Below are 144179 nucleotides of genomic sequence, written 5' to 3' on the forward strand. Positions count from 1 at the left end.
TTGGAATTCTATCCATAAATCCCTTGGGTATCTGTAGACCCTAAGGTAAGCACCCCTATTAGAATGGCTTCTTTGTTACTGGTCCAAAGGACAGTCACACAGACTAAAAAGAACAGCATTACCTGTGTCTTCTTGGCATACGTGCTTATAAAACCCAACTTTCACAGCCCACCAACTGGCAGGCTTCTGCAGTGTAAGTTTAATGGTAAGAAATGGTAAAATTCATTTGGGAGCTACAGTCCATGTATATTTGCTTTGTGTTTTTGCTATGGTGACAGGATATTTCTACCACAGATAGTCAAGGTTTTAGACTACTTATCAAAATAAACCTTTAAAGTCATCTTGATTTTGAGAGCTCGTAGGCCCCTTGAGGGAAGCTGAGAAGGCCAGTCTAAAAGTGGGCTGACAGCCAGATAAAGGTAAGTCAGGCCCACATCGAGATGTGGCATCAGAGTGGGAGCAGGAGGAGGCAAGAAATTTTTGCCTAAGGCATGGAAACGAGCCCAGGCTGGACGGAGCTTCGCACACCTTCATCCCCCGGCCCCAGCCTGGGGCAGCCAGAGTGTGGACACTGGGAGCACATTTGCAACCATCTCCCTGCAGGAACTGAGATACCATATGAGTTGAAAGCAAAACAGAACCCCTCCCTCCTTTATTTTATTTTATTTTTTTTTTGCTTGAGAGAACTGGTTTTATTTTAGGGGACTTTATTTTAGGCAAAGAGTGTACTGATTTCCACAATTAGTCAATATCTGTATAGAATGTGTTCAAGAAAGCAAAAGGGTTTAATAGACCTCAGACATACTATGCTTTAACCTTTCAGTGGCATAGTTTTAAATTTTGGCATAACTTTTTATGAGATGTTGCTATCAATGTTTTTCTTTCAATGTATTTGAGTTTTGTGGTAAATTATATTGGCATTGGCCAAATTTTGTATATGTATTAATATTTATGTAAATATGTGTTATCTATGTGTGTACATGATTTTTTTTTTGCATATGTTATTAGCTAATACATATAAGGAAGTTAGATAAAGAAGTATCACTTTTAGAAAATGAATTAAAGGCTGGTAAACCAAAGGGATGACACTGGAGTGCTCATGCTTCCTTACTTGCTTGTTCCTGAGTCACATTCATATTTCCAGGTAAATGTCTGAGGGAGCTACACACGCTTTGTAAAGGGTTGAGTCAAAACTAGATGAGGGAACTGCTATGAATAGACAAAGAGGAAACTCAAAGGAAATATGGAAATGAGATCATACTCAGAGGACAACAAATTTACTTTTGAAATCAACCTCCTCTCTGCAATGGGAAATCACAGGTAGTCCAGCCAGTAGACGAAGGGACCGCCAGTGTCTCTGGGACATGGACTCGGTGTCTTCTGCTGCAGGGGGAGGTTTGGGAGCAGCTGAGGCTCCTTCCAAGGGGGTGTTAAGGTAGCAAGCGGTCAGAGTTCCAGGTCAGGCCCAGGTGTCACCCAGTGAGCTTTGTTCAAAGCCACGTGCTTCAGAGCAGTCTGAGTGTGTCTCATGACTTTCTTAGAATTTCTTTTGATTTCTATGTTTCTGAGAAGCAGTGTAGTCTCACTTTGATCTCAGCTCGGCGGTCACTGCATTTAGTGGAAACTTCCCAGCCATGCTTACTACCATCCTCAGCGGTGACACTGGCCCGTCTCATTGTCTCTTTTTCCATTCCTTTTCACGGAAGGTTGGTGACTAAAGTCCCAATCATAGTTCTATCCAGCGACATAGCTTCAAAATTTGACTATGAAAAAAATATTACCATGAAGTTTCCCCAGAACTCATCTTTGCAGTGTTTTAAATGGACCTGTGACACATTTGGGGTCTCTGGTCCCATGAAGAATTTGTCCTCTTCTTTGCTTGATAGAAGCCATTTCTTTCCTGGAACATTTTATAAAAAACCACTGCACACAGCATTCTGGGAGCTGTAGGAGGATTAAGAATGACCTTTAGCTGGGGAATGAGGCAGCACAACCACAGCCGATTCTGACCTATTTTCTTTTTACATGTATAATATTGCACCTCTGTGGAAAACTCTGACCAAGTCCCAAGCCGGCCTCAAGCAGACCCTAAATATTCTCAGAGAAATGGCCTTCAATCAGTAGAAAGCTCGTCTAAATACACACCAGGGTAAAGCTCAGTTCAAATCTGCTAAAGGTGTCTCCCACCAAAGAGGGGCTGGGATTTCTTTTTAAAGGAGAGAAACTAAGATAAGGTGCACATTACGATAATACAATTTCCTTACACCAGTTATCACTTGACAGTGTGAAGAGTGATTACTTCATTTGATTTTTTAGATACAAGGTTAATAGAGCAATGGTACAGTTATGAGTTATACAATTACATAACAGATATACTTAAAGAACTTTCATTTTTTAAAAATCATCATATGTATTGGATAGTTAATACAACAGATATGGCAATTGTGAAATGAATTGTGTTAGGCAAATAGACTTAATTTGGAAAGGAAATAAATATTTATAAAACACCTACTAGAGCCAGGCGATGTGCTGGGATCTTGACATGTGTTATTCCACTTGATCCTTGCAACAGGTTGGTAGCATTAGATATTTTACCAGAGAAAAAGACAAAAAGCCCTAAAGTTCAGAGAAGACAGGTTTCGCTGTGGTTATTGTACGATCTGAGAGGTGAGCCCATGTCTTGCCATTGCCCGTTACTTAGTGTGAATGTTGCGCATCATTTCTTCTCTTTCCTTTTGACCTTTGCCATCCCTTCAATTGAATGTGATCACACTCTTGCCACACTCTCCATAGTTCTTTTCATCATTGTCACCGTCATAATAATGGTGATCGTTCATTGACCTCATTTAATGCATCTTATTATGGTTACTTATAGATTTCTCTTCTTACGTTACACCATATGTTCCTTGAAAGTAGGTCTCGAGTCTTACTCATTTTTATATTTTCAGCGGCATCTTACGTACTGTGCTGCATCTATTCTCTCCTCAATAAGTGTTTTAGAATGAAACTAAGTGAAGCAAAATGCTCATAACCCAGGGAGCTCATAAACTAGAGTTGTTTTTTTTTTTTTAAATTTGTGTTCTAGTTAAAAGATGGTGGTGTAAAGTATGTTTTCTTTAACCCCATTCATGAAACCTACCAAATTTTTTAAAATATGAAATTTTGGTATGAAAAGTGCACCTAGAATGAAATCAGGAAATAGCTACAATATCAAATTACATTATCTGCCAAATATGGTGAATCTGGACCCAGTCGAGGGAGGTTTAGAAAGCTGGGCACACATGCTGGCTTCCAATTAGGATGCAGATTTTTCTGAAAGTAAGTGATATAAGGGACCCCAAGGCTATTTTTACTTTGAACAGCTGATGGAGTACCATGCAGCTGTGAAAAAGAATGCAATGGGTCAACAGGGACTAACAAAAGAAAAACCTGTGCACGGATATAGACTCTTAGTAGTTTCTTCTGGAGTCTGGGATTGGTGCGTCAGGACTGGGGCATTCTACTTTTTCCTGTATTCACTACATATTATTTGAAATTTTTGTAAAGAGTAGAAATGACTTTTCTTTTTCTTTTTTTTTTTTTGACAGAGTCTTGCTCTGTTGCCCAGGCTAGAGTGCCGTGGCGTCAACCTAGCTCACAGCAACCTCAAACTCCTGGGCTCAAGTGATCCTCCTGCCTCAGCCTCCCGAGTAGCTGGGACTACAGACATGCGCCACCATGACCGGCTAATTTTTTCTATATATTTTTAGTTGTCCAGATCATTTCTTTCTATTTTTTTAGTAGAGACCGGGTCTCGCTCTTGCTCAGGCTGGTCTCAAACTCCTGAGCTAAAGCGATCCACTTGCTTCAGCCTCCCAGAGTGCTAGGATTACAGGCGTGAGCCACCGCACCCGGCCAGAAATGACTTTCTACAACAGATTAGGACAAGGACAAAGGACACATTTTCGTTTTTTATTGGGTCACCGTAACAGTCATGGTCCGTGAGTTAGGAAGAGAACCTGGAGAAAATGCTTTGCTTAGTGGTCCTTTAGATTCTATTCCCGTCCTGGCAGTGCTTCCTAGGGACCACACGAGACCTCTTGTCGCAGCCTCAAACCCGACCCTCCTGCCTTGGCCTGTTCCTCCTGCCTCATGCTGTCATGCTCTGGACCATGTGGGCCTCCGACCTCACCTTTTGGTTTCTGGTTCCAATGGTCACTTCATCGCTTGGACTTGATGCCTGGCAGAGCCTTCTGATTCTCCACTCCTATTGGTCTGCCTCAGGGCACTTCTGGAATGCTCTTCTGTGGACCTTGATTCACCTCTCACTCACAAAGCACAAGGCTAAAGCAAACATTTCTGAAAAGAGGAACTTACAACCTTAGGTCACCGGTCAATTTCTACACTAGCACTTAGTAATCAAAATTTACCATTTGTGTATTAGTGGCTAATTGCTGTCGGTAATTACTCAAAATCAAAGAGACCAGCACTTTTTAGCCTAGGGTGGTAAAGAGTGTGGACTCTCCAGCCAGACTGCTGGATTCAAAGTCCAGCTCTGTCACTTACTAGCTAGCTGTGTGGCCCTGAGAAAGTTACTCAACCTCTCTGTGGCCCATCTGTACAATGGCAGTAATATTCATGAGTTATTTTGAGGAGTAGATGGTGTAATTATTTTCAAAGTGCTTAGAGCAGTGCCAGACATACAGTGAGAGCTATATAAGTGTTTTTTAAATAAAATATTTGTTTCCTTTGCATTTTTTCCCGTGGGAATGCTTGGCTCTGACTTTCACAGACTGTTAGCCCCTTGAGGACAGGAACTTTGTTTGTTCACTGTGTCATCCTCAGTGACTAGAACTGTGTCACCACAGGGAGATGAGCCATAACCATTGGTTTTAATGCATGAATGATTATCCAGTAAGATAAGGGTTCTGGAAGCAAAGCATACCACTCACACGGGCTGATTACTTATTAGTACTGTCTTCACTCGCATTTTCCCCTCCTTTGTGTTTTCAGATCATACGCCTCTGCCTGGGACCCGCTAGCAGAGGCAAAACCCTGACTGGTAGCATCGTAGACTGTTGTATCTTGCTCAGCTGGAATCAGCTAAGTAATACTCAAGGGTTGATAAATAGAAAGCATTTCAGTGATAAGAATGTCAATGCCATTTTTTTTTTTTTTTTACAAAAACACACAGGTTTAGGGCTACAGTCCTATTCCTAAAGGAAGTATTGCTAAAGGGAAGCGGTGGACTCAAAATAGAAATGTTATTTAACATCACAGCCTGCACTTGTGAAGTTAGGCTAGAAAAGACAGTGGCTCAGGTGTGATCACTTGTGTCCTCTCTCTCTCTCTCCCTCTCTCTCTCATCTCTCACTTTGGGAGAAGCCAGCTGTGCTGTGTGTAAGGACATTTGGACAGCCTATGGAAAGTTCCACACGCTGAAAAACACAGGGCTCCAGCCAACATCCAGGCGAGTAAGCTTGGAAGTGGGTTCTCCAGCCCCAGTCGATATTACTCCGAACTCAAGCCACCCAACCAAGCTGCTCCTTCAATCCTCATAATAAATGTTTGTTGTTTTAAGCTGCTAACTTCTGGGGTGTTTTGTTACACAGTAATATACATGCATTTGAAAAGCGTTGTTTAGGACATTTAGTCTACTTTTTCAGAATGTCTTCGGTGACTAGGTATTTAAGGAGACTGCTCATAATGAAACCAAACAGGAAAAATAATAGTTATGTTTTTAGAGATACTATATTAATCTTTAAAATATATGGCCATTGCAAAATTTAGCTTTTTGTCATCTTAGATTTTATAGGAGGTAGCAGTTGAGACAACTGGCAGTTTTGGAGTTTTTCTTCATAGTTCTATAACTCGACTTTTCTGAGTACAGATAGTGTAAGCGGTTTTTAGAGAGAGAGAAACTTGCAGAAGTACAAAACCTCTTTATTGTTTCTTTTTTCCTTTTAAAAATTATACCAAAGCTGTATATCATTAATATCCTAAAAGGTATTAGAAATAGGTGGCAATAAATACTAAGTAATATAATTACTAAAACAAAGATGAAATGACACCACTGATTACAGTTGTGGGGAGGTAAGAATATATCCAAATTAATGCAATCAATCACAATTAAGCACAAGACTTGGTGTTCAATTTCTCAAACAAGACAATATGGTGTGGTGGGCACTGTGGCTCATGACTGTAATCCTAACCCTCTGGGAGGCCAATGCAGGAGGATCGCTTGAGGTCAGGAGTTCGAGACCAGCCTGAGCAAGAGTGAGACCCTGTCTCTAAAAAAAAAAATAGAAAAATTAGCCAGGTGTGGTGGCATGTGCCTGTCGTCCCAGCTACTTGGGAGGCTGAGGCAGAAGGATCACTTGAGCCCAGGAGTTTGAAGTTGCAATGAGCTATGGTGACTCCATTGCACTCTAGCCAGTGACACTCTGTCTCAGAAAAAAAAAAAAAAAGGACACTAGTGGGCTCTAACGTTATCATTATCTAATTTAAGGACGTACACTGGTTCACCAGGAGAGACATACTTTTCCCCCCAGCATAAAACTCCTAAGAAAACTTTATTACATGGTTTTATAAAAGATGTAGACAAAAAAGGGTTGCTGAGAGTGACTATACAAACAACCAAAAAAAGGAATATTCTTATATGGCCATTTCTTACAGGACCCCTAGCTCTGATAGAGATGGCTTACGAGCTGGGGAACTACAGCATAGGCACATGGCATTCTGGTGACCCGACTTGCTGCAGGAATAATTTTTAGCGTAAAATCCAAATTGGCACTTTCAAAGTGTGTGTTCCTTGGAATACTGGTTCTAAGAGACTCTGATAAAATGGGCACACTGTGGCCTCTACTCTCTCTCAGAGAACATATCAGCATATAAAAAGTTGTGAAAAGTCCTTTATAAAAAGAAAACTGTCAACTCTGTTAAATCTAGCATTTTCTAAATTTATTAGGCAACAGAAATCTTTTTGGGTAATGCCTACAAACATTCCCCAGCATTTATTTGGGAGATGCCAAAGTCTTCCCAAGGACGGTGAGCCTTGCTTTTCTCTGTTCATTTGAATCACCTGGGAAACTTTTCCAAACATTGTCTGCCTAGGCCCCACCCCGAGAGATTCTGATCACCTGGTCTTGGTGGGGGCCTCAGGGATAGTAGGGTTTTAAAACTCCGCAGGTGACTCTAATGAACAGAGAGTTGTGAATGCAAATTTAGCCTCAAATCAGAATCACCTGGAGGGCTTGTTAAAGCACCGATTGCTGGGCCCCACCGCATGAGTTTCAGATGGAGGAGGGTTGGAGCAGGGCCTGAGAATTTGCATTTCTGTTAATAACAGGTTCCCAGGTGCAGCCGCTGCAGGTGGTGGTCAGAGGACACACTCTAAGAATCACTGCTCTGAGGAACAATGGGTTAACAGGGCTATCAGGCTACCGTATTGAGTGAAAGTGTCAGTTGTATAGCTGATAATGCAGAGTAAAGGGACAAAATTGCAGATTTCCCAAAGGGAGCTCCACCTGCTGCAGATGTCAGGCGTGCAAACAGCAATGACCACGCTTTGCACCAAGAGGTGAAACAGTCTGGCTATGGTGGATTGCATCCCCCTCCAGGCAGAGTACAGGGGAGCGGACGGTCACAGCAGTGGACAGGAGCCTCGAGGGCTATCAGTGATCTGTGCAATGGCCTCGACCCTAGGGCGTGATAGCAGATTGAGGTGTTCACCTGGTTGAAGAAGTCAGGGCAATGAGGAATACCCGGCCCAGAGCACAGCTAGGGCAATGAACATTTTACCTCCTGTATACAGGGGTTTATGTTTACAGCAATACTCTTAGGGAAAAACTAAATTTCAAGGGGGAAGAACGTGCGTGGGCTGTGAGAGTTTGCTGGGCTTTCTCCCCAGTCACCAGGGAGCTCTCAGGGATCAGCACCAAGTCTGAGAGGATGAGCCCCGAAGGCAGGCTGACAGGAAGTGGGGTGCAGTGGGGAGACGTGACTTGCATTCTTGCCTCGTGCTGGTACCACATGACCCTTCTGGGCCTGTTTGTTCTTGGTGGCTTGTTCCCACCTGACACTAAAAGTGGTTTAAAGGAAGGATCAATTGAGAACATTAGTGAGAATGTTTGGAAAAGGCACAAAGCGTGGTAGGTTGTCGGGTGGTCTTGTAAGAAAGTACTCACTGCTCATTTTCATTCCCAGAAGGGTTCCTTTTGCCTTCTCTGATCCTTTGGTGTCTTTCTCCCCACCCTCTTACTCAGTTTCCTGCTTGCCCACCAATGACCTTGTTGGAGTCACACGGCCCACACAGATGGTTTGCCTGGTGCTGGCAACAAGAGAGTGCTCACTGGCCACTTTAAGTGTACAGACGTTATTTCTCTTTTTCTCAGAGAAACTGCCCCTGGGTGATAGAGCTCTAGCCTAGACTTCTTGCTGTAACTCCAGAAACCTCCACCAAAGGAGGCCAATCTTGATTCTTTGTGCACTGGTTACACTCCAACCTCTGACCTCCAGAAAGACGGGGGGCTCAGCCGTTCCTGGGAAAGGCAGTCAGCTTTCCTACTAGCTGAAACTTTCCCGTGTGAAATCTCACGAACCAGTTTGAGGTCCACTGCCCGCTAAAATGATATCTCTCTGTTTTAGACACTTTGCTCAGAAAGAATTAGCAACATGAGAAGGCCACCGGATAACCCCCAGTACCAAAACGCCTCTGATAAGGCACCACCTGAAACGCCTGGTCCTCAGGAGGGAACCATGTCTGGGCTTCATCTGCCCAGGAATGCTTAGTCAGGGCAACCCAGCAATTGAGGGAACAAGCTCGACAACAAAAAAGCAAGACCCTAAATGGCTTTTGTTGATGAGGAGTAATTTGGATAATATACATTCAGGGAGAGTGCTCAAGGCCCTCTCACCTCAGGGCCTTTCCATCACCTGCTCTCTTCCTGTCACTGTCCTCTCACCCAGCCAGTACTTCAGCTACTTCCCCAGCGAGGCCTTACCCCCATCCCTTCACTGTGCTAATCCGCTTGTTATTCATTCTCGCAGCTAACCTTGCATTTTGCAGCATTTACCACAATTGGAATCAACTAATGTAATTCACATTCGTCTTGTTCCATGGTGTATTCCCGCCACCTAGCACAAAGCCTAGGTGCACTTAAATATTTGTTGAATGAACACATGGATGCTATGAGTGAGGAACTCCCAACATACCCAACAGTGTTTCACACGGGACTCTTTGACAGCTTTGGTTGAAGTCACAAGACAATCAACGCCATTTGCCCTGACAATAGACAGTCAGATTCTGAATCACATGGGCAGGACCTGCAGAGGGAGTAATAAAAGAAATCAATTTTGCTTCTCTTAGCTTCTGGCTCCTCTCACTGGAATAAAGGGTAGAAGTTGAAAAGTCTCAGAGCAATTGTATAGATAGTTGACGGTGTACTTCCTCTTACCGTAGGGCTAATGAGAGCAGCTTCATGAAGACCACTTAAGAAACCTGATTTGTGTCTCCTCAAGTGTGAGGGACACAGAGGGCTGGTATGTGATTCATGCCTGAAAATAAAGGTCTACAGCAGAGTCGAGGCTGCATTTGGGAAGTCACTAGGCTCTCACAGATCCCAGGCCAAAGGCACTATTGTGCGTGGCGGGGGTAGATGGAAGGCCAGACATAACACCGCCAGTGGGCATGCTAGTGTGGTCATTTAAAAAGGGGACCTGAATGGAGGGGCTTCAACGTGGCTGCCTGGAGGCATCTGACACTCACCTCCTCCACAAAGAAGAACCAAAACAGTGAGTAGATAATTACACTTTGAATTATCTATCTTGGGCCTGAGATCACCTTGCCTCTGCCTCCCACAGTCAGCACATGCACTTACTACTAAGGGGTTTGAGGACAACTGTGCCTGGCCCAGCTCTGTCCCCTCAGTGTCTGAGCATGAAGTCCAGGAGCCTTAGGACTGCCTAAGCCCAGTCCACCACTGTTGGCACCTAAGTACTCTTCCCGGGGGGCCTGAGGTTGGGTCCACCCAACCTGCTGCTACCACCACAGCTGGCACCCACCAACAAGTACCACCTGCAGGCCCAGGGACTGGCCCACCCGGCTTATCATAGCCACCACCAACATCAGGTGGACCACTCAGGACTCGGAGGGTCATCCCACCATTGCTACTGCCAGCACCTGCACCAAACCCACTGCCCAGGGGCCCAAGAACCTGCCTACCTGCCTGGCCTACTGCTGCCATGCTGGCACCTAAGCAAGCTTCCTGGAGCCCCAAGAATTGGACCATGTGGACCTCCCAACACCAGTGCCAGCATATGCTACACTTGGGCCCAAGGACAAGTACTCTCGGCCTATCACTGTCACCACTGGGGCCTGAAGGTAGACCCACCTGGCATCCTTATTCCCAGAAAAACTTCACCACAGCCTCCACTAACAACTGCACCCTAAGCCACTGAGGAAATCACAGATACTGTTTATAGCTGAAGAAATACGGAGACTATACTATAGCATGCACCCAGAATCAAAGCCAAAGTGCCCTACCCAACCAAAACCATAGATACGCCTTCAGAAAACAGTCCTCTCCTATGGAAGCAAACTCAAAAAGTTGGAAGAAGTGACTGTTACACCAGATGTGCAGATGTCAACATAAGGACACAAGAAACATGAAAAAGCGAGGACACATGACACCTCCAAAGGAACACAATAATTCTCAGTGACAGATTGCAATCAAAAAGAAATTTATGAAATTCTGGATAAAGAATTCAAAATAATGATAATAAAGAAGCTCAGTGAGCTATAAGGGCATACTGGGAAACAGTACAAAGAAATCAGAAAAATAATTCAGGATACGAATGAGAAATTTACCAAAGAGAATGATATCATAAAAAAGAACCAAACATAAATCTTGGAACTGAAGAACTCATTAAATGAAATACAAAATACATTTGAAGCTTCAACAAGACTAGACCAAGCAGAAGACAGAATTTCAAAACTCGAAGACAGGTCTTTTGAAATAGCCTCATCAGACAAAAATAAAGATAAAAGAATTAAAAAGAATGAACAAAGCCTACATGACCAGGACACCATAAAGCCACCAAATATTTTTATTTTCAGTGTCCCAGAAAATAAAAAGAAAATCTTTCAGTGAAGAGAAAATAAAAGGGATAGAAAACCTGTTTAACAAAGTAATAGCTGAAAACTTCCCAAATCTAGCAACAGATTTAGAGATCCAGATACAGAAATTTCAGAGATCCCCAAAGAGATACAATGCAGAAAGGTCTTCTCCATAGCACATTATAGCCAAAGTGTCAAAAGTAAAAGACAAAGTGAGAATTCCAAAAACAGCAAGAGAAAAGCATTTAGTCAATCGTAAGGGAAATCCCATGACACTAACAGTGAATTTCTCAGCAAAAACCTTACAAGCTAGGAGAGAATGGGATGATTTATTCAAAGTGGTGAAAGAAAAAAAAATGCCGTCAAACTATACTATGGCCAGCAAACTTATCCTTCATAAATGAAGGAGAAATAAATTGCCTTTCCCGGATAAGCAAAAGCTGAGGGAATTTATCACCCCTAGATCGCTGTACAAGAAATGCTTAAGGGAATCCTACACCTGGAAGTGAAGGAATGATATCTACCATCGTGAGAACACATGAAAGGGCAAACATATGTAATCAACCTAAGTGTCCATCAACAGATGAATCGGGGCCGGGCGTGGTGGCTTACGCCTGTAATCCTAGCATTCTGGGAGGCCGAGGTGGGTGGATGGCTCGAGGTCAGGAGTTCAAGACCAGCCTGAGCAAGAGCGAGACCCCGTCTCTACTAAAAATAGAAAGAAATTATATGGACAACTAAAAATATATACAGAAAAAATGGCATGGTGGCGCATGCCTGTAGTCCCAGCTACTCGGGAGGCTGAGGCAGAAGGATCTCTTGAGCCCAGGAGTTTGAGGTTGCTGTGAGCTAGGCTGACGCCATGGCACTCTAGCCCGGGCAACAGAGTGAGAGGCTATCTCAAAAAAAAAACAAAAAAACAAAAAAACAGATGAATGGGTAAAGAAAACATGGTGTGTATACACTATGGAATACTATTCAGCCATAAAAAGAATGAAGTCATGTCATTTGCAGCAACATGGAGAGAACTGGAGGTCATTATATTAAGTGAAATAAGCCAGACACAGAAAGATACCACATGTTCTCACTTATATGTGGGAGCTAAAAAAGTGGATCTCATGGAGGTAGAGAAAATAATGCTAGATACCAAAGGCTGGGAAGAGTATGTGTGGGAGGGGGGCGTGGGAGCAGAATAAAGAGTGGTTGGTTAATAGGTACAAACATACTTTTAGATAGAAGGACAAGTTCTAATGTTTACAGCAGAGCAGGGTGACTCAACAACAATGTATCATATATTTCAAAAGAGAGGACTTGAAATGTTCCGAACACATAGGAATGACAAATACGCCAGGTGATGAACATCCCAGATACCCTATCTTGATCATTACAGTCTATGCATGTAACAAAATATCACATGTACCCATATATATGTACAAGTATTTGTATCAATAAAAAAAGAAGGGCCCTAAGCTACCGGCTTCTTGCCTGAAGACGCCAGGGGTATGCCATTGGAGGTAGATGCTGGAGGGCGCTGCAAGGGGCCAGAGGAGAGGCCAGAGGGGCATCCACGGTGCCCAGGACAGGTTCTGACAATGCTCAGAGAAAACCAAGGCCTTCGAGGCCAAGGATTTCAAAGGTGCCCTTCAATAGGCCCTCTCTTGCTCTTTCTCTCTCCTCCCTACCCTCTTCTTCCACCCTGGGAAGGATGTCAAGAAGCACTTGGCTTCCAGCCTAAAGCAAGGCCTAAGGTGGAAGAGAGAGAAACTTTAATTTTAAATGCATTTCAGAATTTTGGCTATTACACTACTGGACTGTACTCTGATGAGACCCATGTTAAATGTGATCACAAGACTAAGAGTAGCTGTCCTAGAGGAATTATGGGACCTGCCAGAAATTTCATCTCTGAAGGCAAACAGCCCCCAAAATGGGTTTGTAAGGGCACATGTGATAAGAAATAGTGTTGCTTTTATGATTTCTCTACCCAGTCCCTCTTGTTCAATGCAACAATCTTTAATAACCATGGTATGCAAGTATCCTGATTTATCACAGATGATGGAAGGAAGATCCAGAGTTTAGGCAAATTGCCCTGGGTCACAGGTTGGTAAATCCCAGATCTAGGACTCAGATCCAGGGAGTAGTCATGTATGTTCCATTCTTTCTTCTCAATACCACAAAGCGTTTTCAATCCTACTTTGCAAACTTTTCATGTATTGCTTTCCGGTCTCTCTTTCTGAACTTGCCTTATCGCCACCCATAAGCCATGTCATCTTTAACCAAAGATAAGGCAAAAATGGTAAGACGTGCATGTTAACAGAAGGGAGGAGCCAGGCTAGTTCATCTGGGCAAAAATAGGGAGTTAAGAGAAGGGAGGAGCAGGTGGGGTGGTGATAATTGGCTACCATAGCAACAAAGATTTGTCAACAGGGGCAGAGAGAGGAAGGAAGAGGTGAGGGTGGATAGAAAGGTGGCTTTGCCAACAGTCCCTAGTGTCCCCTTATGGCTGTTCTCAGCTGCAGAGTTCTATAGCTCAGGTGGCCACGAGACCCCTGGAGACCCTCCTGGCACTCCTTTGACAAGGCTGATTTAAATGAACTCTATCCTTGGGAGGAGAAGAAAAAGCTTCCAGGTGTAAGAGGGAATCATTTTCACAGCAGCCTTTTATCTTAAGCATCTTACCTGTAATGAACAACCCCCTCTAGTAACTAGGTGGCAAGAAGTGCTTAGGCTTCTGGACAAAAAGGCTCTTAATTTGTCCTCTATAAACACAACTGGAAAAGAGTTAAACTTAAGCTTAAGATTGGAACAAATGCATCAGCACTATATCTAAGTTAGTGGTATCTGTGGTGCTAAGAGAAGATAATGTTTTACTTGAAAAGATTCACAGAGAAAACTTATTTCAAAGAGAAATCAGGAGCAGAGCCTTTGAAATGTTCTGGGTTGAGTCTATTTATGATGGGAGTTCAATCGCTGCTATGCAAAAATCTAAATTAACCCAATAGGGCTGGCTGCTCTGTTAGGTATATTGCTACAAAATTTTTCACGTCCAAATAAAAGATGGAAAGAAATAATTTAAAAATATAAAATAAAAATACACAGAAAACTTACTGGCTGGGTGTGGTGGCTCACACCTGTAATCACAGAAGTGTGGGAAACTGAGACAGGTGGATGTCATGAAGCCAGGAATTTGAAAACAGCCTGAGCATCATAGTGAGATCCTGTCTCTACAGAAAAATAGCAAAATTAGCTGGACATGGTGGCACACACCTATAGTCCCAGCTGTTCAGGAGGCTGAGGCAGGAGGATTGCTTGAGCCCAGGAGCTTGAGGTTGCAGTGAGCTACAATGATGCCACTGCACTCCAGCCTGGACAACAGAATGAGAATCTGTCTCAAAGAAAAAAAAAATGCTACTTGGTAAAGTGGGGGGCAGGAAAGAAAAAGCTTACTAGGTGCAAGGCACCTCTCAACATATGTGTTATCACAACAACTTCTGAGATAGGTACTATCCCATTCATGGATGGGAAATTGAGGGTGGAGGGAGGGCTCTATAAACCTGCCCAGGGTCTGTAGCTTGCGAGAGGCACAGCAGGACTCTAAGCCAGGCTGTCTGGCTCGACTCCCTGCTCTGAATTGCTATGCCGGTCTGGCATTTTACCACTCCCTGTCTTTGTATCATTTTTCAGCAGCGGCTGCTAGGCTGTTCTCAGCCCTACCTAGAAGAGTGTAAACTCCTGGGGTCTCATCCTGCTCTGCCATGTGCTGTTACTGAGACATCTTCATTTCACCATCTATAAAATGAAGGCAGTTGCTCTGGATACTGCTGATGGGCTCTGTTAGCTCTACTGTTACAGGAACCCCAAAGCCCTTTGATTACCCTCAGAATGTCTACCACTTGGAAGATTACACAAGTGCTAGGCATAAAATCAATGTCAATAAAAACAGATGCCAAATTTAAAGAAATATCAGGCTAGAGATGCTTTAATGAGGGTGCAAAAATGCACATGCAACACCAGTTTTAGACTGCTGTCTTCTACCATATCCTTGAGAAGTGAGAGAAAGCTATGGAAAAAAACGTTGTATTAGGAAATGAAATCAGACCTATCTGTATGCTATGGCAAATAACAAAAGTAACTTTGAAAACCATTTCATTTCATTTCATATTCCAAATATAGACTGTTTAGATGCTCAAATAGATGCACAGGCAACTAGGGGTGTCAATGCTAATATTGGAAAGAAATGTTCTTTTTGAAGATGTCCGTTTGTTAAGCATGGAAAAGGACTCCCAAAGTCAAGTCAGTCTGCCATGGGCACCAGTCTACCATCATTAATTTGTAAATCATGACTTTGGCAAGGCAACAAACCTGAATGATATAGCAGATTCTTGCAGTAATCCAAATCCTCTGGCTGCATGAATTTTAAATATGACCTATACGAACAGTCTGCCTCATTCTTTCAATAAATTATTGAGCACCTTTTAAATGCCAGGCACTAGACTAGGTGTTGGGGACACCCTGGTGAATAAGACAGTCTCTATTCTCATGGAACTTAATAATGCAGTGAGCATCCAGTTATAATTATGATACATGCCACAAAGGAGAAGTATAAAATGAAAGAGCATATACCAGGATGAGCCCAGCTGGTCTGGGAGGTTAGGGAAGGCTTCCTGGAGGCAGTGATGTCTGAGTGGAGAGCTTAAGGACGTGGAAGATGTAGCTAAGTGAGGACGGAGTGGAGGGTGGGCTGGCGGGGCAGAGCTGACTTAGCACGTGAGGCCTGGCGGGAGGAGAACCCGAAGGCTGGCCTGTGTGACTGGTGTGCAGAGTGGGAGGTGCAGGCAAGGAGACTGGGGAGGCAGATGATGCTGCCCACGCACACCACCGTGGAGTTCTGTAAGCCTGTTGGGAATTCATGAGGGATAGGGGAGCAGTCAGCCATGCCTCCAGAAGCCCAGCTTGAGAACTCAACCATGCCTGCTAATTATGTGAACTCATCTTTAGGGAAAACTCTCCTACATTTCATAGACCTAGATATGGAGTTCTTACTGTCCATCTGCAAATGCCCACATTGTACCAACTATCTAATTACAGTGAGAAAAACCAGCCTGGCTGGTCAGTTGAATCAGGCAGGCAGGAGTTGAAAATGACACATCTCTGCCATCACACACCGCAGAATCATCTGACCCCCAACTTGAGACTTAAGCAATTATAAAATAGCAGAGCCTCCTTCTGCCACTGCCAGCATCTTGTCTCAATCTCAGAAAGGTAAAAACAGTAGAGCAGGTATGTGGACATCTACATTCAACAAAACAAGCCCCAAACACCCCACCTTGGAACCTTCTGCCTCTGATTTGGCCCCCTTTGCAATCAGTCAAAATGAATTCATTCTCACCTGGAAAATAATGCTTCAACAAACATTTCTTCCTGCATTTGGCAGATAATCTGTAATTTAGCTATTTTTTCACAGAACTCCCAAATGCTTAACAAACAATAATGAACCCCCTTCCAACCCCAGTAAGGAGACATATTTTCACTTTCCAGCTGCGGGCAGGGAGTCATGCTGAAAGGCACGTACACTGTCCAAGGTCTAGCAGGGGAGGGCCTGGGGAGGGCTTCCGACACAGTAACACCACCCAGGACTTCATTCATTCTCAGGCTCCTCGTAAACCTGGCCAGAGGCACCACTGGCATGAGTTGTTCTAGGTTTTTAATAACAATGCTCAATTGAGGCTTTCTTCTTTTCCTCCATTATCTCTTTGGAAAACTTTTAGAAACTGGAGGTTAAGGATTTAGCTAGGAGAGCGCCCTTACGTCTCACGCAGCTGGAGTCTGTTCCTGAGATAGCCTTTTACTATGAAGGGAAAATGGTATGATTACAAGGCTGGACCCCTCCCTCCCACCTCCACCTGCACTGCCCCACTTTCAAATACCCCATCGTTACGACTGCTCAAAAGTCAAGGGAACTTAGGGGAAACGACCTTTCCTCAAAAAATATAACAGCTGTGTGATAAGCAAGTTTCTTAACTTCTCTATGCTTCAGTTTACTCACCTGTAAAATGGAGATGACATGTGCTGAGGAAAAATAGGACTGTGCAATGCATGCAAAAAAAGGTGACTAGAAAACCCTCAATAAATGGCAAGTATGATTATTGTTCCCCTAGCAGAAGTTGCCTCCAGAGGGCATGTCTTACACTAATGACACAGGCAAGGTCCTGGGGCAAATACCCTGACCCACTGCCTGGAGTCTCTGACAAGCAGTATCTCTGTCCCAGGAAAATCATTTACATTAGGGGATCAGAGAACACTTTGTCGTGGGGTTGTTTTTTGTTTTTTGAAACAAAGTTAGAGCCTTGAAATGAGACAAAGGAAAAACAAGTACGAGAATTGCAAAGTTAACATTTTTATTGAACTGAAATTGGTGTAGAACAACAGGGACCACCATAACTGAGCTCAGGAACAACTGGAAAGCCCCTGTGACATTTGCCTTTGAGAGTCCTAACATGGTTTGGGTGGACAGCTGAGAAACAGCATAGAGATATATATATATATATATATATATATATATATATATTTTTAACACTTCAAAATCGTTTGAAATGAGCCTCACACCCTTGTTCAATTTTCAGGTTACAAATAACATAACATTGATAACATCCTCTGCGGCCTTCATTTAGTAGTGCCAGTCAATATCCTTTCCCAAAATGTTCCTCTCAAAGTGCTGGCTAGAATTTTTTCCTCATCCAGTACACATAAGAAAAGGATTTAGTAACACTTGGGCAAGTAATAAACTGTAGAACTTCAGAAGTAGTAAAGGCATATACCAAGCATACGTGACTTCACACTCATATTGCTAGAAATAAAACGAATTGGCTAAAGAGTTTCTGCCAAGTTCCAGAAGCAAAGCACACAGTAATGGAAAGGGTAAGACACCCAAGCAGAGTGCCTGAACTGATGGACCATTTTTGCCTAAACCTCATTTTAACATCTTGCTTCCTACATGCGAGTATGCATTTATGTAATAAAATGAAACACTTTAAGGGAAAAGAAAACCCCTGCAAAGGTTATAAGATCAACCAGAGAGGAAAGAAAATTAATACTGAATTTTTATAATCAATGCATGGAATGCAAACTCACCACACCAATTACTTTTGTGAAAGCAAGTATTAAACATCCTTTACTACTTAGAGAGTTGAAAGTTAATCCCTCTAAAGTATTCCAAGGGAAATAATAAGGTAGGAGTTGAAATACCCACGTTTTTAAAAAGTCCACATCTAGTTAATATATTCTTTTAGTTTATTTTAAATCAGCTGCTCATTCAGTCTGGAGTTGATTTAAGGATGTTGGTAAAAAGACTCCTTCCAATTATTTTAGATGAAATGTGATGGAAAAAACAACACAGCTCATTCTCTAATCACAATTTTTACACACAATTCTTCCAAAAAACGAAATAAAATCTTCCATCAGAGTAACTGATACCAAGTGGCCACCCATTCCTACAGCAATCACTTGCAAGAATGTAAAAATCTTGCAGTAGGTGATGAAAAATGATTATAAATATTTTAATAGGCTCATGCCCATAGTCAAAAGACATGCAACCTTGGGTAATAACAGATCCAGAGATTTATAACTCTCAAATTTGCAAGACAGATAAACATTTTGTAAGATCTGTCCAATGTATACAACAAAAATCTAAATTAAGGCTTTTACTGGTATGTGGTCAAGTCTAAGGGTGTGTAATGCTGGATTTCCATTGAGCATCTCCAGCTTCCACTGTCACCCAACGTGTTAACCAGAAGACGTGCTGATGTAGAGGACAGGTTAATTGGCTAGCAATTAACCAACTGGAGGGCTTGTTTGTAAACAGGTTCTGACATAAGAGTTGGCAGTGAAACAACTGAGGGGGCACCTCAGATCATGCACAGGGGAAAGTGATTTGTACCTGCTCATAGTGATGGGCTTAAAAAAAAAAAAAAGTCAACAGCTGACCTTCAATTCAAGATTTCAAGAACTAAGTTTAGAGCTACATCCAAGCCAATGGTTCTCATGCTTTAGCTTGTAAAAGTCATCTACAGGAAATTTGTGAAAATGCAGATATTTGGGGGCCCTATACCCAGAGATTCTAATTTGGGTGATGCAAATGGTCCGAGCACCTTGCTTTTGAGAAACATTGCTCATAGCAAATAGCACACAATCTTTGATTAAAAGGCTAAGATATCTAAGAAATAGGTCATTATGTATAGACACACCCCTCAGGAGACTCTACCATAATAATATGAGGACCAAATTTATCCCCAGTTAAGTTGCCTTTTCTTTCTTTTTTCAACTGAAAGTTTGAAATAAATTAACATTTAATAATGATTGTACCAATTTTGAGGTAAAAGGAAGAGCACCAGGGATCTCAATGCTAATAGAAACAGAATTCTCTAGCGGTCCATGCGACATAGAAATAAAATTTCTGCAGTAAAGTTATAGAGTTGTAGTGCAAAAGGATCTTGTTTCAGTCTTTGTATAGTCTGTACACTTGTGTATACTTTTAATATAGTATCTAATCTTTCCACTTAATGTTTTAGAAAAACTCTAGAGAGAAAAGTTAATCCACACTCTCTCATAGTTTTTAGATACTAACATTTTCTGGTTTACAGTGATACACAACAACATTACTTATTTATTTTTCTGGATGCTGGAGACAAATATCTTTATTAAAGACACTACCAAAATTTTGGCAAACATTTCAAAACAGATTTGTAAACATAATGCTTCCCTTTTCAACTGGCAGCACTTTGAAAAGACAATACAATAAGACAACACAACTTGAATCAACATTAGTTCAAAATCCTTATATTTTTGACCACATAACTTATGTTCCCACATGATAAAACAAGTGATAGTTTAAATCAACGTCAACAGATAAACTCCATGAAATGAAAGCTTGTGCTGTTTGATGAATCACAGTATGTTATGTTTAAATATACCCACTCTTCTTTATATTCCTGGCACCCAGGATGAAAAAAAAATCTTTAAATATACATCTCATGTAGGTAATAGCTTCTTTGCATATCTCTCTTCAAAAAATACTTTATAGCAGTATATAAATAGGTTACCTACACATTTAATTTTATCATTTTGCCCCAAAACTATAGATCTGTTTCATTTTAATAACATATCAATTTTTGCCCAACATTAATAAAGCTGACAAACTGTTGAAATGGAAATGCTTTTGTCTTCCACAAAAGAAGTAGCAATTTGACAGAAAAAAAAAAAACAAAAACAAAAAACAAAACAAACCCTACAGTAACACTCGTCAGTTGTTTAACCTGAGCGTTTGGCCTACTGAGAGTAGCAGCTTTTTTTCCTTCATGCACGCTCACATCCACACCACCTCTGCACACATACAAGTTGAGCACACACTTGCAGACGCTGGTAGGCCACAGTATGCTTCCCGTTGCTCTAATCAAGTGGGAAGCAGTGTAGCTAATGATTAACCACACTATGTACATAACTAGCAAACACCTTAAGGCAACCATTGCAATGGGGGGTTAACTTGCAGGGTGGATTTAATGTTCTAGATTGAGTCAGTCTGTAAATACATATGTGTATGTAAATCTAGACACATATACATATTCATACCTTTCCATATTTTAACCCTCCAAGACAATGTTTTAATTTTTTTTTTGTATTTTGTGCAAATTTCTAAATATTCTACCATTTAAGGCAAAGAGTTTGCATTAAGAAAGGTCAGAAAATAGGCTTATGTTTATCCAAAAGCATTTCACCTTGCACATTACTCTTTTTTTTTTAAACACACACAACTTTTAAGTGTGAACATTGGATCCCCAATATCTAAAAAAATCATTTCTAATGACAAACAGGAGGTTTTGAGAAAAAAAAACTGATTTTAAGTATAGACACTGACCCCCAATACCTAAAAAATTATTTCTATTAACAAACACAAGTCTTGAGGGGCAGAAAAAGGACCAGAAAAAGCAGCTTCGAAATGCAGGGAAGCAAAGTAAAATGGAGAAAAACAAAAAAAAGTAACTCATGTTTACTAATACTGAAACTTTTCAACAGATAAAGTTTCATCTTTTTAGAATCTAGAGCAACTCATTTGGAATTTTAAATAAATAAGCTTAAGTTTATTCACATCTTCTGGTCCAAGCAGAGGTCTAGTGCCATGACTCTGCTTGTTGTTGGTCAAATTCACCTATTAGTCTTTTGATGTGAGCCAGCTTGTTATGAAGATATTCGCATCTGTATTTTTCTTCCTGGTAATTGGGACTAGACTGCAGAGGGAAAAAACAGTGAGGAATTAGGTCGCACAATTTATAATACTTCTCAACTACAGGTCAGAAAATCAACAGTGATAATATCTACCTGCTTGATCTTCTGATATTCTTGTAAGACTTCTTCATGAACATTCTACAAAATTAAAAATTAGAAATCAGAAGAGAACGTTTTTTGCAGGGGGTAATACAAATAGCTAACATGCATTCAGCAAGGGTGTAGGAAATATTGATGGTGGGAATATAACTTGGGACAATCTTTATGGAAGGCAATTTGGCAACAGCTATAATAGCAAATGCAAAATTGACTCAGCAATCCTTACTTATTCTACAGATATACTTGACCCTGAGTGAAATGACGCATATACAAGGTTATTCACTGCAGCATTATTTGTACAGCAAAAGACAGTAAACAAAATCAAAATGTCCATCAATCTATACAAAGGATACTAAGAGGCCATTAAGAAATGGGGAAGTGCTTTATGTACTGATATAAAAAAATTCTCTAAGATGTATTATATTGTTTAGTGAAAAAAGCAAAGTACAAAACAGTATGGACAGTTTGATACCACGTGTTTAAAAGGGAGAAATAGAATAGTATTATATTCTAAGGATTCCATTACTTGTAAGATGCTAATTTCTTCCCATTTTGATGAAACCAGGATAAACAATAAGATCATACTGTAAGTCATGGAGTGTATCTTACAACTGAAGAAACCTCAGATTTGATTAACTATGGTGCATATGTAAATATACTTGTATGTACACATCCATATTTTATATACATACAATGTATGCACACATGCACACACCACACACATAAACACACTTCTGAAAGGATACACTGGGCATGAGTAATAATGATTGCCTTGGGGCTGCTGAAGGGATCAGGTGGCTGGGGAAAACTAGCTGGCTAGCACTATTTACCAAGTACCAGACATGGATCTAAGTCATTTACAAATGCTTACTTACCTTTATTCCTCACAACTCTATGATTATCCCATTCTATGGGTGGGGAATTTGAGGCAAAGTGGCATTAAGTAACTTGCCCAAGGCCACACAAATATTAAATGGCAGAGCTGGGAATCTGAGCCAGGTAGTGAGGCTCCAAAGCCCACTCTTAGCACTCAGCAGTCTTTGGAATTACATTTTAGTTTGAATGTAATCATGTACACTCGTAAATAATTATGTAGAAAAAAATAAACCCCAAAACACCATATCACCAACCTCTTATACACCCAAACACCGATTACTCTGGCAAAGTCTTCTATGACTTTCACTAGCTTGTTGAAAAGACTAAAGCCCATTAATAGAAGACATATTGAATCTCTAGGACACAAATGCTCTCGGGCTGTTTTCCTGTTGTGGGAAAACTCATCCATCGTCACCTGTAGGTTCCAGTCAGAACCAGCGGTAGAGGGCAGGGGTTAGAGGCACTGTACCATTCATAGCTGTGAAGTACCACATAATTACCTGGCCTACACAAGGAAAGAAATACTCACTTCTATTAATCCTTTTGCTAAGAACTATAAAAAAAATCAGGAGGCAGGTCAGGTTATCTACTGCTTTTTGTCACCTGCAGTAATATTAACACTTAAAGTAGAGAAGTGGAAACAGACTAATACTAGTTAACAAAAGGTCAGTCTCTGGAACAGCTAGAAGTACCAAACTTTTTTTCAATTAAACCCCAAACTTCTGTGGTATTAAGTCCCCTTTATATCCTATGTCTATATCTTTTCTATTCTGTGTCAGACTGGGGTTTCTTTAAAAAATAATTTTAAAAAATTTACTTGGGAACAGCACAGTTTTGGGAGACAGCACTAGCCATAGGCACTGTAGTCTTAATCAAATATTTAAATGAACCTCAAGACTCAACTTTTTTCCTATTTAGTTGTGTTTGGTGTTTTCCTCAATACAGCATATACTATATTATAGGGACACAATGTTTTTTCCCCTGGTGGACATACGGGTTTACTATGTTAATCTATTTTCAAGAGCTATTTCAAATACTTAGTTTCCTAAAGCAGGAGAGAGGCTGGACTGCCAGATGACTTGCTCTAAAGGCCAGTGGGATGGCTGGGACTGGGACTGGGTTGGGGTCGGGGTCGGGGTCGGGGTCGGGGCAGGGAAAGAAAGGCGGCAAAATATGAAGGTAAAACCAAGTCAGTCAATCCATCTAGGAGCAAATCCATTTACCTGATACTCTTTCGAGCCCGGAGAAAGGCGCTTTCTTTGCGCATCTAGTTTGATAAATCTTCTAGCTACAGTCTCCATCCTGGCATGCAAAGCTCTATATTCATCATACTCAGCATTGAAGTCATCCTTGTAATTCTGGCGTTGCTCATAGGAGACAATAGCGATATATTTTCTAATAAGAAAAAAAGGAAAAAGACAAATGGAGAGTAACTACACAATAAACATGATTGCACAAGTCTGAGATTTAAACCAAATATTTAGATGTTTTTGTTATTTACTTATTTTTAAGTTTTTTATTTTTCATTATTATAAACAAATACATAATAGTTATATATATTTAATGCCCTGCTTTTAAAAAACCCTAGCATTTAGAAAGTATATCCATGCATGTACCACTAGTATTTAATGATGCTTTGCCACAGGTTTGCTGCCAGGTCCCTCCTTCAAACACCTTCCAGGTGAAATTATTACATAGGAGAGCTCAAGAGCTTCAATGAAGGAGAGTAAATGTGAAAAAGACATGGTAGCAACAGAATTAAAGTGCAACTATGTAAAAAGAAGCAATGTAGACATAGATCTAGCTTCCTGAACCTTTCTCTATCCAAAATAATTCTCTATCACACTAACGGTAGAGGCCAACCCATCTGTTATGAGTTATATTGAGACGGAAGGACTCAGTGGGTAACGTGAAACCAGGAGAATGTCACGCAGTCACTAAGCGCTGCAGTCAAAGCTCTCTCTGGACCCGTTACTTTACGAAAGGCAGTCTGTCTTTTGGCCTTGCAGACATGCTACCAGCAGAAATCTTCAACACGGTGCCCCAGGCTTGCTCCCTCTATCCCTTTCCTCGTATTTATGACTAGGCAAATACATAAAATGCAAAAGAGAAATTATTTACCATTTTTTAAAATGAGTTAGGCCCAAAAACGCATATTTCCCTAGTTCTTTTCAAACACTTAAATATCCTACTATGTTGAACAGAAAGCCAGTGTTGTACTGTTAGTCTAATTTACATTCTTAATAAAATGTCACAAATCTGTATTTTACTTTGGAGTGTGAATACCCCTAGGGTCCTGGTAAGTGAAGGCCATTTTTGTAGAATTGTCAATTTATTCAGTGGTAAGCAAATTAAAATAGTATTTTAACATTAAAACAAATAGCATTATTTGTTTGTGGATCTGGGAATTGTCTGGTTCTTGGCACTATGTGCTCCTGCCACAGAATGCAAAATTCCCTTGACTTTTTGGAGGAAAAATTGACATTTCAAAGCAATATTGGGCAGGTGACAGAAGCTTCAGGATGCCTCCTGGGGGGGGGGGGACACATATATTCTTAACTGGGCTAAAATCTTGCAGTTAAGTCCTCTCCAAATGGTTTTATATAATCTTGCCAGTTTTGAATTGCTATATGACAGATGCCTAGTAAGAAATGTGAGAAAAGTGATGCAGTGAGCAAACTTAGTGTCCTCATTAATATTTTTATTCATGCGAGTTAGACTGTGTGTAGGTTTAATTTTCTGAGTGTAACTGAGACAGCGATAGTATGCTGATGCTGATGTACAACTGCCCTCCTGGTGTCTTAGCTGTAAAAGGAACACGGCTAGCCAAGCAGCGAAGCTGTCCTTCCTAGACACGGGTTGTCTTGACTCCACACCAGAGGGAGCCTCAGGGTAAAAAGAGGTCCCAGGGGATAAGCATGCATCAACAAAATGGCTAGCTAAACCAATCCTGAAACTCGGGCTTAATTTATTATATATTTATCCCACTTTCTTGAAATCACACCTTCAGTATTTTATTAATATTAATAATTTCCTTAGGGAAAAATACCAAATTGGCCAACAATTGTATTGCTATTAAAGAGACTATACTGGCATTTTAACAGAAAGCATTTCACTATTTTTAAGAAAGATTGTTAGTTTTCTACAGTTGGCTCTTAATGCAGTGATGGACACAAATTTTAAACAGTTTGGGTAACTCATAAACACAAGCGACAAAAGTGTTCTCATTATATAAAAATTAGAAATATTGTCATTAAGTAAGAATTATTCAAAGGCGATCATTTAGGTTTTGTAGTTTCGGTTTTCTTATGAGGCAACTTAAGTTCTGTATTTTTGGTAATTTTTCTGAAAATTCATGCTTTCTCACCATTTTTTAAAAATTTGCTATATTTATATAAGACTTAATTTTTGTTAAAAATTGCTTTTAGTTACATAAATTAAGCAAACAATCACAAAGCACTAGAAACAGGACACATATATAGGAAGGCATTGAGGCAGATCTAGCAACCATCCTTAGATCAGTAACCTTAAAAAAACCTTTTAAATACAGAATTAACTAACTAATTAAGTTGGCAAAATAGTACCAGCCTTGAATCCGTGGGGAAAAGTTTGGCATTATTTTTTAGTCTCCCCACCTGATTATGTCATATATAACAAGTATATATCACTATTATAAAAAAGAGGAATTCAAAATCCACAAGAGAATGAGAGCACTACACTGGTGGTTGTTATTTGAGGGGGCCGACTTTCAGAAGACTCTTAAGGAGAAGTGATTTGTAGTTGGAGAGGTGAACCCCCTCAGCAGCAGAGCCAGCCAGTGGCAGTCCTGGGGGCCCAGCTGTTGACAACCTACCAACCTGACGGTAGCTACTTTTCAAGTCTCCCCCTCAGATCTCTAAAATCATATACTACCTCAGGTGAGAGAGAAAACAGCATGGTTTCTTGGGTTCCTGTTAGTTAAGAGATGATAACCAGCATTATGGTTTCAGGCTGTATCATTCCCCAAAAAGTATAGCTTTCCCACTACTGTTAAGAAGTGACATGTTTTAAATCTAAAATGTTTTCTACTCTGGAAATGAGCAGGGCTAAACAGCATAGTTTAACTTTGTGTACTGTGAGATACTACTAACAGAAAAAAAAAATTCATACAGCCCAGATTCCATTTTTCATTCTACATTCTAGTTATTTTGCACATTTGTTCATTTTCAAAGATATGCAGTCAGATCTGTTTGCCCCATCACTCTCAATTTTTCCAGGCTCTTGCAACTTAATTACTTTCTTCTTACAGAAGCCTTTTATCCTGTAAAAAAAGCTAGAATTATGTGTGCAAGTTATAATTTCTGTGATAACCAGTTACAAAAACGTCCCCAGCTCAGCATTTAGCAACTTGTTGTCATAACAAGAAAAACATTACAACCAGTACTAAAGTAACATGATATTTTTACTATTCTCTCCTCTGAAAATTAATTTTAAGGCAGAACTTTATTTAAATACAAATCAATCTATCTCTGCTTTGTATTATTAAGTGCAGTGGTTCAAGCACTTTGTCAGTAATAAACTGTCCCTTTGGGGGGCCCAAGTGAGTGACTGTGCATTGATAGACTGTCAGCTTTGAACAGTCAGATCCCTGAAATCTTCCACAATCAAATGCTTGCCTGGCCCTGGAACAAAGGACAGGCTTCTCTATACTTACAGGCCAACGAATGCAGCTCAGAGCAGGGGGAGGCAAAACCTGCGCATGCAGACAAGGGTGGACTTCGGAAGCCTTGGGAAAGGCCACTTAATGGCAGCCTTTCAATTGCAGGGGTGGCTCTAGGATTCTATATCTGGAACTTCTTACTTTTCTGATTTGCAAATTATGGGAAAAGAATTTGTAAACTTTCTAAAATGAAACAGCTGTCTCCATTGGCAGACATATGAACTTACATCAAATAATCTGGGAGTTCAATTGTTGAAGGTTCTGTGGAGGCAATGCAACCTTCTTTAACTCCTACAAAAAAAAAAAATAATTCAAAGCGTTCATCAACCAGTAAGGTTATCAAATGCCTATAATTCTAAAATAGATTAGAAACATCTGGAACACTTTTCCTCAAATTCTATTCTCCCACCTCAATAAGCAACAGTGAGCAAGGAATACAATTGAACACGAACAATAGAGGCCCTATGACCAGCGCCAGCAGAACCGAGGCCAGGCATTTAAAGCACCCTGGCTACTGCAGTGTCTGCACAATAAAGGAATTCCATCTTAACCCAAGGTCAATCTTCTATTCTTTCAACAACAGTTGTGGCATCTGCCCAGCAATTCAAAGATTGTGGTGGCAGATGCAGCCAGACAATGGGAGATACAAATTTTACATCAACATCTACTTTTCATGAGATTCAAACAAGGCAGATGAGACAATAAGTCAGGTAGCAGACTCCTTTGGCCACTGTATTTTTATTGCCTCTCTTTTTTGTATGCAGAGGGTGGAAGTGGGTAGGAAGTTTTCCCATCGGTTTAGATTAAGGTAATTTAAAATACGGTATTTTTGAATGTTGCTTTATATTCCTCTAATCTCTAGCTCTCATAACACTAAATAGAACTTTTTTCCCCTTGGGACCAAAAAAAGTGCCAGTCACAGGCTGTATTATAAAAGTGTATAAATTCCTCAGTATTCCATTTGCTTACATGTACCATTCCCAGAGGCTATGTTTAGACTTTTTATTAGGATAATTTTTAATCACTCAAAGCAGAGTTAAACTGATAACTCAAACCTTAACCATGTCTGCTGACAAACACATAATACAAAAGTGAATATCTGATAATTTGTCAGTTTACTATTAAATACTTTAAAGGACAAAGTACACTAAACAAATTATACAGACTCTCTGGGCACACTGTTCACCTACATACGTTTGATTCAGGCTTGGGCAAAAGCAAGCTTTTTACAACAGCCTGAGTCCTGAAGGAAAAGGTATCCAGTACAAGTCATCTGGCTTCCCCTCTGCCACAGACACCAGATAAGTGCCAAAAGATGTAGGAGATGTGGGTCTGGATCTGTCTGTCCTCAGTTTGTAATAGTCCCAATTGGCTCTGAAAGGTACTATCTTCAGTAAAGGACTCAAGGAGAGTAGGTCTGCTTCTTCGGGTCTCCAGCTCTCAGAACACTCAAATCTCTGCTGTAGGTCTCAACACACTGGAATCCAGTCCTCCTAACACTAGCCTCTGACTAAGCATCACCAGTTGAGGGTGGGAAGTTTGGACAGTGAGGTATACCCACTGGCTTATTAACTCCGAACATGGAGTTTTACTTCTTCCTTCATGTCTTTTCCTGACCTGACAAACTGAACTATAAGAGTGTTGAAGGGAAAAGGCTTACAACTACCCCTTAGGCCATTATATAGTATTACACTGATTGAAATATTTCAACAGATATGCTTTGACATGCAATATACCCCATCCAGGTCAATAAATGCACTGTGTCATATTATTCTACAACTCCTTCTTTGGAAGTACCACTAAAAGAAAATAATCAGAGTTTTTCTTGTATGGCAAAAATGGTCAGTTAAATCTAAGGATTATAAACTTTCAGTGTTATGGGCAAAATACAGAAAGATAATACCCTTACAACTCTGTTCATTAAAGTGACTTTTCTAAAGTATTTTTCTGGGGAATTTTGGCTTTGTTATTCTGGGTTAAAAATTGGCAGCAATCTCAAATGATGAACTTGGATCTTCTATGTGCTGGCATGCAAGATCTTAAGTTTCAGAGGACAACTTAAAAAAAAAAAAAGGAAAATCTAATTTTGTCATAGTTTTTAATGATCAGGACACCTCAGGTAAGCAGCTTTTCTACTGATTAGCTTTTCTTTAGAGATAAAGCATTATTTTAAGCTTCTTTGGGTCTCTAGTTGGATTTTAAGCACCCTAAAGCCTGAAATGGTAAATTTTACAAATAATAATTGATGTTAGTTCACTGAAATAGGACTTTTAAAATTGAAAAAAAAAAAAAAACAACAAAAACTATAAGATCTATTAAACTAATAATAGCTAATGGCCTTGTAAAAGACAAATTGCTTTCACTCCAAATGAAGATGATGTTATGGATCTGCAAATGTAATTGTACCTTGCCTGTTTTATAAAAAAGTTGACATTTCCCCTGTGCTAATATTAATTAAAGCAGGGGTGACCCTGTTTCTTTGGGAAAGAAGGAAATGAATATTTTTATTGCTAATTGTGTATCTGGTTAAATCAGTTCAAAAATGGCATATAATAGGTCATGTTGAGGTTGTACAACATCATAACAGATACAGAAAAAAAGCACCGAAGTCTACCTTCCAAAAGGGAGTCTCTAGAGGATGACAGGGTCAATTTCAAATGCCATTTATTAATAAATATAGAAACCACGTTTAATAGCTGGCCAAAAGGAAACTGAAAATGACTGTTGTAAAATGAAAAAACATCTGCTCAAAAGCACAATCCTAAGATATAAATAATCTTAGTAATTAATAGTAATAAACTTAATAATTAAATAGATGGTCATTTGCTAGAAAAGCATTATTAAAAAAAATAAAAAAGCATTACTAATTATAAACCATATAATCTCAAACTCATGATAATATGCTTTACCAGGCTCTTCCAGTTCATCTAGCACATGTAAGTTAGTTTTTTTTTTTTTTTTACAAAAGTGAAATACCTTCACTGGAATTCAGACTGGAGTTACTTAGGTTGGCAATTTCCTCTTCTTTCTTAAGGTCTTCCTCCTTTTCTTCAACAGTCTCAATGTCGTGCTTTTTTATTTGGTCCTTATCCTTGTGTTTTTTAGACTTCTTTTTGGACTTTTTGTGAGACACTGAATGGTTTTCTTCCATAGGTTTTGGACACTTTAGAACCGAACCAGGGGGTAAGGTTTCCGGAGAAGTCCTAGAGGTATATTTGTCTTGCTGGTCCTCATAGATGCTACCATTTTGACTAAAACTGTCAACAGGTAGGTCTTGAGTCCCCCGGCCTTCTGGAGTGCTAGGGGAATTGGAGTTAGAATTTACAATCTGGGGAGGATGTGAGACGGGCAGGTGGGTTGAAGGCAGCGGCGGAGGGGTGGGGATGGCGGCAGCTGCCGGGGGCGGCGGGAGGCCTGCAGCAGATTTTTCATTGGTGGGATTCAAATGACCATTTAGTGTTGGCGGTACTCTGTTCGTCAAATGAGATATTCGGGCTTTTTTATTCATTAAAGGATCAATAAAATCTGAATCCAAAGGCCGTTTCTAGGGGAAGGAAAAGGAAAAAAGTGAGCCAGTTTGCACTGAAATTCAATAAATTCAATACATATGTAACTGGTTAAACAACTGAGTAACCTTACTGATACTTAAGTCTATTACCAGGGTTGTGTTAATCTTTCTCTATGCTTACGCAAAAAACCCCCAAAACCAAACTAAACCAAAACAACAAAAGACCACCCAAAAGTGAAATAAATTTTCATGTCTAAAGTCAAAAAGCAGAATCTGGCAAATGTATGTTTCCTGGAGTGTTTACTCAATTCTTTCTGATCATACAGCTTCACCCTAAGTTCCGAGAGACTACGCTGATTTTGGTGGATTATACCACTCAGGAGAGTATTAAACAGAGGCAGCTGCCCTCCACTGCTGGCCATGGTTGACCTAGTTATATTAAATGAGAGGAGAAAGCAATTTGTCCCATTTGACTCTGTGAGAACCAACACAGCTAGGTAAAAAGGGCAATAAGCCTCCACTTATTTTAATCTCTAATGTGCTAAAATGCTCCAGTTACGAATACTGTCATTTATGACAGTTATGGCTGTCATTTATCATTTCATCTTTCTTAGAGTGGAACAGCCAGCACTTGTAGAGTAGTTTCTCTAAGTATCTCTATTACTGTTGAAATACTATTTAACGTTTTTACCCCTTACATATCTCTTCACCAGATTAGAAGATAAGTGTTAATAACTGGTCCATTAAAATAATGTGTTAGTACTATAAAGAAAATTATGCTAATATTAGCCCAATCCAGCAACAACAAGAATAGTTGTTTATTAAAAGGGAAATTTAGACAGCCAAAAAGTATAAAGCATAAATTCAAATTTATGCTTAAATGTAATGCTGTACCTTGTATTTGACTTGAAAGAAAATAATCAATGCATTAATTTATTCTGGGGGTTTCTAACCTTTTCTGATGTGTGAACAGCCTTTTGCTCAGGGAATGCTTACTGTTTTCCACACATCATCTATGTTTCCCCAATTCTTGGGAGCAGGGTCCAGAGAGAGACAGGACATTATGTCAGCAGCACTGGGGTGGGAAGGGCTGTCCCACAGTCCACCCAAAGTACCCGGGAGGGACATTGAGAGAGTTTTGAGGCTGGCAAGTCAGCTGAGAGCCAGGCAGGCTTGAACTGTAGTCCTGCCCAGGACCTCCCACGTTTTTCTAGGACGGACTGAATCTTGGGGAAAACTCTAAACTGGAGAGGAATCTGATTTGGGACTATTCTGATAAGGATCCAATTGAAAAAACTTTAAGAAAATACATGAAAATGCTATCACTTTTCATTTACTTGCTTATTGCAAATCCATTTTTCCCCAAGAATATTTTTCTGGAACATTATTTCAGACAACATTAAATATGTTCAGTTTTCCAAATAATGTGAGAGTTATATGGGGCTGGATAAGTCTTCTAGTTAGTGACCATAGTGAAAAGTAAAAAATCTAAAACAAAATGTAAACTTTAAAAATGGAAGGCAAGGTACTCATTGAGTACTCTGACAAACACTGCCATGTAGTGGAAAGTGTTCTGGGCTAAGACCTAAATCCTAGGCTAAGCTTGGCTGTGAACTAGTTGTGTAGCTTTGGGCAGGCAAGCTTCACTTTATACATCAGAGGAACTGACTAGCTGGCCCCTGAGGTCTGTGTCAGGTCTATGATTCTATAACCTCATGAAATACCTGGGGAGAAGATATAGCATCTCTGTTAGAACATACTGGAGATTCTGAACGGCTGGTGCTGGCAGCATTCTGAGATGGATTTAGTTTTCTGTAAAGGACACACATACTATGTGTTACGGAGAGAATTTAAAAATGTTCACCCTTGATTGTCTTTCCCACCTTAACACTAAGATAACAATGATTGAAATACTTGTCGACATCATTTTTAAAGGAAAAAAAAAAAAAGAAAAAGAACTTACCTAGAGAGCACCAACTCCAATGACCGTCTGTCTATTTCACTGTATCCAGGCCAATCTCTCTGAAGCTCTTTAAAAACATAATCTTTTAAGGTATAGGAGAGGTCCTTGGGATTTAGATTGGCTACCTGGTACATGGTGTAAAAACAAAGCATTAGATATTTTGCTATCCCCTAACCTAAAACACGTGACCTTAAGGGTTTATACTGAAAATAACTACACCAATTGGCCCCAAAGGGATTGCTGGTTTTGTACATGCCAGATCTCAATAAAAGCCATTCAACTTCATTTTGGGAATTAAAGTTTTATATACATGCCAAATGTTTTTTCCCTGAATGGCCATTGCATTTGGCCATTGGTAATGTTTTTAATCAAATAATAAGCCCACATTAGGAAAAAGAGGAAGATATTTTTTAAATCAATTTTTTCTGGTCAAAGGAATCCAAAATACTTATGCAATAGTGCCTCCTTATCCTTAGGGGCTGGAGGGAATACGTTTCAAGACCCCCAGTTGATGCCTGAAACTGTGGCTAGTACCCAGCCCTATAATTATTTTTTCCTACATATACAGACCTACCTATGATAGTTTAATTTATAAATTGGGCAAAGCAAGAGATTAACAACAATATATAATAAAATACAACAACTATAACAATGTGCCAACATCACTACTCTTGTGCTTTGGGGCCATTATGAAGTAAAATAAAAGTTATTTGAACATAAGCATTGCAATACCACAACAGTTGATCTGATAATTGAGATGGCTACTACATGACTAATGAGTGGGTAGCACATATACAGCGTGGATATGCTGGACAAAGGGATGATTCACGTCCAGGGCGGGACAAAGCAGGACAGCGTGAGATTTCATCATGCTACTCAGATCAGCATGCAATTTAAAACTCATCAATTATTTAGTTTTGAATTTTCCTATTAATATTTTTGGACAATGATTGACCTCAGGTAACCAGAACCCTAGAAAGCGAAACCATGGATAAGGGGGAACTACTGTATTACAAATATCATTATTTACTTCTGGTCATTAACTTCATTACTTTCCAGTCACAATAAAAATCCTTTATCACTTGCATTAAGTAGAAACCAAACAATGTCTGAATGTTGGGTTAAAACTTTCCTTTAGTCATCAACAGAAATTGTTATCACAAACTGTCAATTCTGATAACCCTGTCTGTCCTTTTTTTGGACAACCTAGCTTGCTCCTTGTATATGCCAATTCTCCCAAAGAACCACTTATTCAAAGTCCTTGAAATTCCCAAAACCAATAAATGGAAACATAAACCAAGGAACCCTCAAATTACTGTTATTAGTCAGACAGTTTATTCCCATGTGTAATCTTTTCTTATCCCTTAACTACAATTCCTAGAGTGTCTGGGCTTAGAAGCCATTAACTTCTCAAATGCATGGGTTCATGTGCCAAACCAAAAGTAATTTTCAAGGATAGGAGAAAGGTATTTCTGCCTGTCACTTCCTACTAGAATGGTCTTTTTAGTAACTTGACTTCTTTCTGTGTCTTTTTAAAGTAGTATTAAATATGATAGTTTATGCTTCTCTCACAGTTTAGCTGAACACTAATCTAATATTATTGTTATAAAGTAGAAAATAGTAGGCTTATCTTAAAATTCAAATTTGTGAATAAATTAACATAGGATACAACCTGATTTCTTGAAGTGGAATAAATGCAACAATCCTTCAATCTTCTATTGCCTTCAGCACTACGCATACTAACACCCCGCTTCCACAGCAATCCCTTCTCTAGGTTTGGGTAATAGGACATTCTCCTGGTTTCCTCCTCCTTTCTCAGGACCTTTGTTTACGTCTCCTTTGCTCACTGCTCTATATGCTCGAGTGCTCTTTTGTCCTGTTTTCTTCAATCTCCTCATTTCCTCCTAAGATGATTTCATTCATCTCTAGGACTTTCAATACCCAATCTATATGCTACTAATTCCTGTATTTATAACTCCAGCCCCAACTAGTCTCTGAACTCCAGACCCTTCCTTATATGTAATTACCCACTGACATCCATCTCCATTTGGATATATGTCTAACAGCATCTATTTCAGACAGAATTCCTGACCCTCCTTTGCCCCTTTTACCTATTCTTCTTTTATTCCTCTCCTTCTCAGCCAATGGCCCAATATCCATTCAGTTGCTCAGGACACACACCTAGTCAGAATCACAGAATCCATTCTTTCCTTCACCCTCTCCCTATACCCAATCCACTGGCAAGTCTTAGCACAAAATAAACCATCTCCACTTTTCATGCTAGGTCAAACCACCAACACTTCACGCCTGGATTTCTGTAGTAGGCTCTTTTCGGTAGTCTCTCTCCTCTACTCCTGCCTCCCAAGCCACTCTTGCCATAGAAGTCTGAGTGAGCTTATTAAAAGTATAAATCAAATTATAGCATATCCTTGCTTAAAACTCTGTAATAATTTCCCATCTCACTCAAAATAAAATCTAAGCTTCTTGTCCATGCCAGCGACTCTCTAGTATTCAACTTCTGCTTCCCTCTTCGCTGTGTTCTGGTCTTTCATCTTGAACACACAAACCTTCTCTTCCTCCAGGCCTCCAGAAGTACTGACTGACCTTCTTATCTCTTCCTCATCATTTGAGCTAAAATGTAACTATCTGAGAAAGAGGTTTCCCAATCTCCCCACTCAAAGTAGCTGATCCTTCTCCCAGCTCCTCTGAACTCCCCACTCCACCTGAAATTGTCTCATGAATAAGCTCCATGAGGGCAGGGACTATCTATTGGGGTCATTTTGGGATTCTAGCATTTAGAACAGGGTCTGGTACATTCTAATTTAATACACTGAATTGAATGAATGAATGTTGAGCTTGAGCCAAATATCCAAATGTTAAGCTTGAGAAGAACATTATTTAGCTTTGTTGTTTTCCTGATTTTGAAAATTTATTTTTTTCAGGAAAACAGTCATTCCAAGAGAAATAAGTTTTATTACTATACATCAGTTTGGTAATAAATAGTATTAAACTAAATTTTCTGGTGGATATTAAGCATTTTTAAATTTAAAACAATCTTTCAAATTTCAGTGGGAGCCAACACCTTAGTTTATTTTAAAAACATACTATTTTGATGAATTAATAATGTTTACAGGGTGCCAAAAGCTATTGTATAATTAACAAATTAGCAAATATCTCTATTGACATAGGCAATGCAGGATTGATTATTTTAGGTAACTTGTTTGCCAGCCAGCTTGTCTGGGACAGAATAACCAATTTTTGGATGATTTGTGTATCTTGCTGCTCTTTTTCTTTTACTTTCATGTCTACTTTTTCAGTTTCATTGGAGTACAGCCATTTTATTTTTCTTGTAAGCTGCTAGGAATGTTCAGAAAAGGGAACTTATAATTGGTTTAAGTCAAAGTTCTGAACATGCCTCTGTTATCTTCCTTATGAGGATTAAATGAGACTGTGCCTGGTACATGGTACATGCTAAAAAAAATGGTAGATGTCATTAGCCCTTCTGTGTTTTCACTAGGCCAACAGTTTCAGCCCATATCACAAATTAGAATCATTAGGGCCTTATACAATACTGGTGCCTTGGCCCCACCTTTAGATGCTTGGCTTTAGTTGTTTTGGGGTTGATTTGGGCACTGGTGTTTTTTAAAAGCTCCTTGGGGACTGTAACATGCAGCCAGGAGGAGATTATGCCTCTAGGTTCTATTAATATCAAATGACCAGCACTAATAATTCTTATGTCCTACATTCTTAGATATGCATATCTATACACGTATAAATAATCACGTAACTAGTGCCATACATCAATAGTAGTCTCTGTGTAAACTGCCTTGTAGTCATTTTGCCCTCTCCATCCTCTAACCCAGAAGGTAATTCACAGCCTATCTGGAGATGCAGTTATCAAACATTTTGTGATTTATAATGTGACTCTCTCTACTTTTCCAAATATAAAACTTACACACACTCACATCCTCATTCATTCTCTCATTTTGTCTTTTGAATTCGTTTTTAAAACTGCTATGTGACATACGTATTTAAATTAAGTGTTTTCAAAAAGTACCCAAAGGATTTAATAAAAATCTTTAAGATTGACCAAGATATCTTTAGGATTGGCTGACCCCAAACTAGAGATGACGTGTTTACTCTTTCATAACATTTAGTATCATGCCTTGAATGTAAGAGAGAATGGATGAAAAAAACGGACTTGAAAGTGTTATTTCTTGGAATGACAGATGAAAACCTGTAGACTTTTTTAAATGAAAAAATTTAAGAATAACTTTGAAAATGTTATTGCTTTAGAAAAAATAAAAAGAGATGGACCACTATTTATGGCAGATCTGAACGCGAACCAACATTTATGACCTGAAGTCAGTATGAAAAATATAGGAAGTTAAAAAAAAAAAAAAAAAAGAAAATAAAAAATATATAGGAAGTCTGATATACCACTGACTTTAACAAAAATAATGGCCTGATTTATACTTAAGCTTGTGATTATAAGGTAACTGATCACAGTGAATACTTTACACTTTCATATCCTTTAATGCAGACAAGTGACTGATCTTGGCACACCCAGTGACAGAAAAAAGTAGAGTAATGAGGGTAGCAAAAAGTATACAGAGCAAGACAAATTCTAAACTATTTAGTAGGCAAAAATATTCTGGCCTATACAAACCAAAGACCAACAGAAGACATTGTACAACTTCACCTATACTAACCAATGAAAATTAAGGCAACAGTTTAGGTGATTCAAGACTAAAAATAAACAACCAAAACTTCTTGCCTGTTTTTTAATGGAATTTCAGGGCAAAATTTGGTTTGTCCCAAATAAAGATAATGCCCACATTTCAACTAGTTTTTAATCAAATGCTTAAAACAAGACAATTTAACTTAATCTTCAGGAGTTATCAGTATATTTCACATGCCACTAATCAAAATGGTCCTGAAATTTCCCGATCTCAACAAGGATGATAATGACCACAGCCTTTTTAAATTAATTTTTCAACAAGAAGGTAAGCAGAAGGACCTCTCTCCAGCTGTCCTCACCTGTTGCAGAATTGCTCCCAGCGAGTTCTTGTCTTTTTGATTGACGCCATCTTTTTGGAGTCTAGCAAGCAGCTCAGGTTTCTTGTAGGCCTTCAGGGCCAGTAAGTGAATCACCCTGTCCCTATATGGCCGCTGAGAGACACTGCTGCTGCCATGTGTCTTTCGAATTGTATTTGCAGGGTTCATGGGGGTTGACCTTTTCCTCTCAGGCACTGCATCTGAGATGGCTTGAGGTGCTTTCCGAATTTGCACTCTTTTCCCTAAAGTCCAGTGGAAAAGACATTGTTACACATTTGCAAGTTAGAATATAACAAGCATCTCAGTTTCCAAAACTCGGACTTAGGTACCACTTCATTTCTGGAGGGAGTAATAGCCACTTTATTTCAAGTTTTACTTTAAAGAGACATGCAAACAGAAATCATTTTAAATAAATGGCCTAAAATATGAATTAGGACTTTTTTTGATAAAACCATTTCTTGGAATAAATATGTATTATAGATGTATTTTGGCCACTTAGCTACATATGGATAATAATTAGTGAGACAAACTGTTAACAACAGATTGGGTATTTTTAGATTATAGGTTATTTCATGTTAAATGGAAATAAAATAATTTCCATGCTCACTTGTGCTATTTACAGAACTTAGATCTTACACAGAACCTAAATCTTTTAACCTTAAATAAATATATGCCATTCATGCAAAGCAGGTGGGAATATAGTGAGCATGGTGAATGTAAGAAATATCTGTCAGAGCTCAGAACACACTCCTGGCTGAGCTGGGGCATTACCTTAATAATTTCACAGATTCAGAAGCCACAAGGAGGGGGTCAGGATTCACTAGTGATATTCTTTTTCTACATGTCACGACTCAAAAAAATAAAACTAATCAACAGAACAGTCTCAGAGGGCCAGACAAACAGATCTACCCTCAGTGGTGCTGAAGACTATGCAGGCAGGTAAGTTAGATGGCGAATGGGAAATGGCACAGGGGAGGCCTTCACACCGCTACTGCACGAGCCAGTGCCATTCACGTAGTTAACCCATTTCCTGTTCAGACTGAACACTGACACTGGCAAGTGGCTACTTCTAGAATACATGTGGGCTGAAGGGACCTGGATACTAGTGTATAGGTGCAGCATTCCTTGCGAGGAACAGAAAGTAGCATAAAACTGTGTCTAAGACACTCATTTTGATTTCTGAGGTAGAGTCTTTTAGCCCATGTAGTACACATTAAGCACCAACTCTATAACCCCCGGGTTAAAGAGGGGAAGAACTGGTAATGACATACAGTGTGGGGACTACCTTAGGAATAAGACTAGCAACTAGAAATAATGGATAAGTAAAAGCAGCTTCTATAAGCTGTGGTCTAGGGTGAAAACAGTTTACTGGGCAAGAGCTTTACTGAATAGTAATTCTGTCCATGCTGGGCTCCGCAGTCCTTGTCAGAGAGCCTATTTGTTTTGTCGTCATCTTACCTCCAGTTAGGGAAAAAGGATGAAACCTTTCTCAGGAAACCTCTACCAGCTGGTATGTTTCTTTACTATCTGGACACAATCAACTGCAAATGTCAAATCAAACTACTGCACAACAAAGGAACTCAGTATTAAGGGGATACTGCCTAATGATAAGAAAACTATTCAATCACATTTCGAGTTTTAGAAATAGATTTAAATCTGGTTTCTGTATTTTTCGTAGAGATAGCTGGATGTCAGATGGGAAAGAAAATAATATTTATCATGCACCAATTATGTGGGGGGCACTGTGCTAAGAACTTCATATATATTATCTCATTAAGTCGCACAGTAACCTGAATGTCCCCATTTCACAGATAAGAAAACTGAGGGCTTTAATGGGATATACTCAAATGCTAAAATGTTCACTTAGCATTTGAGAGGTTCTGTGATTTGATTAATACCCAAATTTTCCTACTTGTACTTCTTTGCAAGAAAGCTTTTATAAACAAATGTCTAATGCTTGCTGTTGTTTCATGTTAGGCTATAACCTGGATGAGGGCAGGGTTGTGGCAGGGTTGTGGCTGCTTTGTCCACCAGCAGACTCTGAGTCACTATTTGATGACTAAGTGAATGACAGCAAGAGAGTAAGTCAGCAGAGAAGCAGGAATCAACACTGTCCACATTTTCCCACATTTCTAAGCTGCAGGAGTGTGAACACTGAAATTTCCAATATGGCAAACACAAGCTTTCCAGTTCTCCATTTCTCAGTTGCAGTGGTGTTAACAAATATTACCATTCCTTGAAATTTTAATAGGAATTTGTAAAAAAAAAAAAAAAAAATTAGGGTCAAGGTCACAAATGTTTAGAAAATGGTATGAATTTCACACTCCCTTCTTTTTTGTCAAGTCTTGCAACAAAGAAACCCATTTAACTCACTCTTTTCCAAACCAAGCTGACTGTGGATGCTGTCTCTCTCTCTCTCTCTCTCTTAATCTTTCCACCTTTCCCAACCCCTGCAAGGGGCATGTGCAGAGAATGTCTTTTAGCTAAGCTCTCGCACACTAGGACTGGTTATTTAGAATGAATTCAAGCCAGCAAGGCCAAAAAAATATAAATAAATAAAAACAGAAGTGACAGTATTGCCACCATGTTCCAGGTGCCCTACCTCCTCTGTACCTCTGATCTACCTCTGATCCTTGTCTCTGGAGGTCTCCGAGTCTACTGGGCTTACCCCCATCCCTCCCAGGAGCAAGCACAGGGCAGACAAATGAGGGAGGCTAACTTTGCCCTTCAGAAGGGTATAAGTATGATGTTTGACAAGAAATTAAGAGTCTGATCAGGGAGAGGACAAGGACAGAGTTGGAGTCTTACCTGAGGCCTAGTGCTAGGCTATCACCTCCCCATGAATCCCCCACCCGCAATACACTCTCTTCACCCTTTACCTCATTTTAGAAAGCCAGTCACAGGAGAACCTATTTCATTCAAATGCTTGAAGGAACAACCCAGTCACCCGGGGCCACTGAATTATACTCAAAGATCACTTGCTCACTACCTCCCATCCCTTTTGTTCCTATTCAACAAGGAAGGAGTCTTCTGGTTTAAGGAAAGAGAGGCTACAGATGAAGAAAACATCAGTGATATAAATATTTATAGAATTGAGATGCTAAGGGAAGAAAAAAAAGTAAAGTAGGAAAATGTCAGGTTTAAAGTAGGCAGAAGAAAGGCTTATTTTTATTTTTTATATTTGCCTCAGAAAAGCCCTTTTAATAAAGCCTATGGGAGAACCTAATTCTCTTCCCAGACCCAACTGCTAATCAATTCCCTGGGCTCTTTATATAAACAGCAGCAGTGGGTCCAACAGGGTTGAGTAATCTGGGACTATAACTGAATCGTTGTTTCATAACAAGGAGTCCAATTCTAGTTTCTCCATTTAATAAGAGATGGTAAAATTATTTATCCCTCAATCTAATGGCAATGAGTAAACAATCTGAAGGCAAGGTGTTAAAACAGTCCTTTAAAAAGCGGAGGGACCGCAGCCATCTTCTGCAGTTGTTTTTCTGTTCTGTGGAACCTGACCAGAAGCCCTGGCAACACAGACCTAGGGATTTAAAAACATCAACAGGCCTGTGACAATGACGTGACTCTGTCTTGGTTAAATATGTAATTCACTGCAATGAAATCCATCTCTACCATTTGGCATTTCTGATTACTTTTTCAAAAGGTTTACTGCCAAAATATATATACCCAACAGTCACAAAATGTTAGAACTATAAAGCACCTTAAATGTTAATCTAGTTCAAATACCCCTTCTTTGACATTTGAGAAAATTAAGATGTTAAATGATTTGTCTGGTCATTCAAACATGTGCTAACTCATCAAAGATAGGGAGGGTGGCGGTAGAAGTTTGGGAAATTGGAAACAGAATCCTAGAAATTAGATCAGTTGGGTTATTTTATACACCTAAATAAATATTAGTACATATAAAAATTTGCAATTCAATAAAATTCCAGAATTTAGGTAGGAGTCAGTGAGCAAATTTAAAATACTGGTAAACTGGAAGTGCTGGTGATTAGTGATTTCTTTTTTCTAAACAAAGGGTTGATTATAACAATACAATAATGTTCATGACCAATATAAATGTCGTGACTAGAAGTGGAAATATTACTGCAGAAATAACAATGTTTTCTAAAATAATAATAATGTTAAAGCCTTTCCTTTTTCACTGCAGGCAAAAAGGTTTTGTTTTTTTCAGCCAACAGGAGGGTTGCAGAAGCTCATATTCCTGGGTAACTTGGCCAGGTGACCCTAGGGGCACAGTCTTCCTACCCTTAAAATGGGCTTGTGCCTTCATTCAGCTGGCAGAGGCCTGGCATCATACTACCACAACACAGGTGAGTTTTTGATGTCATTTTATATGATACAGTCAATAAAACTAAAGGGGTATCCCCTACTGTTTTGAGGAAAGCACACAGCTTGTTAATGAGGCCATACTTATATCATTTGCTATTTGCTGATACCAACAACTTAACAAGTAAAATGGAGAAAGAATCATAACCCTCTTCATACGGTGATTATGAGATTCGGGTGAGTAACTACATGCAAAGTGCTAACCAGCACCTTGTGTATAAGCAAGCACTCAATAAGGGCTGGGTAATATTAGTATTATAGAGTAACTGACTAACATTTTAAAGAACTGAATGAAACAGAGTTTTCAAACACTGAAAGAAACACGAAAATACAAACGAATCTACCTTAGAAGAAAAGAAATACATCGGAAAGGGCTGGCCGCGGACAAGGTTAAAAGAAAAAGATCAAAACAGGACACAACATAGTAAAAAATCAAACCATCAGAATACAAGAGTCTTCTGCTCTTCTGCTCCCCTGCATTCAGAATTGATTGGACTTTTATTAACAGTAGCATGCTAGGTTTTGAACTTTAACGTGAAGAACTGAAGGCAGTACAGAGGAGAGTAATAAAATAATCAAAAGGGTTCGAATACAGTCTATATTAAGAAAAGTTAAAAGGAGCTGGGGCTATTTGACCCAGAGAATAAAAGACTGAGGAAGTTAATGACAAGATTTAAGAGCAGAGAAGAACACTGTGCTGTGACAATGAGCGGCTAGAGCCCTGAAGACAAAGCAGAGAGGAAAAGACCAAACAGAGTGCCCAGGGCAGCAGAGATCACCGCAGGGCTCCGAAGGAGGGTGTATGTGGAGAGAGGGCAGCCAGCTCTTCTTAGAACAGTGAAGATGTAATCTGGTTCACATGTAAACTTTGATAACCTCAAATTTCCTGTGGTTACCTCCAAAATGTATACAAATTATTTGTAGTGCCATAAGGAACCTTGCAAATTCTAAAATACCCAGTACTGTTAGGAAGTTATGGTCTGTGGGATTTGGGGTATTGAAAAGTCTGTTGCGTAAGCTATAAATGAACTGTACCTGACCCTACCCAAACAAGCAAAAATACATGAACATGGGACACCCACGGATCACTCAACAGAAAAGTACAGTCATCATCACTGATTTTCAAGCTTTGGAATAAATCAAGGTGAGGGTTTTCCACTAGTTATACTGGGCAGGGAAGAAAATCATTTTGGTGGTTTGGGTCTTCTATTCCTTTGTCAAACACGCTAATTTATAAAATGGTGGTATTGGACAGAGTAAAGCAATACTTTCAAAGCTACAGGGACAGATAATTTAGTTTGTATTAAAATGTAAGTGCAGCAGATCTTGTGTGTTTTAAAACTAATTTGAGATTGAGCCTAGTGGCTCAGAGAAAGAAAGCAGGCTGGAAGTTGTTACCTCATTCAGCAGAAAAGGGAAGGTGAGAAACCCCATTGCTGACAACTTACGGAGCAGGGAACTGAGCCCCGTGGGTACAGATACCCGGGGAAGCCATGAATTGTTGTTAAACCAAACTAAATGTATCTAAGCTAAGCACCAAGTCCCAGGAGCATTGGCTTTGTTCCAAAGAAAGACACTATTATTAAAGACACCAGTGGAGCTTTTCAAAGCTAAATGTATTATAGCTGGTTCAGCAATGGGAGAATACAGAAGCAGAATTATATCAAACCTTGGAAAGATGTTGCTTAAGGGATTTGGTTCTTCAAGAGACTGTTTTTGTGAGCATTTAAGTTTCCAAATTAATGTCCTTTCATCATTTACTATAGAGTGACTTGTGTTATTAAACTGACTAAGACTGAAAGATCTCATCCTCACACCTGATAATTCCTTTCTATTACTGTTAACAATGTGAATTGACTCCTTAAAGTTGTTAGGGTCACTATTCATAAAAGAGAGACGCATCTTGCCAGTATGGCCTTACTTCCCTTCAATCTAATGGATGTTTGAGTGAGCTGATGATAAAAATGATAGGCGTGGGGTAGGCTCTTAGTTAACGGGCAGATGAGGTTGAGGAACACAACTGAGGTCCCAAAGAGGCATCACTCTAATGCTCTGCTATAAAGCTTTGCTATAAGCACATTTTGTACTTCTGCAATAAAAAAAAATCCTTATTGTACAAAGATCCTCTGAAAATGTAAGCAAAACCTGCAACAATGAGGTTACCAACCCATTAATTTTACTAGTAGATTTTATTGTAAAAATAGCCTTACAAAAAGGCAAAACAAGAAACATACTGTCCATCACTGCAATTACATCATCTAGTGACAAAGAAAATGGTACCACTATTACAACTTCGTGCAGTAACATGACCAGATCCCGGTTTTATAAAATAATAATAAGTAGTCAACAGAAGATTCAGTATTTAGGAAAGCTGTAAAACTTTAAAATCTCTTCCTCAATTTACCAGCAGTCTGAAGAGCACAAATGACCTTTTTTTGACCATGTTATACAAAACGTTCTGAAAACTAATTTCTATGTTTTCATTCAGTTAATATTACCGGTATTTACCTACAGTGATCTTGAATTACTCCAATCAATCATCAAGAGGGCGAAAGATATCTATACAAACCTACATATGGTCCCCCGGGTTTGATAACTTTTGTGCTTCGGTTGCGGGATTCCTCCTCTGCCTGGGTCATTCTTTCTCGTGTCATCTGATACGAGTCATTTGTTGCACACACTGTAATTTTATCTTGTATAAATCCCAGGCAATTGAGCTGAGAGGCTCCGGAGCTGTCAAGACAGTGGCTTTGTTAGAGATGACCCTCATTTTGCACAATAAAGGCAAGCAAAAATTGTATAAAATCCTAAAATCAGGAGCCCAAATATAAGCTTGCGAATCAATATTAACTTTTAAATGTAAAGATTATTTGATTATATTTAAGTTCCTCTTCTTCATATCACATTTTTTCCTATTCTGAATATAATGGATAAAATGAGCTTTCGGAGACCAAATCCATAAAATTTTGAGAAAAAAAAAAAATCAGTACTTAAAGACAGAGCCCCAATGGACATTGTAGCTCTACCTTCATTTAATAGTCAACTGTTTTTAAAAGTTACCTACCACTGGTATGAGAAATGTTAAAAAGTTTACTTCTAGTGGAACCACAATATGCATGATTGAAAACTGACTAGATGAAATGGGCCTGCCACATTTTGTTTTAATGAGGTATTAATTTTAAGGCTAAAATACTAACAAACATGAGAGTATACTTTTGTATTATTACTCCAAAGTTCCTAAAAATTTGAAGAATTTGTATTTACCACTTTGTTAAGTCTCTGTAAGATGACCTATTTATATAGCAAAGGTTGATGAAAATGCAAGTGATTTTTGCAGAAATATTTTTATAAAAAACTTTTATTGAAACAATCATGAATATTAACATGGACCCAGAAGATGAGTCAAAGTAATATGTTAATATTAGGACAATCATGGTAGTAGTCGTAACTGGTGTTTTAAAAAGAAATTATGATGGCCTTAAAATAAACTAGAATATAAAAGTAATAAAAGTGACACTAGAGTTCCTAAGAAAAAAAGGTTGATGAAATTTTTGTAAATTTCTAATAACTGTCTTTACAAATGCTATTGTTTAAAAATCAGTTCATTTATTTCATAAATACTTATTGGGCAGGGACTGCATGCTTGGCAATGTGAGAGGCACAGAGGCTATAACAGGGACTAAGACAGATGTGGTCCCTGCTTCAAAGAGCTCTCTGTCTAATGGGTGACAAGGATGGGCAAACTGGAAATTACAACACAGTGTGACAAATGCCAGGGAGCAGGGGACTCCTAGGAAGGGTACCTCACCTGGACTTCCTAGAGGAACTGATGTGTGAGCTGATGTAGAAAGATGACTGAACAAGGGGGAGTAAGGACTAAAGGGTTCTAGGAGGATAACCAACCTGTGCAGGCCCAGGGCGAGCAAGGAGCAAGGAGCAGGTTTTCAGATTGGCCAAAGAGAGCAGGAAAGGACAATTAGAGATAGGGCTGAAGAGGGAATGAGAAGTAGGTCACACAGGGCTCTGGGGGTCATGTTATAGATTTTGAACTTTATCCCAAGAATAACAGTGGTTGAAAACAGTGGATAGGAAATACCTCATTTGTATTGTAGAAAACTCAGTCTGGATGGAGAACAGATTGGGAGGAAGGGGGACACAAGAGGGAAAGCAAAGAGACCAGTTAGGAGGCTACTGAAGGATTACAGGCAGGAAGTGACGGCATGAATCAGAGTAATGCAATGAGAATGTAGAACAGGAGTTAGATTCCAGAGATAATGAGGAGGCAGGACTCACAGGATTCAGTCAGTGGTTAGCCACAGGGGAGAGGGGAGGAGGGATATTAAAGATTATGCCCAGGTTGCTAGGTAAATGGGCTGCCATTTATTGAAACACTGAACACAAAATGAAGGGCAGGTTAGGGATAGGGTTGGGAGAAAGAAAATAAGTTCAGTGTTAGAGATGGTGACTTTGAAGGAATGAGGAGGAAGGGGTCTCAGGAGGGAACCAACTGTGAAGAACACTAATATTTAGCCAACAGGAAGAAAAGGCGATCACATGAGACTGAAAAGCAACAGCCAAAGAGGAAGCAGGGAAACTGGAAGAGTACTGTGTTAGGGAAGCCACTGGAATAGAATACTTTAAGCAGCAGAGAGTGGGCAACAGTACGAAACACTAGCAACAAGTGCAGAATAACAGGGAACCAATAAGCATCCACTGAATTTAGGGGCAAGGGGGTCATGTCCCCCTTGGGGGAGCAGTTTCAGTGGAATGTGGTGATCAGTCGTGGTGGTGGGAGCTGAAGCCAGACTTTGGGCTGGGAAGTGAGTGTGAGTGGTTGTTTCTGCTTTTTATTTTCTTTTTTAATGAGATAGGCTTTAAGCATGTTTGCTGAAAAACCAGTGAAAGAGGGAAAGGAGGGAGAAAAGGGTTTAACCCCCAGGGAAGCAGGATGGAGGGAGACTGGTGGGAGGAAATGACTGCAGTAGAGAGAAGGTCTGGTGGCAGGAAGTTTGTATTTTAACATCTCTCCCCATTATTTACTAAGTAATTTGAATAGTGAGAATAAACTAAACCTATTGCCAATCATGATGAAGCTCTTACTGCTTGAGGTTTGGAAACAGATCTTCACACAAAAACAAAATGGAGCTAAACCCTGCAAGCAACAAGGTACTCCCAAGTTTAGGACATATGTGTATAAATGTTCTCTTAGTGTTTCTCTAGCCTAGCTCACTGTTTCCCACAGAGTGTGCATTGCTGTATGGTATATGCCCCAAACTATATTTTCACTAAGCCTCTGAATGGGTAGATTTAAGGGATTTTTAAAAGGTAATTTTGACCATGAGATTTTCTCCATTTTGTATATGAAAAAAGTGAGGTTCTATAAGGTTTTAACATGTAGTTAAGGAGACTAGTTAATCCATACTTATTGAATATTTATTTACTGAGCATCTATTTTGAGCTCAGCCAGCATTGTGACACTAGAAAAAGGGCATAAGAAAGCCCCTGCTCTTGAGGAGCTCGCACTATTGTTGGAGAGACAAGGTCCATGGGAAACATAAAAATTAAATTGAATAGAAAAGGTGGAGCCAGATTAAGGACAAGTTTGCTTGCCAGGCTGAGAACTTGGAAGTTTGAGTCTTTTGTTTTCACAGTAGCAAATTTCAATTTACACCCCTACCACACCATTTTATAAAGTGCCTTGGATCATACTGAAGGGATACTAATACATTTGCCCCAATTTTCTCACAATAACTGTTTCTGTTCTCTTGCTGCATTATGTATAGTTTTGCAAGTGACCTTAAAAACTTCACCAAACAAGCAGGATAGAAATAAACATACAGGGTATTTATGATGTAAGGGCAAAGTCTTATTATTAATACTTATGATGATATGACTAGTTTTGAAGAAGGGATTAAGTTCCTTGATAAAATTCCTAAGGGGACATAGCTCCATTTGATGTCAAAATGTGCTCACTGTAATAAAATAACTATCTAAAGACAAGCAGGACAGACAATGGCACCACATTTAGAAACTAGCGTGCCCTGTGGTGTGTAAAGAATACTGGGCTGGGAGTTAGAACTCATTGCTCATTTAGTCCAGCCATTAACTAAGCAGCTGTGTAACTGTGGACAAGTCACCTGTGAAATGAAACAGCTGACTCACATAATCACTAAGGACCCTTATACTTGGTGGTTCTATTATCTATCACAGTTCTGTTCAATATAACTTTCTGCAATAGTGGAAACGTTCTATATCTGTGCCGTTTCCTATGATGGCGATATGTAGCTACCGAGACCGTAAAATGTAGCTAGTGTGAATGAGTAATGAAATTTTAAAATTTTATTTAATTTTTGTCAATTGAAATGTAAATAGTCACATGTAGCCAGTGGCTACCCAGTGGACAGAAAAGTCTATGTATATAATCTATAATATATGCAATTCATGCCAAAAAATATAAGTTTGAGGATAATTTTCAGAAAGCAAAATTAGTATACACTCTAGGAAAATGGTAGATTAAGATAAGACAAACAAAAAGTTATTTAGTTATCTTAAATGGGAGGATAAATTTAGAACTCATTCTTTCAGTGAAGTGTCTTATTTTGCATCTCTGCCTCCTGTGCCTATTTCAAACGTAGCTTTCCTTCCTCTTTCTTCCACAGCCAGCAAGTGCTTGCAAGTTTCAAGTACTGCACAGATGGGCAATGGAGATGGACCGGGCTGGGGTGCTTTGGGCCAATGTCAAAGCCTCACACACTGAGGAAATGAGAGAGACCCCAACCTCCCCTGTCTCTATGCAGGGGCAGAACAACTCTCCCCCTACTCAAGGGCCCATTCTTTAATCAGAAACAACCAAAGCAAAGAAGAGTAAAACAAGTGGCTTATTGTTTAGAGGATCTAAGTAGATAAGGGATCCATGGTACACTGGGGTGTGAGTATGTATTCTTGTCTTCTTCCCTTTTTTTTTCTTTAAATCAGGAGAAGTGACTGCTATACTGAGGTTAATTCTAGTTTCCATGCTGCTGTAGAATAAAAATTTTTTAACAATATACCTTAAAACAAGACTTGACAGGGAAGAAGGAAGAGGATATGTGAGATGTATATTTTTTCCTCCTTGAGTGTGAGCCCTGAGTATGTCATAGACACTCTTATTTAAATGCAATGAATAAAACCTTTTTAAAAATCCTCAAAATTGTCCTTAATTAAAAAAAAACTCCATATTTCATAGGTAAAACATCTTCTGTACCTTAAAGGCCCCACAAGGGAAAAGAATCTTAGAATTTTTGTGGTTGTATCCCAGTGACAAATATAGTTTCTAGTATATATTAGGTGCTTAATATTTTTTAAATAAATAAATGAGCTCTGCAATTCAATTTAGGAAATATGTATGGCATGATTACTATATGTTAATATTTTATTGTTTGTTTTTTAAAAAAACCCTCTTAAAAAATTATTTTCCCTTCAGCATACCTTGAAAAGTACTTACCTGGAGAATGTTTGCTGGATGCAGTCAAAGCTGCCCTGTGGGTTGTCTTTGCCCACATTTGACAAATAGAAGTTAAAGTTATGGACTTCATTGAGGGGATCATTTTTGGGAATTTTGACAAGCTAAAAGGGTGGGGGGGAGAAGAGAAACACCTCAAGTTATAAATCAAAGATCTTATGACTGACTTACTAATTTTTCAAGTGACAATCATTTCATACCCAAGCACTTGTGATATACATCTTTACAACATTTAAATGACCAAAATAATTCAAGCAATCTGGCAAGCACGCCTGTAACTTACCACATTCTTATTTCTATTTTCTACCCTTAAGTGTCAGTAATCACTTCTGCTCGGTAGTTTCTATTCATTTCTAAGAGGAACCCTCTTCATTTCAAGCTAGCATGTGACTACAGTTTATAGGGAAGAGTTATTAATGAATTTGCTAAAAAGCTCTTCCTCCTTTGAGCTATGTACGTTTTGTTTTTGGCTGACATGATTCCCTGCTGCATCGCTTCTGGATATTTAGGTGGTCTCTGAGATACCGTCCCTATCCCAATCTTTTGCTCGCTTAATAAAAACACATTTCAGTTCTTTCTTTTCTGAGTAGTATTTCTGAAGAAGAATAACTAGCAGCATAAGGTTAATGCCATAATTACATTCAGAGAAAAAAATGTGGCCGGGGTGTTTCTCCTTGCCTGATGAGTCCATTATTCATCCTCGTGTTTATGGAACAGGGTCAGCAGCCTACAGAGATGATTCTGCAGGCCACTCCCAGGCTGAGCCCCAGGCAACACTACAGAACAGGCATTGTGTTTTCTAGGCCTTGCTCAAGGTCTAGTGTCCCTACTAGATGGGAAGCCCTATGAGGGAAGGGAGAGGGTTGCTGGAGATGACCGAGGCCTGAATCAGCCACATTTTCTGGCACATGGTCAAATCTCAATAAACGCATGTGAATAATTGGAATCTTCTCACTGCCTTTCAACTGCTTCCCCTTTTCTAGCACCTGAAACCTTTCTTTCCTTGAGTCTGCCATGGTGTTAGATAATAATTTAAAAAGGATTTGTTAGTAAGAATATAAAATACAACTCTCCACCCTCCAAACACACAATCTTAGTAATTTAGTAGACAAGTAGGGAGCCCCCTCCTCATTTTTATAATTCTCATTTATATTCCCCCAAATCTGTGCTTTCCATTATCAGAAGATGACTCAGTGCTAACTGGCTGCTAAGTGTGTGTATGTGCTCACGTGTGCATGCACATACACACACTCATGACTGTGTTAGCGAAAAGAACTGGAGCCATCAATTTCCAACTCCTCCTTCTCTCCTACCCCCAGAAAAAAGTGTAAAAAAAAAAAAAAAAAAGTTAAGCAGAAAGACAATTTGGTGCAGTATCTGGCACATAGGAAACATGCAATAAATATTTGTTGAAGGGATGAATGAACATGGAGAAGAAACAGAAAGTCAAAGAAAAATGTCTTTTCACAGAAGACTCAGAACACTCAAGGAGAACTTGAAATGTTGAGTTCCACCAAAGATGCTGCGTATTAGATAATATTCCATTGAGCCTCCGTCATCCATGAATTTAAACTATCTTCGACTCCCTGTTTTAAATTAGTCTCAATCCCTAGAATAACAAGTTTCTGCCTTTATTATCTGTGGGGGCTCTAAAGTTATTCTTTAATTATCCAAATTTTCCCCAGCTCTAAAATGCTGTAACTTTGTGAACAAGTCTTAATTTACTCTCTAGGTAGGCACTTATTAGGCTGTCTTACTGGTGGTGTAAACTGAATGCCTACTTGGCACACACATGCTGGTGACTTCCTAATCCTACAGCAGTGAGGGCAGACAGAGCAGCAGCCAAAGGAATGCTTGCATCAGACACAAAAGAACGTAAGTCTAGCTGTAACAGCACTCACTGATGTCTGCTCTTTTTTTTTTCGGAGAATAGTAGGATTCTGCTAACAGAGAAGGGATGTGCAATACAGCCTAAAGCCTCCCTACTGCCTAGGAGAGGAGGTGGACAGGTAAGAAAGGCGTGGACACCTGAATAAAATCCCTTCCCCAACCATGACTCACTTAACTTCCATCCATCTTCCCCCTAACCCTGCATCTAGATCTGCAGAACCTGGTTGGGGAGATTTTTATGGTGGCTGAGACTCCATTTCAGGCTTTGGCTTCAGTTTAGGTCTAAAGTGTTCTTACCCGTGCAGCTCAGGTTTGGGAATACAGTAGCACTTTACCATCAGAGTGTGAAAGATCATCCCATTTGGGAGATTCTACATTTTTAAAAACTAGAATCATATAGTTCTTTCCTAGTTTTCAAGAGTAACTGAAGTCTATAATGAAATTCTGCAAATGTTCAGCATTCATTGGAAATTGTTAACTTAATTACTGGAGTCATTTAGCTCAGATGTCTACTTAACAGAGTACTATAGGAAAGCTCTTAACAAACCTTTATGTTACTTAAATGTAGGTTTTTCTTTTCTCATCCTCCAAACTGCCAAATTGTCCAATCCTCCAAACTTAAGTAACATTTATGCTTTTTAAGGTGAAAGAATTATCTCTCTATACATTTTTCCGCTTTATTTTTAAAAACATGCACACATGCAATTAGAGTCTAGTCTAAATTTGAATAGCTCAATAACAAAAATGCTTGTGTAAATTAATTACTACATACACCCCCTCAAAGCATTATGGTCTGGCCTGATGGTAGACACAGAAGACTTTCATAATCTTTTTTTTTTTTTTTTGAGACAGAGTGTCACTCTGTTGCCTGGGCTAGAGTGCTGTGGTGTCAGCCTAGCTCACAGCAACCTCAAACTCCTGGGCTCAAGCGATCCTCCTGTCTCAGCCTCCCGTGCAGGTGAGACTACAGGTATGAGCTACCACGCCCAGCTAATTTTTCCATTTTTTATAGAGACAGGGTCTTGCTATGCTGTTCTAGCTAGTGTTGAACTCTTGGCCTCAGGTGATCCTCCTGCCTTGGGCTCCCAAAGTGTTAGGAGTACAGGCATGAGGCACTGCTCCCAACTTATATTCTTGTTCTTTAAAAGTCTCTTGTTTTTTTTTTTTTTTTTTTTTTTTTTTGAGACAGAGTCTCACTCTGTTGCCCGGGCTAGAGTGAGTGCCGTGGCGTCAGTCTAGCTCACAGCAACCTCAAACTCCTGGGCTTAAGCGATCCTACTGCCTCAGCCTCCCGAGCAGCTGGGACTACAGGCATGCGCCACCATGCCCGGCTTAAAAGTCTCTTGAATAGAAAAAAAGGCATAGACTTAAAAAATATGGTCATGACTAGAATAGGAAAGAATCAGATTAAATAGAAATAAAGTCTTAAAAAATCATATATAACCCATGTTATGTACCCACTGAAGTATTCTAAAGATCATGTTACATGTAGATTGGAATAGTGGTTCTCAACAAATGGCAATTTTGCCCTCCAAGGAGACATTTGGTCTGGGAGGGTGCTATTGGCATCTAGTGGGAGGCCAGAGATACAGCCAAACACCCTACAGTGCACAGAATAGCTCCTACAATAAAGAATTACCCAGTCTGAAATGTCAGTAGGGTCAGGGCTGAGAAATTTTGGATTAGAAATAGAAGTAGGTCAATCCCTAACAAGAGAAGTTAGAACTCTAACCTCATTGATTTCTAAAAGTCAATGAAGAAGTGGAAGAAAAAATGGTGTCTTTAAAGCAATATGAGTACCTGTTTTATTTCAAATGAAAGGAGCCATTTTAACTTATTTGAAACACGTATTCTAGTTTTATAACTTTGAATCAAAAGAAATTGTAAAGCAAATAAGATAAGTACACATTGGCCACATTTAGAGAATATTTAGCGATAGAGAGAATGTGAAGATTAAGTTTCTACTACAGATTAACTTCTGCAAATTTTCCTAAGTATCATAAAGCCAACAAATAAACAAATGGCTTAATGGGAGCTATAAAAAAATACTTTTTTGGAACACCTACACTTGATATCAATTTTTTTTTAAAAAAAGGTCTTGAAAAGACCATAACTTACTGTGAACAAACTCAAAATAAGAAAAGATCATTTCAGGATAAAGAAAGTGCATCTTCGTACAGTGATAGTCTCTGAGAATTCTGTTCCTCTATTAAGTTCTAAAAACCTTGTTGGTAATAACAATTATAGAAAAAACTAGCATAGTTTTCGGCTTAAAAAAATACAGAGTAACTCTTATCTGGAGAGTGCTTTTAATCCCTACCATTCCTCCTTATTCTTACATATACCACACATAGTAAAATTCCCAGGCTGTTAACTATCAGTGACAAACTATCTCTGGCCTCAATTCTGTGGAAGATAGTACGATAGCAATACTTCACAACAATCTTTCCTTCCCACTTGTAACACCGTGGGTGTGTGTATACAAGCATCATGCCGACTGGTTGGGGCAAGCATCAGGGTAAATGGTGTTCACTTTGGGACCAAAGGGTGAATCTTGATACATATTATGGTGGTTTTTTTTTTTTTTTTTTCCTAGCTGTGGAACTAAGGTGGAGGGTGGAGGCTAGGGAATGAGGCGACATGGAGACCAGGCCAATCTGAGTTTCTATATTGCCTTTCCTCAGTGGTTTTCAGAGTACTGGCAATATAGATGGAATCTCAGGCTTTGTGAGAGCAAGATGTCGCCTGACAATTTTTATATCTTTAAAATTTCAAAAGCTTAAAATTACACGGTCTATAGATTTGTATATCTAATTTCCTGAAGATGGTACAAGTTAGATACAAAGTTTATTTGTGTCAATATCCATGTATACTCTTAAAAATGAAATAGGCATACTAAGTAGCATTGAGGTTCATAGTTGGTAAGGCTGTGTTAACAGTTTGGCCCAAGTGCAGGAAAGCAGGAGACTCAATGGAAAGAGCAGGTAATGTATGTTTTGGGGCAGGCAGGGGAGAGGGGCCTTTAAAACAAAACTATGGGGACCTCAGAGTGGACCAGAATCTGTGGGACTGTTGAAAGCCATACCGAGGGTGGGTCTGAGACCTGATCTAATCTAGAACCATTTCAGAGAGCTAGAGTTTCAGAAGAACTTGTGGATACACATCACTCTCTCTGATATATGGAAGCCTATACCACATCTTATCTAGATAGTTAATCCTTTCTTTCAAAATGGTTATGAAGTATTTTCTTAAAAACTAGCCTTCAAATTTATGGAATATGAGGAGGGGGAAGTAAAAATGTACTGACTGCTATTGGTGTGCCTAGGGCCAGCTTTTGAGGACTGGGCTAACCACCTTGGGAAATCAATTCTGAGGCTTGACTTAGAAACAATCATGGAAGAATATCCTCTTGTAAGATGGACACTTCTCAATTTTAATTAGAGCGTTTTAAGCTTGTCCTACAGGTCAGTGGAGATAACTTTTTATTTAGGCACTCATGATCTTGAATTTTTAACTAAATACTTTAAGGAAAAAATATTTTAAAAGTATGAAAAGATTGTGATTCCAAACAGTTTCTTATTCAAGATGAAGGATATAAAAATATACTACCGTGTCTCCGCAACTGGAAAAGCAGATTTTAATTTTCATTCCAAAAATGAGAGACTGAAAATCAAAGGTTTAGGACCACAATCCACAACCCTCCTCCCAAACTCCAGTCTGTCTTCGATAAAACGCTACAAAGAAAAAGTTTCAGGAAACTTTCAGACATTTATAATTAACGTAAATACTGTATTCCAAGATGTGTAAGTCAAAGTTTCTAATTATTCTGAGATACAAGCTCAGGCATGTGGCAATGGAATACTGTCTGAAAGGTCATTTCAACATCAAGTCACGGCCCTCCTATTTACATAAGGATCTAGGGCAGAAGCACAATGTGCACACTGCTACAACATTCTCATACAAGTACACTGACATCTGTTCAAAAGCTGTTGGTACCTTTACTGCAGAGGTTTCCTACCCTTAAGTCAAATACTTTCCACTCAATGTTGGATTGAGGTATATATTAGATTAAAAATGGAACCAGTAAGTTCTACTTTTTAAAAATGCTTTGTTCTTTTGTGGGTATTACAAATGATTTAAACTTAACAGAGCTCTTCTTTGATAGTAATTCTAAGAGCATTAGTGTCCAACCTTTTTTACTAAGGTGATTTGTAAATGCTCAATACGATAGTCATGAGCCAGCAGTCTGATATGACAATTCCTGGTCTTAAAGTAGACCCACTGGGCTCAGAGGACCAAGATCATATAGTTTAATTTCTTCTTTGTATAGATTAGGGACAAAGAGACTCAGTTACTTTTTCAAGGTTATGGCAGTACTTAAAATTGCAATCCCTGCACTCCCAACCCCCTTGCCCTGCTCCCTTGCTATGCTCCCCGGTTGTCTAAAACATCAGTTACCTTGTAACATTTTACATACTATGTTTACGGCCTTTCTCCCTCCACTAGAATATAGACTCTGTAAGGACAGAGGTTTTTGCCTGTTGTGTTCCCTCAATATATCACCAGCACCTTGAACGGGTACATGGCACAAAGTAGTCACTCAATACATATTTGTTGAATGAATGAAAATGTTGATTAATGCCTGAGCCATGCCTAGAACTGAACTGGTTGCTTTCTTTCCACCAGCATTTCCAAAGCATGCCAAAAAGTTTCCTTATGGAGAAAGGGGATTCTGTCCTCAAAGAAATTTAGAAAATGCCAGGTTAAACAAAATGACTTTCTTTGTGGAGATCCTTTCACACTGAGTAGTAGTTTTCCAATTTGTATGATGTCAGAACACACCTCCTCCATCCCTCCAATATCCCAGGAGGCCAGCCTGTCTCTTAATATTGCTTGACTAACATATCAATTATTTAACTATATATAGGCAGTGTATCTTGGCTTAGATATGGATAAAACTTGCTGTAAGCATTTAAATATTAGAATTCTCTGTCGTTCTCAAATTCTTTCCAGACTCTTGATGATTCTGTGATTTCCTAACAATCTATAAAATACATGCAAATATATTCTCTAGAAATATATTTGCACATGCTATTCAGGTTCTACAGTTTAGGGGCAGAATAGTCTAGAATCAGAACAGAAAATAGGAACCACAACCTGAAAACCACAAGTACTATTTTTTCAAACTAGAGCTGCAGTTATGACTTTAGGCCCAACATTATGGGTTTAGGGATGGGAAAAAAAAAAAAAAGCCTCTCAGATCAGCCCAGATATGCAAACCAATGCCAGTGGGTGGAGGAGTAGGAAGGGAAGAGTACCCTTCCCTGGCAACAGAAAAATTGAAGTATTAGAGAAATCAGTAAGAGCTAAATATTCCTACTGACAGGGGGTAGAGAGGGTCCAACACATAATAGAAACATTTGAGTTTTCCATATGATAGATATTTTACTGAGGAGTATGAGTAGCACAAAATGCCAAATTTTTCTAGCACAAAGAGAAATATTGACAGTTATCAAGAAAATTCAGGTCATATAGCAATTAACATAAATAATTCAGGACAAAGTAAGTCCATTTATTTCCCTGCATACATCTTCTTTTGCAAGATGGAAGAAAGGAAAAAAGTAAAGTAGAATAGCTTTCCTCACTATTCTTCATATAGCTCCTCTAGATCTAGTATTAGAATTTCTTAAATAGTTCTCGATTAAAGAGTTGCGCAGCCCAATACTGAGATTTCTTATTTACTGTTACTTCTGTAGGATATAGTTTTATTAGAAAAATCATTCCTGAGAATTGCATTCTCATCTCTAATGTATTCTTCTAAATTTATAACCATTTTGAAGAAAACATCATTGATGGCAACATTTCAAAACTAATTTTAAATGAAATTACAAGTAAGCAATAACATATATAGAAGTAAAGTACTAATTTTAAAAAATCAGATACACCTATACACTCAGTTGCTATATAACTGAAACTGAAAAAAGTACCTTGGGTAGTTTTTGGCTCTCTTAATATGGCTTCTCTATTAATATGAAATCTGCCTTCTAAATGTTGATGTGTCTGGTAAAGTGACACTGATTAATTGATTCATTCATTTAGTTCATTTATTCCACAAATATTAACTAGGTGCTACTGTACCAGGCACTGTGTAGACTTTTGTGACATATTAGTGAATAAAACAGACAATGATGCCTGCCATTGTGGCACATATGTATAGAACTGCAGGAGCGAGATGATGGTGCGTAGGACTAGGCGATGGGAAGAAATGGATGGACTGGGGTTATATTTTGCAGCTAAACGCAGCAGGATTCCTAAACATACTGAGTATGATGAATGAAACAGAGAAATTGAGGATGACTCCAAGGTGGGTTGCCTAGAAGAGTGGAATTGTTTGAATATGTGTGTGCGTCCAACACACACACATATAGACATATGTATATATACTATCTTGGATGTGATGATGAGCATCTTCATATAACTGAGTTCATTAACCAGCTATGTGTACTTCTTATTTTTAAATACTGTATGACTGACCAATGTTGGTTTCACCAGCAAAAAAGGGGTTTCAAAGTGAGTTTTGTTATGATTCATTTTGCAGCTTCATGGCTAAAAATTATTTAGAAGAAACCAGGTGGCTGTGTATGAGTTGGTTGGTGGCTGGGTATTTCCAGGGAACAAAAGGAGATGACAGTTACTGAAAGGGAAAGATAGAAATAGCAGATAGTAGAGTTACTGCATCAGGAAAGAGGTATATAGACTATGGAGCATGAGAGAACAGAAAACTTGTGTTTAAAAATGAATGCAAAATTGAGCCAAATGCAAAAGTGGCTTTTGGAAGAAAAGTGAGAGAGCTATCAAGAGAATTTAAGTAGTTTGTTCAAAATGTAGTCACAATTGGACTAAGCCACAAGCTCTTTGGTGGCGAAAACTAAAACCTCCCACTGAGTTCAGCGATTCTTATAAAACTATATTTTATTTTTATTTTATTACCCAGTCCTTCCCAAAATTTAAATATACTCCATAGAATCGAGGCTCATATAAACTAAATTATCATCATATCCCAAACCTCCCACTCTCCCACATTGCCTATCTTTCCGTTAATAAGCCACCATTCATTAAGTTGCTGAGGTTAATGCGGAGTCAACCTTGACTCTTCTCTCTCTTGTACTACCCCCCCCACCTCTCAACATCCATTAAGCTCTCCGGCTTTTCCCTCCTAAATTATTTCTTAAATGTATAATCTCATCTGTGATCTGCTTTGGCTCAATATCACCTCTTGCATGGACAACTTGACTTTCAGCCTCCACTTTTGGTCCCCTTCTCAATCCCATTCTCTGATCATTCAGTTTTTATCAAAACTATTCTTATAAAATGCCAGTCTGATCATGTCAGTACCAAGGGTCATTTGTTTTTCATGACTCCCTACTACTTATCAGTAGTAGGTCTAAGCTCCTTAATAGGATACATAAGGTTCCTTCTCAACAGACCAGCACTCTTGTTGCTAAACAAGTTTAACTGGGCCTCACCCTCCACCTTGTATTTTAAGTTCCAGTAGCAATACTGTGTCACTGGGTTCCAGAACACACTGCTCTTGTCCCCTCTTCTTATCTTAGTACATGCTAATTTATCTTTAAGACTCAGCTCAGGAGTTCTTCCCTCAGGGAGACTTTGCTTCCCAGTGGGATGGGTTAGAAGCCCCTTTTCCTGGCCTCCACAGTCCCCTCACCACTAGGAGTTCACCTCTATTGCCTGCACTACACTGTACCATAAGTACTTGTTTATGTGTCTTTCTTTCCCACCAGACTGAGTTCTTTGGAGGCAAGTACTGTGGTCTTGCTCACTTTATATTTATCTGGAACTACAGTGAGTGGATACTAAATAAAACATTTATTGGATTTATCTGAAAAAACTTGAAACTAGATTAAATTCACTCAGAAGGTGCCTTATGCCAGGGATACTAAAAAATTATAATGCATTTGAAACAGATCACCCAAGAGTCTTTGGAGAGCCAGGGCTCCCTAGAGCAGGCAAAAATAAGTAACAAAATGAAAGGAGGGAGGGGGAAAAGCCCAAACAGCTGCCGGCTGTGTGGTACAAACATTAGCATGAGAAAGCCCCTGACCTCTCTAGTGCTATGTTTAGCCCCAAAACCTAGGCCAAGTGGCTTCCTGGGTTTGTGGGACTTAGGTTTATATTATACATTTTTCATTTTAAAGAGTATCTTCATCTTTATTAAAATATTCATGGAATACTCTGGCCTCACAAAATTCCATTTGAAAATATGATCCAACCTCTTTAAAACCAATTTGCATTTTAAAGAACTCAGGGAGACCATGCTAATTCTAAATTTAATAATTCTCTTGGTCAAGTAGGAAGTAGAATTTTGTTTTAAAAAATGGTTTATTTCTCAGAAACAAAGCCCCCAAACCTGAATTCTGTAAGGCAAAAAAAAAAAAAAAAAAAAAATCTTAACTATGAATGACAACTTCAATTCATTGCCAATCTTCTCTCCTACTCCCCTGGAGTCTTGAGGAGAGTCCTTTTTGCATGATGCTAGGAGGAGCTGCTGGCAAATGTGGGTGGGCCTAAAATTTGTACCTGGCAGTCAGCAGCAGTGGAATAAATCTAGTGGAAAGACTGGTACTTGACAGTCCTCAAGATTACCAAAGTTTTGATGAGTGGCCCAGGCCCTAGATTTTGCAAAACACATTGCTTCATCCTAATCCAATCAATGTCACCATGAAATTTGTGAGTTCAATAAAATAAAAAATAGTTAAATCTGAAGAATATTTCTATATAGATTTGGATGTCTATTCAGCTCTTAATGCTGTTTTTTAACATCAATTGCTTCCAAGCCTTTTTGATTGCTTAGTTTTGGAAAAGCTACGGAATGTTTTTTTTTTCCAAGATAAATAAATGTCAGAACTTCTCTGGTTTAGGAAAGGGATGATGAGAGCTTGGGGCTGCTAAGGCAGCCACTGTGGTGACATCACAGAACCCCCCCAGGGACCAAAGGACCAAACCACGGTCTATACTAAGGAAGGAGAAATAGCAACAAGATACACAATACTCAAGGAATATGACTTTATAAATTAAATTGTAGTCATATCTTAAATGAAAATGACAAAAGTATGTGCACAAAAATATGCACCTTTATGTGTCCCTTTTTGATGGGAATTAGTGCCAACTATTTGAAAGATAGCAAAGGTAGGAAATGGTGTCCTGTCTTCTTTCCCCTTTTTAAAATGCTTTCTTTAGTACTGGATCCCTTTGTGTTTCTAGTACTAAGTAGTATCTCCTTTAATGGTGTGAGAAGAAAATGAGAGCTTATCTTTAAATATAGATGAAAAGGGAGCAGCCCAACAGACCCTATCTAGTGTGCTAGATCACAGGCTCTGGAGCAAACTTCCCAGTTTCCACCTTTGGCTCTGGAATCTACTATCTGTATTACCTTGGGCAAGTAATTTAACCTCAGTAATCCCTGGTTTCCTCATCTGTAAAATGTAGATAATAAAATTACCTACCTCATATGACTATTGTGAAGTTTAGCGATAACCCACCTAAGTTGCTTGGTACAATGCCTGGCACATAGTATGTGCCAAAAAAATGTTTGCTCTGGTGATACAAAGACAATATTAGGGAGCTCCCTAATATTGACCTGATTTGATTAATCACCAGCTCTGATTTGACCTATTTGATTAAGCACATACATGCCTTCCTTAGCATAATGATGTGTTTAATTTTTAAGGCAATTCTCAAATGGTCAAGGTCTGGTAACAAGCATCCTGTGGGTAATCAAAAGTTGACTATACTCATTCTGAATCCTTGGTATTTACAAAAGTAAGGGGCTACAAGCCTTCTAGGTCAAAGCTTAAGTGTTAGCTGTAAATAGAAGCCAAAGAAGCTATCTGGGAAAATAAACAAACAAACAAACAAAGAAAAGGACTAGCAATATTTCTAACTGTCCCAAACTCAAAGTACAGAGAGATAAGGTCCAACTACAAATCAGCCACAATAGGTGTCTATGGAAGGCTGAAAAATTAGAGAGGCCTGTTCTTCTAGAACGGTAGCAAACACTGCTTCCCAACTGCCCTATCCATAAAAAAATATGCTGTCTTTAGATCTCCAGAGAGCTCCAGATACTAGCTACACCACAACAAAGAAACAAAGAAAATAGAATTAAAGGTTCTCATGAGAACCACAACTTTGTGACTTTTAACATTCAATCTTCACAAATACAAAAAAAAACCAAAAACAAAACTTTAAAATATTTGTACCAAAGCTATTGGTAGCCCTAAAAATGAATAATTTTAATTTTTATGGATCTCTTTCCAAACATCTACTCTGAAAATACATTCCTAAGGTAGGGTTCCATAAAATTTATTTCTATTCAGTTTTCATTAATCCAATTCACTTGTTAATTTCCTTTCAGCCTGTAAAGCAGTGGTCCCCAACCTTTATGGCACCAGGGACCGGTTTCATGGAAGATAATTTTTAGCATGGACTGGGGGTGGGGGGGATGGTTTCGGGATGATTCAAATGCATTACGGTTATTGTGCAGTGAAACCTCTCTGCTAATGATGATCTGTATTTGCAGCTGCTCCCCAGCACTAGTATCACTGCCTCAGCTCCACCTCAGATCATCAGGCATTAGAATCTCATAAGGAGTGCACAACCTAGATCCCTGGCATGCATCGTTTACAGTAGGGTTCATGCTCCTATGAGAATCTAATGCCACTGCTGATCTGGCAGGAGGCGTAGCTCAGGCGGTAATGCCAGTGATGGGAAGTGGCTGTAAATACAGGTGAAGCTTTGCTTGCTAGCTGCCGCTCACCCACTGCTGTGATGCCTGGTTCCTAACAGACCACGGACTGGTACTGGTCTGTGGCCCCGCGGTTGGGAACCATGGCTATAAAGGAAGTAAAAGTATTTCTGGTTTCACACATATAAAACTATTGATATGCACAGTGCATCAAGAACTAAATTAGAGACTACAGTTCTGATTTCTAAGAGGCCTGGCATGTCTGATATAAATAAAGAGAGCCTGTCAAGTCTCTTAGATAAATTGACTTATAAGTATAAAAAACATATTACTGAAAAGATTTCTAAGGATAGTATGGCTGAGCTATTGGCAAAGCCACAAAACCTATGCCTTCACATAGAGAAAAGAACAGTTTGGCAAAAAAACGGCAATAGTTTACATATGGACAGTTAAGGCAATTCCTGTATTTGAATAATTCATATCATAAAACCTTTGCTTATCTTCTAGATAGTTATTTAATTCTGCTGGGAGATAGAATCACACACCACAGGTTCCTCTAAAACAATGAAACTATATGAAGTAATAAAACGTTTTATCCCCTTTCCAGTAACTCACTGTATTGCCCCATAAAAACCAGATCCATATCACTAGGCTTCATTAGAAGTTTGTAATGTTCTTTTAAAGAAGACAGGCATCTAAAGATAAGGGTGTAAATTCAAAAGCACTAAATTAGCAGGACTCCAAACAATGGTAAAGAGTAATGTCAAAATAGCAAAATATAGTGCATAAAAAGTTACATATAGTATAATTATTTTAAATAGTTGGAAAAACAGAGTAATTGTATCAAAGGGAGTCCATGAATTACTAAAGTAAAAACTTTACCCACCATATTGGGAGAAACATGAATATAAAGAAATGAAAAACTCAAAACCATTCCTTTTAGCAATACCAGATGGTGAGAGTAAATAACACCAGATAATACTCCATGATATCTTAAAACATTGCCATATTTTACCCATTCCAGATATTATCAAGCAAATCACACTGTCAGTCTTTAAACATTATCAAATAATTTTGAAATTGAAAAAGCCCATGTCTTCAATATTGGCCAGGGACAACATCTCTTGACAGGCACTTTCAAACAGCTGTGGAAATATGAAGCAGTAGCTTTCTTGGGGTGAGGGTGGACGTGGGGTGAGTGATTTGGCAACAGTTACTGAAACTTTTAAAAGTATTCTATTCTAGTAAACTCCATATCTAGAAATCTATCCTGAGGAAATAGATATAATGATTTATGCACAAGGATGTTCATCATACCATTACTGTCACATAGAAACTATATATTCAAATCACAACTTGGTAAGAAGAGGAAAAAAAAAGAAACCATATATATAAAAGTATATCTATAAAAATGTATATATATAAAAATCTTATATATATCTAAAAAATGGATAAATAAATGATAGTGTATTCATAAAATGAAATGTTAGGCAGCTAAAAGGAACTTTAGTACTATTTAATAACAGGAGAATGCTCAGGATATATGCTAAATAAAAAAAAACAGAATGTAAAAAAGCAGTAAGTACACTGAGACTATAATTTTTAAAATGTATGTGTAAGCAAAACAAAAGGACTAGGAGAAATCCAACAAAACTAACTGTTTTTCATAATTAGGGACACTTATTATTCATCTCCACTCTTGTGTATACTTTATACAATTCTAAAGTGTTCATTCACTTTGCTTTTCATTCAAAGAAACAATAAAGGCTACGTAAAAAATAATAATTAGATGTTAGATTATCATTATGACATTTGCCCTTCATGACTCAATCACCTTAACTGTTTTTGAAAGAGGTTAGAAATTTTTTTTGCCAAATCAGAAATTGTGAAATGAAAGATTTTTATCCAAAATTAATCCTGAATTCATAATTATCCTATTCTTCACCTTCTGTAAGAAGGGAACAGAATATTATCGTCCTTAAAAACCAAAAACAAAACACCAAGCATCCCTAACAGGAAGTTTTCCTTTACAATCAAACACAGAAGTTTGAAACAGCTGTTGGAATATAAGTCAGCATCACCTTACTGGTTCAGTGGAAATAGAACACCCTCAAATACCTTCATCCCTAACTGAAAACTAAATCTAATGAATTATCAATATGACTAGACTAAGAGAAAACTAAAAAGCACTAGATTAAGAAAAAATAGTGTTGATTAGTAGAGTATCAGTACATTCATGAATATTGCTATGCCTTATATTCTCACTCTAAAATAAAATGCTCCTAACATAACTTACTGAGTGATTATTAAACACTCTAAGCTTATTAAGTATCATCAAAGACTGCCCTTTTCCTACGGCTGCTTAGGTATCAACCCTCTCCTGATGTGGGCCTGATGTAGTTCTCCTTTAATCAGTTCTCTATTGCATTCCAAGTTTTATTACCATAACCCCCAAGAACCTCATCTTTTAAAATTCAATGAACTGCTACTTTTCATTCCCCTAATCTGTCTTTTCTAGATTTGACTTTTTCCCAGGACTCTTCATAATACCACTGCTCCAAAATGTCAAGTGTTAACTCAGAAAGGAAAATGGCCTCTCTTCCCACACCCTTGATAACACCAGCAGCTCTGCTGTACCTTCTTTCCACTGGGGAGAGAGATTACAGACAGGGAGAAAACTTTCTTTCTCCACCGATAGATGACAAAGCAACTCTATCAAGTAGTTGACTAGCAAGATATATAGCTGCTGTCTAGCAATAGATAACTTCTCTTTTCTCCTTGTCAACCTGTTTTTAAACCTTTATTATTCAGCTTTTTTCCACGACTCTTGTCATATTTAAACTTGTGCCTCCAAAAATTTCTTTTATGTTTATAGAACAATTAGGAAATAAAGATAAAAAATGCCTTTTTAGCAACTATTGAAACATGTTCTGGTTTTTCTCATTTAACCCATGAAGATGACAAATTATCTTTAAAGTTAATGATAATGAGAACAAACTTTAACTTATGTAATATTTGTTGCTACAAAATATAGCTTGATAGTTATGAAGCTTGAAAACATAATGAGCACCTGTAAACTCACCAGTTAAGAACTAAAACGTCAGCAAAAACATATCCACCCATCTGCTCCTCTCCTTTTCTTCCTTTTCCCTCTGCCTGCCTTTCCCTACCAGAGGTAACCACTATGCTAACTTTCATGATTATCATTCCTTTTTTGGTTTTTAATAATTTTATCACATATGTAAACCCACACAATATATTGTTTGATTTTGCCCATTATTAAACTTTATAAAAACAGTGTCATACCATACATAGCCTTCTGCCTGCTTAGAACTTTCACTGCCATATTATATAGTTATATAAGTCACTGCTTTTCACTGTTGTATACTCTTCCACTGAATGAATATACCAGAGTTCATCTCTATTAGTCTGCGACTGTTCTTAATTAACGTGAGCAAAATTTGCAAAAGGAGCTTCAAATTCCATAAATGTTAGTAATTGTAAGTAACAGCACTCATAATTTAAGCATTCATATGTAAAGTAGTATTCTTTTTTTTTTTTTTTTTTTTTTTTTTTGAGACATAGTCTCATTCTGTTGCCTTGGGTAGAGTGCAATGGAGTCAGCTTAGCTCACAGAAACTTTAAACTTCTGGGCTCAAGCGATCCTCCTGCCTCAGCCTTCAGAGTAGCTGGGACTACAGGCACATACAATGACCCCTGGCTAATTTTTCTAGTTTTAGTAGAGATGGGGTCTCGTTCTCACTCAGGCTGGTCTCCAACTCCTGAGCTCAAGCAATCCTCCTGCCTTGGCCTCCCAGAGTGCTAGGATTACAGGCATGAGCCACCTTGCAAGGCCATAAACTAGTATTCTTTATAGCTGAAAAAAAAAATAACCCTTTATATATAACTTCATAGCAGAATTCCATCTGTACATCTACCTTTTCTTTCTTCTCACTACTGGACTTCCAGACATAATTAGACCCAATGGAATGTCCTTTGGAGTTGTTTCTTGAAAATCCTTTTGTTTCAAATACCCAATGCTAATGCCTCCTGGACAGCTCTATCTTGACAGAATGAGGCTTGGAGTGTTAACGTGAACACCTCACGTACAGCATGTTGTAAACCAAACACGCCCCATGACTCCTGCCTCAACCTGCTCTTTTACCTGTCTCAGATTTGAATAATGGCCTCACCATCCAACCAAATGATCAAGTAGTAAACACAGAGCCATCTTTTACTCTTCCCTCTCCATTCTTCCCATTTATAGGGAAGGATTAAGTCAAAACAGCTACTGGCGAAGCATGTTAAAATGCAAATCTGATCACCTGACTCCCTGGCTAAAATTTTTTAAATAGATGATAATCTCCTACAGTATTTTTTTAAGCCATAGATTATGCCCCATTGGACACTCACAACATTTATTTAATGGATTGTGAACAGGATTCTTTTTAAATGAAAGAGAATAGGAAATATCAGAGTAAATTGATGAAGGGTAAATATTGTATTGTGGAATTTTTGTTTCAGCTGTGTGAATGTCCACACCTATATGTGTAAAGCCTCAAAATGTAAATGGCTTTGTCTTATTGTGAAGTGCCCATAAATGCCTTTGAAAGCCATGCATCTACTGAAGTAGCTTTCTCCCATTAGAGGGGTCAGAGGTCTTACTCAGATATTGATGAAAGTTGCTAACCTTCTGGGAAGAGAATGTATACATGCCTATGTGTAATATATACATATATTTTTTTTCTTACCACTTTCTTATGATAGTGAATTGAGTTATTATAAGAAAATCTGGAGGGAAATTCTTAAAAGTCCAGGTTCCCAAACCTCATCATCGACCTCCAGGGAGATTTCAAAGTAAGAAGCACTGCTCTCCAAGGTGAAACTCTAACTCCTTAGGAAGGTACAAACACTGCCACACTTGTTTACCACTTTGCTTATACTGCACCACAGCCCTGAAAAGCATTTTCACCCTTCTCTGATTAGCCAACTCCTGGTAATCCTTCAAACCTTAGCTCAAACATTACTTCTTCTGAGGAATTCCTAACTCTCTCTCCTACTCTTGCTAGTTGGGGAGGTGCTCAATAAATGTTTCTGTGAGAATGAGTAAAAACAATATTGAACATTTATTACAGGGAAGTGGATTCCATGTAGTGATGACAGCAGATTCTGGAATCAGATGGCTAGATTTGAGTGCAGGCTCCTTCACTCACTATTTGCATAAGCTTCAGTAAATAATTTAACCTTGGAGCCATAGTTTACATATCAGCAAAACGGGACTGCTTCATAGTATTGCTGTGGGGATTAAATGAGAAAAACATATGTAAAGTGTTTAATATAGGGTTCTTAGCATGTAATAGTAAATTTTAGCTGTAATTATTGAAAAATAATTGGAATCTATAAACAAAATAACAGGATAATTGTGCATTTTATGCTAAATATTGTATAAATTATAAAACTTTAATTAGAGGGATTTGAAAATTGTTGGCCTGATAAAGGCAAATTCATTGGTCTCCTCAAAGCATGCTTATGGGCTTTTTAAGTCCTTAAGTCAGTAAAACTCCTTTCTTCTAAATTTGTTTGCAAAGTTTAAGTAAATATTTTTGGCCCAAAGAAAAAGTTGAAAACATTTTTATTTCATAATCTTGTCTCTTCCTATTTAAATTACAATTCAAGAATGGTTATAAAAATATACCTTCCCTGTAAATTCTCCAGATTATCTAAAGTATCGAGCTAATAATAATAATAATGAGTCATTAACTCTAAAAATGGAGGGTTGGGTCAGGAAAAAAAACTTCTGAAAAGATTCTATTTAGGTAAGATCTTATTAAAGCAAATAGGAATTCTCTAAATATTTCCACTGTATTGCTATAGTCCACGGCAATCTAAGATGTCAGCAACTGTGAGATAATTCATGATTTTATGTACCACTATATAACATAAAATACTGAGAAACTATGATACAATACCAAGATGCCATTGATAGTGAGATGCATTACAAATTCAAAGACCTTTAATGTTAAAAAGAAAACACACACACATACCTTGGAATCGATAAAAAAGATTTCTTCATTGTATTAAATAGTTTGAAATAAGATCTGGGGCTTAGACATATTCTGCTAAGGTTTTTGTTTTTTCCTGCTTTAAATTGTGACTTTTCTTTTCATAAAGTTCTAATAAGCTCATTTTATGTGCTAGGACAGAGCCTTGCACATAGTAAGAGGTCAGTAGATATTTAAATAATGCTCATGGTTAAAATTTAATGCATGGTTTAGTTATAAGGACCACAAAGTCTCATAGAATGGTAAAAGATTATTATTTTCCAAGCTTAAATAAGTGAGTGCTATTAAAGTGATATTATCTGCAATATAGATTACTCAATTTCACAAGTTTCAGTTTTTGGTGGGAAACAAAATAGCAAAGCCATCGGTGGCAGATTTTATTGACAAACAGATAAAGCCAGTTTGGAATTAAAGCTGGTTCAAGGTCATATTTACCTTTGTCTACAGAGTCTACCCTGGTGGGTACATAATGTGTATTCATAAATGCTTGCTAAATGAAGACAGTAAGCTTAACTCACTGCTAAGAATACAATTTATGGTATTTGTGGCAGCTTCAGATTTCAATTATAGTTCCAGTCGCGGCATTCCAAAGTGATGCAGCTTGAAGGACAGAGCAGTTTGGTGAAGGACACAGCAGTCTAGAGAAGCAGGATGAGCACCCCTATTTGTGCTCATGTTTTAGGAGGCTTGCCTTGCTATCGCTCATACTGGGACCTTTGTAGGGCTGTGGTCAGCAAGTACTTTGAGACAGTTTCCTCAGCTACCACATCAGTCAAAACTTCCCTCCCACCCTTCACTATTCTAAGCTCTTCAAGGGCAGGAGTCAGGCCAGGTCCTCTTTGGTCAATTTACAATAGCTTTAAACTATGATTTAATTATTATCTGAGATAATATTAGTTTCTAGGGGCAGCTCATTCCCCAGCTAAAATAAGATTTTAAAAAACGTGTATGTATGTGTGTGTATATGTATGTTGAATTTTTTAAAAAAATTATGTAATTTATTATTTTATTAATACCTTAGTAAATTAACATGTGGCTAAAGAGTTGTATTAATATTGCAAGGTAAATATTAAAATAAATGCTATCTACATTTTGTCAACTACTACAATATTTTAAAAATTAAAACAGAACTGCCATTACAAAAGGATATAATTTTAACATCCTTCTAGTATGAATTACATTCAGAGCTTCAGTATAAAGGTAGTTGTTAGTCAGCAACCTTCTGAGCAGACTGACTAAACACAACCCTTGGCAAAACCAGTGGGCTAGCCAAACCAAAAACGGCAGGGGAAAGAAGTCAGGGGGAAGGCATATATCATCTAAGAAGGAATGGTAGTGTTGGGGATTTATTTTTATCTTTGCTGCTTGTTTCAAGCCGATAGTTATCTTTGCTTCCCAGGTACCAAGTAGGGTAGGGAAGGGCAGTCTGCGGGAAACATATTCAGGAGGGTTGAAATTGCCTACTAATTTCAAATACTGTATAATTTTGTTTTTCAAACCCAATCTTCTTTCTCCCCAGCCCCCACAAAGTAAAATAATTAACAAAGTACCTCTGAATGCTTTGCTAAATACGGAGACTTTTAAAAAAAAGAAAAGAAAAATCCAACCCTCTGTTTTTTAGAGTTAATGACTCTACTGCAAGAGTTTTATAGCACTATTCAAGCCTTTAAAGTTACCAGTTAAATGCCGATTTAATCTTCAGAAGGTCACTGTGCCTTTTTGGAAGGCATACCTTTAGAACTTGTTTGGCTGGCTATTCCTTGTTCATTCTTGGAAAAGTATGTGTGACTCAGTGTTACACAGGAGACACTGCATGGTACTTACAGAAAACATTTTCTATTTTTAGTCTTCTTCTTAAAAATAATTTCTAAAAATCATATATGTAAAACTAACTTCTATTTTCACAATCCTCTAGAATTGCTGAGTCTGAAAGTAAGCAATTAAGTTAGAATGAATTTTAGAACACACATTTTCATAACAAATACTGAGTTAATGCTGGGGTCTAGAATCTCATATACTGTGACAAAGGTAACATTATTTCTCACTGCCCTGGGGTAATCATTCCCTGGACATGAGTCCCTGAGGCCACAGGCAAGTACACTCTGTAAGGCCACCATATGCCAGCAGATGCGGCCGTTGTTTACTGTTGAAACCTTGCTATTTCAGATTTTATCTCAATTATAATATACCAGATACATACCTTTGTGTGTGCATGTGCATGCATATACACACAGTTCTTAACAAGCTTTCTGGAACTTTGCATACCTATTGCCAACATTTTACATCTACTAAAACCTTTGTTTAAAAGGCTGATTCATACCAATCAGAAATACACATATAAGCCTTATTCCTGGTAGTCCCCTGTTTCACAGTAGTTCTAAGTGCAGGGTTCTAGACAAATCCTGCATTATTAATTCTTTCCTGAGTATTAGCCTGTATGTGTTTGTCAGACTCTGACTTCTCTGAGGGTGAAGCCCATGTCTTACCCACCCCTGCATCTTTTTACACTAAGTACTCAACAAAGTACTTGGCACCAGTAAGGACCGAAAGAATGTTTGTGCAATGCATAACCAACAAGCAGAACAATAAACTAACATTCATTGGTGGCACCTGTTCATAGTTTACTGTTTAGAATAATTATGTTAGTTGATAACTGCATCAGTAACAACTGCCATTACATGAAAATAATGAATTAACTTGCTTCCAGCACCTCTTCTTTTAAAGCTGTACAGTATGGTGGCAAGAACTTTTCCCTAGTGGTGTAAAGATCAAGCAAGGCTGTAGTTACAGCTCCACCTCTATCAACTGTGTGCCTTTAGACAAGAAACTTTCAACAAGCATAAAAATACAGGTTAGTTTTTAAAAATCCACTAGAACACACGTCTTTGGAAATTTATCACCTGCCACATTTTCAGTGTCTGGTTAAAATAAAGACACAGAACTATCTATCCCAATTTTTATAAAGCTTATTTGACAATACAGATGTAGCTTTTGGAAATTGGGGTGCATTATACCAACATACCTACCCTATGAATGTTATAACAATACCACAGCCCATATGGATCTTAACCAGCTACCTTTTTTCTTCAAGTATGCTGGTCTACAGATATTTATAATCCTAGTAAAACTTTAGTTATGAGTATACTAAGTACAGATTAGCATTGTGAGATTCACAGTCTTCAGAATCAACAAAGCATTTGGGATGATTTATTCAGCTCCTGATACTCATGAGTTTAGAAATCCAAATCAGCTGCCCCCATAGATATTTCCTCATCTTTCTGAACCCAGAAAAATGCCTTCAATGATCACCCAATTTCCTGAGCACCTTTTACCACTAAGGGAAAAGGGTGGAATGAACTATGAAAGACACAATTTATATTTTTTATGCTATAAAAGCTGCTGCCCAACTGTGATGAAAAAAAAATCCAGGTAATCAATGATTCTCAGAATTTTTGCTCTTTAACAGCATACTGCTATACTTTAATGTTTCAGTCTATACTCATTTAGAAGAAAACTTCAACCTAAGAGAACATGTTCAGGCACAAAAGTAAATATGCTTAAAAGCTAACCTGCCAAGACCCAAATTCTAGCCTCCTCAAGACATTACTGAGGGAAAAAACAATCTTATAATTAGTAACAAGGAATAGCATAACCATGCAGTACTTAGCATGAGACTCATCAGGGAAGCAGGAAAAAATTTAACAGTATATTTTCATTTTTAAAATGATGTTTTAACAATACTTCAGTTACACTTCAAATATGCCTATGTATGACACTACCGTGATAGTTAAGGTACATTTTCAATCACATTTGATGTAAAAAGGCAAAATTTCTCATTAAGGAAAAAACTTTTTTGTGGGAAATCTAAATTTAAACCTTTCAATTTTAAGCCCTAAATATATTCCACGTAGGAAAATTCTGTAAGCACACTCCTTCAGAGAGTTTTTAAAGCAATCAGCACAGGCAATGTTAAATTATCATGAGAAAAACAGAGGGGCACTGTAGAGAAGACCCTCACATTTGTGGCTCTGCATATTCCCTGTGGGCTGTGCCAACCCACTCTCTCCCCTGTAATGACTCTTTGTTTTTACTAAGTCCCAAAGGGCTGGGGAGAGCTCTGCAAAGACAAGGGGGGAGGGGTGGATGGAATGCAGCTGCAGGCTCTGAAACAATGCTGAGTCCATACATTTTGTTCCCAGTTAGAATAATAAAAAGGGTAGGGGGTTAAGGAGACAGACTGGGAATAAGCAAGGTAGGGCCAAGCATCCCATAGTTCTCAGTCTGCATCACCTCCATCCCCCAGCTACTCTACCAAATTCAGTCACCATTCATGTGGGTTAAAAAGCTTCTCTGTTAAAATTCAAACACTCAGTAAGATTTAAACCTATCAGTTATTTATATCTAAATTACTTATCAGTGAGCTTTATTATGGCAAGGAATAGAGTAAGAGAAAGTAGACCAAGCAAAGATGAACTGTGGGAGGTTGACACATGGGGACAGGAACCTGTAAAGGAGGTAGGTAGAATTCAGAAAAGGCAGTCCAAGGTCTCAAATACAGACTGCCTGCTTCGCAGATGCCTAGGGCCTGGTGGCAACTGGTATACTTGAGAAAACCATACTTGCTAAAAGCTGCAAGGGTCAGAATGGAGAGCTGAGAAGCCTGCACATATTAGTTCTCCATCATTTAGTCTTTCAGTCTAACTTGGTGCCTCCTAAGAAAATGTCCTTTACTTGCATTTCCCTGACTTCAGATGTCCCAAATGGGAGATAGAATTAAGAGAAGCAGGAGCTAAGAACTAGATGATAACCCTCTATCTCCTAGTGAGAGAGAAACAGCTCAAACCTTACTCTCTCTTTCCCAGCCTTCTCCCCCCAGATAACACTGTGGTGAAAATCCATGGTGCTTTTCTGGGCTCATGGACTCAGCTTTGCCTCTGGAACATCCCTTTGGATATTACTGATGCCATTAAAGTTGGCAGGAAAACTCAAGAAGCCTTAAATAAACAACTGAACTAACTCCTCAAATAGAGAATCAGCATGTGCTAATATCTACCTCAAAAGCTATACAACAAAATTCAGAAGAACACTTAGTCTAATTAGGATACCATTCATGAACACTCAGTTACTGAGGAGGGATAAAAAGACTTCATTGTAAAGTTGTCATGTAGAAGCAAAGCTCTGACAGCCACACAAACATCTTCAAGTTAGCATTACACAACAGATTTAGAAGTGCTCTTAGTGCATGCTGAATGATGTAATTAATCTGACTCTTGAAAAGTTTTCAAGTTATAAAGTTTAGAAAGATTGTATTTATTTACATTGACATTTTTGCATTGTCACAAAACTAAACAAAAATTCACAAGCATGCAGATTTACAATAATTAGGAATATAATTCTAAATGTGTGATTATTAGACATTGTATGCCTGTATCAAAATATCACATGTATCATATAAATATATGCAACTATTATGTACCCATAATTAAAAATAAAAACTTTTATATAAGAATAAATGCTGGCCGGGCGCGGTGGCTCACGCCTGTAATCCTAGCACTCTGGGAGGCCAAGGTGGGCAGATCGTTTGAGCTCAGGAGTTCGAGACCAGCCTGAGCAAGAGCGAGACCCCATCTCTACTAAAAATAGAAAGAAATCATATGGACAGCTAAAAATATATATATCAAAAAAATTAGCCGGGCATGGTGGTGCATGCCTGTAGTCCCAACTACTCGGGAGGCTGAGACAGGAGGATCCCTTGAGCTCAGGAGTTTGAGGTTGCTGTGAGCTAGGCTGACGCCACGGCACTCACTCTAGCCTGGGTAACAAAGTGAGACTCTGTCTCAAAAAAAAAAAAAAAAAAAAGAATAAATGCTAAGAATTAATGCATTTTAAAATTTAAAAGAAATTAAGTATAATATTAAAAACATATTTAAAATAAGCATAACAAGTCGATTATGATATAAATATGTAATTTGGTGCTTTAAGACTATTTGGTGGAAAAACTGAAAGCATTCCCACTAAAAGCATTCCCACTAAGGACTGTAACAAGACAAGGATGCCCACTCTCACCACTTCTATTCAACACAGTGCTGGAAGTCCTAGTTAGAGCAATTAGGAATGACAAAGAAATTAAGGCTATCCAAATCAGGAAAGAGGAGGTCAAACTATGGCTTTTTGCAGACTATATGATTTTATAAACAGATTCCACCAAGAGACTCCTGGAATTGATAAATAAATTCAGCAAGGTTTCAGTTTATAAAATCAATGTACATAAATCAGTAGCATTCCTGTACACCAAAACAGTCAAGCTGAGAGACAAATCAAAGACTTAATACAATTCACAATTGCTACAAAGGAAATAAAATACCAAGGAACATGCTTAACGAAGGAAGTGAAAATCTCTACCAAAGAATCTCTACAAAAAGAACTATGAAACACTGAGGAAAGAAATTGCCAATGATACAAAGAAGTGGAAAAACATATCATGCTCATGAATCAGTAGAATCAACATTGTTTAAATGTCCATACTACCCAAAGTGATTTACAGATTCAATGCAATCCCCTTCAAAATTCCAACACTGTATTTCACAGATCTAGTAACAGAAAAAATAATGACACGCTTTGCGTGGAATCAGAAAAAAGCCCCAATAGCCAAAGCAATCTTAGGCAAAAGGAACAAATTGGGAGGCATCACCTTACCAGACTTCAAACTACACTGCAAGGCTTTAGTAACCAGAACAGCATGGTACTGGAATAAAAACAAAGACATAGACCAATGGAACAGAACAGAAAACCCAAATATAAAAACCATCCACATACAACCAACTGATCTTTGACAAAACAAACAACAATATACACTGGGGAAAAGAATCCTTATTCAATAAATGGTGCTGGGAAAATTGGATAGCCACATTCAGAAAAATGTAACAGGATCCCTCTCTCTCACCACTCACAACAATTAATTCAAGATGGATAAAGGACTTAAATGTAAGGCATAAAACCATAAGAATTCTAGAAGAAAATGTTGGAAAAACTCTTCTGGATATTGGCCTAGGCAAACAATTTATGAAGAAGACCCCAGTGACAACCACAGCAACAACAAAAATAAATGGGCCTTGATTAAATTAAAAAGCTTCTGCACAGACAAGGAAATAATCAACAGAGCAAACAGGAGATGTACAGGATGGGAGAAAATATTGACAAGCTATACATCCAATAAAGGACTAATAACCAGAATCTACAAAGAACTCAAGCAAATCACCAAGGGAAAAAATCAAACGACCCATTAAAAAGTGGGCAAAAGACATGAACAGAAGCTTCTCAAAAGAAGATAGACAAATGGCCAATAAACATATGGAAAAAATGCTCAATGTCACTAATCATCAGGGAAATGCAAATCAAAACCACAATGAGATATTACCTTATCCCAGTCAGAATGGCTTTTATTAAAAAGTCCAAAAACAATAGATGCTGGTGTGGATATAGAGAGAAAGGAATGCTTATACACTTTTGGTGGGACTGCAAATTAGTAAAACACCTATGGAAAACAGTCTGGAGATTCCTCAAAGAACTAAAAGTCGACATACCATTTGATCCAGCAATCTCACTACTAGGTATTTACCCAAAGGAAAAGAAGCCATTTTATCAAGAAGACACCTGCACTCCAATGTTTATTGCAGCACAATTCACAATTGCAAAGATGTGGAATCAACCCAAATGCCCATCAACTCATGAGTGGATTAACAAAATGTGGTATATGTATAGCATGAAGTACTACCCAGCCATAAAGAAGAATGACTTAATGCCTTTTGCAACAATTTGGACAGAACTGGAGACCATTTTCCTAAGTGAAGTATCTAAAGAATAGAAAACAAATACCACATGTCCTCGCTATTCAATTGGAACTAATTGACGGGCACACATGTGCATAGAGGGAAGTAACTCTCAAAGGAAATCAAGCAGTGGGGAAGAGGGAGATGGGATGTGTGAAAACCTACCTAATAATAAAACACTATCTGGGTGATGGGCACACTTTTAACCCCGACTTGAGCATTACAAAAGTGAACCATGTTGACCAAAAACATTTGTATCCCCACAATATTTTGAAATTAAAAAAAAAAAAGAATATTTGGTAAATTTACTTCATTTTAAAAAATCCTTCTCCCTCAGCCTGCATTTTCTTTATAGCCCTAAAATCCATTTACAGATATTCCAAATTTTCATACTATAGCCAGTATCTAAGGACAAATATAGAAATGCATATTTGAGAATAACAAAAAAGAATGATTGTGTCTACTATGTAATTAATATTAAATATTAATAGTAATAATTAAAAAAAACCTGATACTATTCCTGTAAAGTTTATCATCTATTATAAACACAAAATTCATAGGTCTATTTTATTAGGAGTTATTTATTATGCTTTTAAATGCAGCAATAAAATAGACACAGAATACTTTGTTTTTTCTGTGCACTAGAAAAACTATTTCTATTTATACATTTCATTTCCTAGTACATACAATTAAAAAAACTAAGTGTACGGACAGCAAACTTTTGTTTTGTTTGTGTAAAATCAATCACAATCATAACTTGCCTGAAATCAGTAATTCCTTATGAATGTTTAGTTGCAAACAAAATATGTTCACATAATACCATGATGTATGCTATAATTCAATAAAAAGTTTTAAACATGCAATTATCCATGATTTGGAAAAAAACACTCTCAATATCAATAACTACATCTGAATTATTTTTTAAATGAAGACAATTCAAGCATCTGGATCAAAGATGTCAGAAATTTTCAGTCACAAAGTTCACAAAATATGAGTGGCTGACTGTGTTAAGAGGCTTAGGTGAAAACAAATTTTTAAAGTTTAATAACATCTAAGAATATTAGATTTTCTTGCTAAATTAATAAGAGTACTCACCCCTTGGAGTCCTTGGAACTGAATTGAAGGTCGAAAAGGAATTAAATTCTATTAAAAGAAATGAGAGAAAGAAACAAGTAAACTTTGGTTACTGTGACACAGAACTAAATGTTTAAACTTTAAATCTTTGTATTTGCAGTGCCATAATGTGTGAAACTCCCTTTCCATTATATACTTTTGCATGTCATTATATTAAGATGCCTGAGAAAAGCAATATCACACCATTTGCATTTCTCTGAACTACACAACCAAAAGGTATTTTTTGGCAGTGTAGTTAATCATATATTTGTAACTGACATGATTTGGCAAACATGATTAGTATGCTAATTCAATTTTACATTGAAAAAAGCATATTGGTGCCTAGTTTCCTGGTATATTTTTACTAGGGGTGGGGAGAGGGAAGAGAGAATCGGAGGAACTTTGTTCAATCCTAACAGGATGCTAGAAATATAAAATTAAGATATTTGAGAATGAACTGTGGCTTTCCATTTTCTCACATTTTACCAGAGACTGGTTTTTAGTTGAGGTTCAAGCACGTTGACAATTTTCTCATAAGATTCTTAGCAGGAGAACAAAATTTCCAGAAAATGTTTCTGTTTTATTATGAGCTTTGTCTTCTTCATAATTTCAATATTTTATCATAAGAGTTGTACATTTGGAAGAAAAGCTGTAATTGTAAATATCAGCTATAGTCTCTGGCATGATTTCCTGTATTCAAAGTCACCAGTATGTTTGTCTATGCGAAAGCTTTTGCAAATTGCTAACAGAAATCCATGAGGAAATCAAATTTGGATAATGTTTAATAGTAAAACATCAGCCTGTAAACTATTCTTCACCCTCTCATATTCAAATCCAATGTATAAAAACAAAAAACGGTGCTTTCTGGTCTCACCTCTACCCCAAATATAAAAAAGGCACTCTCATGTCCCTTTTCTCAGCCAGGACTCATCATCTATTACTTCTAGTAACTTCTCAAAACTTCTCTGCAGATGTAAAAGTATACTAATCAGGATTATGATAAACTAAAGAGAAACAAGGAGAGGATAAGTATTTCTTTCAAAGATAGACTACCTGAATATAAAATCAAGTGGCAACATTAATCATATTATTATTCATAAAAATGAATCAACAGACATCTTCTTGGAGAAGACATTATAATGGATACTGTTATCATTGTCCTACCACCATAAGATCATTTAACTTTCGGATTACTAGCAGAATCAAATACTACTGGGTGACAAATCCAATTCTTGGTGTAGAAGAAGTGGGTTTTTAAAAAAAAGGAAAAATAAAAGGTAGTGCTTGAAATTTTAATGACCAATTTTTAGTGATATTTCATTCTAACTCATGGCCTTTTATGAAAATATAAAATATAAATTAACTTGATTTAGGGGAAAACTCTACGCCCAAACTACTTTCCATAACTAAACTTATCCTCCCTGAAGTAATGAAGGCATGCCCACAGAAACCTGGGAAGGTCCTCTTTGTGTGAAAGTACAGTGGCCTTACAATTTAGGTAATACACGTTCAGGTTCCAACTTTCAAAATATTTTCATCCATCAGCCCTGCCTCCTGAATCTCCTTTCAAATCACAAACACTGAATATCTTCTTGGAGACTGGTTACAATTCCCTCCTTGACTCCTTGCAACCCAGAGGTTGCCTTCAGCTCACCCCTAAATTTTGAAATTCTCTCTCCATCAAGTTCATCAATTCTTCCTGGCCAAAAATAAATGTAAAGTTTTTCTCGGTTTTCAAATTGCTGACTTCTCCACTGGATATTACCTCTTCCCTGCACTTAGAAAAACAAGTCCTCCCAGCTCTTTGATTTCATTTCAAAAGCTAGTGCCCTTCTTTTCCTCCTTCTAGATCTACTTCATCCAGAGGCTCACAGTACCTCTTGGACGGTAACTCTGAATCTCTTCTCCATTCCTCAACTGGCATCTCTCCTCAGCCAGCTACTTACTATTACCTACAGGACATTTTGCATTAGAAACTCACAATGACAACAAACTCTCAATAACTGACAAACACTAAACTCCACCCACCTCTAGCCTCCCCAACTAAACTGGCACCTATTTCCTACTTTTCTGGTAATGGTACTTCTATCTTTTCAGTTCCCCAGGCTCACCACCTTAGAATTAATGTATGTATAGTCTCTTCTCTCTCCTCACCCCACCATATTCTATTTGTCAATTACATGTCACTAGAATCACAGAATTCTAATTCCAGAAGAGGAATATAGTTAGAGATAATCTAGTTGATGCCCACCTCCCACAAGCCCTGTATTCCATTAATAGCTAAGCTGGGACTAGAACCCAGGACTCAATCTTCCTATTTTGCCATGGCGATAAAGGCTGAAATGCTTCTCTTCTACTGTCTTATGTTCCACATACATCTGCTATATGATATTTGAGAGTCTGGGGGTCTAATGCCTCATGCCAGGGAGTTCGCATTTTGGTTGGGGGAAATGTGAGAATGACTAAGTGCTAGGCAAAGTACTACTAGGAAGTACAGTAAGAATTCTCAAAAAGGAGAGGAGAGTATGGGTTAGAAAAGTCAAAGCGTTTATGAAAAAGGTGGACCTTGAGTAGCAGTTTAGAAAAGATAAACTTCAGGGAAAGAGTGCCCTGAGGGAAAAAGCAAGATAAGAATGGGCAGAGGGCAGGTCCATGTGTGTGCAGAGTTCTTTCTATTTGAAATACAATGGAAAGGATAAGAACTGGGCCTGGAGATTCCTTATCCTTAAAATTTGTCTTCATTTTTAGTTTCTATCTTCTACAGAATAAATGGGACAATAATTGAAATTTCAGACCTAAGGATGTCCATTCAAAAAGCTCATTATCTTTTCTAGTTGGGAGCCCCGGCTCATGCCTGTAATCCCAGCCTCTCAGGAGGCTGAGGCGGGAAGATGGCTTGAGGTCAGGAGTTAGAGACCAGCCTGGGCAACATAGAGACACCCTATGTCAAAACAAATAAATAATTTAAAAAAGTTTATCACCCTGTGAGATAATCTTGGTCTAATCCCCTCCTTACCCCTTCACTGATGGACTTTTAAGTCTTGCCTTTGGCATGATAAACAATTAAAGGCTCTCCCAGTTTTCTGAATAAGAAAGTGAGTTGCTGAAAGAAGTGTTTTGGGGGAAGGCATCTTTCAGTCATGCACAAAACGGATGAAGAGAACTTGGATCTGGTATGTTGGGGCTAAAGAAATGGACTAGAGAACAGCTCTAGAAGCTGCTTTAGAAATACTCTGGAAGTGGTGACAAAGGTCTAAATTAGTATGACTGCATCTGGAGTCAATAGGAGATGGTGGACAGAACAATCAATCCTAGAAAGAATAATAAGATGTGCTGAAAGCTTGAATATCCGGCGCCAAAGAAAAACGATGCCAGGGTGGCTCCAGGGCTCCCAGTCATCAACTCTGGCCAGTCTGCTCCAGACTTCCTCAAATTAAGCTCATCATCTCTACTTTGAAAGCCAGGCCCTTATCACCTTGCAACTAGATAAAGGCTTTCCTCCTTTCCATCAAATCCTTTCAAATCATTCAAATAGTTAGCAGAACCTCTCTCTTACACCACTCTCAGTGAGTTCTTCCCCACTGTCAAAACAAAGCAAACTCCTAAATAGAAAACACACCATTCATTACAGGACCAACCAATTTCAACTTCTACTTCCTCCCCAAAATGGCTCAGCTATTAACCATTTTTGTTTGTTTTGCAAACACTTGCCTCTCTATCTCCTTCCTGTTCCTTCAACCTGGCATAACTTCCCAAACACTAATTTGCCAATCCATATTTATCACTTACTTAACATTCAATCTTAAGATTAATTTCTACAGCTTCACCTTCCTTTGGATAAACTAGGAGTCAAAGACTCAGTGTTAAAGTGTCTTCAAGGAACCCAAGCAGATTTATGTGGAATAAATGGGTGTAAAGCAACAAGGTATGGTGAGTACCTGGAGAATGAATGCCCAAAGGAAAGGATTCAAGTTTTAAAATGTTAAATCTTTTCTAACCAAACAAACACTGCTGCCACCATTTTGCTAACTCTGAACTATGCCCATTTTGAGTTAACATGTATTAGCTGTTTTTCCCAATGCCAATGTCTACTGTTCCACTACACTGGGGTGTATTTTTTTCAGAGGTTGTCTTACTCCTAATTGTTACGATACAGAGGAGTCTTAGGCATATTTAACTTATAAGTATGTATCTGTATTGTTCTCAGCTAAAAATAAGTACCGTAAAATCATTTTGGATATGTTTCTTTTATATGTGCAGTACGCTACTATATATACTATATACTTATATAGATTACTATTCAGGGTTGGATAGACAAAATAATACATACTATCCTTTACATCAATTTAGAGATTTGCAAGAGTTATTTTGACTGTATGTAATTTTTTACCTCACGCTGTGAATTTCGAACCTAACCCTTTGTTAAGCTTATAGTTCTACCTATATTGCTTGATTCCTCAATAAGAATGATCACTTTTAGTTTTCTAATGTATGGTACAGAACATTCTTACATCTATTGTCTCAAGTGAGACTCCTAAAACCAGCCCTGAGTAGTAAGAAAGCATCATTATCCCTATTTTCCGGGGTAGAATAATGAGTCTCTAAGAAGTAGAGCACATTTCATTGCTCAGGGTCACAGAGCTACTGACTTAAATCCAGTCCTCTGAACTCCAAATACAGTACTCTTCCCTTCCCTTGCCTCTGAAATAGTTTATCTGCTAGTGCTAAACATTTAAAACGCCATAAATGGTCATTCAGTTCTTTTGGTATTTTGTTTCTGCCCAAGGAAAATGAATTTCATAAAATCACTATCATTTCTAATGTTCAGTTTCTGGTGAACTAAAAACTAAAAATAGTTTTTGTTTTTTTTTTTCTTTTTTCTTTTAGGACACTGTATAATAAAAGAATATATATATAAACACTTGTGATATCATTTTGATTAAAAAATAATATTAATAAAACCCTCATCTATGGAATACTGTGAGTTCTCATCCAAACAGGGCAAACTAAGCTCCCTGTTACTAAAAACTCGGTATCTGACAATCTAGAAAAATACTTAAAAGAATCTCAAATGCTTTACTGATTTTAATCCCAATCTTAGGCAAGATGTTGTTACTAGGCTATAGCTCTTGAATGTTTTAAAAAATGCCACAGGTAGTACTCTACACCACTTATGTATTTGACCACTGTGTTAATAGGATAGCTACAAGGAAAAATAAGTTTTAAAAGTCAATACCATTATAAGCAAATGTCTCAAGCATTTTAGTTTTTTGTCTAAATGTGTTTTTTTTTCTGGTTTTTCAAATTAATTTGTTAATTATTATGGGTACATAATAGTTGTATATATTTAGAGCACAGGTGATGTTTTAATACAGGCATAAAATGTGTAATGATCAAGTCATGGTAATTGGGCTATCCATCACATCAAGAATTTATCATTTCTTTGTGTTAGGAACATTGCAATTCCACTTTTATTTCAAAATATACAATAAATTATTGTTAACTATAGTCACCCTATTGTGCTACTTAATACTAGATCTTATTCATTCTATCTAACTATATTTTTGTACCCATTAACCATCCTACTTTATTCCTTCCTCCCCACTACTCTTCCCAGCCTCTAACAACCATCATTCTACTCTCTATCTCCATGAGTTCAATTTTTTTAGCTCCCACATATGAGTGAGAACATGAGATATCTGTCTTTCTGTGCTTGGCTTATCTCACTTAACATAATGCCCTCCAGTTCCATCCATGTCATTGTAAATGACAGGATTTCTTTATTTTTTATGGCTGAATAACATTCCATTGTGTATATGTATCACATTTTCTTTATCCATTATATCTGTTGTTGGACACTTAGGTTGATTCCATATCTTGGCTATTGTGAATAGTGCTGCAATAAACACTGGAGTGCAGGTATCTCTTCAATATACTGATTTCATCTCTTTTGGATATATACCCAGAAGTGGGATTGCTGGATCATATGGTAGTTCTATTTTTAGTTTTCTGAGGAACTTCCATACTGTTCTCCATAGTGGTTACACCAATTTACATTTAATGAGGGTTCCTCTTTCTCTGCATCCTCACCAGCATTTGTTATTGCCTGTCTTTTGGGTAAAAGCCCTTTTAACTGGGGTAAGATGATATCTCATTGTAGTTTTGATTTGTAGTTCTCTGATGATTAGTGATATTGAGCTATTGAGCATTTTTTCAGATATGTGTTGGCCATTTGTATGTCTTCTTTTGGGAAACGTCTGTTCAGATCTTATGTCCATTTTTAAAATCAGATTATTTGTTTTTTTTTTAATTGAGTTGAGATATATATATACACACACATACACACACACACACACACATAAATATATATATTTTTTCCATTTGGGTAGTTTGCAAATATTTCCCCCATTCTGTGGTTTGCCTCTTCATTTTGTTAATTGTTTCTTTTGCAATGCAGAAGCTTTTTAGCTTGATGTGATTCCACCTGTCCATTTTTGCTTTGGTTACCTGTACTTTTGAGGTCTTACTCAAGAAATCTTTGCCTAGATCAATGTCCCAGAGTGTTTCCCCAATGTTTTCTTCTAGTAGTTTCATAGTTTCAGGTCTTTGACTTAGTTTTTTATATTAGGAGAGATAGGGGTCAAGTTTCATTTTTCTGCTTATGGCTATCCAGTTTTCCCAGCACCATTTATTGAAGAGACTGTCCTTCCCCAATGTATGTTCTTGGTGCCTTTGTTGAAAATGAGTTGGCTGTTAATGTGTGCATTCATTTCCGGGTGAAATGTTTTTTAGCGTAAGTTTAATTGCATAAACATGACCTTAACACATTGTATTTTTAAAAATTTACTAAGTACATTCCCATTAGAAATGAGTTTCAGTAGGGCTTCAACTTTTGCTTTTAGCTTTAATTAAATAGTTGCACCAAGTAGCTCTTTTGAAAATCAAGTTATTCTAGGATTTAACTGAACAGCATTTGACCTATAAGTAAGACAGTGATGTGGTATCTACATCCAGCCAAAAAACACAATGGCAGATTGGAACTGGCTAGGGAAATTCCTACTGACAAATATTTCAACAACCTGATAAAAGTGATAGTTTGCGGTCAAAAGATTCTGTTAAACTCTTAGTAGTTTCACTGTTTTTAGAGCTCCTTGAATTTACCCTCTATAACTGTTATGAAATATGGGGCATTCCTAAGCATAGAAGTGTAGGCAATACTAAAATACTTAGAAATTTGGTTGCACTCTTGATGTCTGCAATTACAAGCCAATGCTACTGCAACAAAAATTGCTCTAAGATCAAAGAGATCTATGTCCACTTATTTCCAGGGACTATTCTCACAGCTATAAAAGTAATATATAATTTACTAAGTTATTTTACTAGGTAATATTAGTTTTCCTAAGTAATACAATTTCTGATATGATTCCTTTAGAGTGGATGGAACACAGTTCATGTTTCTCTGGAGTTGAATAAAAGAAAGCTATTTACCCTATAAAGGTAGTTTATAACCATTTCTTGATTATTTATATATTTGCTTATCCATGTAAACAAATTAAATCAATGGTTACTTTTACCTAATCAAACATCATCAGTTTTGTGAATATACAAACATAAGAAATAACATTCTGGGCCTAGAAAAGAACGACTTCTCTAAAGAACATTATAGAGATCATAGAGATCTTTCCCACTGTATTTTCTAAGATTAGAGGTGGATTTGTAATACCTTTATCTTCCCTTTTAAACCCATCATGGAACTCTGAGTCAACTCAAAGTTAACTTCTGAATTATTCTTGAATTGTTTAAAATCAACCAAAAAGCATTTATTAAATACTAGGTATTTACCTGGGTATGTAAAGCTACATTATAAGCCATGATAAAGATATTGCAAAAAAAAAATTCCCAAGTCAAATACAATTTTGCAACTTTGCGCAAAACAAAAAAACTTTCTATAAATGGCGATGGTTCAGGTGACTAGGTAGGATTGTTTTCAGAAACAATTATAGCTAGCCAGTTATTATCTGAGTGCTTAAAAGGTGTCAGGCACTAATAACCATTTTTATTGATACCTCTGAGAATTCTCAGAAATACCCTTGTAGGGTAGATACTATTATTCTCATTTCTCAGGTAAGTCCTATGTATTACCTAAGGCTACAGCTAATAAGTGACATGAGACTTAAACCTAATAATACTTGTAAGAACTGCACTCTTATCCACCACTGTCTTGCCTTAAGAACTGTGTTATTATTCACCATTTAACATAGCTAGCCTTTTCCTCCCATCTCCAACAATAGTTATATAAAATTTGAAACATCTGAAAGCCAGAGCATTAAAAACTGATAGCAAATCACTTTTTTGGTTTTGCACTATGGCTTCAGGAAAATATCAGGCAATTGAAGAATTTGCTTTCACTTGTCCAAACAAATTGTAAAAAGTAGATATGATTTTCCCTGGGATGCAACTTGTATAAAATAGATCGTCTTTCTTTCCTAAAAGAGGCACTATACAATTTAAGAACTTGTGGTTATGATTTTATATTTAAAGAGTCATTTTATTCTTTGTTCTTTACAACATCACCTGACAGAGAATCTAGGCTATCTAATACTTATATTTTAACCATTGTAATAAAAATCTAGGCAGAGAGAAAGAAAGAAGAAAGAAAATAGGAGCTAAAGCAGGAAATAACATAGGAAATCAGACAGTTGATCCTGAAGAAATCAAATATACTCAGCTCTTACCAAAAGCTGATAATATGCTTAGAATGATACATGATGTGAAATTTAAAGATAATCCAAAACTACTTTAATAAATGGTACCTCCTTCTTTGCCTCAAATCTTTCATTAGATGCCAAAAAGAGTCATTATGCTTCCCAAAACCAATCTAGCATTTTGCTTTGTGAGTCAATCCAACCTTAAATGTAGGAGAAACTCCTTTTCTGCAGATTTGAAAGCATCAGATTAAAGAGCATATGGAGTAAAGAATAATTTCTTTCTAGCCATTAAAGCACAGGAAAGAGTGATATATAAAAGGGATTACCAAAACCCTAATCTATTTAACACAATCCTTGTTTTGAAAGATAACTTGTAGAAAATTGTGTCTATTTGATACTGGCCAAATTAAAAAAAAAAACAACAAAAACTGCTGTTTTAAATCTTACAATTTCAAATAGCTCTTAAAGGAATATGGAAGACAAAAATCTAAACTGAATAATCAACCAAAAAGTTAGTTACTCTAAAACATCCTTAAAAATCAATTGAAGCATAACTCACCATTTTCCCCAAGTGCTTAATGTGAGCCTCATAATTGTATAATAAACTTACACGTCAAATCTGACTGTAAATGTAAATAAAGATTTGTTCCCTGAGATCATGATCTCTAGAACAGAAGTATAAAGGCAAGTGGTAAAATAAGCTTTGCTTGGAAGATGGAGATTTTTGTTAAAAAACAGAAATTGATCAAATGTGGCATCTAAAACACTTTTTACAAAGGGAGCCATTAGAGGGCTTGAAACTAGGAAACTACATGATCATACTTAATGTTTTAAAAAGATCACTCTGGCTGTTGTGTGAAATGGATTATTGGGGAAGAGTAGAAACTAGGAGGCCAGCTGGGAGTCTATGGCAGTGGTCCTGAAGAGAGACGATGGTAGCTTGGACAGGAATAGTGGTATTGGTTGGGGTTAGAGTTCAGATATTTTGAAGATTGACAGAACCTACTGATGGATCAAGTATGTCAAGAAAAGAGGAGACAAATCAAGGGTTACTAGTCAATTTCTGGGCAACTGGTGGAGAATGCTGCCAATTACAGAGATGGGGAACACTGAAGTGGATATAGATTTAAGGAGTGAAATCAAGAGTTATGTTTGGATATATAATGTTTGAGATGTGTATTAAACTTTGATGAGGAGATGATATGCTAAAAATAAGCGCCTGGAGTTGGAGAAAAGGACAGATCTGGAGATAAATATTTGAGAATCATTAACACATAGATGGCATTTAAATTCACGGGACTAGATAAGCTCACCTAGGGAGAGTGAATAGATAAAGAGAAGGGAGCCAGGATCTCCAACATTCAGAGGCCAGTCAAGCAGAGGATAGTAAGCAAAGGAGACAGGAAGAATGGGCTGGGAAGTAGGAAGAAAATCAGGAAAACGTTTCTTATAGGAAGAAGTGGTCAACAGAATGGAATAACTGCTGAGGGCTGGTAAGAGAGAAAGAGAGATGACCACTAGATTTGGCAACAGGGTACCTTGTCAGTATAATCTCAGAAGTATAGCAGAAACAGTGCGCTGAGTGGAGGATGGTGAGTGAAGAAAGCGCTACTTCTCAGACAGGTCCTCAAACGCAGCCCTTTCTCTTTTGGTGTACCCCTTGAACATAGACTTCATTGCATTTATTTTTTCAAACTTGCCTGCTTCTACTAAATGACAAGTGCTTTCTTGGCAGGGACCATCCAGAACTTACTCAGCTTTGTATCTCCAATGCCTAGTTCTATGGCTGGCACATGTCAGAAGATAACTAAATATTTATGGAGTGAACAAATGAATATTTGGTAATTTTAACTCTGACTCCTACCTCTTAACTTTTTATTAAAGAAAAAAACATAAGATACTCCAGTGAATTTTTACTACATGAACACTTTTTTCTGGTCCTGTGAAGCATTGTGATTTCTAATAATGGAGCCAAAAGCAGCAATACTAAGTAAATGTTATCTTAAACTATGCTAACACTTAAGTTTCCAGATAAGCTTATTTAGATCCTAAAGTATCTCAGTGAATTTAAGAAAGTTCAAGCCTGGTTCCACCCTTGAATAATGTCGCTATTCAGTGGAAAAGTCTTCCAGCCAAGGTTACCTCCAGGGATCATGAACCAAGCACTATCATCCATTACGATGTGTATGTATAAAAGCTTTACATGCTCATGATTCTTGTTTTGTTTTTCATAAGGAATTGCCAAGGCATAAAGAAATAAGGGCATCAAAACACCAAAGCAGAAATGGAGGTAATCTGGAAGAAGTGAGAAAACATTGATCCTTTTCAAGACCTTTAGGAATTATGCTATTTCAAAATAAAACTTGAGACGTAAATCCAGGCACACTGTACATATAGAGTTACTTACGTTTCAATAAATACTAGGGACAGAACCACAGAAGGTCTGATTTTCATGTTAAAATAAAGTTAAATTTTCATACCATCAGTGCTCTATGAAGGCCTTAAGTGCAATTTAGAGGTTATTCAATAAAGGAAGTCTATAAAAATACAAACAAAATTTAAAAAGCCCTGCTCAAAACCAAATTTTCTTCCAATTTCAACTTCCTCTGAAATATCAACAATCTCCAAAATTTTCATTCAAATGGAAGAGTTTATATAAAACACATAAGCAATATAGCATTGCTCTATATATCCGTCTGCCTCAAACTCCCAAATATACTTCCCAAATACAAAACATCTAATCAAACCTAAGTTTCTTGATTACCAATCAAAAGATTGAGTAAATGTTCACCAAAATGCTATTCATCATCTTTATCTCCCCTAGCTCCACCCAACTCTTCCAACTGCTTCCAATTTCCCTTTTTCTACTAAGGGTACACCTCCTAGGGCCAATGGCTAGAAACCTCAATTCAATCTTCCCCCTTTAAAATCTACTATTAAATCCTATAGATTCTATTCATCCCTACTATCTCTCACAAATATCTTAGTGTAGACCCCAATCATTTCTGGTCTGGACCACATACTTCTTCCTAATTTGTCTACTTCCTTCCAGATTCACATTGTAATCACCCTGCACACCAAGGCCAGAATAATACTAAAACATAGCTCAAATCGCCTCAAATTTCTAGCCAGTGTTGACAGAATAAAAGCCAAATTTCTCAGTAAGGTTATCATCCTGCTCCAACTTGCTTTTCCTCTCTTAAACCCAACTATATTTTTCTCCTGCACTCTAGAACAGGGTCTTTATAGCAATTCTCCAAGCCTGCACTAGCTTTTGTCCCAGTGTTCTTTTCTTATCTATGCCATTCCCTCTCCTGGAGATGTGGTCTCCATCTAGTCTGCTAAAATCTTCCTAAAATCCTTTAATACCCAAGGATCTTTTTTTTTTTTAGATCAGTAACATATATGATCCCCAAGAAGAAAAGAAACTCATGCCATTAGTCTAACAATCTCTTTACTGTGAAACTAGTAGCTAAATGCCCTGACTATAGAGGTCAATTCAAGATGCAAATTTAATTCATGAATCTTTGGGGGACTAACAGCTTAATTAATAAGATTGTCTTTTCTTATATCCCATATTAAACTGCCAGCCATGGAAATGCTAGGTTTGGCCTTTGCTGGCAAGTTATTAGTGGAAACCCTTAAACCAGTTCTTCCTGAAGATTTAACATGGCTCTCAAAAGCCATAATGCCATCATAGAAATTATAGGTAGATACATAGGGAGGAAGGAAAAAAGGAAGGAAGGAAGGAAAGGAGGGGAGAAAAAAATAAAAGAAAAAGAAAGCAATCTTCCCTGGCTCATCTGACCTGAGTTATGCCATGTTTTTCAGCTTTAATTTGGCTGTGGAGACACGGCCATCAATTTATTGTATTCTATTCTAGACCTGCTTTTCTAGATTTTTTACATAAGCCATAGGAAATGTTGTATGGAGCTGAGGTACGCAGGAGAGTCAAATGTGGGAATATATACATGCTGTTTTCTTTATTATAAAAGTTAGCTCATCTCAAACGCAGCAATGCCCATAATGTCACATTTTAGAGATATCTTCTCAAACACTCAAAATATATTTGGCCCAATCTGGCTAGCCTCAAGGGCCAGGCTCCCGAGCTTCTCTGTGTCAGAGAAAAGGGTCACCACAAGTTGATAAAAATGACCCAGCCTTAGTTTAGCTTAAATTCTCATTTTCTTCTCTCTGCAGGCTTTATCACCAAATACTTAATAAGCCCTATGAGCACAGCTTCGGTAATTTTTTTACAAGTGCAAATGGAAAGGCTGAATCTGGTGATTGTCCTTGGTAAGCTTTCCTGTAAATCATTCCAAGAATTCTATGCCCCTTTCCTTTTAAATTCTTTTCTTGAACAAGTTCCAATCCTTCACATATGTTCTTTCTTTCTCCTCCCAATTCTGGTGCCAAGGTTCCCTGTCTATCTTTTTAGGCAATCTGGCTACTACTTTGCTCAGGGAGAAGCACCCTCCTCTGCATTGAGCAACTGAGCATTTGAATAAACTTTTCAAACACTGTAGCATGGGCAAAAACTTGACTTTATTTGATAAAAAGCATTCTAAAATCAAGTGCAAACTGAAGATGGGTCTAAATTAAAAAAGTCAATAAGATTAAATTATTTAAATGAAACCTAGCTACATTTTTAAAGTGGAACAAATGGAACCTGCTAAAGCAAACCTCATTGTTTTACTTAATAAAAATGTCCAACTGTGGTGGCAGTGCTGTGCTGGCAGATCTGGATGCTCAAGTGGTGGCTTAAAAAGAACACGGTCTTCTGTACTGATAAGCAGATTATTGAAAACACACACACAAAATTGTTTGGGGGCAGGCAGAAGAAGGAAGAGATAAGAAAAAAGCAGGGTATGAGTCTTTCCTGTGTCTTAAACCATAATGAATCAAACACTGAAAAGTTCACCTGGTAGAAATGCTAAAGTGAGGAAATCACTTATCCCATGAACTGTGGAATCAGTGATTAAAAAAATGATCTCACATTTATGAGAGCTACTATGAAGGACAGTAACTTTGGAGGCTTAAATAAGATCTTATGCTTTGACTGGAAGTAATAGTATCTGTTAACACAGAGAGACTGAGTTCTTCATGTAAAACTAAATGGAAGTGTATTTGTACAAATTTTAAAAACACTATCATTTTCCTAGAAGACACTAATCAAGGCCGGAAAATTTATTTCAAGCCAGTAGAGTTGACAAGAGAATGTATAACAGAATCCTACTTACAGGCATCTGCTTTCTGATCTTCAGGGACAGAAAATGAGTCCCTGCCCCAAACACAACTATGCAAGACTTTTAATGTAACAGTTGGGTAAACATGGTAATATTATTTGAGCCACCACCTTTGAAACTTTGAGTAAACATTTTTTAAAAACTAAATTGGCACAAAAAACTGAGGAAAAAAAACCATAAAAAGAAAAAAACTAAATTGGCAGATTTAGCAACGACAAAATCTGAAAATATTTTGGTAAATAAGAATTTTGATATACAGGCCAGGCACGGTGGCTCACGCCTACAATCCTAGCACTCTGGGAAGCCGAGGCAGGAGGATCGCTCGAGGTCAGCAGTTTGAGACCAGCCTGAGCAAGAACGAGACCGCGTCTCTATTAAAAAATAGAAATTAACCAGACAACTAAAAATATGTAGAAAAAAATTAGCCGGGCATGGTGGTGCATGCCTGTAGTCCCAGCTACTCGGGAGGCTGAGGCAGAAGGATTGCTTGAGCCCAGGAGTTTGAGGTTGCTGTGAGCTAGGCTGATGCCACGGCACTCTAGCCTGGGCAACAGAGTGAGACTCTGTCTCAAAAAAAAAAAAAAAAAAAAAAAATTTGGAAAAACAAATGAATTACTCAAAGGTCAAAATAAACCCAGCTATATTACTGAGGAAATTAGCCAAAATATATCTTTAAATATTGGAATTTAAAATATAGTTTTACACTTGGAAGAAATATGCAATTACAGTAATATATGCTCATTTAACATATGTAGGGCGTATGTAAACCAGACAACCATATAAACCAATTTAGAATGACTATAAAGTTGTAATTTGTGGTTTTATTTAGTAACTTACCCCCTTATTTGAAATAATTTACATTAGAAAAGCTTAATATCCTAGATATATGTATTAGCATACCTAAATTTTTCTGTACATCATGAAAATAACTTCTTAGCTAATGTTTTATATATAATCAATTTGAAAGTGTTTCTGCATTCCAAGTTAGTGGAAAACAACTTTTAAGAGGTATTTAATCCAACTATAATTCCCATTCCTAGACTCACCATACTCCCCTGCCTATTAAGAAAGGTTCTCTGATCTTTTCTCTGAAAAGAAGGCTGAATAATGATGGCCAATTAGGTTTATTTGTCTTTTGAAACAGTGAGGAATCATGATTTGAAAAAACCAAGATCTCAGAATTTTCATTAGGGTTCTGTTTCCTTGAACCCTAATAGCTCAGTATATTTGCTCAATTGTATCTAAAGAACTTCTCTATTCTGCCTAAATCATAGCTTCCTACAATTCCTAAATTCACTTCTTTGAAGCCTTAGGTAAGGAGGATTAATTTAGAAAAGTAAATCCCATGGACAAAATAATCTGGACAAAAAAAGAATTCTCTGATGCTTAATTCAGGCATCAGAGAATGCCTCAATTAATGTTTGTCGAAATATCTGGCTCTCAGAAAGTCATTAGAAGAGGAGTAATAGTCATCAAGCGCCCTTCTATATGAGAACAGGATTGGTGGAGGCAGTTTTATGTGAGAAATTAAAGCCACTTTTTTCCCCAGAGAGAACAGGCTCGACCACCAGAAACTTCTTCCCAATTAGCCAACATATGCTAACATAGTCCTAAAAAACATCTACAATATAAAGTCATGAGCCCTACTTCTGATAGTGATGGAAGGTGAAAAAGACCAAATAAATAGTCTTTTACTGGAGGATAAAAGTTCAGCCAGATTCCTACTGCTGGCAACTGTTACTGTGCCCATGGGGGAGCCCTGGTGTGGCTGAGCAAGAAGGAGGGCACTGAGGACACATCTGTGGGAGGCTTAGCTGAACACTCAGGAGGATCCTGCAGTAAGTACCAACAGTATATACAGATACCTGAAAGGTCTCTTATTGCTTTAGTCCTTTCTACTTTTCATCCAACTGAGGTTGATAGTTTCACCTCAATTCCTGTTAAACCCCTTAAAAAGTGTTTCCATGGCTGAAGTGACAGTGAGACCTGAGGCCAGGAGCTAGCCAAGTCATCTTATCCCTAACCCTCTACCACCAGTTTTTTTTAGCAGAAAAGAAATCCTAGGACTAATACAAGGTACCTGGCTCTACACTTAGAAAGGTGGAGTGATTTGAAAAAAGTCTTCCCCCCTTCCCTTTGCTGCCTCTGTGTAGATCGACCAGATCCATTAATTTGCATGTACAGAGAGGGAAAAAGACAGTAATGATATTAATAGGCAATAGAAGCAGTCTGGAGCAAAGACATTGACTTTGGTACCTTTAACTAGACAAGTAAAATTAAAAAAAAAAATTTAGAAAGTACTATGTGGTGGGTTGAGAGAGAAAGAATTTTTCATCTTCTGTCTCCCAGAAGACACTGGTATATAAATGTAGGGGTTTTCAGAGCACTCTAACCTTAATCCCAAGCATGAAAACACTAGATACAGTGTAGGAGGCAGAAATGAAGGCCACACAAAGGTAGGAAAACAAATAGCACCCCTTTATTGAGCCCCAGTGATCATGTAGATCAGCAGGCATTGGGGGCATCTCTGTCACTTAATCTTCCCTAGACACTACCCTCTCCCTTTCCCAAGTGGGCCTCCTCACCCCACCCCACCCCACCCTGACAAGTGTACACTGTCAATATCGCTGTAATCATCTGCAGTTTGCCTGTTGTTTCCCTAAGGTAGCTGGCTGACCTGCTGTCCCCAGAGATGCCTCTCCCCATCCACTGTGTGTCAGTCTTTCTCTGCTCCCTGGGTCTGTTTCGACTGGGGGTTGGCTTCCTCCTGTGGACTTCTTTCTCTCTGGACCTCTGTGTTTTCTTTTCACATCCCCTGACCTACCTTCTCCCCACTGTCATTCCTTCCCACGTCCTTCCCTTGGAACAGGCAAACTTATCTCTTCATCTTGCAGGGCTTTGTTTCTCTCCACTGTCTGCCTGTCCCTCTGTCTGCATATCTGGCTTCCCCCATATGGGCCTCCCACTCCATGCTGGTGCTGGTGCACCTGTCTGGGAGTAGCTGGCACATGCAGTCTTGCATTTCTCATCTCTCTCTACATCCCTATTGCTAGGTGTATACTGACCTCCCAGCCATACTTGAGGCTTTCTCCCTGGGATTTCATTGTGTAGGAAGGTACCTTTCTCCCTGTGCATGAACTCCTCCCTTATGCCCTCCTACCCCACCACACAAAGTCTGTGAGTGTTTTTCACCATGTTTCTCTGGTTGGTAACATATGCATGCTGGTGTGTACACCCATGTGTCCACCCAATTCTGTGAGTGCACTCCTGATAATAATAATAATCTCTCTGAGTTTCTACTGCCATTTACATGTGCCCTATCATGTGAGTTCATATACTACCCAAAGTGTGCACACTTATGTGGGGGGCCTTTCTGAACACCTCCCAGTGAACCAAGGATTCACAGCTCTCCTGCTGCTCTGCCTGGGTCGTGTCTTCCCTCTATGCATTTAAAGTGCCTGTCACTAGTGGGAGCTCAACAGATGTTAATTCTTTTCTCCACTTGTATCTGAGTAACTGTGAGCCTGTGTCTGAGTGCCCCTCTATTTTATGAGGGTGTTCCTTGGTATGGACTGGGCTATTTGTCAGGATGCCCTGTGGGTTACATCTCCCTCTAACTTGCTCTCTTCCTCTTGGAGTAAAACGTTACCGGTTCCCCCATATGGTATATCCCTTCCTCATGCAATGTGTCCACTCCCGTCTCGCTCTTCCACACACAGTCCATAAACGGTTTCCCCGAGCACCCTCGTCGCGGAGTCTCTGCTTAGCGCCCCCGGCCCCCGCCCCACTGCTTTTAACGTGAAAGCGTTCCTGGATTGCACTCCAGTTGCGGTGTATATGTGTCTATCTGAGCTTCTCTGTACTTTGGATATGTGTGTGTCTATGGGTTTCTCTCCGGAACGCGGGGGGCGGGGGTCCCCGTCCGGGATACACCGTATCCTCCCCCCACCTTTCGGCTCCTTCCCTGTGTGTGCGAGTGGGTGCGAGACGCGCTGCGTCTTTCGGGTATGCTGAGCGTCTGCGAACCTCCTCTCCCTAGTTTGGTATCTTGCTCCCGGGTGAGCGCTAAGTGTGTTGAGTTCTCGGGTGTCTCTCTCCCGAACGATGTGTTGGTCTGTGTCTGCCCAAGACGCTGTGCGTCTCTGGAAAGCGAAGCGCCTGTGTCCTCGAGTCCCAGGGAATACAGTGTGTCCCCCTCCTCCTCAACGCGAAGGGCCTGTGTCCCAGCCTTTGCCAGTACACGGTGTGTGCCGCCTCCATACGCGGAGTCCCAATGTCCCCCCTGCCCCGCCATACGCGAAGCGAGTGAGCCCCCATCCCAGCGACTATAGTGTGTCCCCCTCGTACGCGGGGCGCCTGTGTCCCCAAGTCCCTGGGAGTACACGGTGTGTCCTACCCCATACGAGGAGCACCTGTGTCCCGTCTCTGAGGGTCCACGGTACCTATGTCACTCGGAAAACGCGGACACCTTGTGTCCGCGGGTCCTCCCTAGTTCTTGGTACACTGTGCGCTCGCCCTCGCCTCAGCCGAGGACAGCGTGTTCATCTCACTTCTCTGCCCAGGGCCTCTCTCTGTCCTTGGGACCAAACCAGCCAGGAAATCCGCGGGCGCCGTCGGAAAGTCCCGCAGCGGCGGCGCAGCCAAGCCAGGGCTGCGGCTGCCTCGGCCCCGCCACCAGGGGCCGCCCGCCCGCCCGCCTCCTCACAGCCCGGCACCCGGCCGGGCCGGGACCGCGGCGTCAGCCACCCTGCCCGGCCCTGCCCTGCCGCCTCGGGCGCTGACGGCAGCAGCGGCGAGCCACGGCTCCGCTGGCCCCGCGCCGGGTCCCCGGACACCGGGAGGCACGGCCGGGCGATGAGGAGTGCCCTTTGCCTCCCCGAGTCTGGCTAGTCGGCCGGTTTGCCCACTCACCTTGTGGCTCTGGTAAGTCTCGAGCGCCCGGATCGCCGTCTCGGTGAGTTTCACATGCAGTACTGTGATGTTGTCCTGCCCCAACCGCCCGCACGACAGTCCGTAGCGTTGCTCCTCCTGCAGGCCCGCTGCCCCCCCTGCCGCCATCTTAAACTCCCCGGGGTGCCGCCGCCGACGCCGCTAGGGCTCTAGCCTCCACTGCGGCCGCGGCTGCTCGGGCTTCTGCAGCCGCCGCCACAGCTACGGCCATCCCGCTGCTGACGTACTGTCATATACTGCGCGCAGCCAGACCTCGGACTGCCACCGTCGCCACCCGCCCCACCCTCCGGCTCCGCGCCCCGCCCCGGGCTCGTCTCATTGGCCTCGTTCCCTTCAGAACCGCCCTCATTGGCCGCCCTCCCCTCTCACTGGGCGGGGCCCAAAGTCGCTGGAGTTTTGCTCCCGGGACGGGACGTCCGAGAGGTGAAAGGCTGACGTCTAGGTGACGAGCCAACTTAATCGTTTCTGACGTCACGTCTAGTCGTCTTGGCTCACCGGCCGCGATTGGCCAGGCTGGCTTGGGGATCTCCTGCTGATTGGAGTCCAGTTTACTTGGTCTGGTAGCTTGGAATCCGAGCCTGGGCCCTAGGGGAGGACAGTAGTGAAAGTTAGGAGAGCACGGGAGTCTCTTCTTGTGCTGGTGGCTCTTGGAGGGGAGGTTGCCCATCTCAAGTATGTGAGAGCATGACAGTGACCAAGTAAGGACTTTGTTCCCCGACAGCTGAGGAAACTTGTGGAGTTTGCTGTGTGCGTGTGAGGGAAAATGAAGGAAGCGGAGTCATTGGAGAGCTCCTCAAAACTCCGTTTAGTACTGATGTTGAGCAGATGGGATTGGGTGACTCCCTTCTTCGTCATTTCACTCTAAACTTGAAATTAGCCAGTCGTCCATGGGCTTTAGGAGTTGTGTTAGATTTTGCGGAGCATCTTAAGTACAAAACCATGCCGAAGGCTTAAATGCCTTTCGTATGGTGGGCATAGGATAATAGATAATTGAACTTCAAGGTCTCTCCCACACCAAGCCCAGTTGTGATCCCAAAGGAATGGAACACTTTCCTCTGGAGTTCGCCGTATGGGCGCGGTTGGGGAGTATCTCCTTTCAAAGGACCCTAGAAGAAGAACTGGCATTGACCTAAATTAAAAGAAACATCGACACCTCTCATTCTCTGATTCTGTTTGAGTTTTGTCCATTTTATTTGATAGGGCTGTGTGAAAACCTAGCCAGCGTTTAAGGCTACGAGACGAGCTATGGAGGTTAAGTAGAGGACCCAGGGGCTGAGGGATGAGCGCTGGCTTGCGCGCTTTCCATTCCTCGCGACGGTTGGTGTGTAGGCGTGGCTAAAGGAGGGCGTCTAATCTAGAGTCCTCTTCAGGCCACGTGTCAATAGATTGACCAATAGGCTTCCGATCAGAGAATAGATTAACTGGATGCTCAGAAACACCAGATGAAAACAGACCATTGAAAGGTTTGTAACCGTTGAAAGGCAGTTTTTAAAAAATTACTTTTTTTCCCTTAAATTTGAGATGCTTGTTTTACTCTCAGTTGTAAAACCTTGTTCCGTTCCCCAGGAACATTTCCCATCCTTTTAAATAGGTTTAGGGCTGTGATTTACCATGATTCCACCCCCCTACACCTGAATAACTCTCTTCCCCACCCTACAGCTACACTCCCTTTTGATTCAGACCCTCAAACATTGTAGGTATATAATGTGAATTACAGGGTGAATTCTCTTTTCCTGGCTCATGTATGAAGTGGAAACACCTGTATTAACTGTTGTTGCATCACAGGAGAGCGGGTTGTAAATTGACTTAATTTCAATCCACTAGAATTGGCTAGTTGTTAAGACATGATTAACACTTGTTAATTTAAGTTTACTTTAGTGTTACTACAGTGTTAATGATCTTAAATTCATTGAATAGGGAAATTAAGGCAATCACCATTGAAATTGGATTAAGAATTTTACTTTTAGAAGGGAAGTAGAGGCTTTATTAACTAAGTTTCTCAGTCTTCCAAAAGTAGAAACCTTACTCAAATAGTTTATATCTAAGTGAACTATAGTCCAAAAAGGATTCTGTACTTGAATTATTCTTTTCTCTTGTTTGTTTTACTTTGATAGGGAAGGACTGATTACATATCTAAAGCCTTAATTATTGTGGGGGGGAGGGGAGGCTTGACCAGAACAAGTAAAACCTGTATCCCACTGCTTTTCTGGTGAAGGTGGGTAAATCCCCACCCACATGACATCCTAACTAGGCCTCATCTTACTCAGAACTTTGATGACATCCAGCAGGGCGGGGGAGAAGCAAAGGTGGTTTTCAGTGTAGTTTTCAAATGTCTGACCTGAAGCTTCTTACTACTGATTTTTTTTTCTTAATTCTCATGCCCTATTTCAGTGAGTAACAGATCTTTCTGGAGGTAATATCTTTATTTTATTTTTTATTTTTCTTTTATTTTTTAAATGAAATCAGGAGGGTAATATAATATTATAATGGGTTAATGTTTGTAGTTTTCCCATTTTGAGCTCTTCAACTAAGGAAGAAGGCAGTGATCAAATACAAAGTAATATGGTAATCTAGTAAAGTCTTCATTGATGTCTCACAGGCACAGTACACATTAGGCCTGCCTAAATCGCATGGTTCAGTTATGATGCTTATAAGGATAATTAGTTTTGAGAGGGGCTGATGAAAGTTGCTTTGGGGGAAGATTGCCATTTTATGCATATTTTCTGTATCTTTATTCAGTTTAATTATCAAATAATCATTGAATGCCAACTAAATGTAAGATGCTGTGGAGGATTTAAAAATTAAACTGTATAGTCTCTAAAGGAATTTTCTGTTTGAATGTGGCAAGTGAACCAACATACTCAAAGCAAAGCAATTAAAGAATTAGTAAATGCTAACTTGGATGGCATTGGTGATAAGCTCAAAAAATTCAAAGAAAGGAGAAGTCTGAAGACTTTTTTGTGGAGGCAGTGGAACTTGAACACTTCTCAAGGGCCAAGTAGAGTCTAGATAAGTGGAGGTGGTATAGATGGAGAGAGGCCAGCTAAAAATGATCTTAATGATCATTCTAGCTGAACCCATTACTTTTATGAATGAGGAACTCAGACCCTGTTAACTTAAAAGCAACCTGCCTAACCTATTATAACCAGAGCCCAGAGCCCACAGGTTTCTAGTTTTCAAAGTCTACTTTAGTGATTGCCAGTGCAAAAGGCCATTCTGTCTTATACCTGTATTAGCAGTTTTGTAAGTTATTCCTTAAACCCATCTATACAAAAAGATAATGCTTACTAATGTTTTAATAGGCAGTGGCTTCTCTTAAGAAAAGTCAGCACAGAACCTAATAGAGTTATAGCATAGAAGCTCTCTAGATGGAGAATTTCCAGGTGTAAATTCTTTCCCCTTGGAATTCTCCCTCCCTGATACCTCCCCCCACACCCATTGTGTTTGACCCACGTCATTACCGGTCATTACCCTGCTGTCCTTTCAAGACTTTGCCCAGCGTTGTATAAAATCTCCCCCTTTCCTTGGACACAACTGAAGTAGGAGCTTGATGGGTTTAAAAGAACTTCACTAAATGTTTGTAGAGAATAAAAGTAAAATACCTATAGGAAGGGCATAAATATTTGTTGTGTAAACACAAGTTTTAAGTTGAACAAGTATTATTATATCATGTGTGAATATTTTTTTACTCCATTCAAGTATAAGAAATGTCACATTGCGTTATTTATCATCATCATCATCATCATCATCATCACTAAATCTGGCTCTGAGTCTCCCCATCTCACTAGATGGTGTAACAATAGATTCACAGATCATGCAAAGGCCCCAGCATATATGGGGAGGGCTCTCTGGTCTATGTCCATCACTGTTGGTATCATCCATTACAGGTTCAAGGATTTCTCTTTAGAAAGGATTTGGGATGGACTGCAATCTAGATGGAAGGAACCAAGGGACATGAATTGAAGCTGGGTTTACATAGCAAACATACTGTTTTTACCTAGATTGTGTATTTATTTGGGGGTGAGGTTAAGGTTGGCACTGGTGGGAATCATGAGGAGGGAGGCTGACGCTCTCCCTAATCATGTAATATGATGATGGATCAAATCCACTTGATTTCCTGAAAGGGTTAGCTCATCTGGTAACTTTGCTGAGGCTGGCAGCCTTGGGGTACCAGATTCAGCCTCCCTCTCCAGTTGGGTGCTGAAAAGACACTGGACTTGGGCTGTCCCCTCTCTGGGATTGGCAGCTTCTGCTTCTTCCCATCCTGGGAGATGCTATTCATCCCATCTCCAAACATCTACCTCTATGCTCCCTTAGTCTCCAGAGTTCCTTCCTCCTTCTAGGACAGTCTGGTTCTTCCTGAAAATTGTGATCTAGGAGTAAGGAAAGTCCCCTTCCCCACTGCCATACCCTCCTCCAGTTCAAAGCTCTTCTTCACTCTTGGCGGGGCTGAGTAGAAGGCCAGGTGGGCAGGGCTTTCTCTCATTCTTTCAGATATATTGAAAACACAGCAACAACTTTAGCTTTCTAAGATAGAGGTACTCAGTCTTTACTAACATGTTTTTGAACTTTTTTCTCTGTTCCTTGCCTTTCCCCACTTTAAGAGCAGTCTCTGGGAAGTTGTATGTCCTTTGGAGGCAAAAAAAACTCAGATTTGATTCTCCTGCACACCAAGAAAACTCCTTCTTTCCTGATTGGGGATAATGTTCTCTCCCCCAAATTTCACCACATAGTAACCGAAGTGTTTCTTTCTCCCACATGATAATTGTTTTATGGCTGTTCGGGGTAGTGCATAGTGTCCTGAAAGATATCATATCAGCTCCGAGAAGGAGAAGAGTGGTATAGGGTGACCTAACAACTCTTACCATTTCTATCCTGTTTTGTACAGAAAAAGAGCACATGTATTTCTGAATAAACTGAGGAGTTAAGAAGAAAGTTTTTTCACTTTTAAACATGCTAATAGTGGGCCAAATGCCATCAACATCAAGAAGAATTTTGATAACTAATAAAAGCTAATTCTTGATGGGGCTTTGAAGTTTAAAAGCAATTAAGTTACATTATCTCTGAATTTTCTCTGTAACTCTGTGAGGTAGCCATTGTTTTATACTTGTGTTACCTTTGGCGTAACTGAGGCTGAGAGAGGCTGTGTATCATCCACTTAATAAGTGACAGAGCTGGGCCAGAACCTGAGTTCTCCTTTTCCGAATCTTGTACATCTACTTTTGGACGTGGCTCTAAGGTCTGAGGAGTTATACTGAACTTGTCAGTATGTCACAGTGAAATTACTAAAGAGAAAAATAATTGTTTCTACTTTCTTAGGCAGGTTCGGGGTTGGTTTTGTTGTTGGTCTTGAAAGGAAGACTTAAGTCACTTGACTCACCCTCTCCACACATGAAATATCCTTCTAAATAGCAAGAAGGCAAATAAAATAAACCATTCGTTTGGTTTACTATAGCTAGCACATTGACTTTAGTGACATTTTTGAAAGTTAATTCTATTTTTATGTGTGACATATATAATTTGTGATATTTTGAAACCTTTGGCATAACGAATATGCACAGTTATAGGTACCCATTTGGAAAAGCTCAGATTATAATTTTAAATTATTGTAAAGATTTACAGTTGTCATATCTTTGCTTTTATCACATGTTGTTCATATCTATGATTTATTTGATAACGACTCTTTGGTCAAAAGCACAATCCCCAGTAATATCACTAGTTCCCATAGGAAAATGCCATGTACTTTATGACATGGTTTCTGCAACATATTATGGCAAAAGGCAGAGAATAAATGTGTTACACATATGAACACACACGACTTTTTTGTTTAGAATTAGAGAGTTAGAATTGTAGCCATGACTGATCCCATTTTGTCTTCAATCAGCCATTTATTCAGATATCATATTTATCATCTTTGATCTTTGCATTTGTTATGGCCTACATGTCAGAAGTTTTTGCTATTGCTTTGGATTTTGGAAAACTGAGAACCAATATGATCCTTATGGGTTAAAATATTTACAGAATTAGAAACAAGGCAGTATAGTCCAGTAGAGGATATACAATATGATGTGAAGCATATTAATTAGGTAAGAAGCACTATGCAGGCACTAATTCAGTGATGTAGGAATTCAGGATTGCTAGAACATAGCTCAGAGTGTTGGGAAGAGCTTCATGGAAGAGTTAGCGTTGAAATTTCAAAGGTTTGAAGCTATAATAATGAGAGTATTAAAATATTCTAAGTTTAAGGATCTTATGAGCTATCATAAGGTGTTTTGGGGGAAAGACAGTAGTCTGTTTTAACTGGCATATGGGGCACATGAAAGTGGTTGTGACACATGGAGCCAAAAACATGGCATTGGAAATTTACTTTAAAATTAGAAAATTTGAAGGCATTTTTGAGTTTGCAATGACAATTATCCCAGAAAGCTTACTGTACAATATTAAAGTATGAGCTCAGAAAAAACTTTTAAAAATTTATTTTAAATTTACACAAAGCAAAATTTACTTTTTTTGTTTTATAGTTTTATACATTTGACAAACAGAACCGTTCTATCACCCTCCCCACCCCCACCCCCCCAAGAAAAACTCCTTGAAAATACACTGTCCCTTTGTGGTCAGACCCTCCTCCCTCCCACCCTTAATTCCTGGCAACCACTAATCTGTTCATCACTACAGTTTTGCCTTTTCTAGTCTTTGCCTTTTGGTTGGGGGCAGATTGACAAGGAGTGTGGACTTTTATCTGTGAGAAATGGGGAACTGTTGGAGGCTTCTGACCAGGATGTGGCACGATCTAATCCATAATCCATAGGACTGCCCAGGTGACAGCAGTATGAGTAATAGATTAGCATGGGGGGATACTGGCAAGAGGGAGCTAGGTTAAGAGGTAGAAAATAATGAGGCCCCATGCTAGGGTATTGATAATGGGAATGGAGAAAAGGAGAAGGATATCAAAGGGTCTGCAAAGGTAGAGTTAGCTGATTTGGCAGTTTTATTCGGGTATGAGAGGTGCATGAGCATAAGGAATCAAAAGTAGCCTAAATACTAGCTACAAGTTTGATTTACTAGAAGATAATATATGACAAGCAATAAGGAAATCAAGAGAAGGACCTTGTTTAGGTTAGAGGTACTGATGGATTAAATGTTTGGCAGGCATCTGAAAATGTGGGTCTTAGGCCTCAGAGTCCACCCCATTAAGTAATAGGAGGAGTTGTGGAATTGGACAGACTTTCTGAGGGAGGTTATGAGGAAAGAGCACGAAAAAGGAAAGAACTGGGGAGTATTCCCAAATCCCATGCCCACTGTAAGGGCTGTATACCTCCTTCCTCTTTAGAATTACGACTATGGTGGGCCACCCTTACTGACACTGGTATAGAGTGCATGAGGCGTATGTGTGTCCCTGTGTATGTTGCCAAGATTTTCCCAGTAGTAACATCGCTCTCAGTCATTTGCATTCAGATGTGTGTTTTGGAGTAAAGGTAAAAGGGGTGGAATTAGTAGCCACTCCTTAAGTATTGTACTTATTCAGTGCATACCCATGGAAATGTGTTGGCCTTGCACACCACATTCATTGGGAACGGCAGAAAGTAGGCGGCCGTTCATTGTTGTAGGTAGTTATTGGGGAGCCTGAAGGTACTTTGATCTGGAAAGTATGGGGGACAAAAGAGATTCTTGGGAAGAGAATAAGCAAGGAGACCAGTGATCAGAGGAGGCTCTTTATCATTTGTGAGTTTGAAATACAGTACTATCAGTGGAAATAGTGGGCAATGTGAAGCTTAAATGATAATTTGCAAAAAGCATTTAGTAAAAGATCATTGTTATTGGTAATAGCCATATATTTACTGAATACTGTCTGTCCTAAATGGATCGAAATTTCAGTTTAATCCTAGGAAATATGCCACTAGAAAAGGAATACATTTATCTCCAAGAGCTGGTATTGTTGCATAGTACTAACAGAGATAAGGCCACCTTCAAATTGTTATAGCAAATTCATTTTAATGATAACAAATGAACAGAAATGTGTTTGATTATCTGTAATCTGATCTTGGAAGCGGGGCCATTAACTGAGAATAAAAAGAACTGCTCTCTGTTTCTGATTCTGTCCTTCTAATCCTTGTCGTGCATAAAATCACTTTTCTTATGTATAAAATGAATCTGGGTGATTTAAAGCTCTGAGTATTTGAATTGTGGCATTTCTTTTCAGTATTTCTCAACTGAACCAACATAAAAAATATTAGAAGTATATGGTATACTTCTATATTTGATTAACCTGCAAAAAGAGTATTAGTCTCTAACAGGGATATCCATATTTCTTAAAAACAACAACCATCCATAATGTAGATGATCTGTTATGACTTTGACCCCTGCTGAATACACTGGGACTGCAGTCAGCATATTGTATCAAACTTCAATAGTGCAGAAAGCCAAGCAGCATGATTTAGCTTTGTAAAATGTTGAAAAATCTTGTTTTTGCATAGAGGAAGGAGTCTGTCCTAAGTAGATTTTGACTTGGTAAGCATATTTGCCTCATTTTTATATTCCTGAATCTTTTATTTAAAAAAATTTCTATTTTGTCTTTTTAAAATTAGCCTATTTTTTACACACTCACTCTAAGCATATAGGTTTGAACAGATTGGTTGAACGTAATTTTTGAATATTTGCCAAAACAGAAACATGGCATTGGAAATTTACTTTAAAAATAGAAATTTGAGGGCATTTTTGAGTTTGCAATGACAATTATCCCAGAAAGCTTATTATAAAATAATTAAAGTGTGAGCTCAGAAAAAACTTTTAAAAATTTATTTTAAATTTACACACAGCAAAATTTACTTTTTTTGGTATATAGTTTTATACATTTGACAAACAGAACTGTTCTATCACCCCCCCCCCCAAAAAAAACTCCTTGAAAATACACTGTCCCATTGTAGTCAGACCCTCCTCCCTCCCACCCTTAATCCCTGGCAACCACAGATCTGTTCCCCATCACTACAGTTTTGCCTTTTCTGGGATATCACATTGAATCATACGTTACATAGCCTTTTGAGTCTGGCTTCTTTCATTTAGAATAATGCGTTGGATATTCATCCATGTCGTTGCATGTACCTGTAGTGTGTTCCTTTTTATTGTTAGATAGTATTCCATTTTGTGAGTGCTCCATAGTTTAGTTGCCAATTGAAGGACATTTAATTGTATACAATTTTTAATGATTATGAATCAACTTGCTATAAACATTCACAAATGGTTTTTATGTAAATATAAGTCTTATTTCTCTTGGGAAAATACCTAAGAGTGGGATTGCTATGTATAAGTTGATAAGTGAATATTTAACTTTATAATAAACTGCCAAACTATTTTCCAAAGTGGCTGTACCATTTTTCCTTTGAGAATTCAAGTTTCTCTCTGTACTTGTCAGCACTTTGTATTGTCAGATTTTTTTTTTAATGTTAATCATTCTAGAGGGGGCATAATAGTAGTATCTCATTGTGGTTTTACTTATTTATTTATTTTTTGAGACAGAGTCTCACTCTGTTGTCCAGGCTAGAGTGCCGTGGTGTCAGCCTAGCTCATAGCAACCTCAAACGACTGGGCTCAAGTGATCCTTCTGCCTCAGCCTCCCGAGTAGCTGGGGCTACAGGCATGTGCCACCATGTCCGGCTAATTTTTTTTTATATATATATATATATATATATTAGCTGTCCAGATCATTTCTTTCTATTTTTAGTAGAGACGGGAGTCTCGCTCTTGCTCAGGCTGGTCTAGAACTCCTGACCTTGAGCGATCCTCCTGCCTCAGCCTCCCAGAGTGCTAGGATTACAGGCGTGAGCCACCGCATGCCCAGCCTCATTGTGGTTTTAATTTGCATTTCCTTAATCACTAATAATATAGAGGATATTTTCCTGTGCTTGTTTGCCATCAGTATATCTTCTTTATTGAAATATCTTTTCAGATTTTTTGTCCTTTAAAAAAATTGGGTTGTTTTCCTACTGTTAAGGTTTGATAATTCTTCATATAATCTATATATAAGTTCTTTGTCAGGTATGTGATTCGCAAACATTTCCCCAATCTATGGCTTGTTTTTTCATTCTCTTAAAATGTCTTTTGCAGAGCAAAAAAAGGTTTTGAATTTTGATGATGTCCAATTTATCCATTTTTTCCTCTTTTGGTGCTATTTCCAAGAACTCTGCCTAGTTTAAGGTCAGAAAGATTTTCCCATATGTTTTCCTCTAAGTATTTTACAGTTAGTTATATGTTTATGTTAAGTCTATGGTCCATTTTGAGTTAATTTTTTTATTAGCACAAACACATTTATTTAGTAACAAAGGGGATGATCCTAATTAAACTCACACTTCAAAATAGTTGCATATAAAATGTTTGTGGAGATTGAACTGAACTTGTTCATTCCCTCAGCTAACTCCTGTCCAAAGTGATGGATAGAATTTTTTTTTCTACTTCTTCATAGACCCAAGTATAGGTGACATTGTTCAGGATACAGTCCACTGCTCTTTGCCCATCTTTTAACATTTTTTGTTATTGTTATTTCCTTTCCTTTTCTTTCCTAATGTTGAACCAATACTCCATTTGTAAAGTCGTGGACAATCTGAATTTTTCCACCATCAGTTATAGTTTCTTAAAACTTCTCTCCCAGGGTATAAGAAAACTGTATTGGTTTCAAAGTGCTCTCAGTTTTTATGATGAGGTTTTTGCCGTCATAAGAGATGATGCAATTTGGTCTGGCCATTGCATGCATTTTTCACAGAACTATTTCCACTGCTGTTTCCTTCATGTATTCGTCAAAGCCTTTGCTGTCCACCAAGCACCATTGTCCTTCCAGCTGCTGAATGGTGGCCATGGTGGCATGGGCAGAGCAGGGTCTGGTGAGGAGCATCCTGAGCTGAGTTCTTTATATAAGATGTGAGGTATGTGTCTAGGTTCATTTTTCGGCATTTGGGTTTTCATAATCTGTTAAAAACATAATCTTTCTCCATTGAATTACTTTTGCACCTATGTAAAAAATCAGTTGACTATAGTATTTGTGTAGGTCTATTTCTGGACTCTATTCTTTCTTGATCTGTGTGTCTGCTTTCACCAATACCACACTGTCATGATTATTGTAGCTTTATAGTAGAATTAACTTTTGGAAATCTCTGCTAGAAAGAAACAAATTCGCTCAAGCACTCCACAGTCAATTACCTTTTCAATCTTCTTATCCAAGAAAATGGATTCTGTCTCAAGAATTTTAATGTCTTTAATCTTCATTCAGTTTATATGTTGATTATAAACTCAGACTATGTTGTAGCCATCCTTCTACACTTGATCTTAGCCAAAAGGCTGAGAAGCGATAGCCGTACTTCTAATATCCCTTCCCAGATAGAAAAAGACCCTTGTGCACTATGGCATTTAACTTGAGCTTCCTCTGCATCAAAGTCAAAATGTAAAAATTTACCCAAAAAACCCATCCTGTAAGCTACCATCTGCAGAAGCTCCCTTGAGGGGCTTTCCAGGGAGCCACTTCTTCCCAGCCCTACTACTCTGCCTGAGCTGCCTGGACAGTGGTGACACCTTACCACCCATTGATAACCAGCTTCCTGTCTGGTGGAGCGGCAATTGGTGGGAACCAGCTGTTATGATTCATCCCTTTTAAAATTTCTGCCCTTTGAGAAGTGACGCTAATCGAACCAGGCTGAATGGTTTCTGATTGGGAGAATTTTCTTTATGAAAGTGGTTTGATTTCTAGTGCCTCAGCAATTGAACTTTTTATTTCTTAACAGGTATGCTCCAATTTCTAATTTCTGTCTGAGCTCAGTAGAGAGATAAATGTTTTCATCAAGTGTTTGTACCGGCTGTTATTTCTTCCTGAAAAACAAACAAGCATGGCAACTTCTCTAAAAAAAAAAAAAAAAAAAAAAGATGTTTGTATTACCAATTCTTTAATGATTTTACAAGCTTTCTGGCTTCTGATATTCTCGAAAAGGCAAAAAATCCCCTGCCTAAGATATATGACTTGTTACATTTGGATTTGGTGAAAGAATTCTTTTTTTTTTTTTTTTTTTTTTGAGACAGAGTCTCACTTTGTTGCCCAGGCTAGAGTGAGTGCCGTGGCGTCAGCCTAGCTCACAGCAACCTCAAACTCCTGGGCTCAAGCGATCCTCCTGCCTCAGCCTCCCAAGTAGCTGGGACTACAGGCATGCACCACTATGCCCGGCTAATTTTTCTATATATATATTTTTAGTTGTCCGTATAATTTCTTTCTATTTTTAGTAGAGACAGGGTCTCGCTCTTGCTCAAGCTGGTCTCGAACTCCTGACCTTGAGCGATCCACCCGCCTTGGCCTCCCAGAGTGCTAGGATTACAGGCGTGAGCCACCGCGCCCGCCCACCCGGCCTGGTGAAAGAATTCTTGAGAGTGCCTGAGGGGATAGCTTCACATATCTTGAGGGCATAGACTTTCTCTTGGGTTACTGAAGCCAATTTCATCCTGTTTTGTTTTTGATCATTTTCTTAGCTCTGATAAGGTTATAAATATTATTTAAAACTAGAAGATTTGTTAGCTGGTTGCAGCAGTTTACAACCACAGGGACAAACTGTTGTAAATACAATGAAAAAACAACATAAGAACAAAAAAATTGTAAATATTGATAAGGGAAAGGTGTATTCGTTTTTATGAGTTACACAAAGTTAACATTGTCCTTACTTCAGAGACGATGAGAGAGCATGTCAGGAAGGAGAATGATGGTAGTCAGGGACATACCAATCATGGTCTGGTAGCATGTGTGGGAGGGAGAGCCTGTTAGCAACAGCCTTTACAGGATGGACCAGATTTCTTCAGCATCTCTGCAGAAATCTTTGCTACATAGAGAATCACACCCCCAAATATAAGAAAGTTAAGTTGTGGCTGGAAATTTTCTAGTACTAAGAAGTACTGGTTTCCTATAGCCAATTAAAGTTGTGCTAGAAGTTTAATATTTTGTATTTGGTGGTTGCAAATTATTTTTAGCTTTGGATTAGTGATACTCTAGGGCAGAAGTTCTCAAACTTTAGTGTACATAAGAATCATCTGGGGATCTTGTTAAAATTTAGATCCCTGGGCCCCAGCCCTCAAAGGTTTAGATGTAGTAGGTCAGGGGAGTGGCCAAGAATCTGCATTTTAACAACATACTCCTTTTGGTACCCTGAGTCATTTTCCAAAAGGTTGCAACATTCTCCTATTAAAAACTATTGCCCTTCAACTGAATTTTTAAAATACTATTTTACTTAGCACAAGTAAATACTGTGCAACGTAATGATGATTGAGTTTCAGAGTTCCAAAGAAGTTAGCAATAACTATTAATAGTTTAGAATCCCTAGGTGTGAGCGAAGATGTAACATGCAATGAGCAGTATATGTAGACTTAAGTTAAATTTCTTTCAATTAGAAGTTATTAGTTACACAATTTCAATTTCTAGGGCATCTGTGCATCCACAGATGGCATTAGATAAGGGAGACGGACTAGGCATAGATACCTAGGGAATTTCGCAAGGTTCTTTTATAATCATTTATTGCCTACTGTGCCCTTAATGATGTTACTCAGGATCCCATTAAGTTAGCTGTGAATATAGTAATTGGTCCCCTGACAATAGCCAGGGGGGAGTCAAATCCTGTGGCTCCACCCAATTCTGGTCATGTTGGAGACAAGATAGAAATTGTTGCTTGTAATCTTCAAGGGCACTTTCCTTTCTGGTGATAAGGCACACTGTGCTCCAAAGGACATTTCTCAAAACACAGCAGGAGTCCCTAGAGAGTCCTCCTCCTCTAATTCAGGCTGGCACTTATAACCTACTTTTAAAAGTAATTTGAAAATCCCATCAAACACAAGCGATCGAAATCCAGATTCTCCACCAGCTATTCTGTAGACCTGGCATTTCATTGTTTCCATCTGCCCACATCAATAGCTTAAATATATTTTGGACAGGATTTTTCTCTGCCTTTGTTGATACTTAGGTAAAATGGAGCATTTCTAGTGACTAGACTCAAAGCAACTGCACAAATGAATACGATGCAAATTGGTTCTCTGTCTGTAGCAACGGGAATCAGATTTGCTGACCTGGTGTTCATACTCAGACAAAGTACTGCAGTTTGCAGAATTAAAATCTCAAGCCAGAGGTTATTATTCCTCCCTTGTTGGACTGAATCCCTGTGCTTGTGGTTCATATATGTAGCTGGCTTTTGAAACTTTCTAACTTTTCATGGCAAAATTAAACAAAGCAAAGAGATTCAGATATGGAAAGTACTTTAAAGAACATCCAGTCCCATCTTTTACCTAATTTTTGAATCTCATCTTGCTTCTACTTTAACTCTCCCACTAAATTGTTAGCTTTTTAAGGGAGACAATTCTATCTTACTCATGTGTGTTTTTAATCACCATGAGATTTTATTAATAATGAAGTTCAGCTTCTTGAGGAAGAAGGCTTCATTTTGCACAACTGGACTAAATAAATATTTTTGAATTTGATCATTAAGTTGGCAGGTTCTTTTCTCATTCCCTATTTTCCAGTTGCATGACTTTGGCTGCCACATTTCCAAAATTGAGATTCCTGCCTAATCACTTACTAATGGATAACCCTGGGCAAGTTATTTATCTTCTTTGTGCCTTAATTTTTCTTTTCTGTAAAATAGTAGCATGATGATGATAATAACTATCATCTTTGAGGATGATATTATAGAGCATGATTAATATTTATTTGTCTAGATTAAGTAGATACCACTAATAATAGCTACCATATTTTGAGGACTTTCTTTAGTGTGTTCATGCTGCTATAACAAAATACCACAGACTGGGTAATTTATAAATAATAGAAATTTTATTTCTTATAGTTCTGGGGGCTGGGAAGTCCAAGGTCACGGCACCAGCACATTCTGTGTCTGGTGAGGGCCTTTTCCATAGATGGCATTTTCTCTCAGTGTCCTCACATGCTGGAAAAGGCAGAAGAGCAGAAAGCAATGAACTGGCTTTTGCAAGCTCTTTTATAAGAGTCCTAATCCCATCCATGATGGCTGTGCCCTCCTGGCTTAGTCACCTCCTAAGGCCCTCCCTCCTAATACCATCACATTGTCAACTAAATTTCAACACATGAATTTTGGGAGACAGTCAGACCATAGTAAGGACTTATATGCCCCAAACTACAATACATGCTTTATGTAACTATCTCATTTAAACTGATAAAAACTCTACGAGGTAGTTGTTATCCCCATTTGGCAAGAAGGGAAAGCAAAGTTTAGAGTCTAACTATCCAAGCTCTCAGAATGATAATAGAACACTGATTGAAATCCACATTTGTCTATTCTACTTTCATTGCTCCCTCCACAAAGATTTTCTTATTATCTGTTACTGTAGTGCAAAGAGCACAGTAAGGGAGTGTGGAAAACTGGAGAGGTTATGCTCCATCTGATAGGAACTGCCACCATGCAGGAACATGGGCTTCCAGGTTTTCCCATTTTTCAAGAAAATGTGGGAACCTGGATTTTAATGTTTTATGTATGTATAAGTAGATATACACATATATGTATACTTATATAATTTATATTTATAACATTTATATTTGTAAAATATAAATATATGTTTGTGTATATTTTATGTTGACAGTTACTTAAAAATATTTTGAAGTATTGGGTGGGCCAATTGAGAACACTCTGAGGAATGGCTGGATTTGACTTGTTTGTGTCCTTTGACAGTCTTTTGGATCATGCACTAAAGGAAGCTGTGTTTCAGCTGAGCATGCTTTCCTGATCACCACCAGCCAGACTATGCTGCCTTGATTTTAATCATTTCAGGATGTCTTTTACACGATTTCTGTCATCCATCCTATTTGCACTGGTGCTTTTTGCCCTCTCTAAAGTTGGTCTGCATTTTCTGTGTTTATTCATCTCTGACTGTATTTCATCTAGTAGAATTCTACAGTACCAAGAATTATATGGCATGCTGTAGGTTCTGGGAATAGTTTAAAGGGTTGCGGGAATGGGTGGCATAAGCCAGGCTGTAGTGGAGCCTGTGGGTGATCCTGGACCTGCCACTTATTTCATTGTGTCTTAGTTTGTATTGCTATAAATATATACCTGAGGCTGGATAATTTATAAAGAAGAGAGGCTTATTTGACTCATGGTTCTCAAGCTATACAAGAAGCATGGTACTGGCATTTGCTTCTGCTGAGGGCTTCAAGCTGCTTCTACTCATGGCAGAAGGGGAAGAGGAGCTGGCGTGTGCATGGCAAGAGGGGAGGCAAGAGAGAGGAGGAAGTACCAGGCCCTTTTCAACAACCAGTTCTTAGTTCTTAGTAGGAACTAAGAGTGAGAACTCAGTTAGTCTCCCAAGAATAGCAGTGAGCCATTCATGAGGGATCCTCTCCAAACACCTTCTACCAGGTCCACATTGGAGATCAAATTTCAACATGAGACTTGGTGGGACCAAACAAACCATATCTAAACCAAAGCATATTATTTGACTGGACCAAGACAATTTATCTCGATTAGCCTCAATTTGTCATAGGTAAAGTAGAAGTGATAATAGTACCTATGACACAGGGTGAAGCATTAAGTGACTGAACATATGTAAAAGCACTCAAAACGGTCATTAGCACATAAAATAGACACCATGCCCAAACCGCATCTGGGAGATTCTGATCAAATTGATTTGCGGTGGGGCTCAGGCACCTGTATATTAAAAAAAACTCTGTAGATGACTTTAATGTACAGCTAGGATTGAGAGTCACTGGACTAGATGATTCTCAAAGTCTAGCCTAATTAGCAGGGGTACAGGCTTACATGTTTATACTTCCTGCCCTTTCATTGTATATTCTATCTAGAAAATACTGTGGGAAAACAGAAGTTATTTAAGAGTTGGTGAAAGTATTACACAGTAATGGTTATGATTATTTAGTAAACACATACTGTATATACTTTATTATGGTAAATCTTTCATGAGTCTCAGATAAGCAATTTTTAAATTGAAAATATAATAAGTTTTTAGGCTACTTCAACCCCTACAATGTAATAGGGAAATCACTGTCCTACAATATAATATGTCAAAAACAAAAACAACTGCATGATTTAGTTAACAAAGTTAGGATAGGTATGCTCATGAAGAACAGAAGAGAAAATTAATTGAGTATTTGGAGTCTGATGAGTTGTAATGAACTGGGTTATCATGTGGCGACTTAATGGTGCCATTGAATGAATTAACACTCCTTAAATGTGGGAAATTCACACTCAACTTCATCAGTCCTGTCAGTGAATTGGTGGGAGTAACCAAAAGAGCAAAGTAAATTTCTGAAAAAAATACAAGTAGTTCATATTAAATAATGATGGGTATCAGTGGCATTAGGGCCCTATTTTGTAATGTTGCCAGTGTTCCCTATAATATTCATTGCAGACAAACTGGGAAAATACAGAGAAATAGAAAACAGAAAACTAAAGTCACCGGCAATCTCTACACCCTGAAACAACTATTGTTAAGAACTTTATATAACAATTCCTCCTAGCTACAAGTATATATACAAATGCATGAAATTAAAATTAGGGTCATACTACAGATAAAAATTTGCATTTATCCTATTAAACAAACTCACTGAGAGCACCTTGCAAGACAAAATAACTTTTAAGCACTTGCCTTCTCTTTGGTTACACATGACATATGGTCAATAATAATATTATAACTTCAAGATAAAGTATGTAAGTAAAAGGAAACATTGACACTGCCCAGGGGAGTGAAACAAGACTATGAGAGATAAATAATGTGCTATTTTTTAATATAATTTTTTCAGTCATCAAAAAATTATTTATGGGGAAGAGTTGAAACAGGCAGGGATTTAAAATTAGTTGCGGAAAAAGTACAGGATCTCAAAAATGCTTCAGAGAAAATTGGTTTAATACACTAGTGATCTTTTTGGGAGTGGTCCAATGAGTACTTATTATATGAATGAATTTAAGAAGATCTAAACATTTAAGAATATAAACATAGTCCTTAAAACCTTAAATCCTTTACTCTCTGTCTTTTAAGACTTACTGCAAAGTCTCCCTTTTTTCTGTATTTTCTAATGCATAGGAATTTTTTTATTTATTTATTTTTTATTTCAGCTCATTATGGGGGTACAAAAGTTCAGGTTATATATATTGCCCATGCCTCCCCATCCCCCACAGTCAGAACTTCAAGCGTGTCCATTCCCCAGACAGTGCGCATCGGCACTCATCAAGTAGGTATACACCCATCCCTTCCCCCCAGCCCCCACCTCTGTCCGATACCCAATTGGTGTTATTCCCAAATGTGCACTCAGGGAAACCAGTTTGCTGGTGAGGAATTTTAATTTTTAAAAGGAGAAGTGTTACTGCTGATTACTTCCTTTGTGGATATTATGTAGAAAATATGGAAGTGCACTTGGGTACTACCAGGTATAAACAGAAAGAATTGGGAGATCTGTGCTTACGCTTCTTGGTGCTGGCTTGTATTTTCCATGGTTGAAATTCTTTAAAGAGAGGGACAAACAAACCTCAAGTTGCTAAAGGATTCTTGGAGACATCTTGTAATGACACTGCTTTTGGTGCTCATTAGGGTTCACCGTTGGGCCCACAAATCTGCCAAGTACGTGCTGAAAGTTCATATTTTGATTGCCAGTGGCCTTTGAAGCACTGGCTACATAATTTGAGGGGCCTAGTGCAAAATGAAAATATGGACACCCTTGTTTAAAAAGCAAAAAAAAAAATCCCTTGTTTAAAAAGCAAAAAAAAAAAAATAAAATATAAAGCTTTTTTCATTCTTCCCCAGTCTTTTCCTCAACCCGTCATAGTGTCTTTATTTGTTATTTAATGTTGCACATGCTTGGGCAGGGGGTTACCTGCTGGATGAATGGAAATTCACACAGGGCCTTCCTCTGTGACTAAGCACTCACACCACCCACTGACTGTTGGGCTTCCCTTCTGCCATCCACTGGACCAACACAGGTCTTGGCAGGTGATGGAGAAGGCATGTCAGGCATCTCCCTTCCTCTTGTGCCTGCCACCTTTGGAAACCCATGGTTTCTGGGGATCTCCATGCCAAATGTGCTAGGTACCTAGATCAGAGATGGATAAGAGACCCTTACCCACTAATAGCCATGAATGTGCCATGGCACTGCCAGTCCTGAACTGGGATGACTGCCACCATGCCTCACCCTGAGATGTTTCAGGGAGCAACACAAGCTCCTACCAGGGCCAGAGGTCAGCAACAGTTGCTGGGTGACGACAGGGAGGGAGGCCTCGGGGTCCCAAAGGGCAAGGGTGCAGGGAAGCAGGCAGCTGAGAACCCATCCCAGCAAGGCAGGGGAGCAGGCAGGTGGGTGAGCTGAGGCTCCAGTCTCTCTCTGTATACTATATTGCTTCATTGGATTTCACTTACAAAACACAAACTCAAAAATAAAATTATTAAGAATTTTAAGATAGAGTATTAAATCTCATGGGGGAAATGAGTCTTCTGTGTACAGTACCCTGCATGACTGAACTGGTTGCACACCAGTGAGCATGCCCTGGGCCTCTGGAATAAACGTTCTGCCACTGAAATGAAGAAACTAGTTTTTTGTTTTGACAGAATGAGAAATACTTGAATATCACTTTTCTTTCTTGTAGAGCGGTGCTTCTAAACTTTAATGTGCATATGAATCATCTGGGATCCTTGTTAAAATGCAGATTCTAATTTAGAGGTCTGAGGTAGGGCCTGAGGTTTTGCATTTCCAAGTTTCCCGCTGTTGCCAAAGCTGGGAGTGTTCCAAAGCTGGAACCGTTGTCCCCTACCCCTTTAAAAAACATATTATTTTGAAATAATTATAGACTCACAGGAAGCTGCAAAAATCTACATAGATTCCCATGTACCCTTTGCCCAACTTCTAATGGTGACATCTTATATGTAATTCAATACAATATATAATACAACTGTAACACAATATCAAAACCAAAAAATTGACATTGGCCCAACACAGTTAACTAGACTACAGACCCGATTCCATTTTTACCATTTTTTTACTTGCATTCATTTGTGTGTGTGTGGTTAAATGCAATTTTAACCCATGTATAGATTTTTTTAACTGCCACCCAATCAAGATACAGAACTGTTCTGTCACCACAGAGAAATTCCCTTATGCTATCCCTTTATTTACAGCCCTCAAGGATGTATACAAGCCTAGGGGTTAAGCATATTACTCTTATAAGCTATGTGACCTTGGCTAAGTAACTTAACATCTCTATGTGTTTTCCTATCTGTAAATTGAAGATGATTACAGGGCCTAACTCATTGGGTTGTTGTGCAAGTAAAGTGCATAGAATAGTCCCTTGCAGAGTAGAAGTGTTCATTATCAATTAATAGTATCATTAACATTAGGATTTGACTGGCCTTGGGTGCCTTCTACTACCAATTGTGTCAAATTTTGCTTCTTTGTATCTAAACTATTCATCTCAACAAATTTTACGTTGAATATTTACAGATTTTTAAAGATAGAGTTTCTTTCATTCAGGAATTCTGAAATAATTGATATGTCATCTCATTTTATATTAGTAGCAGGATTACTTTTTAAGTTTTAAAAAATTAATTTATAAAGATAAATGCCCAAGATGTTCTTTACAACATTATAATGACCAAAAAGAGATAAAATAATTTGGTTATTTATTTGGGAATTTGTTCAATTCTATACCATGAACATAAAAGGATGAGGCAATTCTACATATGTTGGCTAAGATGCTCAAGATGTATTAAATTAAAAATAAACAAATATTGCAAATAAAGGAAGCCAGAGACAAGAAAATACATATGGTATGACTATTTAAAATCTAAAAACAGGCAAAGTTATAGTGCTTAGTGATATGTACTTAGGCGATAAAATTAAAAAGTAAAACAAGGAATTGATGACTCTAAAAGTCAGGGTAGTGGAGCCCTTTGTGGGGGAGGGTGGCGGGGGTAGTGATTTGGAGGAGTTATGAGGAAGGCTTCTAGAGGGCTGGCAATGCTTTACTTTTTAATCTGGATGGTGATTGCAAGAGGGTTCACTTTGTTGTTTTGTACACTTATCTATGTGTATATTAGATGTCACAATACTATTTGAAAGCATATTTCATAACTGCGTTAGGCACATTCTATGTATATTCATAGAAAATTTCACAAAAGATCCACACACAAAGAAAGAGAAGCTTCTGGGTAACTGAACCTGTGGAGGTTCCTGCAGGGTAGAATGCTCTGAGAGAGCATGGAAGCTCCATGCCGCTTCCCCCATACCTCGCCCCATGTATCTCATCATCTGTATCATTTGCAGTATCCTTTATAATTAACCAGTAAGTGTTTAAAAAAGGAAAGAACGAACGAACTATGGGCATTTGTTATTACCTTTGGGTTGTGGGAATGTGGGGTAGGGAAAATGTCACTTTGCATTTTACGGTTGGCATTTTCTCCATAATCATAAGTTACTTTATTTAAAAATACCCCTCAAATATTATATGTGAATATAGATTTCTCCCTTTTCATGTGCTTCTTTTTTATTTGAATTTTCTTCATAATCACATGTTACTTTAAAAATATTCTCTCAAAATTTGCGTATGTGTTCGTGTGTATACATATTTAAGCTTGGAGAATTCTGGCATAATACTTCCACAGTGGTCACCTCTAAGGGTCCACTGGGGATAATGCATTAAGAAAGGGGAGAACTTTATATTTTATAGACTTCTGATTTGTTTGAATATATTTTCTTTTACAGTGAACACATGCTACTTTTTAATTCATAGCATACACCAAAAGCGGTATATAACATATTTCAGCATATTTTGTTTTGTAGGCAGATTAGATATGGAGAGATAGAAAAGGGCCACTTAAAAACATGTCAGATTTTGGGGGAAGGCTCTGTAGGAAAAGATACCCTAGAATACAAGCCTATGCCTCTGCACCAACACACACATGCCGGAGCCTCTGATAATGGGCTAATCTTATGGAATCTTTAACACTTAAGTACAGCTCCTGGCCGGGAGAAGGTATTCAAGAGTTATTTGTTGGATTTATTAGAAAACAGAACACATAGCAGTGTTTAAATGCTATTTGACCTACCACTAAACTTTCACTGCTTATTGATACTTTAGGTTTTTTGTTTGTTTGTTTTAGTAAGAGGGTTGAGAGGGGAAGAACATGATTGGTAGGATGCAAGTGGGTGATTTCTGGAAAAAATAAAGTAAAATGTTAGCCTTTTAGGTCAGTTAATATTTTTGTCTATTTTCTAGAAGTATAGGAAACTTTTCAAATTGTTAATTAACAATGATACTATATCCTAATTGTTCTATGAAGCTCAGAATAAATGACCTAAAATTCAATAAGAATGACTCAGCCAGGCAAGAAAAATTCACTCAAAAACCCAATCTATTATAGGGAAACAGCACTGGTATTAATCAAAGGTCTGATATTGAAAGCCTCTGAGAAATCTGAGTAGATTCTACACTTTGTTCTTGATAATTAAGCATTGCCAACAAATAATAATCAATAGTAATTTTTTTGTTTGTTTGTTTTGGCAGCAGAGGCAATCAAGTATAGAGACACAGAAGTGAGCTTCTTACCAAAATAGAGCTTCTTTGGGACAATGTCCATCACTGGTATAAAATTGCACTGCCTCAAAACAGTAGTGACTAGCCACATGTGGCTACTAAGCACTTGAAATGTGGCTAGTCTGAATTGAGATGTCTTGTGTCAAGCACACACCAGATTTTGAAGACCTAGCTTGAAAAATAGAATGTAAACTGTTAATATTATCAAAATATTAATAATGTTTTTTATATTGATTACATGTTGAAATGATATTTTGAATATATTGGGATAAAGAGTATTATTAAAAGGCTGGATGTGGTGGCTAATGCCTGTAATCCTAGCACCCTGGGAGGCCCAGGCGGGAGGATCGCTTGAGGTCAGCCTGAGCAAGAGCAAGACCCTGTCTCTAGTGGGGTGTGGTGGTACGCGCCTGTAGTCCGAGCTACTCAGGAGGCTGAGACAGGAGGATCTCTTGAGCCCAGGAGTTTGAAGTTGCAGTGAGCTAAGCTGATGCCCTGGCACTCTAGCCCAGGCAATAGAGTGAGACTCTGTCTCAAAAAAAAAAAAAAAAAAAAAAAAAGCATTATCAAAATTAATTTTATCTGTTACTTTTTATTTTTTTAAAGTGGTTACTAAAAAAAAACTTTTTTATTTGAACCATCATCATTTTAAGAAAGTTACTAAAAAATTGAAAATTACCTACGTGGCTTACGTCTATGGCTCACTTATGTTTCTGTTAGTACTAGTAAGGAAGGTTTGGATGAGAAGCAAACCAATAATCAGCATTTTCACCTCCTTTACTTTCCAGAAGAGGGAAAAGAATTCTAGGAAGGGAGATGTGTTGCTCAAAGGCATAAACCTGGTTAAGAAGTGAAGTGTGGAGCTCTGTTTCTGTCTCATGTTCTCTGGTTTATACAGCTGGCACCTAATGGAAAATTCGAGGCCAGAGTAACAGACTTCTTGGGATATTTGCACATTGGGCACCATGTTTCAATGATTAAAAAAAAAAATTCTAGGGATTTTTAATAAGATTGTGAGTAGATATGGGTTTGGGGACTTTAATGTTCTATTTTACATAATCCTGTGTTATTTTTAAACCTTGGATATGTATTACTATTAAAGAAAAAAAGAGGCCTGGGGGCGGAAGCAGATAGATAATATTCAAAAGAAATGATGGCTTGAAATGCAAGTCTGGAGATAGTTGAAGTGGATTTTTCTACCATGATCTTCTTTGACAGCTGTAAACACCCTCAGCTAATTTTTTCCACTCTCTTTGGGTTTTTTACTTTTTACGTTACTAAAACAAAATCAACTGGCACAAACAAATTTTTGAATCTGCAGCTGTAGCTTGAAAAACCTGTGTTTTCCCTACTTTTGTAAGCGGCAGGCCTGTAAGAATAATTGGTGATTTTAAGAGAATTCAAGTCCTGCCTTCCAAAGGGCACTTGCCAACAGACTAGACGTTACTATCCGAAGCTATTTGCTGCAATCATCCTGGAGAGTTTTTTGCTCATGACTTTCAGAGCTGTTACTTCAAAAGGCAGCTTCTTAGAACACAGGTTCATTCGCTTCAGAACTACGCAGTCTCCTTATAGTAGCAGCTGTGCTGAATTCCTGAATGGAGGGATGATTTCCACAGAACATTTTATAGGCACACATCATTCCTGAGGATAATCTAAAACACAAATTATCTTTATTTTTACTCCTTTATTGTACAGGAGAAAAAATACTTAGCTAGTCTGGAGGGATAATGTTTACAGCAGCATTTTCTATTTTTGTGGCAGTTTCTTTTAAATGCTTGCATTGACTTTCGCAACCCCCAGATCGTGTCTCCTGACAGGGACAACTGCAGGTTGGCTGTACTTAATAGGACTCTTAGAATATGTATGGATATGGTATAAATTCTTCTGTTTAACTTTTTGTCAATATTCTTATTTTTTCTTCTTACTTCATCACTTTTAAGCCGTTTCAGCCCCACAAACAAAAAATAAGCCTGTCCTAGAGACTAATGTCATTTTCTCTAACCACTTCTGTGAGACAAGTGCAAAGGCTGGGAAGGGACTTTAAAATTTGATTTCTTAAAGAGTTACTTTTCAAATACATAGGATCTGAACCCATGTAGAAGCTGTGTAATCCAAGTCTCTTGAGTTCCAAAATCTGCTTTCATTCATTTCACAGTTACAATCTTAAGCACCTATTATGTGCCAGAGTAGGGCTACATCCATTGTGAAAGTATCCTTGGCAGAGTGAAAAATGCTTCACAGAGGCCCATGGACCACTCCTCAGGTCCCTTGGAGTGGCAGAAAGAGGGGATGGAGAAGCTGACAAGCCTGGGACAGCTGAATGTTCTTACCTCTAGAATAGTGAAGTGCTCTGCAGTGGCAGCCTGTGTCTGCCCTTGGCCTTCTGATTGCTGCCTGAGGCTTTAAATCCTTCAGCTGAGCCTTCCCAACCTTTGGTCCCTTGCTGACCCCACAGCTCCAGAAAGTGGAGCACTTATCTACAACCCAATACCTGGGCCCTGGTCTTAGCTCTATCACAAACACCAGCTCTGTGACCTCACCTTAGCTGAGAGTAGCTGTTCTTGGCTTCATACTCTCATCTGCAAAACAAAGGAGTGGGACCTCTTTTTCTTTTTGTAAGCACTAAACTGTTAACCACCCTTAAGAGAGGAGGTAGTGGTAGAACTTCATCACAGCTCCCTTTGGGAAATGATTTTCCACTACTAGAGTAGGTGGCCTCAGTCACACCAGTAGTGTTGCACAGTGGGAGTTTTAGAGATACACACATGCCTGGGCTCTGCTCCAAACCAATTAAACATCCTGGGGAGTAGGATCTGGGGATGTGTATTTTTGAAAAGCACATGCACCAGTGTTGAGAACCACTGGTAGTAAAAGCATCAGACCTTGAATGGGACAGATGTAGGCATAACATCCAGAATTTACTACTTATTTCTTATTAATCCATGGGCTAGTCACTTAATGTCTCTGAGCCTCAGTTTCCTTATCTGTAAGATGGCGACAAAGTTGTACCTTCCATAAAGGTAGCTTTGCAGCACCTAGTAGATACTTGATGAATAGCAGTTAAATAAGCATATTGCTGGTCTGTCCAATAGGATAGCCACCAGCCACATGTGACTATGTAAATTAAAATTAGATAAAGTTAAAAATTTTGTTCCCAAGTTGTGCCAGCCACATTTCAAGTGCTCAACAGCCACATGTAGCTAGTGGCTACCATACTAGGCAGAGAGACATCAGATGTTTCCTTCACTGCAGAAAGTTCTGTAGACTGAAAAGTGTTAGTCTTTAGGATCTACTTCACTATTATCCCAGTTTATGCAGAGACGATTTTACTTTTCCAGAACTCTGTTCTGGAAAATCTACTACATTATCTTCTAAACAGGAGGACTTTTGGCCTGGGCAGAGAAGTGAAGGAAATCCAGGAATCATCCCTTGTGTGGAGACTTTTTTTCCTTGTTCCTATATACCTATAAATGAATTTACTTAGAAGTAAACAAGCAAGTGGGAACATCTAATCGATTGTACAAATAATGATCTCTCCTCCCCTCCCCACCCGACCAGTTCTGGGGCTACACTTATCATTCCATTCTGTCTGTTTGTTAAAGTAGAACATTAACTTCTTTCTGCCCTATTTGCTACTACCATAAGCACTATACAGTGAAGCTGCCAGGGTGAGTGGGTGGGTGAGGTTGGAGAGTGGAAGAGGAAAGGGCAGAAGGTGCAAGAAGGAGCTAGCATTGGTAAGGGAAGTCACTAAATAGGTATCTGTCAGTGGGAAGAGAAAGGCCATACATAGGATGTGTTTTATGATTTTATTATCTGTAATGTTTATTTCAGATATTTTTGATAGCTCTTCTATTCTAAAAATTCTTTAGTATTTTGAATTGCCAATAGTGGGTAAGAGCATGGGCTCTGAAGTCAGATGGCCTGAGTGGAAACCACACTCTAGTAATTTACTAGCTGAGTGACCTTGGGCAGGTTACTTAACCTTTCTAAGTCTCAGTTTCTCCTTCTGCAAAATGAGGATAAATGTTGGTCTCTACACCTTCAATAAGATTATTGCAAGGATTAAATGACAGAATATGTGTAAAGCTCTTAGAATGGAACCTAACACCAGATAAATGCTCGATGAATTTTAAAAAATTATCTAGAAGGATATTTTATTGCCAGTAAACAATGATGTGATGCTTTCAACTTCAACAAGTATAAGATGTATATGTATATATTCCTCACAGGAGTCTTAAAGCTGTTTAAAAATGTAATCCTCTTATCCCTGTGTCATATTTTGAAGGGAGTAGGTCTGTTTCTCAAAGGACATTTATAGTTCCTATGTTACATAAATGTTCCATTTGCGCTACTGTACTTGTTTAGTTAAGCACAGGCCTAGCAGCTGGGGAAGTGTCAAAGTCTGAAGAGCAAGTGGATTGTTGATTTGAGCTACTGTGTGTTAAAAATCACTGATGTAACTAAGCAGTCTTCAAAACAAGGAAGGTGGTGGTTCTTCATGAAAAAGAGACCACAACCCACCTCTTAAATTCACTCTATATTTGTTTTGTCTTCCTGCAATGATGTTTCTGTTGGCAAAGTTACTTTATTATTTTTTTAAATCTGAAAACATGGTGTATCTTTTGGGTTTTAAATTATTTAAATGTTTCACACTTTCTTGTTTTGTTATGCAGTGTGACAGTGTGACATACCTAAAGTACTGAAAACTAATTCCCCAGTGAGTGAAAAGTGCTATCATTTATTTTTAGTAGGGAAGCTGTATTGGTTCATGTAGCTGCTTTCCCAGCTGAAATAACATAGCAGATTGGTGCTGTTTGAACACTGTTAATTGCTGAACGTTTTTAAACTAGTCAATAGGCCTGATTAGCTGGAATCCAAACAGTAACTCAAACAGACCAGACCATTTTTGATAAGCTAAACGCTCTGTTAACCTTCAACATTCCCATTGGATTATCTTCCAGTGGTATGAAATGTTAAGGTAAAAATGTTTTTTTTTCCTATCTAAAAAGACTTTAGGAAAAATTGTTTGGGATATTTGAAGCTAAGTTAAAGGTTATTATGTCCAGTGTATGATTTAATAAGTAAGTATCAACCATGCTGGTGAATACCATTAGCTCATGAGAAGCGAACAGTAAAGATGGACCCATTTATAACAGAAAGTCCTGATTTAACAAGATCATGTTGTACCCTGTCATTTCTGTTTGAGCAACTGCAAAGAAACAGTAATAACTCTGACACGGGAACAATGAGCTTTTAATAAATAAAATGTAATGTGAGTTCTTTATTAAGCTGTTAAATCTCAAAACTAGAAACTTTCTAGAATAAAACTCTGCTTTTACGCAGCCTTTCAAATATTCATTGGAAACACAATTCCAAGATTCCTTCCATTTTCCAGGTTCTAGAGCATTTGTGTTAAAATTAAGTTTATTTTATTTAATAATGTAAAAATTACTTTAATGAAATATTGCTGATGTGAATGGTGCCCGTCCATTTCTTAACCCTAGAAATGGAGGTTGGAACACAGCAAAAATAGCTCATATGTGGGGTCATGTGCAGAGTCAGGAAATGTTAGTTTTAGATTACTGCCAACTTGCGTTTTAAGCTCAAATATTTTAAACTCTCTGTGCCTCTTATTGATGAGGAAGTTTCTTTATCAATAAAGTACAGGGGTGAAGTAGTTTATTCTGAAGTTTTTTTCTGGCTCAAAAATTTAATAAAAGGTAAGTTTTCATAAGATTAAAAATATCTTATTGTTTTCTTGGCTTACTATTGAAAAATAGCAAGTAGGAAGAAGAAAAAGAAAACAACTACAGTCCCATTAGCCACCCTTAAAATTATGGTATATTATCTTCTAGTCTTCTTAACTCATGAAAAGTGAACAGTAAAGATGGACCCATTGATAACAGAAAGTCTTAATTTAACAAGGTCATGTTGTACCCTGTCATTTCTGTACTTTTAAAACAAAATTAGAGTTGAATTCATATAGCATATATATATGTATGCTTACTATTATAATGTTAAAAGCTTTTTATAAACATTTTAAAATGACTGTGAATATAAGCATTTATTTTCCTGTTGGAAATTTATGTAGTATCATTTTTAGAAAATTTGTAAACAAATTTTGTGCTTTAAGGGTCACTCTTCCATGTCATTCTATTCAGCATTATTTCCATAGGATTGAGTCCCAGAAGTGGAATTACTAGGTCAAAGATATGAATAATAATAAGCTTCTTGTGCATTTACTTTCCATAAAAAATTACCCAAACTGTGTTACTATCAAAAATGTATTACTCCAAAGGAAGATGCCCATTTTACCACAACCTAAACAACATTAAATGATTTTATCAAGAATTAAATATATGATTCTCTTAGGTTTGGTCTTTTAAGATTTGAAATTTTAACCAAGCATGAAATCATCAATTCCATATAGTCAATTCATTTTGCGCAGAGAAAAGCTTTGTTTTATGATCACTGACTGTATGTAGCCAACTGTTAGTGAACTTTAAGATTGCAGGTCGGTTTGGCACAGATTGTGATTATGACTATACTCAAAGGGTATTTTAAGGATAATAATGTAAATTTGTCCATTGATTTTTTTTCCTGGGGGAGGGAGATGAGGAAAGGTTAGTTAATGGGTACATATATTTAGACAGAAGGAATAAGTTCTAATGTTTGATAGCAGAGTAGGGTGACTGTAGTTAACAACAATGTCATATGTTTCAAAATAGCTACAAGACAGAACTTGAAGTGTTCCTAATGCATAGAAATGATAAATACTCAAGGTGATGGATACCCCAAATACCCTGACTGATCATTTACACATTGTATGCATATAACAAAATATCACATGCACCCCATAAATGTGTGCAAATACTATGTATCAATTCCAAAGAAAAAGTTTGAGTCAGTGTTGGGCTCTCCTAATAATGGCTGAGTTAGATCTCACTGAAAGAACCTCCTTCAGATAATAACCATACACTCTGGGAGGTGATACCAATAATCAGCAGCAGCTACTTGAAAGTACAAGAGAGTGAGCAGAAGCGTAAAGGTCCTAAGGAGAAATTCATGCTTGGAGAAAGTGAGGGAATTAAAGAAGACCTACATAAGTAGAGAGGAATACTGTGTTTATGGGTTGGAAAACTCCATGTTATCAAGGTGGCAATTCTCCTCTCCACTGATATATACAATCATTGCAATTCCAATCAAAATTCTAAAGCATTTTTGGCTGGGCAAGATGGCTCATGCCTGTAATCCTAGCACTCTGGGAGGCTGAGGCAGGAGGATTGCTTGAGCTCAGGAGTTTGAGATCAGCCTGAGCAAGAGTGAGACCCTGTCTCTACAAAAAATAGAAAAATTAGCCTGACATGGTGCTGCATGCCTGTAGTCCCAGATACTCAGGAGGCTGAGGCAAGAGGATCACTTGAGCCCAGGAGTTTGAGGTTGCCATATGCTAGGCTGATGTTACAACACTCTAGCCTGGGCTACAGAGGAAGACTCTGTCTCAAAATAAATAAATAAATAAATAAATTCTAAATCATTTTAAAAAGAAAGTGACTTCATGTTAACATTATCAGTGATGCCATCGGGCTATTGTGTGCCCCCTGATAGTGTGTAATGAAAGGGGCCCTTCTTTATGTCATTTTTTCTGAAAACCCATGAGCCGAGACTAATCATGAGAAAAACATCAGATAAACCAAATTGGGGAATATTTCACAAAATACCTGGCTAGTACTCTTCAAGATTTTTAAGGTCATGCATGAAAAACAAGGACAGTGTGAGAACTGTCATAGATTAGAAGAGATCGGGGAGACAGGATGACCAAATGCAATGTGGTATTCTAGATTAGATCTTGGGACAGAAAGAGGGCATTAATGGGAAATTTGGTGAAACCCAAATAAAGTCTTGAGATTAGTTAATAGCAACGTTACTAATGTTATTTGGTTAGTTTTGACAGATGTACCACAGTAATTTAAGATAGTAACATTAGGGGAAACTGAAACTAGGTGAAGGGTATATGAGAACTGTTTGTACTATCTGCAAATCTAAAATTATTCCAAAATAAAAAGTTTACTAAAAAGAGAACTTGACAAGTTTATTCTAAAATTTATGGAACAGCAAAGGACCTTGAATATCCGAAACAGTTTTGAAAAAGAATGAGGTTTTTATACTACCCAATTTCCTGAATTTCTATAAAGCTACAGTAATCAAGACTGTGTTATTGGCATAAAGATAGACATATAGCAATGGAATACAGTAGAGAGCTCAGGAATAGATACCCACTTATATGGTCAACTGATTTTCAGCAAAAGTGCCAAGGCAGTTCAATGGGGGAAAGGATAGTCTTTGTAACAAATGGCACTAGAACAACTGAATATCTATATGGAAAAAATAAACTTTGATCCTTACCTCACACCTTACACAAAAATTAACGTGGATTGTAGACCTAAGTATTAGAGCTAAAGCTGTAATAACCTTTCCAGAAAAAAAAATTATAGAAGAAAATCTTTGTGGCATTGAGTAGGTCACTGGGACTTACCCAAGAGTGATTTTGTACTGCAAGGGACATGGGCAATGTCTGGACATTTTTGGTTATCACAACTGGAGTGGAAAGGGTGCAATTGCTATCTAGCAGGTAGTGGTCAGGGATGCTGCTAAACCTCCTGCAATGCACAGGACAGCCCCCACAACAAAGTTCAAATGTCAGTAGTGCCAAGTTTGAGAAAACCTGGGTTAAGCAAGGATTCCTTAAATAGATCACAAAAATCATGAATTGCATAAGAAAACAATTGCTAATGTATTTCATCCAAATTTAAAACTTTTGCTCGTAAAAGATACATTAAGAAAATGAAAAGGGAAGCCACAGACTGGGAGAAAATACTTGCAAAACATATACCTGACAAAACGTTTGGATTCAGAATATATGAAGAGCTCTTATAACCAATAATAAGGAAAAAAACAACATTGGGCAAAGGATTTATACAGAAACTTCAATAAAGAACATATATAATAGGTATGCCCTGTAAGCACATGAAAAGGTGTTTAACATCACTAGTTATCAGGGAAATGCACATTAAAAGCATAATGAGCTACCACTATACACTCACTAGAATAGTTAAAACTAAAAGCCTGGCAACATCAAGTGTTGACAAAGATATGGAGCAACTGGAACTCTCATACTTTGCTGGTAGGATTGCAAAATGGTTCAGCTACTCTGGAAAACAACTAGACACTGTCTTATATAGTAAGCATGTACTTACGATACAACCCAGCATTTCTACTTTGTAGGTATTTGCCCAAGAGAAATGAAAGTATGTATCCCTACAAATAGTCATGTGTATATGTTTATAACCACGTTATTCGTAATAGCCTCAAGTGAAACAATCCAATTATCCATCAACAGGATAGCGGATAAACAAATGTGGTATGATCATACTGTAGAATACTATTTGACAAGAAAAAAGGAAGGAAATATTGATAACGACATAGATGAATTTCAAAAACCTTATACTAAGTGAAAGAAGTCACAACATTAAATTCTGTATGATTCCATTCATATGAATTTCTAGGAAAGGTATAACTATAGTAACAGAAAGTAGATCAGTGGTTGCCTGAGGCTGGGTGTTGGCAGGTGGAGGAGGATCAACTACAAAGAGGAAATTTTTTAGGATGATGGATATATTCTATAATTTGATTGTGATGATGGTTATGTGACTATATACAATTCTGATAACTCATCAAAATGTATATTTAAAATAAGTGAATTTTATTTTATGTTAAATTTAACTCAGAAATATAAATTGAAATAACTCAAGGCCGAAATTAATAACACACTATTAAAGGAATATGACCAAATAATAAAGGAAGAAAGTTAATTTTATCAAAACGACAAAGATAATTTTTGCAACTGAGTACTAAATTTAGCTTCAAGTTTCCTAGCAGATAATACCAAAATGAAAAACTACACGTGGTATGTACTTTTTATAATGTCATAAATGGAAGAATTAGAAGCCTGTTAGAAGACTACCCATTTTAACAAGCAGGAAAGAGTAATTTTCTGTGAGAATTTTCATATAAGAACATTAAATACCACACTAGGCAATATTTTCCAAAGAACTTTTAAAAAGTTAGAAACACTCTTCTCCTAGAAATACTCCATATTCCTATGGCTAACTCTTATACTGACCATACATAAACCACTTTTTCTTGAGGTGCTAAAAGAAATTACATAACTTCCTGGTGTTCCATCCCTTGAAGCAGCTTCTCAGATGTCAATAACCTGACTAAGACAATTGCTGTGAGCTCAAGAATGAAGGAGGTGTAGTTGAGGTCCATGGAGAAGGACTGAGGTATGATTTTAAAGTGAGGCTTGCAGGTGTTGACATTTTTATAAGTGTTGAACACCCTGACCCCAGCGAAGCTCATCTCACCCTGCATGGGGTTTATCTGCTTAAATGTTTAGGCAAGTATTCTGTTGAATTCTTAATTTTTATGTCCTAAGGAGAGAAGCAATAGCTTTAACCTGACAAATTCCACTGATAAGAATCAATAGTTACCTAGTGCTTCTATCGAACTTTAATATGGTTCATGTATTAATATAATATTTTGATTTGAGCTGGTCTGCAGCCTGGCAAGTCTGCTCAGATAATTACATTAGTTGACCTATTGAATTATTTAGTATTTTCCATCTGAATGCTGCTGAAATTTGTATGTGGAAAATGAAGATTTGGATCTTTGCATACTTAATATCGGATTGTTGTTGATTTCAGAAGCAACAGATTCAGTTATTTGTTGTGGTCTCAGGTCATTAGCAGATGGGAGGATTCTTGCATTCCCATCCACTGGGTCAGGATCCAGTGCAGACTGTTTAGGTATGGTAAGGGGTGGAGGGCGGTGTTGGAAACAGTTGCAGTAAATTCCTTTGGGGGTTAGAATTTGTTCTGCAAGGTGCTCATCCCTTCCCACTCCAAACACCTCCTACATCCAATGCATGACCCACATCTGGGCAATGAGAATACTGCATACCCCTGGCCAAGGTAAGAAGCCATGGAACAGAGTGGCTACAAGGCTGGATTCTGGAGGTAGTCTGTGTGGCAGAGATCACAATATAGCAGCTGGTATCTGTGTGGTAGACATACAATATCATAGGAGCTGAAAATCTTTTGGCCTCCTTATTTTCATAGTTCCCTGCATTGTGAATTTCACCTTCTCAAGGTAGCATAAAAACTAAAACAAAAAAGATGTGTTTCCCAGTCTCCTCATAGCTAGTGTCCAGCTATGTGTCCTAAGTGACACCAGTCTCATGCACCAAGGAAGACTTTGACTCAGAAGTGAGATATGGGAGGAAAAAGGGTGGTGACAAGGCATCACTTTGCTAGCTCTACAGTGGATGGCAGAAGCCAGCTGTTTTTAGGACCAGCAGTGGCAGCAACGTCTTCATTCTGCAAGGTCTGGAGTATTTTGCTGAGAGAAGCCTGACTATGGCAATGCCTCAGAACTGACCAACTGGGCTCAAAGCTGCTGTAAGATCCAGCTCAAATATTTCCTCTGTGATAACGTTCCTGACTCTGGTGAGTCAATCTCATCCTCCTTTGTCCTTTCCTTTAACGGTGATAATTATTTTCATGATACTGATAATTTTATAGTTGTTTCTTTGGAGACTCTTTATTCTGGAAGCTTATACATAAAAATATCAGCACTAATAATATTACACAAGGGCATAATTACCACTGAACCAAACAGAAATGTCTGTTATTATCTTGTATCACATTTGTTTGTGATGTGAGACTCTCCTGCCACAGCAATGATTCGCAAACGTCAGTAAGATAAGAATCACCTGGCTGGGCAAGGTGGCTCACGTCTGTAATCCTACCACTCTGGGAAGCCGAGGCAGAAGGATCGCTTGAGCTCAGGAGTTTGAGACCAGCCTGATCAAGAATGAGATCCCATCTCTACTAAAATAGAAAAAATTAGCCAGGCGTGGTGGCATGCACCTGTAGTCCCAGCTACTTGAGGCTGGGGCTGGAGGATCCCTTGAGCCCTAGAGTTTGAGGTTGTAGTGAGGTATGATGACACCATGACACTCTAGCCAGGGCGACAGAGCAAAACTCTGCCTAAAAAATAAAAATCATTTGTAAAGTTTGAGATTAACATGTATATATTCCTGGTCTCTACCTGCAGAGATTCTGATTCATTTGGGATGGGGTGAGGCCCAGGATCTGCATTTTAATAACTTTCAGGTGATCTGGATGCAGACTTTTACTATACATGAACTATACATGAACTCCTTGCACATCTTTCATCCTTATTTCTCCTCAGTCATCAATGTTAGTCCAATGCTGGCACATGGTTAAGTATTTGCTCAATGGCTGATTTTTTTTTATTGCATAAGAAATAGTAAAAGACAGAAGTATTGAAAATAGTGATATTTTACATATTCATGTTGCTCAAAAATGTCAGAATGCTTTGGAACCAAAGAAGCAAATTGAGTGGTATTTTTCCATACAGTGATTCAAACTGTTTTCACTACCGGTCAAACTTTTGGTTCAGTGGGTTTCCCATTAAAGCCAGGATTCTTTTTCTATGCATGGTACAATGTAAGATACTGTATACTGATTTTTGATTCACATATTTATCAGGGGAAACTATACCCATATGTCTGACATGTTTATCATTAAAAAGAATATCCTTTTTTAGAGCTTTAATGTCAGGGTTCTGGCAGAGCTTCCCCACCAGTTGCTCTTCTAGCCCTCCTCTCTGCGACACTATCTGGGTATCAGGAGCTTAAATTTGAGAAAAACAGCATTTATGAAATAGTACCTTCTAAGACACAATTATGTATTGATAATGTGGAGATAACATAATCACAGAGCTCCAGATGAAAGCTCAGTATTTCTCCAGCTTCTGCTCTTTGTCTGCCCAAGTTTGTTTGAGTAGCCAGGTATGATAACAGAGGTAACAGCAGGTGAACATGGTTTGGCAAGAGAAGAGAAAGATCAGGAACAAAGATCTGTAGCTCAAAGCACTCGGAATAGATGTATCCACCTGGTCAAGGAGGTCTTGCAGGCTCATTTCCACCTGACAGTTCTGACTGTCATGCAATGTCTTGTTCAGATGACATCTTCCCCAGAAAGACTTCCTCATTTGTCCTGAACCCACTCCAGTAGGATCTTGCCATCCTTGGAACCTCTATTTCAGTTATTTTTCTGCATCTGTCTCTTCTGTCAAATTGTCAGCATTCTGAGGGGAAGGAATTTAGACTGAATAAGGACTCTATAAAAATACGAATGAGCTGCTGTCAAAGGACCCATGTCTCCCTGCCGTGAATGGAAGGTCTAGAACAAATATGCTAACATGTACTATGGGGTTTTGAGAGCGTCTTTTGGGGGGTAGAGTGGGGAAGATAAGAATCTTAAGGATCAGGAAAGAGGAGAGCTTCTGGAAATCAGTGGTAGATTCATATAATGAAACACTAAATGACAATGAAGAGAAGGGTCTTCTCAAGGAGTATAAGTGGGACAATGATTCATTTCCCTATCTTTTTTGAAAACAACTTTAGTAATGTATATTTTACATATCATAAAATTCACCCATTTCAAGTTTATAATTCTATGATTTTTCATAACTTTATTAAGTGGTACAACTATCACCATAAATCAGTTTTAGAACATTTTTATTCCCTAGTAAGACCCTTCATGGCCATTTGCAGTTATTCCCATTCTTATACCCAGGCCCAGGCAACTATTAATCTACTTTCTGTCTATAAATTTGCCTTTCTTGGACATTTAATATAAATGGAATTATACAATATATGGTCTCTTGTGTCTGGCTGCTTTCTCCTTGCATAATGTTTTTGAGGTTCATTCATGATATAGCATTTATTCCATTGGGCGGATATGCCACATTCAGTATATCCACACTGATTGATTGACATGCCAGTTGTTTCCAGTTTGGGGCTATTATGAATAATTCTATGAACATTCCTGTGCTAGTCTTGGTGTAGAAATATGTTTTTATGTCTCTTTTGTAAATACTTAGGAGTGGAACTGCTGGATCATTTGGTAGTTTTGTATTTAACTTTTTGAGAAACTGGCAAATTGGTTTTCAAAGTGGCTGCCCCATTTTATATTCTTACTAGCAATATATGAGGGTTCCCATTTCTCCACATTCTCACCAACATTCACTATTGTCTGCCTTAGTTATTTATTATAGTTATTCTAGTGGGTATGAAATGGTGTGTCATTCTTGTTTTAATTTGCATTTCCCTAGTTAAATGGTGTTGAACATCTTTTCATATCCTTGTTAGGCATTAGTCATTTGCATATCTTCTTTAGTGAAATATCTGCTCATATATTTTGTCCATTTGTTGATTGGGTTATTTGTCTTTTTTAAAATATGTTGTAAGAATTCTTTATATTAATATATTCTGGATATAAGTCCTTCATCAGATATGTGTTTTGCAAATATTTTTTGCAGTCTGTTGCTTGTCTTTTAATTTTCTTAGTGGTGTCTTTTGTAGTACAAAAGTTTTAAATTTTGATGAGGTCCAATTTATCAATTTTTTCTTTTGTGGATCATATTTTTAGTGTCATATCTAAAAGATCTTTGCCCAATTTAAGGTCTCAAAGATCTACTCCTATGCTTTCTTTTATTTAGCTTTTACATTTAAGTCTGTGATCCATTTTGAGTTAATTTTTATATTTAGTATAAAGTAAGGGTCTAAACTCATCTTTCTTCATGTGGATATCCAATTATCCTCACTTGTCTCATAAACTGACTTCTGTTGAGTGCCTGACTTTGTGGTAGGCACTGGAGATACAAAGGTGAATGGTGTAATTTCCAACTTCAACTATAGTCTAGAGAGACATATGTCCATAACCAAGGAGAGGAGAATACAGGAATGCACCAATTCAAGATCTAGTGACTTCAACAACAACAAAAATGAGTCAGAAGTAAAATCAAGGGGGTGGTTTTGGTGTCTTCAGGGAAAAGACCCGTATATGTTAGCCTAGTCTAGTATAATAGCTTCGGCTTCTTTGATCTCTTAACATACTAGTTTGTCACCATCTGTTTTGAGGTATATCTCAAAGATTTATGATTAACAAAGAGTTCAAATACTGGTAATTGCTAATGATTAGTTTTTTAAAAGCACTTGATATGCTTAGAGTGAGGACTGTAGTGAGGTCTTAGAATTGATCATACCCTAGTTTATATCTTGAGAGCATGTCTCTCATGTGGACATTATTAAAAATAGCTAAAAATTCTGGTTTAGAGGATAAACATTGGATTAGAAATCAAGAGACTTAATCTTGGGGCTACCACTAATTAGCTTTGTGTTCTTGGCACATCACCTAAATTCTCAGACCCTCAATTTGCTCCCAGTATAAGATGGCTGTTCATTCTCAAGATCCTTTCCAGATTGAATGTTCTATTTCTTCACTGAGTCAACATTTACTGAATACTCACTTTGCGCCAGGCTCTGTGAGGCACTGTTAAGCAAAGGTAAGACAAAGATACCAGATGATTTTATAGAGAGGGATGTGAAAAGAAATCATTAAAAGATAATGTTGCACAATTTGTGCTAGTTCTATGATTCCGTGGGTCTAAAAATATACATTTCTTCTGACCAAGAGGTTAACTGGGGAGGGAGAGTCAAGTAGGAAAATGACCACAAAATCAGCTTAAGGAATGTGCCTGCAGCAGAGAATTCACATGTCAGACATGTGACAGAGGAATTCCAGCCCGCATATCTGCAACCAACCTTTGGACGATGAGATTTCCTCACACCATGGTAAAAATGTGTATTGACTTCCCTAAGAGAAGTAAAAGAGAAAGGTATATAATAATTGGCACTATATGAAGAACTTGGCAGATATTGGATATCCATTTCTCTTTATTATATTGAAAATCATAATGAGCATTTCTCATATTTCAGGCTTTCCCAAAGAGCAAATCTATAGCATAAGATATTTTGTTAAGAATAAGAAGTATGTTTTTAATATATTGGAATAACATGAATCTGGTATAAATTAACTTCATGCCCCCTCTTCCCAAGACTTGTCTTTCAGATTGAGTCACGTTCTCAAATATACTTTCTAAACTTTCTTTTATAACTACAGCACCTTCAAAGTTGAACCTAAATAACCTAATAGTCTTTTTGTATAATGTGCAGACACTGAACCTATGACTTTTGAAAGATTTCCATACCAATGGAGACTGTGATACTTTGGCTTGAGTTCCTCCTCAAATTCTCTTTCCTTCCACATACATATACATTTTCTTCTCTTGGCACTAGAGGGTCTGGGGCTGTTTATATGTTAGTAGTGGAAATGTTTGCAAAGTTGTGAGAAAATTAACTTTACATTACATTCATATAACTTTATAATCTCTATTTGGAAATCGTACCATTTATAAGCAGCCATTGTTCAAGTGTACTTATATATACTTTAATTATATCTTGTGTTTTAAGAAGGCCTTGCCTTGATCTATTAGTTAGGATACTTGGTTGCAAGTGACAGAAATCCAGCTCAATTAGCTCAAGCAAAAAGAGAATTTATTGGCTATTTTAACTAGGAAGTTTAGGTGTTGAATTAGCTTTAGTATAGCTGAATCCAGGGGCTCAAATAAATTCCTGGCTCTCTTGCCGTCTGTCACTCAATTCAGCATTCCTCTGGGTATTGGCTTCATTTTGAGGCAGGTTCTCTGTGTGTGGTAGTCGAAGATGGCCAATGGTAGCTCCAGATTTGTCTGGTCTTTGTAAATTGAGATTAGAGGAAAAGAGACTCTTTGGGATTCATATACTGGATCTCATATGGGGACTCTCATTGGTTCAACTTGGGTGTAATGCTCACCCCCTTGCCACCAATCTTTGTGAACAGCAGAAGAAAGTATTATGTAAAGAATGAATAGCCCAGGGATTGTCTCAGCTTTGGAAGCCAGGGGATAATAAGGTTCTTTGACTTACAAATTCTCCATACCCACATGGGGTGCAAGAGGAGCAAGGCCATAGTGGATGTCAGGCACATAAATGATAGATGTTCACTCCATTTGGTAAGGTGTCGTTAAACACTTTTAAGTGAAAGGAGTGCTGGCTTTCCTTTGCCACAAAAATGCAAAGGTGCTATTAATAATATCGCAATATTTATTTGTTTTTGAAAACATCTCAAATATTCCTTTTTTTTTTTTCTGAAACAGTCTTGCTCTGTTGTCCAGGTGAGAGTGCCGTGGCATCATCAAAGCTCACTGCAACCTCAAACTCCTGGGCTCAAGCCACCACACCCAGCTAAGTTATTTATTTTTTGTAGACATGGGGGTCTAGCTATGTTGCTCAGGCTGGTTGTGAACTCCAGGCCTCCAGCAATTCTCCTGCCTTGGCCTCCCAAAATGCTGGGATTACAGGCATGCACCACCGCCCCAGTGAAACCATCTCAAATATTCTAGAGATCTATTTAATACATTCTGTCTGGATTTTTCTTATGGTAATATATTACCTTTTCGCTGAATTGACATTACATTTTCTTAATAGTCATTTTCAAATTTTATCAAGTTTTTATGAATATTCTCATTGTGATTGCTTACACAAAACATGTTTATTTCAAAGTAAAAATCATAAGTATCCTAGTTGAGAGAGATCATTTAGAAAATGGTTCCTCTTTGATAACTTAGATATGTTGATGGTGTTTGGTTTCTAAGAATTATAATTTCTTTTAATGGAATTTGTCTCAAATCCTTGCTGAAGGCTAAAAAAGAGTTTTTAAGTGACCATAGTGATAAGCTTTGGTAAACCACATTTCCCTTGTATAGAACATTTTCAATTCTTAGATCTTGACCCTGATAAACTTTATGATAGGGGAAAATTCCAAAACACATATGAAGGAGAGAATTATATTCAGGTGTTTTAAATAGCAAGTCCAAATACAGTCATCCTTTTTTTCATACTCATAAATTAGGACAGCTCCAGCTTTTAAAATAGAATAAGAAGAAGGGGTGGCATACATACAGAACAAACCAACGTTTAAATATAGCACATTTGAATTCTTTGCATATCAAAGACCAGTAACAAAATGTAAGTTGATTTTGACTTTAGAAATCATTCTGGAAGCTGGCGCATGCCTGGAATCTTAGCTATTCAGGAGACTGAGGCAGGGAGATCATTTAAACTCTGGAGTTCAAGGCCAGCCTGGGCAACATAGTGAGACCTCATCTCAAAAAAAAAAAAAAAAAAACATTCTGGATGTTGGCTGGTCATGGCATATGGATGAAAGAAGAGGTACAATCATATTACAAAAAGCCCTGCTTTATTATCATTAAATCTCCTTGGACCATGCCCAGTATAGATACAGTGTGGACACAGAATTCCTATGTTTATGGTTAATTTTAGCAAGAGCATAATGTGTTCCTTCAATCTACTGGTCATAAAATTAGATGCATTACGTAAGAGGATGACTTGTTCCTAGGAAATACACAGTGGAATAGTTAGTGGTAAAGGTCATGATGTCTCTAACTTATTCTCAAACAGTTTAGAACAACGATAATAACATGATATTCTATTATATAAATGTTCCATAATTTACTTAACCAGTCCTAAGCTGGTAATTATATGTGGAGGCAGATAGGCAAACTGGATAACTTCAACTTAAGTGATTAGGTTTTCTTCAAGTGACTTTATTATTTGGCTTGAAATGCTGTACATTCCAAAGTTTTAGATCATATTCCAAAGTCAATATATATGCCACTAGAGTTAATGATTGAGGTGACTATACACTACAAATATTACCTCAAGGACTTCTGGGAAAATGTGGGAATGGAGTCCTTGAGAGATTTCAACAAAAATTTAGAATATAGAAAACAGAGAGGAAGATGCTAGAACATGAATCTCCAGTTTGAAAAGGGCCCACTGAATGCCTATTACAGTGAATGAAGAGACCCTTGTAAAGTAAGTCTTCATAAAATGTCCGCACCCTAGGATTAAAGGCAGCTTCCAGAGAGATCAGGTCACATACAATAGATAATAGAATGGCATAAGACATCTCAGACATCTCACAGAATATTGAAATAGAAGACAATAGAGCAACTGCCACTAGAATTCTGAGAGAAAATGGTTTTCGGTGTAGAATGCTATACTCAGCCAAACTATCAATCGTGATGGCAGAATAAAGCCAGTTTTAGATAAGGAAAGTTTTTAAAAAGCACCTCCCTTGAGCCTTTTCTTAGGAAGCTACTGACATATTTATTCCAACAAAATGAGGGCACAACCCAAAAACGGTGAAGTCCTGAGGTCAAGAGACGGGGGATCCAACACAGGAAATTGGTGAAAGAGATATCAGCTAAACATCAAGGCTAGAGAGCTACCAGTTGCAGACTGGAACAAGAGGATGGAAGCTCCAGAACAGAAATGGGGGGAAGAAATGAAATGGATGAATTATCTGGTAATACTAGACTGCTCAGAAAGTAATGTTGATAGGTATGTGACAGATCCGCTGGAGCATTTGGAAAAAGTAATCAGAACTTCTGATATTAAGGAATTATAAATTAAGGAATTTTGGTATAAATAAATCATTTAGAACAGAGTTAAATAACTAGAAGAAATAGCTATTCAGATGAAAGTCATTATTCATGGGGAAAGAATACAGCAGAGACTGATGAATTTGATTATCAGCTTTTTAGAACTATTTGATTGTACTATCAAGTATATCAGTTACATTGATTAAAAATAAAAACCAGGGGAAAATAAAAGTGGTTTGAACTAAAACAAACCATTTAAAGATGTTAATAACAGGGCAAATGGGTGTGGGGAATATGGGAACACTCTTCACAATTGTTATGTAAATCTAAAGCTGTTCTAAAAAATGAAATCTCCCTTTGAAAACTTTAATTGAAGGAATGAAAAATGAAAGAGAAGATTTCAAGGTAATGCATACTATACACTATATTAAATATAGTACAATAAACTTAATGAACATCAAAAATGTACAGAAAACAAAATCAAATTTTATTGATTTTCAAAACAGAGTTAAAAATAAAAGTATTATATCATTGTTAAATACTATCTACACATATGTCCTATATTTTGAATTAGTCCATGTTACCGATGTCAGTTTATTCTTCATAGAAACTTAAGATTTTTAAAATAATGAATGAACACCTATGTATAAGTGGTTGATAGATATATTTTTTCCGTTAGTGGATTAATATAGTTTTGGATTACGACTATTCAAGTTCACTTCTTTACCCCTGTTTAAGTATCCTAAGTCACACTAGAAGTTATGCAGAACTAGTGGGGGATGGAGTGGTCGGTGAGTCTATCTAGCTCTGCCACATGTTCAAAATGTTGCACTCTCTGTCGTTGAGCATCATTCCTCCCCCATTCCTCTTCATCATCTTCATCAGTTTGGCTCCTCACCAGTCCTATTTCATAGGATTGATTAAGTGATATACCTGTAGAGCTTGGTTGAATGTAGCTTAGAAATCAAGCTGTCTGCTACGAGGGGCAGGAGTATAAGTTTGTCCTGGGGCACTAAAGATGTGTGGTGTCTACTGTTGCTTTCATCAGAATAGGCACTAAACTTGGAAACTCCAGGGCACTGGGATTGACACTGAAGCAAAATCATGGTGAATATGCAGTGCTTGGATTGGGCTGTCTAGCACGTTTTAAGGCAGGTTTACTTATTTCCTTATTACTTTCTATATTTTGTAAATCTCTTTTTATATTTTAAGAACTAGACATTGCAGGAAACTCCTCTCGTACCCTGTTTTTACTCTGTGGATCCAGCAAACGAAAATGACAGCCCTGCAATAGCTAAATATCTGAGCTTTAAAAACACATTTTAAAAGCCCTAATTGGCATAATAACCTATAATTTTCTTTTCTTTTTTGGCATCACCCATTTTATATCTTGTACTTCCAGTTTCCCTCAATCACATAATTATCAGATATTCTTGTGGATTTTAAAAGGTGGTTTTAATGTCATATTCTTCAATTAATTGACCAGTTTGCTTCCATTAAGCGTAATCTCTTGTGCTTGGACTTCCTGCCTATGGGACAGAGTTTAGTTCAATAGTACCCTTTGAGGTTTTTTCCTAGTTTGTTGACTTTAATACTAGTTTCTGGTTGAAGCAAGAAATGTTGGAGGTGATACAGAGAATGTTCTTCTCATCGTTATGTGCAGATTAAGCTTCCCTAAGAATAATGGTATTTCTGGGTGCAAGACTGGATTGACCATCTTTGGTTCTGTTGATTTTCACTGTATGAATAATGGCTAAATAAAGGTCATTTCTTTGGCCATTCTCTTGTCTTTTGAATTTTCTTATAACTCTTTTTCAGGCCATTGTGGACTGAATATTTGTATCTATCTTCCAATAAATTGAAGCTTTAACCCACAGTGTGATGGTATTTGGAGTTGAGGCCTTCAGGAGGTACTTCAGGTTAGGTGAGGTTATGAGGGTGGGGCCCTCAAGATGGGATTAGTGCCCTTATAAGAAGACGAAGAGACATGAGAGCACTCTCTCTCCCCACGTGCATGCACTGAAGAAAGACCACGTGGGCACACAGTGAGAAGGTGGCTGTCTACGAGCCAGGAAGAGGGGCTTCACCAAGAACTGAATCTGCTGCTGCCTTGATCTCGGACCTTCCAGCCTCCAGAACTGTAAGAAATTAACGTCTGTTGTTTAAGCCACCTCAGCTATGGTGTTTTGTTAAAGAAACCTGAGCTAAGACTTAGGCTTTCTCCAGTTTCTCTAGTTTTTTTATTTCAACATAAATAGAATAGGGCAATTGTCAAACCTTTATCAGTATTGGGCATGTGGAGGTGATATTCTCTTACTTCCTTTACACTCAACACCCATTCCTTTTTCCTGTTAGCATACTTTAAAACCAAATCTAAAACTGGATTATTTTTTGAGACAGTGTTCCTATGTTTGTAAGCTTCTTATTTATCCTTTCATTTGGCCATGTCCAGCATTTTTTTTGTTAACAACCTAGATGAGTGCTGTATGTATATGCCATTTTTCCTTTTTCTGATGTCTGTTCTTCCTACAACCTTGTTACAATGTCCTGTTTCCATTGGGAAGTCACCTTTCCCCTTTCTCACTCCTTGATCCATGTGGTTGAAGGGAGGCTCACCCCATCCATGGCTCCAGGGATGAGCAAAACAATACAATCAGAGTAACATATTCTTCTAACCACATTAATTAGTTCTGGGATGAACAAGTGCTTCAATTTAGGCCAGTGAGAACTAGTCCCAAATCTTTTGCTGAAATCATTCAGAAAAGCAGCTTCAGCCTATATAGAGGAAAACAATGCTGAGCTATGGAGAAAGTGAGAGAATCCAGGTGATATTATTTGATCACCAGGATCCAGTTGTATCTGAGTTTACATTGGACTTTTTGATCATATGAGCTAATAAATTTCCTCTTTGGCTTAGGTCAATTTAAACTAGATCTTTATTAATTATAAATGAAAGAGGGCTATATAACATGATTACCAAATTCACAAGCATTAAGAATCATGAAGCAATGGAGAATATATTAAATGACAGAGTCAAATGTCAGAAAGATCTTGGTTAAAAAAAGGGCAACAGCTAGTAAGATAAAATGTAAAGTCCCATAGTTGGTGAAAATCATCCACTGGGAAAAATGAGGATGAGGCTGACATGCATAAACATTTGCTCATATAATAAAGATTTAGTGGTTTTAGTGAATTATCAGCTCCATCTCAATTATTAGTGTGATGACGCTGCCAAGAATATGTTGTGTTCTGTTCCACTAACTTATTCTCCTATCCTTGTACTTATACAATACAGTACCACACTGTCTTGATTACTATAGCTATATTATAAGTTTCAAAAATTTGCTAGTATAAATCTGTTGACCATGTTCTTCTGGATTGTTGGCTATTCTATATCCTTTGTATTTCCATGTAAATGAAATATTGTGAATTTCCCCAAATTAAAACAATTAAGAATTTCATAATTTTTCATGTTGGTGAAATTGTATGTTGTTAATGAATTGTAAGTTGTTTTTAATGCCATTGAAAAAAATAATACTTGTTATGGGAAAATAAATATTGAATGAAGCTAGGTCTTAAGAAATATATCCTTAGAATAAGGTACAAATGCCCTGTATATTTATCTATATAGAATGCACAAAATATTGATGGACTAATATATAAGAAGCTTATAATAGTATTTTGGGTAGACTGAGCATCTGGTATAGGAGAAAGATTTACTGTTTTGTGTACCCTTGAAATCTTTTAAATTAAAAGATTTTAATTTAAATCTAATAAAAACTAAGAAAAAATTTCAAAATAAAAATGTAACATACACTATTATTATTCATGTATCTTTGAGATCTATCTCTAAATTAGAATTCCTTTATATACATAAAATCTGTCCTGATTTATATCTGCAGGTGCTGTTTATAGTTAATGTCACCGCAGTTCCTCCTCTTTATTTCTTAGGTCAGCCCATTACCTGGACTTTAACGAAACTTTAATTAATCAATCTTTTACGTCATGCATTTAAAAAATTTTTATGATGTACCGCCTAAGCTTTTTCTGACTGCTCCTTACCCCAAATAAATAATTATGCTTCAGGGGTTACAGCTTTTTTTTAGTCCTTCCTATTGCTCAACTTTGCAGTTCCTTGTTTATCCTAACTTAATTTATCCAGGCCTCACTTGCCTCAACTGTAAAAGACATTTTACAGATGGTAAAGGATAATCCAAAGTCTCTTCCAGTCCTACAAATTCATAAGTCTCTATTCCATTTTATTCTACTCCATTCATAATCCTTACAGGCAGTGATGATACAACTCTTCAAGATAAGATATGACATTCACAGAGTGTTCAAGCTTTGGAAAAGTTACACCTATTCTTTGCTATTCCTTAGACCTGTGATTCACAGGTTTAGTTTTACAATATTTCTGGATATCTACATTTATCAACAGCTATGCTGGATTGAATCGTTGGCCCCTCACTGCATCCACAATGTTGCCATGGCTTCTTTATGGGCAGAGTGTACTTCCTCAACCCTTGACTTGCTTTGGCTGATGGCATATGGGTAGCGGTTGTACCATCTTAGAGCCTAGGGACTTAAGAGGCCTTGTATGCTTCCATTAGCTCTCTCGTGCCTCCCTTTCTGCTGGCCCAAGGAGAATGAGAGACACAGGAGAAGACCTGCAGATCTGAGTGAGAAGCAGAGTGATCCCAGGCACTGAAACTTGAAGCAGAGCCTCTCAGTTGAGCCCAGCTTCAATCAGTTGAGTTTCAGCTGACCTATAGGTCTTTAAGAATAAATAATTATTAAGTCTTGGTATGGTCTGTGACAGCATTTTTGTGACAACTAACTAATACAACAGGCACCATTGAATTATTTTTGCTCAATGTGCTTTTAAAATAGGAAACACATTTTCTTGATTCAAAAATAAAAATATAACAAGGTATATTTTGCTCCAAGCCCTGTTCCCCATTCACCAGATCCCATCCAATGTCCCAACACCACAAGTCACTCACTTTATTGGTTTCTTTTGTATTCTTCTAGAGTTTATGTAAAAACAAACAGATGTACATATATAATGATATATAGAGAATGTATAATGAATATGTAGCCCCACCCTACCTTTTGCACATTTTTTATTCTTTGCTTTTTTCATTTAATATATCTTGGGCATATTTACTTATCAATATATAGAAAGCTTCCTTAGTTCCTTTTCACAGCTACATAGTACTCCATCATACATCACAGTAAAAGATAATAAAGGCCCCTATTGATGGTCACTGGGTTTATTTTCTATCTTTTGCTACAGTACACTGACATACAGCCATGCATTGTTTAACATATGGGGACACATTCTGAGAAATGTGTCATTAGGTAATTTTGTTGTTGTGTGAACATCATAGAGAGTACTACACAAATCTAGATGGTATAGGCTACTCTACACCTAGGCTATATGGTATAGCCTATTGCTCCTAGGCTACAAACCTGTATAGCATGTTACTGGACTGAATACTGTAGGCAACTGGAATACAATGGTAAATATTTGTGTATCTAAGCATAGAAAAGGTACAGTAAAAATACAGCATGAAAGATTAAAAAATCATACATCTTTATAGGGCACTTACCATGAATGGAGCTTGCAGGACTGGAAGTTGCTCTGGGTGAGTCAGTGAAATGAGTGGTGAGTGAATGTGAAGGCCTAGGACATTACTGTACACTTTATAAACACTGTATACTTAGGCTACACTAAATTTATTTTAAAATATTTTTCTTTCTTCAATTATAAATTACCCTGAGCTTACTGTAACTTTTTTACTTTACAAACATTTATTTTTTTTTAAAGCTTTTTGGCTCTTTTGTAATAACACTTAGTTTAAAACACAAACACATTGTACAACTGTACAAGAATTTTTTTATATCCTTATTCTATAAGCTTTTTTCTATTTGTCAAAATTGTTATTTTTTTACTTTTTAAACTTTTTTGGTTAAAAACAAAGACATGAACACACACTTTAGCCTAGGCCTGCACGGGATCAGGATCATCACAGTCTTCCACCTCCTTATCTTATTCCACTAGATCTTCAGGGACAGTAACACGCCTGGAGCTGTCATCTCCTGTGATAACAATGCCTCCTTCTGGAAT

The 144179-nt window shown here is 38.1% G+C and overlaps 1 protein-coding gene across 1 annotated transcript; it reads right to left on the reverse strand.

Annotated features, from left to right (window-relative positions):
- Positions 1 to 17666: 17666 nt before the first annotated feature.
- Positions 17667 to 96188, reverse strand: ELL2 (elongation factor for RNA polymerase II 2). The gene is made up of 12 exons (XM_069492170.1): positions 95940 to 96188; positions 77057 to 77104; positions 49401 to 49522; positions 44487 to 44650; positions 37556 to 37815; positions 32516 to 32640; positions 32277 to 32364; positions 30021 to 30588; positions 27272 to 27335; positions 23569 to 23740; positions 21464 to 21508; positions 17667 to 21372 (listed from the first exon to the last, which is right to left on the reverse strand). Exons 1-12 carry the CDS (start codon positions 96084 to 96086, stop codon positions 21256 to 21258), a joined length of 1920 nt encoding a protein of 639 aa, XP_069348271.1. The 5' UTR covers positions 96087 to 96188; the 3' UTR covers positions 17667 to 21255.
- Between the last annotated feature and the right edge of the window lie 47991 nt (positions 96189 to 144179).

The sequence above is a fragment of the Eulemur rufifrons genome, chromosome 17 (genome assembly GCF_041146395.1).
Source record: "Eulemur rufifrons isolate Redbay chromosome 17, OSU_ERuf_1, whole genome shotgun sequence".
Taxonomy (NCBI): domain Eukaryota; kingdom Metazoa; phylum Chordata; class Mammalia; order Primates; family Lemuridae; genus Eulemur; species Eulemur rufifrons.

Coding starts and splice junctions, on each gene's coding strand:
- ELL2 (XM_069492170.1), bottom strand. CDS start 96,086: ATGGCGGCAGGGGGGGCAGCGGGCCTGCAGGAGGAGCAACGCTACGGA. Junction 32,365..32,515: donor TTGGAGTTGGTGCTCTCTAG/GTAAGTTCTTTT, acceptor TGTCCTTTACAG/AAAACTAAATCCATCTCAGA. Junction 21,373..21,463: donor AATATCAGAAGATCAAGCAG/GTAGATATTATC, acceptor TTCCCTCTGCAG/TCTAGTCCCAATTACCAGGA.